This window comes from Thamnophis sirtalis, unplaced genomic scaffold (assembly GCF_051295495.1).
Source record: "Thamnophis sirtalis isolate CommonGarterSnake01/CBP01778 unplaced genomic scaffold, rThaSir2_p1.2 scaffold_1, whole genome shotgun sequence".
NCBI classification, from domain to species: Eukaryota; Metazoa; Chordata; class Lepidosauria; order Squamata; family Natricidae; genus Thamnophis; species Thamnophis sirtalis.
The window spans coordinates 75,485,684-75,629,862 of record NW_028261381.1 but is presented as its reverse complement, the minus strand read 5'-3'; the positions used below and the strand labels follow the sequence as shown (position 1 = coordinate 75,629,862).

Here is a 144,179-nt window from a genome sequence, read left to right as displayed (position 1 = left end):
TTTCTCTCACTGAGAACAATTGAACATGATGGCTTCTATCAATAGTGTGCACTTCATTGAGAATAAATCACTGTAATTGTAGATCTTTAAGAAGGACTGTATGAGGACATAGGAGGGACAATGAAAAGTCTTTTAGCAAGACTGAAATCTATCCCAGGAGTTTTGTAAATAATTTGAAAGCCCTCGGTTACAAAACGATTAGGATAATTCTATAAAACTGTTTTTTTAAATAAACCCTTTTATTGACGTTTGGATATACAACCTTTTGAACACATAAAACACATGTTAGTCAGGACAGTCTGGCCAAATCCTCACTCTGTCCCACTGGATAATAAATTAAGACCATCTAAAATGCCGAAAAAGAGAGTAGGAAAGAAAAAGAATTATCCAGAACGTTTCATCAGACAATAGGCTATAGAAGGGAAAGAATAAGGAAGACGTGCAAAGGAGCGCTCCCAAGTGGTATAGAAAAATTAAACTATATAGTACTGAAAGTATTTGGAAGTTATAGTGTTTGTTTCAGCTGATACAGGAAGCCACTGAACTTTCATTAAAGAGCATAATATCAAATCAAGTTTATTAGGAGAAAATACATCCTTGAGATTATTCATGACTTAAAATCTAAATCTTCATTTAAGACTAGAAACAGAAATTGTCTGAGGAAATCTACCTCAAATTATAACAGAATAACAGGGTTGGGAGGGACTTTGGAGATCTTCTAGTCCAACCCTCCTCACACGGGAGACCTAGCAGGTGTGCAGAGTCTTCTTAGATTCTTGGCTTCTGCAAGAGAAGCAGGTGACCGCAGTAGCCAGTAGGCTCTGGGTAAAGCAATGTTTTTCAGCTTTGACAACTTTTAAGCTATGAGGACCTCAACTCCCAGCACATTTTAAAGTTGGCAAGGTTAAGAAAGACAGATCTAGGCTGTTATAAAGATGTTGACTATTATATTGATGCAGGATGTCAGGCAATACCTTCCTTCAGGTTGATCCAGAATCATATAGTTAGACTGTAAAAACTTTATGCTAGTGTCTTTAAAGGTGATTTGATTACATGACATTACATTTAGTGGTTGGATTCAAAATTCTTTACTACCTGTTCTGTGGGTGTGACTTGGTAGATGTGACATGGCATGGCTTGGTGAGCGTGGTTTGGTGGGCGTGGCAGGGGAAGGATACTGTTAAATCTCCATTCCCTCCCCACTCCAGGGGAAGGTTCCTGCAAAATCCCCATTTCTTCCTAATCAGCTGGGACTCGGGAGGCAGAAAATAGATGGGGGCGGGGCCAGTCAGAGGTGATATTTACCGGTTCTCTGAACTACTCAAAATTTCTGCTATCGGTTCTCCAGAACTGGTCAGAACCTGCTGAATACCACCTCTGATTACAACAAAAAAATGTTCCCATAGCTATACTTACAAAAATAATTTCCTCATTAATTTCTCTGGAAATAGATCCACAAGGTCCACTCTTTGTTAACAACTGGGTACAGAGTTCACTTTCACTTTCGTTTTTAAAAGAAAGGTAGTTACTTTTCAAAAAATATCTAAAAGTTGGGAAGATTAGATTTGGAAACCTTACAAACCAGAAATATATGTAACAGAAAATGACATAAGAAATATTATAATAAGCTTTTTCCATTGCAAATAGTAGCCCTACCTAAAATAGGTGCCCCATTCTCTCATCATTCAAAACACTACCAAAGGCGTACAGCTATGTATACATTTACAGTATATATGTAAATTACAAGCTAGTAGTAAATAAATACATTTTGGTATTGTGTTTCAGCTTCTTTCCATGACTGGTCAGATACAGTCTTTGGGGTAATGAGTAAAGGAGGATCTGGTTTAATCACCTCTAATTGTATCAATAAGATGGTGTGACATGGTTATGGGTGCTGTTGGAAATACATTGATCATGCAGTTGAGAACTCTGTAAATAAAGTTCCTGTACTTAAGTCCCATCATTAATTTTATCTTTCTCTAACTATGGTGGGATTAGAGTTCCCAGATTTCTTCTCCAGGAACATCTGTGAGGTTATCGGGGTTTCTTTTCTTTTTTTCTTTTAAAGGCTAATTTAATGTTTCATCACTTTTTTCCTCTCTGACCTTTCCTGCCACAATTGCTTGTTTTCTTTTAAAGAAGTGTTTAATCACACTCTGCCACCACCCCATTATCTCCAAAGGACAATTTGAAAGAGGAAAAAATAGAACTTCCATTTGAATTTGCTGAATATGTAAATTGCCTTAATGACCCCCTCAATGAACTGGACTTGCAAGAGCAGTCAGGTTTCATCACTAGATTTCAATTAAATTCCTTTGTCCCTCATTTCTCCTCCAGCCTGAGACGGTAAATTGAGATCCTTTTACTCAGATCATAATGTTTTCTGTTGCATGAACCCTTAAGCTATTACATTGCATCTTGTCTCCATTTTACACACCATTAAATACCATTATTTCTTTCTTTCCCCCTCTCTCTTTTTCCCACAACAGCACTGGTAACCCTGTAATTGATGGCCCCCAATGAAAAGCTTCATACCAAATTTCCTTATTGCTTTACAATCAGCCACACCAAAATACCCTTTTCCATTTGCCTAAGGTGCATCTATTTGGCTAAGGTGCATCGCTTTGAACGAAATCTCAGCTGATCATTTAATCCACTGTAAATCTTTCAAGTTCAGTTGAGAAGCATGGCATATTGTTTGACTCTTCTATGTATATAGACATTTTATTTCTTTTACACAGGCAGGCATTAATCCTCTTGGCCATTAATTTTCAGGCAGAACAGGCAGAACAAAACAAAATTAGACTACAGCCTGAAAACTCATCATTGTTAATTAAATAATTGTATTGATAAGCCATGTTCCTTAAAATGTACCCCATACACAAACTTTATAGATAGATAGATTTACCTGGTGAAGGCCAAGTGGGGACTAGAAATGTGACATGATTTGGGATCAATGTGTCTTCTCTAACCTAAGTTAACCTTGTCCCTGCCTTCTATTGACATTGTTGAGCTGTGTTCATTTTGGAAGCTTGCTGGACTTAGGATGGTTAAAGACTTAATCAGTGGGTCAACACGTTTCGATTCTTATTGTACAGTGTTATATGACCCTTGCCAAGCAATACAGGATGTTTACCGTAGCCACCTTTGAATGATTGGTTAACTATTTACACATCCTAAGATAATATCTTCATGGTTCACAAAACATGAAAAATAGAATAAGGAAAAGTCAAAGATCTGGATTTCGTGACTATAGATTTGTTTTTTAAAAAATGTAACAATACCATAATCAAACATTATATTTATATACAGATATCAGTGTACATGAAAAGGCACCCAGTGCATCAGTTCTCCAACTCCTGAAAACTTTGAATGAAAAATTATACACGCACACATGCCCACATATGTGTGTATACACAGTATACACAGTGCATGTACAGTATGTATATGTGTGTGTGTGTATCATACACAGACACCCAGACATAGACACAGACACAGACACACCACAGAATTTTGTGTATGTCTCTCTGTGTGTGTCTGTGTCTATGTCTATGTGTGTGTGTGTGCCTGTATGATTTGTGTGTGTGTGTGTGTGTGTGTGTGTGTGTGTTTAAATGTTCTGTGTTCTTCAATGATGGATACCCAGCTATCACTATCCGAGTCATGGTATGGCAGTGTAAAATGTCTGATACAATGAAATTGGTGAACCTTAAGTGACACTTTCCTCTAAAAGGATAATAATCTTAGATTACAGTATCTTCATTTTAAGACAGTGGACTCACTGTGTAATAAACAGATAACTTTTTTCCACATTTTTTTCTTAATTATATTCTCATCTGTAGTAGATTCCAATTAGTGTTTTGGTTTACCAGGGTGCAGAGAAATAATAAAACAAATATGGTTGACTAGAATTAATCATAAAAATATATAATATACATATCATAGGTGATATACATAGGTACCTATTTTCAGATGATGAGAAGGAATACATTAGTCTGTCTACTTTGTGGTAGTGGCAAGGAAGGCAAATGACTTCTTATTCTCCAAGGTTTTCTCCAGTAGTTTTCAGCAGATCTTTTGAGTAAGAGAAAAAATGATTACTTCTGGAACATGAGAGCAATACTGTAGTCTGGTCAGATTTGTGAGGCACTTTGAAACAAATGCTGCTGACAGGTTGACAGGACTTTGCAGTCAATCTCAGGCCGCCCAATTTTATTCAGTTAAGCTCATTTTATAGGATAGCACATGGCAGAACTCTCACGGATACAATTTGGCTAGTTAAAGAATAGTAATCAAACAAAACTTTTGATTGCCTACTGTCAGGATGAGGATCAAAGTGCTTCTTTCAGCTATGATTTCCCCCCATCCTGTACTGTTTGGGTTTACTTTTCAAACACCCTGCATTCTATCGGTTGTATATCCCTTACATTTAATTTAATTGACTTGATTTAGGTACTATCCAGTTGCAGAATGACTCTAGGACAAGGGTGTCAAACTGGCAGCCCCTGGACCAAATGCGTAATATGCAGGCCACGCCAACCCCAGCTCTGCAAATGGGCAAAAAAATCATGAAACGTCTTGTGATGGCAACGTGACACAGTAAGTTTGATACCCGTTCTCTAGGCAATACCTATATTGATTAAATTAAATTAAATTAAATTTCTGAGTGTATCAGGTATTTTCCCTTCTCTCTTCTCATGGTTTTGAGCTTGCATAACTACCAACTGGCCCCAAAGCTTCTCATAAAGAATTCAATTCATGCTGATTCTTACAATCATAGATGTAGTTTCAGACACATGTCCAGAGTAAAATCTCAAATGATTTTGGGGGGGAGCAATGTCTTTCAGGGATCTGGAGCTCCTTGTCATTACTACACTAATGAGCACTAATAATATGTTTTTGTAGTCTGAATCATCTGTGAAAATAATGATTTGTTATTTTCATGAAGACCAATAAATTGAAGAGAAAGAGACTGAAAGCAGGGGCCTTCCATGCATTTATTTTCATAAATTAGTTATGCTTCCTGAGCTTATTGCAAATGTTGTTATATTCACATGGACTACACTAACAGTCAAGGCAATGAACATAATGAAAGTAATGAAATTTGTAGAATAAAGAAAGGAATATAATTAGGAGAGGAAAGTTTATTCAGTTATATATCCCACCATAGATTTCTGAACCAGGAACATGCAAGTTGCACAGCTATCTAATTTAGATCACACACTGATATGATCAGTTCACACAATCCAGACAAGCGTATGTGTCAGCACCTGAAAAATAATTCCTTAATAATTGCAGGAAATTGCATCACATGGTAAGGCAGCATGAATTGAACAGGCCCCTTAATCAATCTGACCAGAGAAAATGGATATGCAAAATAAGTATCTTTTTAATAACGGCAGTGGTTTCCTACATGCAAAAGTAAATGATAACCCTTCTATTTTTTTCTCCATTGTGTATCTGTGATTCAAGGAATGGAACACTACATGAACATTAAGGAGTCATCTCACCCTGATGGAACTAACCTGTGCCACTTACTCTAGTGGAAAGGGTCTACTTAGGATCTCATCCCCCAAAGAATTTCAGCTGGCAGGATCCATGAGAAGAGCCTTTTCTGTTCTGGCCCAATCTCTGGAATATTCTCCTATTGAAGGTAAGATCTGTCACCATCCTCCTGGACTTCTGAAAACTTGGCTCTGCTGCTTGGCCACCTCAGGCAGAGGCTGACTGACAGAGGCCTGCTACATTGCAGGTGACTGACCAGGTAGAGAAAATCCCCACCCCAGACTGCCCATCATCTTGATTTTTAGCATTTCTATTTATTTCCTCTAAATTTAATTGTCTTGCAGTACTTATTTTTTTACTGTTTATCATATTGTAAGACTCCCAGAGTCACTGTATTAATGAAATGGGTAGGATAAAAATTTAATGAATAAGGAAATAAAATAAATACAGAAATAACTGCATCCCTTTCACCTGTGTTTTTATGATTTGTAACATTTCTGTCCAGCTATTTTTCAGTAAGATGTTATTTGAAGTCTTTTCCAAAGATGTTCCTCTTGCTCGCATGTTTTTAAATTGGAAATTCCTATAGCAGCATAAAATTACGTTAATTTTAGTTTCATAGATTTCACTTGAAGCCAGACTCTTTCAGACTTACAGACATTTTATTTAATAAATGATGTTATAGCTGATTTGCAACAGATTACAACACTGGGGAAAAAGCTAAGAGATATGCATAATTCTTTAATGGAAAACGTTTTTTTTCTATAGAATGCGTCAAGAGTTTCTGACAGCATCCAAGAAAAGGAAATGTGAGCTGTCTCCTTAGTTTTGACCTACATAGCTATTGATAACTAGGGAATGAATATATCTAAAGCAAGATATCCCTTTTAAATTTTAATCAGGTCCCATCTGCTTACACCAATCATTTTCCTGTTCTCTTTCACACTAATACAAACATTTCCTCCTTTTTTTCCAATAGAAATATCAAAGAGATGGAAAGAAAAAGGGAAAAAAAAAGGGGGGGAGGAAGGTAAAATTAGAGGGGGGAGGAGCTGAATTGGACTTTTAAGCCAACTACAAAAGACAACATACTTTTCGGCAACTCTTATCATGCTTTCACAGAAATCAAGAAAACTAAATTCTCAGAAAGCCTCATTAGTTAGGTGCATTACAAGAAAAAAAGGTTGAATTACAGAATCTTGGAAATTGGAGATAAATATATACGTGTTAAAGTGAACAGATTTTCAGATTGGTAAAGAAGGACACCTTTGACCGGGGGGGGAGGGGGGGCTTGATTAAAAATTTTATATGGAGCAACAAAAATTTTCATATAACGCAAAAATAGTATTGTAAATTTTTTTTATTTCAACATAATTACAATTTACAAATATAAATTGTAACTCTTGCCGAAAATCAACATTTTGATCACGTGACCATGAGGATGCTGCAATGGTCGCTAAGTGTGAAAATGGTCACTAAGTGTGAAAAATGGTCATCAGTCACTTTTTTCAATGCCATTGTAACTTTGGTCACTATACCACCTTTCTTGCCACAGTTCTTAAGTGAATAACTGCAGCTGGTATTTTGTATTTTGGATAGAATCATTTTTTAAATAGTCTAAGACAATTTAAAAAAAGAATCCACATAGAATAAAGCTATTTTAAAAAATCCTATGCACAATAAATAAAATATTATTTTAAAATACATTAAAAAAATAAAAGAAAAAAACCCAGCTCACTTACCAGCAGGCACAAGTCAATCCAGAATGATGTAGATGTTAATACAAAGAACTGATCAAATTAAAATGGTGAAATTAGTCAGGGAAATATTTTTCAAAGAAACTTTGCCACAATTTTTTCTTCCACACGAGCCGACCTCCAACCTCCGTGCCCCTCCCCTCCGGAAAATCCAGGAAGTAACACTAGCAGCTCCTCTAGCCAAGCATTTCCTGGAGCTCTATGGTACTTGGTCATTTTTTCTTATAAAATGAGGTAAAAGGGGCGCGGAGGGTCTGTTTTCTTGCTTTAAAGTTTTAATATCTTCAATGAAAGTACTGAGACAGAGAGAGAGGTTAGACAGAGTGTCTTTTGTCTTGCTCCGGTTAGGATTTCTTAAGCAAATTCACTGGGCTTTCAACATGAAGCCAGAAAATCGGGACTTTTTTAAAACGGCCCAGGACACGGGACAAATTGTTATAAAGCATGACTGTCCCACTGAAATCAGGACGTCTGGTCACCTTAGTGTGTGTGCATGTGTGCATATATGGGAGACAGGTCCTCCTAGATGCCTCTCTATCTCTTCTTTGATTGAAGGAGAAGCTGGTTCTCCATTTATGAGATATAAAAGTAAGTTTCATCTGTTCTTGTTTTGCAGACTTCCATTTTCATTCCAAGGCTCTGAGAATTCCATTACAACTGTGTTGGAAGCTACCGTACATGCATCTCTCATCACTCTTTTGTTTTCCACAATTTCTTCTATTTTTATCTGCAAATGTAAGATAATGCATGTAATTTGGGGAAGAAATATTCTAATGCACTGCATGAGTGTGCATTTTAAAATAGATACTTAGGGAAAACACAATTTTCTCACAGTTCAAAATACTGCAAAATTAAGATATAGTTAATTTCTGAAAAATGACATATGTTCTCTTGGTTGATACTAAAAATTCAAGCTTTGTAAAAGTTATACCTGTGCTTACATAAATACATTTACAATACAGGAAAGGAAAATATTTGTAGCTTGGGATTGAAATGAGGACTTCTTGATACTCTCTAAAATAGCTTGTTTTCTTGAAGATGTTTTATTACCCAAACTAGGCAACATGATCAGATTAGATTACACTACAATTTTATAAAGCTATTTGGCATTTTGAAAATTGCTATCTAAAATTTCACAATTTATGGGGAGAGAAATTTAATAGTATTAGGTATATAACGTTTCAGTACCAGTGAATGGAAAGGAATTACCAAGTTAGATTTTTATGGCATTATGGCCAAAAAGAGAGTAATTGAAATCTGACAGTTAGTATTCAAAAGGTATGATCATCTTCTGTGCTTTGCTCCCATCATCTGATATGTAGAAGATTCCATTTTAATATCTGAAGAGTGAAATTTTATATTGCCAAACTGGATTATTCTAAAATTAACTGGATTCCCATTCAATAGTTCAGGGGTGTCAAACTGGTGGCCCATGGGGCAGATGTGTCATGCACAGGCCACACCCACCCCAGTTTCACGAAGGGAAAAAACATTGCGATACAACATGTGATCGCAAGTTTGACACCTGTGGTACAGTTCATTCATTCACTAATGAAGGCAAATGAAGGCAAACCTCTGTTCTGCATAATTGGCCAAGATTGAATTCTATAATTCATTCATGTTATGAACATTCATTTAAGAATGGGGCCACTGCTGGCATCTACCTCCCCCTGTCAGCATTCCAAGTATCATGTAGAATTAAATCAGAGTCCAAGGCAAAACGATCCTTTAATAAAGCAGACATCTTAGCACATCTGTGTTAATCCCAATTCTGGAAATGACATCAGAATTCCACCCAGTTAAAAGTTCATGATCTTGTCCCCACACCCATTCCGGTCAGGTGTAAAAGTGCAAAGACAAAAGACGACCTTGGCTTCTACAAAAGAATGATAACAATACATTCCACAATCCTACTCTTGTCTATTCCCCCCTCCCATCAACTACACTAAAGAAACAGCATAATGAAATAAGAGAAAGTGTGGCAGGCCAAAATTCTAAAAGGAATATAATTGCGGGCCTGACACCCCCCTAGTATGGCTAGAATAACTTTGTATCTGTAATAGCCTCGTAAGTCCTCAGACTTACGAATGACAGCTTGGCAGCAGCCCGGCACATCTTAGCCAATCAGACGCGCCTGCGAGTTGCCGGGCTGTCATACGAAAGGCTATTGGCTCGTCCATCTGACAGCTCTATATAAAAGGCTGTCAGACGGAGGAGAGGTGCCGGTCTACTTACAGTTATTGTTCTTGCCTGTAATAAACGGTTCTTGAAGGTTACCTCAGAAGCCTCTTCGTCTTTACTGCCGCCGATCTAACAGTATCCAAAGGCTGCATGTTGAGTATGAACAATTGAGGGAGTTCCTAATAATATGGAATCTCAATCCTAATCCTTTTCAGGATAGCTTCCCCTATTATGCTCCTTTTGACATCTGATCTCAAGATGTGAAAAATTGGGAGAAGAGAAATGTCTGGGATGAAGTCATTAATGTAATCCCCTCCTCTACATGTAATGCATTAAATACAGGTAACGTGAATTGCATTTTAGAAATCTCCATTTATGCTATTTGTAACGTTCAGCCCATGATTGTGTATTTACTATCCTTATATATTAAGTATTATATAACTAACAAATTTAATTTTGACTGAATTACTTTTATCACAGGAACAAGAAATGGGACAAGTTCTAGTTTCAGTAAATTGATCTAGGCTTCATTTCAAAGCTGATCAAACTTCACTACAATGTCAACAGGATCTCACACGAACAAGTTGTGCTTTTGGGTGGAACTCAGGTTACCCTTTATTTTATCTAATGTTTGCTTATCCTAACCTTTCTTTATATGACAGCATAGAACTGCTATACTATTAGCATAACTGGAAATGATTGTATTACAGATTTGCAGGAACAAACAGTCCTGGTACACAGGGATAGTTGTATTACCAATTTTCAAAACTCTTGCATTGTGTTTCCCCATTAAACCTTTCCTCTGGATCATGACTTAAAATTGTTATAGTCTAGTTGTTTCCTTGATTCAGAATTACAGCAACATTTATGGCTGTTCATTTGTTGCTTGAAGACTATATTCAGAGGCAACTCACATTTTTGAGCCAGTTTCAGTAGTGGCATGGGGCCAATTTTATGGGTTACACTAGTAAAGAGATTTACACAGTTAAACCAGCTTTCTCACTGTCTCTATCACCTCTGTCTCCATCTCAGTTTCTGTCTCCATCTCCATGTCTTTATTTATCTTATCATCTCTATTATCTATCTATCTATCTATCTATCTATCTATCTATCTATCCATCCATCCATCCATCCATCCATCCATCCATCCATCCATCCATCATCTATCTATCTATCTATCTATCTATCTATCTATCCATCCATCCATCCATCCATCATCTATCTATCTATCTATCTATCTATCTATCTATCTATCTATCTATCTATCTATCTATCTATCATCTATCCATCCATCCATCCATCCATCCATCCATCATCTATGTCTGTCTGTCTGTCTGTCTATCCATCCATCCATCCATCCATCCATTATCTGTCACTCTGTCCATCCATCCATCCATCCATCCATCCATCCATCCATCCATCCATCCATCCATCCATGTCGTCGTCTGTCTGTCGGCCTGCCTGCCTGCCTGCCTGCCTGCCTGCCTGCCTGCCTGCCTGCCTACCTACCTACCTACCTACCTACTTACCTACCTACCTACCTACCCACCTACCTATCCACCTACCTACCTATCCATCCATCATCTGTGTGTGTGTGTGTGTGTGTGTGTGTGTGTGTGTGTCTGTCTGTCTGTCTGTCTGTCTGTCTGTCTGTCTATCTATCTATCTATCTATCTATCTATCTATCTATCTATCTATCTATCTATCTATCACAATTTTGAATCTCCCATCTTCCCTCAGGGAGGAGCTCTGGGCAGTGCACAATAAAAGGTTAAAATATAAAAACAGCATACAAAAGTTAAACATTTAGAAAAAGGCAAAGATAATTAAATATTGTTTAAATTGTTTAAAAGACAAAGAGGGGACTTTCAGGGCACGAGCCAGCCCTACAGCTGAGTGCTCTTCTTGGCTCCACATGTGAAGCCACAGAGCCATGATTTGACTCCTTTTTGGAAGGTTGGGGTGTGTGTATCCAATTCAGAAACAGGCATTCTGTGGAATCTCCTCTTATAGGACAGCATACTAATATTTAGGAAAATATTTAAAAGGGGATCTTCCAAAGAATTTGGGACTATGGAGTGAGGAGTGGTTGCTTCTGAAGTGAGTGACATGCAGTCATGGGCGAATAATAAAGAAATGGAATTTATACTGTTGAGATTTATTTTACATGTTAATTTATATTTGTATTTAACTTAAATTTATATTTTGTACTGTTATTAAAAGTCTGTAGAGATTCTCAGTCATCCAGGTCATGGTTGTTCCAAAGGTACTTTTTTCAGAAGGCAACTGAAGCCGACTTTCTTGTTTTTTCTTTTGAAGACGTTTTGCTTCTCAGCCAAGAAGCTTCTTCAACTCTGACTCCATTCCCCACTATCCTGTCAGAGCTGAAGAAGCTTCTTGGATGAGAAGCGAATGTCTTCAAAAGAAAAAACAAGCAAGTCCAGTTGCCTCCTGAAAAAAGCACCTTTGTGCTATTGTTGTTCTTCATGTTTTGCTGTAAAGCATTCATAGTAGAAGTGGGATAAAAGCACTTTAACCAATTAATTAAAATATGCTATAATATTTTTACATAGTCTTGAAGCATCACTCTAGTTTGGAATTGGAGTTTGTTAGAAGAAAAATCCACATTTTATATAAATAGTATAAATAAATAATAACCTTAGGAGAAAATATCTGTAGTAGCATTATAGAAGGATCTGAATAGTCATCAAGGGAATATTTCTTTGGGTTAAACATTAAATTAGTGATATGTTAGCTAATATTTGCACAGAAAAACATGAAGATATTATATCCTATTATCTTCTTGTTTGGTTATAAGAACATTCAAGTAAAACAAATAAATATTCTGGAGTACCATTAACACTGACACCACTATTCCCTTGATATATGAATACTCCTCAGATAAAGAATAACATATTAAGTATTAGAGCAGGGGTGGGGAACTGTGGCCCTTTTAAGACCTGTGGACTTCAACTCCCAGAATTCCTGAGCCAATGTGTCTCTAAACTTCAACATGGGATTTGAAGTCCATGGGTCATAAAGGAGCCATAGTTCCCCACCTCTGCAATAGAGATTATAATATTACCTAATTATTTAATGCCAAGGAAGCAGGAGAGCATTGTCTGGAATGAAGAGAATGGAAGCATGTAGCTGCCTTCAACGGAGAAGACTTAGACTAAGAACTATCATTCATTCATTCATTCATTCATTCATTCATTCATTCATTCATTCAATGCTAGAAAGCAGTGGAAAAAAAGAAGCATGCAGAATTTGAAGTACCGTATTTTCACGACTATAAGCCGCACTGAAAATCCTAAAATTTGATCAAAAACCGGCAGTGCGGCTTATAACCCAGTGCGCTTTATATATGGAGCAGTTTCCCTCCCCAGCGCCCAGGCTTTCTTCTCCGTTCGCGCCTCCCGTCCCTTCCACCGTCTGAGCAGTTTCCCTCCCCAGCGCCCAGGCTTTCTTCTCCGTTCGCGCCTCCCGTCCCTTCCACCATCTGAGCAGTTTCCCTCCCCAGCGCCCAGGCTTTCTTCTCTGTTCGCGCCTCCCATCCCTTCCACCGTCTGAGCAGTTTCCCTCCCCAGCGCCCAGGCTTTCTCCTCCGATTGGTTTTAATGGGGAGGTCCGATGGAATAGCGCTTAATGGGAGAAGGATTAATAGTTTCTCGGGTTCAAGCTGCGGATTCTAACTTTCACAAAGGGAACTAAAGCTGAGCAGGTAATTGCTTTATTAAAGCCGATTCAGTTCGCGGGAGATATTTGGTGCGCTTCTTTGAAAATCTCCCTCCCAATTCTGCCCAACGCCTCCCCGACCTTACTGGACGAATGGTGGGGGGTGTGTGTATCATGTAGTGCGGAGTGTGAGGAGTGGCAGGTTGCAATTTCGTTAGTAATTGCAAAAAAAACATGCGGCTTATAACCCAGTGCGCTTTATATATGGAAAAAGTTTGAAAAATTAACGTTAACTGATACTGCGGCTTATAATCCGGTGCGGCTTATGGTCGTGAAAATACGGTATAAACATTGTTTATAAATGTTGTACCATTTCCCCCAACTTCTCAGAGACCATCAATGTCTATTGTAGTTGACATTATAGCATTATAATCCCAAGGTAGTTCTTAAATCATGTTTGTCCAAATTTCTGGAAAATTGCAGCCTAGTTTATGTCTGCATCACAGAAGCTTAATACCAAATCCTAGACCCAACCCACCCATTATTTCTCCATAAAGGTTCTGTTCCCCATTCTCATATTTTTGGGGGATTCTTCTATCCAAAGTTTCAGTCTTTATAACAACTTGCAAACACTGTTACAGTTAGTAGGAAAAGCAAAATGTTGACATGCTATCATTTCACTTTAAGACAGTCAAGCTGGCTCAAGAATTCTGGAAGTTGAAGTCCACAAGTCATAAAGAGGCCGTAGTTCCCCACTTCTGCTTTAAGAACAGGCTGTCCCAAAGGTGCTTTTTCAAGAAGCAACTGGATTTTCTTGTTTTTCTTTGCTTCTTATCCAAGACACTTCTTGGATGAGAAGTGAAACATCTTCAAAGAAAAACAAGAAAGTCCATTTGCCTCTTGAAAAAGCACCATTGGGACAACTATGACCTGGATGATTGAGACTCTCCATAGACATAAGAGCAGGGTGGTTTTTAAAATAATAATTTGTATTGAAGTTTAGATAAAGACTTAAAAGAAAACTATTACAAACTAAGGGAAATATGAAAAGGGAAAAAGTGTGAAGAAAAAAATGAAAACCAGAAAAACAGTAAATCAGAGAGATATAAAGAAGCGACTTCCTATTAAAATTCTTATCCACTGATTTTCCAGGTACACATTTCATCTCATTTCCATCCTGAAGTAAAAACAATTTCAGTAATTCACCACCTTCTCTGATTTTACAACAAAGGATATCTTTACCCCCCCATCTCTCTTTTCAAACAAATTATAAAACCTTATCACTCAGTCTGCAAAAGTCTATTAAGAGTTACCAGAAATAATAACATACTGTATATTTTAATCTTTAACCAGTATACAGTAATAACATACTGTATACTGCATATTTTAACCTTAATCAGATAAGGTTTTAAATATTTGTTTGTTTATTTATTTAATTATTAAGTTTATGTGCCACTCTGTGCAGCTTACAAACATTAAAAGTTTATAAAAATGTAAGATGTGGAAGAAGAAATACTGATATTTTCAGAGAAAGTAATATGTTACGATGTTATAAGTAAGGAAATGAACATTCAGTATCATTTGTAAATGTAATGTAATATCTTTTTCCATATCATTCTTGTAACTTGCCATTTTTAAATTCACATTCAAAACATTTCACCTCAATCTTATCCTCTTCCATTATCTCTTTTAAATCCATTTTTGTGATAGCAGATAATCTTAAGAGAAACCTCTGTGTGCATTTCCCCCCCAATTATCTTGAATTCTTCCCGATTTAAAATATGTTGTTCTAGCCTGTATTGTGGGCATTTTCTCTTTGAATTGTAATCTTTAATTCTTTTGGGTTCCCTCTAGTGTCCAACCTCCATTCTTATCATATTTGCCTCTAATACACAACCTTTTCCCGGGGGAAGTTTTCTTATACCAGTACTTCATTTCAAAATCTTCATATTTTTATTAGAATTTTAAAGAATCCACAGGAAAGTTTAAATTTCAAAAACTTATTTCAAATCAATCTGACTCTTTAGTACATTTGTAGCTTCCCAAAATTGATTTCCTACTCACTCTTTTGCTGTTAATTTCAAAATAAGACTTTTTAAAGTCCTTAAAGTTGCATAAAACATTTTTTGCTGAGGATCGAAGGAGATTCACCTGGTTCTAATGAAATTGTCCTTTCCGAAGGCTCTTAATATCAAAAAAGCTCTTTACAAGCCATTTCTCGAGGTGGCTAGGAAAGTAAGTATGTGAACTCTGTGACCACAAAGATTTTGAACCCAGATCTGGTAGCTTTAGACTCCATTAGCAAAGCATCTTTTCCTGGCCAAAGCAAACCTTCCAATGTTGGAGCATTCACAACTTCTGGAGGCAAGTGGTTCCACTGTTAAATTGTTCTAACTGTCAGGAAATTCCTCCTCAGTTTTAATTGCTTCTCTCCTTGATTAGTTTACACCCATTGCTTCTTGTCCTGCCCTCAGGTGCTTTGGAGAATAGCTTGGCTCCCTCTTTTTTGTGGCATCCCCTGAGATATTGGAACACTGCTATCACGTCATCCCTAGTCCTTCCTTTCAATTTTTTTCCTAGCCTTATGCTTTCTCATAATCCCCTTCCAATGTGCATTAGGCAGCTTAGTATTTTAAGGTTTCAGTATGAGATGAGCAAGGTAATGGAAGAAGACTCAAAGCAAGCTTCAAAGTTTTATGCAACAACGTACTATACATCTAAGATGTTTAAGGAAAAGAAGAAGCAGTGCATTTTATCATTGTTTTAGTTATGTTCCCAGCAACTTATTTCTATGTGTTCCTTGTGGTCTCAAACCCCGTCATTCCATTTCTCTAGGGGACTGAAAGAAAATCTAGAAATGTATTTACTTTACAAAACAGTAAGTAAAGCTCAAATATTGAATAGGGAACAACATTGCTGTTCAACAGCTGCCAATGAATAAAGGAAAGTAAGATGGTTGCATCTGTTAAACATGTGTTAGGATTCCAAATTGCTGGTTAGGATGACAGCTGGCACTCTATGTGTACCTTCACTGATTTTTCTAATTTTGCATTCTATTCTACAACTTGGAAAACTCATCCAAGCAGAATAAGACTTAATTGCACATAGAATGAAGCTGTAAAAAATTTTTTTTGCCCACAATCTCATTGCTAAGCAAATAGAGAACCAGATAAATTTGGAAAAGAAAATCAACAATGTAATAAAATCCTAAGAATATTTACTCTGTAGTAACACTCATTTTACCCCTGGAGCTTACTTTTGTATAAATAGGATTTCAGTCTTGATGTCACCATGCTAAATGCATGGGACAATGTGAGCATTGATTTTATAAATGGTGCCTCTTATTTCTTGGAAATTGCTGTTAGGGTGCTGATGTAACCCGGGAACACATTGTTTATCTACTCTGAGCCATTACTCAATACTCCCATTTAGACCGAAATGTGCAGGTATAATGAACCATAGATTCTCTTAATCCAGCATTATCTTATTGGCACCCTCATAATAGATGAACCTTTCAACACTGACCAGTGTGGGTGGGGATTTTGAGAGTTGAAATCCATACATATTCATGAAATTATGAAGTAATTTCCCAAACTATATCACCATATCAAAGTCCGAGATTGGTGTATAATTTCTTTCCTGTTTTCTTAGCAGCATCTGCCTGAGTGTAATTTAAAAGAACACCTATAGAAGAATTCATATATTCATAGCATCTATACTCATTTACAAATCTATAGTACGAGTGTAATAAAGTCATACTTTATATAAAAGTAGTCCTCAAACAACATTTCATTAGTGACCATTCAAAGTTACAATAGGCACCAGGGGTGGGTTCTGGCAGGCACTACTTCCATTTTGCTCATGTATGCGCTTCATGTGTATCCGCTTACTGCATGCTGTGCATGCATGCAAACTGCAATTAAAATTGTTCTGCACATGCGCAGAACTGAAAAACAAGATGGTGGCACTGCCCAGTTCACCCACTGAAATGGTTTGGGGGCATGGAAGTCCTGGGTCGCTGCCGGTTCCATCAACCCAGGCCGCCAAACCACAACCAGTTCAGCTGAACCGGTCCGAATCAGTAGGAACCCACCACTGATAGGCACAAAAAATGACTTATGACCATTTTTCACACTTATAACCATTGCATAATCACAATGGTCACATGATTTATATGCAGATGCTTGACAACTGATTCATATTTATGACCATTGCAGTGTCCTAGGATCCATTTTCACAGCCTGCAGCAATTTTTCCCTACTTTGATTCACATAGTCATTCAAACTTCATTTTTTCCTTCTAAAATTAGATGGATTTGGAATAGCCCTCTGCCCCCTATTCTTCTTGGTAGGTATAACCTGTCGATGTCACTTTATGGATGTAAAGACTGGTACATATTCAAAAGTTTATTTAGTTTTCCTGTCCAGGTTTTCCAGTTCAGCCAAAGTCCAGTTGACTTCTCATTTTTCCTCACTACATGGAAGATATAACACATTTTTCAAGTCCAAAGTTTATCCTGATGTTGCTGCTGAACAGTTGAACTGTGTTGAGACTTGATTCAAGTTCTATGCGGCTTTTCACATACAATTTTAAGTCATCCATGTATAGTAGATGGTTTATCTTGCCATGCTGGCTTGAGATGATGATGATGATGATGATTTTGCAAATAACTGTATAGGGTTGTACAGTGAACAGGTTCTCGAGCCGAGGTGGCGCAGTGGTCAGGGTGTAGTACTGCAGCCACTTCAGCTGACTACTAGTTCTGCAGCTCAGCAGTTCAAATCTCACCGGCTCAGGGTTCACTCAGTCTTCCATCCTTCCGAGGTGGGTAAAATGAGGACCCAGATTGTGGGGGCAATATGCTGACTATTTAAACCGCTTAGAGAGAGCTGAAAGCCCTATGAAACGGTATATAAGTCTAACTGCTATTGCTATTGCTATTGCTTTTTATCCCATCTTTTGCATTCTGATCCATACTGCTTTTCTTCTTTTCCCGGTTGATTGTGTGTGAAAGAAACTCTTGCATTCAAAGGTAAACTGTGCCTTGAAGGTAACATGTTATTGGACCCTGACCTGAATTGCAACTAATATGCTGATATTATCAAAGAACAAATAATTCAGACCTGGGCAATGTGCCCTCTGACATCTAGCAAGCTTTTATGAAACATCTCTCCTAGTTTTCTGTGAAATGTACCATGAAGGAAATAAAAAAACAATGGCCATAGAACATTTAGCCTAATAATTCTCTTAGCGCGTAGTTCTCTTTGAGTTGTAACCATTTCTCTGAGGCATTTATGTTGTATCACTATTCTAGGAAGACGGTAGAAAATATAATATGTGTGTGGATTTTATTTATCTTGGAGGTGTGTGCTGACATTGCTTTGAACTGACACCTCTTTATTGTTGCTGGTGGCTAAAAAAGGATTCTATTTATTATAGTAATTCTTTCATGAACTTGGCAATTCAGAACCAAGTTATATTTTCTAGAAAGGGATCAAAGTTTGAGAATGTTTGAGAATCAATCCGTCAGCAATGAATAAACAAGCACAAACAGGGAGGTGAAAATAAACATGTACGAATAGGACTCTTCCACACAACTAATCTTTTTTATCTTTGAATCTTTCTGAATCTGATTAAACTAATACCAAAGATTTAGCTAGGTTCTTTTTAAAACTATTTTTTTACTATTTGACATCAGGATGCCCAGGAACAGTGGTGGGATTCAAATAATTTAACAACCAGTTCTCTGCCCTAATAACCAGCTGGGTAGGCGGGGCTTGGTGGTCATGTGACTGGTTGGGCATGGCCAACTCAACGTCACTCACATCGATGGGCGCTTCATCTTAGCTGTTAGAATGTAATAAGGGTTAACCAGAGAGGCAGTTTCTGTAAGCAAAGCAATGAAAATCAGTCTAGAAACAACACCAGAATGTTTCCTTCCTGCCTTCCTTACAGGATTAGCCTTGTAAAGTGGGGAAAAAAAAAAAAAAAATTTCTTCCAACAACCGGTTCTCTGAACTGCTTAGAAAGTTAACAACCAGTTCTTCCGAATAGGTGCGAACCAGCTGAATCCCACCACTGCCCAGGAACATCCATATGTTTGTAGTTCTAAAACTTGCAAGACACCACCAATGACTCTGCCTTTTCTACCCAATAGCTGAGCACAGAAGACTATTGATTAGGCAGTGCTTATATGCCTCAATTCATCCTGCCTTCTCAACTCCATGCTTAAACGAATATCCCTCCACTTTCCTCACAAAAGAGAGAGGGGAAAAAAAGAGAAATAAATTGTTAATTTCCCTCCTTATTTTTGTGCTTACCATTGTGGAACATCTCAATTGCATTCCAAATTCATATGCCAACAGCTTTGCATGGGAATTCTTGACCTAATCATGCCAGGGAACTCTATGACAATTCAGGAGCTGTGATTAGGATGAGAAACAAATAGTCCCTTCCAGAAGAAGGGAATGATAGGTTGCAACTTTATAATGATAGATACAATGGTGGTCATACTGGGTTATACTCAGGAGAGGGCTGCTGTGGGTTCGGCCGGGTTTGGCTAATGTTATGGCTGGTTCGGAGAACTTCCAAATTCCACCCCTGGCTGGCCCTTCCCACCCCACCCCTCTCCTCCCAGGAGTCTCCATGTGGCCGATTTTGGATGCAGGATAAATGCAGGGCACACGCAGAGGCTCAGGGAGGGGAAAAATGGGCCTCTCAGAAAGCCTCTGTAGCCGGGGGAAAGGCAGTTTTTGCCCCCCCCCCAAGATTCGAGGAAAGCCTCTGGAGCCTGGGGAAGGTGAAAACACCCCCTTCCCAATGTGGTTCAGGAGGCCAACTAGGCCACGCCCACTTCGCAACCAGGCAGATAACCGGTTGTTGAATTTTTTGAAGCCCACCCTGGTTATACTGAAATTGGTTATAATTGCAAGCTGCCAAGCATGTGCAGGAACTCATGTCATCTCACTACAGAGACCATGCCTTCATCTGCAAGGCTTCAGACAGATGTTTGGCACCTGCCATTATTGAACATGACTTGCATGGTCTGTGTCTGCATCTAGAAATTGCCTATTTTCATTTTTTAAATGTGTTGTTCACCCTTCAAACTCTGCTATATTGGATCAGGGCAGACAAGTAGATTAAAAAGATTAACAAGGTAAAAAGCAAAAAGCATTTAAAGTAGAAGAGAAACTTATTTTTTAAAAAACAAAGGCATGCCTACATTTTGGAATTTCCCAAGAGGTCCAAACATTGTGGTTTTGTAACAGTTCTGTGCTTTGAATTTTGAATCTTTCTTCTTTCTTTTCAGAAAGCATAATTAAGGAAGGAAAGATGAACAACTTTTAGCTTCCTATACTGCGTGCAATCTTTGGAGGGTTGCCAGAAATTTGGAAGTACCCTAAGGCTGTACTGGATTCAACCTTGAACACTTTTAATGCTATTTTACAGAAAAAATTTAATAAGGCACTCCTGAACATCAAGATTTGGTCGTGGTGACAAGTGTTTAGTAATACTTGTGTTAGTACAATGGCTATCTGTGAGAGGCTGCTTTCGAAGGCTACATGGAAATGAATGTTTGTCTGAAGTACCGCGCTAAGAGTATTGGATCAGGCTGGTTGTGAGGAATAAGTAGGTCTCAGTTTACAACCGTTTCTTCAACTATGCTATTATTTTATTCCCGTTTTTCCTCAACAGATTCCTATGTTGAGCCAAGGTGGCACAGTGGTTAGAGTTCAGTACTGCAGGCTACTTCTGCTGATCACTGGCTGCCAGCAGTTTGGCAAATCAAATCTCACCAGGCTCAAGGTTGACTCAGCCTTCCATCCTTCTAGGTGGGTAAAATGAGGACCCAGATTGTTGGGGGCAATATGCTGACTCTATAAGCCACTTAAAGAGGGCTGTAAAAGCACTATGAAGCGGTACATAACTCTAAGTGCTATGGCTATTGCTATGTTTACAATCTTTCACTTTCTTAATCATGTTTGTAGGGCAGGTGGAGTCCAAATCCAAACACATCTTTTTGTATGCAAATACAACAAAGACTGGAGTGTGCATGCTTTGTTAGCCTTGAGGGCTACTCCCATCTTTTGTCCAGCAGGCTAAAAAACACACTTCTAAAATGGGCATGGCAAGGACTTCTTTGGGTTGGATGGGTCCAGGTTTCAAGGGGGGAAATAAGTGTCTTAAGCCCCTGCAAAATTTAAGACACCTCTAATGTCCCACCAGCTGACTTTAAATTTCTCAAAATGCAAATAGGAGGATGTAAGTCTCAAGAAGTTGCAAAAGGAGCTCTAGCTAATACTATCCTAATAATGTTTCATCTTCAGCGACAACTAACTAAAATGTACAGTTCCTGAGAAAAGCAGTAAAGTAAAATGAATTGACTTTTCCTTCTTGGGTTTACATAAATGTGTGAGTACATCAGAGATGGTATTTTGCCAGTTCTCCCTGGTTCAGGCGAACCAGTAGTGGCGGTGGTGGGAGGCTCCGCCCACCTGCCCAGATGTCATCATGGACGCTCTGTGTATGCGCAGAAGCACCCCGCATGAGTGAAGCGAGCGCATGTGCCTGTGCTCCCGATTTTGAACCGGTAGTAAAAGTAAGAGCATTTCATGCCTGCAGTATGTATATGGGTCCTGTACCCTGTGATTTCTCTGTCTTATTCTAATATATGTTTGCTGATGTATTTTGCATTGTCTTTCATTTGTTTAATGACCATAAATCTAGAGACTGCTTTTATCTCTAGTACTTCTAGAGAGTACTAGAGAGAGAAATTGGCAGTACATTTTACTTCCAATTTTTATATGCAGATGGCCTGTTATGTCCTTCAATGTTCCATTTTCTCCCGAAATAGCTCTCGAGAACTGATGCAAAAAAGTTCCATATGAGCTGAGATCGTGCACCTGTTGTCAAGAACCAGAACTGATGTTCTGTTATATTGTATCTTCTCTAAGGATTTCAGAGTCGTTTTATAACTCCTTATCTGTTGACATATTTGGGAAATTCTGACCTCTTTTATGTACAGCTGTTACAATCAGATCAGTCTGGCACAGTTGTTTTTTTTTTTCAATTCCAATATACCGTCTGTAAAATTAGGCAGACTTTGGCCACCCATCGATAATCTCACCATTAACTGTAATGTACTATTATGTCTTGTTCTGTTTCATTTTATTTAAATGTTTTAATTTTTAACTCTGGTTGTGACCGTAGTAAAAGATTGAAATGTCCTTTTGGGTATATATACTGTACTTGTGCATTTCTAAAACCGAGGCCAATAAGGAAAACAGTTTCTACTACTACACTGGAAAATAGGCACTATCAGCCACAGCATGTAGTCATTCTTCAAAAATGTGAGGAAATTCAAAAGTATTTGCCAGGAAATTCAAAAGTATAGAGATTGGGTGACTCTGCTGGGGAGCAGCCTAGATTGAACTTTTAAATCATTGCTCAGTGAAATAGGTAAGCCATTTCAAATGAAGGATGAAAAAGAATCACTTGCATAATTGCTTCACTGTACCCTGTCTCCAATAGATGGTGATCAGCGTACTGGAAGACATGCTCAAATAAATAAAAGTGTGTAAAATCTAGAGCAGTAAGAATCAAAACATGTTCTGCCATGAATGAGGCAACTTAGATCTTATGCAAAATGTCCTATGCAAAATTCTATTCCTGATTCATTATTTCCACTCCTGGTCAGGAAATCTAGAGTTAGTAGTTTATTGATTGATTAGCCTTAAAACATAAAATAAAAGTACAATACAGGATATAATTCCAGGGTAAAATAGATAAAATGTAATAATTAAACATACATATGGTAAATACAAAAAGTCAGCATTCAGATAAATACATTTACAGGGAACCCTGATTATTTTGATATTATGGGTACTTAGCTCAACTGTGTACCTATAAACTAAATAGTTCTGCTAATAATGTATGCATTAAGACCCAGGAGGAAATAAGATATCAAATAGGACCTATTATGGGATCTTCCAAGTAGGGATGTTAAATATCTAATCCTAAAAGTGGCATACAGTTGACAAAGAAAACATGATCAATATTTTTGATTGCTGGGACACCCTATGTATATATCTTCTCATGATATGGCAGGTGATGGAAGTGCTCATGTTTGACCATGTAATCCAACAACTCAAATGTTGCTGTACTCTTCAGGAGTCAGAATTCTAGGACAGTCTCATAACTCATGTCATAATCTTTTCATCTGACATTTGTATTTTAAGAAGGATGTACTGTGGCTTTTTGCTGACACCTTGTACCTTGTCAATGTCAAGTTGCAGAAAGGTATGATCACTACGCAAATATATGAGAAGACAGGAGGAAACAGATCCTGTTCAGACCAGAATTTACAAGGCTTGCCTGTGTGTATATGTGTGTGTGTGTTTGTGTGTGCGTGTGTGCGCATGGGCATGTATACATGGAAAATCTGATAAGTCACAAATGAAAAGAAGCTTGGAGTTTCTGTTGTCTTCTACAACATGCAAGGGATGATGAAGTTTCCTTCCTAGTTGCAAAGAACATATAAGGATTTTCATGTAAGAAATTGAATGAGGTTGAATTTTAATCCAGCCTAACTGCTTTTGATTACAGCTTCTCACAATTTAAGTTGCTTCAGTACTGAGGAAAATATGAATAGAGTAGAGTAGAGTAGAGTAGAGTAGAGTAGAGTAGAGTAGAGTAGAGTAGAGTAGAGTAGAGTAGAGTAGAGTAGAGTAGAGTAGAATAACAGAGTTGGAAAGGACCTTGGAGGTCTTCTAGTCCAACCCCCTGCTTAGGCAGGAAACTGTATACCACCTCAGACAAATGGTTGTCCAATCACTTCTTAAAAACTTCCAGTGTTGGAGTATTCGCAACTTCTGGAGGCAAGTTGTTCTACTGATTAATTGTTCTAATTGTCAGGAAATTTCTCCTCAGTTCTAAGTTGCTTCTCTCCTTGGTTAGTTTCCACCCATTGCTTCTTGTTCTACCCTCAGGTGCCTTGGAAAATAGTTTGACTCCCTCTTCTTTGTGGCAACCCCCTGAGGTATTAAAACACTGCTATCATGTCTCCCCTAATTTTAAAAATAATGTTAATGTTCTCCTCTCTTAGACTGTGATTTCTTTTCTTATTTCAAGCATTATAAGAAACTGGTCAGGGAGGGCCTGAATTAGTTACATTAAATTAGTTATGTAATTTTAATCTATATGCCTTTCTACCCAAATAGCAAGCCACCAGGATCTGGATTACTTTCTTCAGATTTGTAACAAAAGAAAATTATGTCACTGACTATAGGACTTAACTGGAATAAAAACTTTCTTAAATAGGTTTGTGCTGTTGATAGACAAAAACATCTGGTATTTGTTTATAGCTAAGGGTGGTAATTTTGACAGCATTATAAGAGAAAATTAAAGCAAAAAACAGAAGCAGCAGAAATGGAATTATGCATCTAGAATTATATATGTTTTTGTTTGTTTGTTTTGACTTGTTTTTGTTTAGGAAATATTTACCAGGTAGCAGAGAATGAAAGAATGAAATCTAATGTCCAGAGAATGGATATGTTAAATCTTAATTGGGAAAAGCTTGGGAAAGATCTCTCAGATTTAAACTTATATTAATCAGTTTAGGCTCAAATAACAATCAATTGTTAGTGATTGATTGACAAAAAGTACCTGTAATTTGTGGAGCAGAATAGTAATAGTTTAACACTTTTTATTATTATGGCATTGTGATTCACTAAATGATTCATGGAATATTCAATACATTTAAACAATGTTTACATTTGCCTAATTAAACTTCATTTATGCACTGTATTTATTAAAACATAGAGAAGTAATCAATAATTATTTAATTAGATTTCAGACTAGATTGCATACAAAGGTGGAATATCAGATAAACTAATGCACTTTTAGAAAGCAAGTAGTTTTCATCCTATCCACTAAAATAATTTTCTTGCTTGTTGCTCTTCTAAGAAAGAATTTCCCTAACTTCCACTCATTCTTTTGTTGTTGTTGTTGTTGTTGTTATTGTTGTTGTTGTAAGACATCCTAGGAGCATTGAGGTCAGGGGTGGGTTGTTGCTGGCTTTACTGCCAGTTCACAACCCACGCACACTGTTCAATGTAAATTGTTCTGCGCATATGCGCAGAAGAATTTACAGTGAACTGCACATGTGCAGTGACTAAAATCCAAAATGGCGGCTGCCAAGTGGCAGTGAGGGAACCAGTTTGGGGGCTTGGCAGGCCTGGGTTGCTGCCGGTTCTGCAATCCAGGCTTGAATTCCACTACTGGTTCGGTCAAACTGGGCTGAACTAGGCCGAACTGGCGGCAACCCACCTCTGATTGAGATGATCTCTAACTGTTTTGTTCCTTGGCATTTGTCTGAAGAAAATTCTTCCTCATACCCACTGTTAGCCTTGAGGTTTTGGAGGGAGAAATACCTCCCATTGATGTCCCCAGATTTAAAAAAAACCCACCATAATTATTTCTAATGTTTTGTTATGTCTTCATTTGCCTTTACCAAATATATTGGCTGTAACACAAAGGACTGATTCAGTCAAGAAACATCAGGAAGCACAGGTTGCAGCTGGAAAGAAGGAAGGAAAGAAAGAAAGAAAGAAAGAAAGAAAGAAAGAAAGACAGGCAGACTCAGTTTTGTCTTAAGAAACTTGAATATCTAGCCATCTCTCAACAGAGATTTGTTTGAGGATTGCTTCAGGACAATTGGCTGTGCTCACTTCCTGTGTATTATTCCCAAGGTAAAACGAACTGGATTATTTTGCAAACTGTCAGGTTCATCTGTTCCATTGAAGGTTCATAGACAATAGCTTTTTTTTTTCTACTATGGTTTATTCCTGAAAAATCTAATATTCTCAAACTAACCTTTATCCTAATTAAAGATTGGCCAAGGAACAGTGAAGCAGATTGTGTGACACAGAATGCTTCTATTTATGTGAAGTTGATCGGGCTATAACTTTGTTATAAGAGGTTTCATACTAGTTATGTGCATATTTATTCAGCAAAAGATCCCACTAAATTCAGAGTAACTTAAATTATTATTAGGAAATTCAGAAAGTTTTGAATTGTCAAATGTATTTGTTAAATAAATAAATAAATAAATAGATGCTGCACATTTAGAGACAACTCTGGGTGGCTTACAAGCATTAAAAATTTGTAAACATTAAAATAATAAACAGTAAACAACAATACCTATGTAATGGGTGTATTCTAGGAAGAAAACATGGGTGCATGGGTGGTGGTACAGTATAGCTGGCCTCAGCTGGCCTCACAGAGGTCACAGTTATCATAGATGCTATTTTAAGAGATACGGTACCTCTGAGACATGATGGAATATAGAGGAAAAAAGGAAATTTAAAGCACAGCTGATCTAACCAGAGTGGAAAAGCAAAATAGAACCTAAGACTGATGATAATAAGCTTCCTGTATTCCTATGGGGTCCTTGGCACTCTTTGAGTTTAATTGTTTTCTTGCAGAAAATTCATTACCCAACTCTGTAAAATCATCAATACTAGAAGGGAGTCAGGTTCCTGTATTTTAACTATGAGATCTTATGTAATTTGTTAGGTTTACTTCATGAGTCATTTTACTCCTAAACAAACATCTTAGTTTTTCTTGTGCATCCTCATAACTCGGTATTATTACTATGGTATCCCAAGAGACAGAGGGGAAATGAGGTTCCTGAATATCCTATTTGTGCTGCCCTGAATTCATTTATCTATAACTGAACATTGTTGGCATAGTTTCTTTCTTTTTGAAACAGGAAACATATAAAACTGCAGTGTAAGACTTAACACAGGCTTAGCATTCTGAAATTCCTCCCCATCCACTCTGTAAAGCAAAGAAAAGACAGAAAACCAGATTCTTCTCATATATTTAATATGAGTGTAGATATCATGTATTTCCTTGTTCAATCCAGGTGATTCTTTCCTTCCCAAAAGAATATTAATTCCCATCCCAAGGTGATATGTCATGCTGAGTCTTTCTTAGAATCTCAATAATTTTATATGGAGAAAATGTGGTCTATGTAGTTGATATCTTGAATTGGAAAATCCATTATCATGCAAAACAGAATTATTGCTTTTATTAATATGTTGGAATACAAATGCTGATTTTTATTTTGCTGATCTTCCTGTTATCAAATGGCTGGAGCAACATCTTTTATCAAATCTGGATGGACTGCATTTAAAATATAAAAGGTAAATTAAAGGTTCCCCCTCGCACATATGTGCTAGTCATTCCCGACTCTAGGGGGCGATACTCATCTCCGTTTCAAAGCTGAAGAGCCAACACTATCCAAAGATGTCTCTGTGATCATGTGGCCAGCATGACTAAACACCAAAGGCACACGGAACGCTATTGCCTTCTCACCAAAGTTGGTTCCTATTTTTCGACTAGCATTTTTACATCTTTTTGAACTGCTAGGTTGACAGAAGCTGGGAAAAATAACGGGAGCTCACTCTGTTACATGGCACTAGGGGTTTGAACCGCCAAACTGCCGACCTTTCTGATCCACAAGCTCAGTGTCTTAGCCATTGAGCCACCAAATCCCTGTTATATTTAAAATATACTTGCATCATAAAAATGTCCAACTTTCAAGCAATATTGTCTTATAATATGCCTCTGTTGGAGGTCAGGTTATTAACCATGGCTGCATTGCCCTCTAGTGTCAGTTTAGCATGTAATGAAAATGTTTAGAAAAGGGCTGTTTAATATTTTGTCTGCATGCCTTATGATGCAGGAGTGGCATTGCCCAAGCACTTCATCAAGTTCTATTATTTTAAGAATGAATTGTCCATGTTCAGGTTTGTCTTAAATTATGTCTTAAAACTGCATTTTAATTTATATTTGCTTTAAAAAGTCAGGATCAGAGATTCTGCATTTCTTTCAAGAAAGGAAATATATTTTACTCTTTTAAAATTAGACACATAGCTTGAGTAGCAAAGTAGTAGGAATGAGTAGCACATTTGTGCGAGGGGAACCTTTACTTTTACAACTTCTATATTGTAATCTTTTTAATAGTAAAAGAAATGTGCAAGTTCAATATAGAAATACAGGTAGTCCTCAATCTATGACCACAATTGAGCCCCAAATTTATTTTGGTAAGTGAGAAATTTATTAAGTGAGTTTTGCCTCATTTTACAACTTTTCTCAGCACATTTGTTAAGTGAATCTCTTGAAAGAAAAGGTTAGGGCTAAATCATCATGAATTCCATCCATCGTCCCCTAACATACAGTATATTCAGCATATAGGTTGAATAAGGAGAGAGTATGCAGTCTTATTGCACTTTTTTTGCTGAACTGCAGCCGTTTCTGTTTTGCAAAGGTCTCTCCATACAGTGGCAATGAAGGATATTGTACAATAGTTTACACACTTTGTTAAGTCCCCCTTTTTTATATTGGAATGGAGGTTAACATCTTCCAACAATTCGACACTGCGACATTATTCAGAAATGCTAGCATAGCTTGGTTAGAATCTTGACCGGTTCTTCTTCTGTTGCTTGCCATATTTCAGTGAGTACTCCATCAGTTCCTATAAGCTTCTAACTTGACAATGACCAGAGGGTAGATTTAATTCCATCTTCAATGTCTTTATAGATGTTGCTGTAATACAGTTTCTTGTTTCTTTTAACAGCTCTCTGAAAACCCTTAAGCTCCTTTCTGGGGCTTTTGTCTTTTTTGGCTTGACTTCTCTTCCCTTCTTGGTAATTTCCATGGTTTGTTCTGACAGGTTTTCTTTTTTCTTTTCTTTTTCAACAGTCTTAAGTCCTAAAAACTTTGAGTTCATTTCAGAATTCCTCTGGTTGTCGATCAATGAAGTGCAAGACTTCAGAGCTATTCTTAATGTACTCTTTGAAAATGGTGGATATAAGTTCCTTAGCTTAACCTGAAATTTGCACGTGAGCAATTTGTGATCAGTTCCTGGCCATGCCTTGATGCTATAATTGAGCTCTTCCTCCTCCTCTTAGCAACAATATAATCAATAAGATTTCTATATATTCAATTTAGTGATGTCCATATACTGTATAGAGGCATCTTTCTGATTGTTCAAAGACCTTGTTAGCTATGAAGAAATCTTTGCAGTGGCAGAAATGACAAGTCAGCCTCCTGCTTTGTTTTGATTTCCTAAGCCACACAATCCAACTATATTTTCCTCTTTCATATTTCCAACTTTGGCACTCCAGTTTCCAATCACAAACAGCACATCTTGCTTGCATGTTCTATTGATTTCACTGATGTAGAAGAAAAAGAGGTTGATTACTTTGATATTGATTGATCATCATATTAAAGGATTGTCCGCAAAGCTGAATCGATATTATTTCATTACTGATTGTGTTGTAGCCAAATACTGTTCTTGCTATATCCTTTCTCAACATAAAGGCAAGACTGTTTCTTCTTTGTTTTTCATGTGCTCAGTAATAAAGAGTGTAATCTTTTGACTGAAAGTGTCCCATCTCAGTCCCTTTCAATTTGCTTGTGCCTAATATGTCAATTTGTAATTGTTTCATTTCATCTTTCACTGTGCTGAGTGTTCCTGTGATTCTTACATTTCATGTTCCTAGTGTAATTCTGTCTTTGCTGCTTCAGAATTTCTTTTCCTGTGTGGCAATTTCAGTCCCTAGATGTCCCAAAAGTTTTAATCTAGCCATGTCATAACCACTGAGCCCTGGTGGTGCAGTGGTTAGAATGCAGCACTGCAAGCTAATTCACTGCTTACTCCGGGAATTCGATTCTGAGCGGTTCAAGGTTGACTCAGCCTTCCATCCCTCCAAGGTCAGTAAAATGAGGACCCAGATTGTTGTAGTGCTGGAAAGCACTATGTAGTATATAAATCTAAGTGCTATTGCTATTAGTGAAAGATCCACTGCTCTTTCTCAGTAGCATATGAGTGCTATCCAATCGGAGGAGCCCATAGTTTGGCACTATATCATCAATCACCTTCAATGAGACAGATGGTCATTTAAATTTGATTAATGAAATAAAATTTCTATCCATGTGGTTTTCTTGGTAAAAGTACAGGAGGGGTTTATTTCTGACTTCCCATGCAATATGAATCAAAGCCTTTGCCATTATCACTAAAGTGATCATCTGCCTCTGGCATCTTCCTATATCAACACTGTCAATGTTGGCACCTGCTTGCTTTAGCTGGGCACCTGGGATGATCTTCATTGAGAATATGTACAGGTAGTCCTTGCTTAATGACTGGTCGCTTAGTGATTGTTTGAGATTATAATAAATCCCCCAACAGATACTTACGACACAATTTTGCAGTTCCATCAGCCACATCCCTCCATTCTGTGATCAGATTTTGGGTGCTTGGCAATTGGCTCACATTTGACTCATGTTTACAGCCATTTACTGTAGCTTCCAGTCACACGACCACAATTTCTGATATTTTTTGTTGGGTTTTTGGGCATTTATTTCTAGTTTTCAGCAAAAAATGCCAATTGAGTAAAATAGATTTGCTTAATGAACATAGGGTGTTCACAGAATGAATCCTGCAAACTGTCACATAGTTACCCATTTAATAACTGTAATGACTTACAGCTGTAATTCTGGCTCGATTATGGCTATAAATTGAGAATTACTTCAGAGGTGGGTTGTTCCCGGTTCAGCCCAGATTGGTTGAACCAGTAGTAGCAGTGTTGGGAGTCTCCGCCCACCTGGACACTTCTGCCCATGCGCAGAAGCATCACACACCCGAACTGGTAGTAAAAAAATTGACAACCTACCACTGGATTACTTGTACTCTTGGAATACACTCCTTGTGTTCTTTGCTTGTCTCTTTCAGGAACAACCCCACCCCCTTCCCACCACTCCAATGAGGCAGCACAGAAGTTGGAAGGATGATGGTAATTTCTGTATTAAGCAATGCAAAATAGAAATATTCATGGGACAATAGGAATAATATTGTTCTGTGAACAAATGTGCTCTTTGGCTATTTGAAGTATATTACTAATGAAGTGAAATGAGATACTTATTTGGTATGGTGTAGTTGACACACATACAAGAAGCATATCCCCTGCAAAATGTTGTAATTTTATTAATCATTTTTGAGCAACAAATATCAAGTATAAAAGATGAAAATTTCCCTCAACCAGACATTAGTTGATAGACAGTAGAGCACTTATTCAGAAGAAAATATCCCTGAAAATCTATTTTCTGAAAACAAATAAATAGTAATTTGATGTTTGAAAACAATTCGCTAACTTAGAACAGAAATTCTAAGTTCTATTATTGTTATTTATTACTTTGGTTTACAAAAATTCTCCAATGACCTTTTGGTGTGCATATGCTTATGTTAGTCCATTCTGTAAACAATTACAAAAATAATCCAGATCCTCATACAACTACTATGCTGATGGTATCATGTAAACAGTCTTCTTCAGCAGCAGCCACACTTCACGTTTTTTTCCCCTTCTTGCAATAGTAATAAATCTACAAAGAATCCCACATCATTATATAGCCTGTCTCATATTTGGAAAGAGTAGGAAAAAAATGAAGTTTGTAGAAAAAGGAATTTGGAAGCACAGTTAGAAAAATTATGTCAGAGAACTGAGAGCTACGCTTGCCATTTTAGCAAATACCAACCAATGTTTTTGTCAGGTGCAACAGAGATGAATTGGATCAAAATCCTACTCAGTTTCCAGATCATGCCTGGCTTCTGTCAGCTAGTGTTAAAAACTCCACCAGTCTTAATTAAAATAGTACTACCTGTCACTTAATGCAGGAATTGTCACTTCTCAAGCGAAGATCCCAAACCAAACTAATACATCCTTTTTATTTCTTCACCCCCAACTCCAATTATTGACACCAAGCCCTTTTCCCCTCCATCTCCAAGTTTTTTTTTAAACTCATATAGTCTCAGTTGAGCCTACAGCCAAGAAAAGGTCAGGATATTTCAGAATGCATGGCTTGCAGAAGAGAAAATCTTTCCTTGAAGAGTAGATAGAGGAAATATTTGGTTGGATGTTGCTTGAGCATAACTTTTACATTTTATTACATTTTATTCAATTTTGGGTCACTTTTTGGAAATGTTTAGACTGGTCCTGAGGGTCCTTTTCATTCCTGCTGCAGCTTTTATTCTTACTGCTTCTTCTGCTGCTGCTGTTCCAGCTGCTGCTGCTGCTGCTGATCCAGCTGCTGTTGCTGATCCAGCTGCTGCTGTTGCTGCTGTTCTTGCTGCTGCTGCTGTGGTGGGAAGGTGAACATTTCTTGCTGATCTGGTGCGGGAGTGAACATATTGCACTCACTCTTGACACACTCACACTCGTCAACATGCAGGTAAGAATAATCCATGGTGATATCACCGTCGCAAATCAAGGTCACTTGCTTCTTTGTAGTCTTTCGCTCTTGACAACACGTGCATGTATGATCCATCATGTTTGCTTTATATGAGTACCTGAATGGTGAAAGCAAATTGAGGTTGAGATGAGCGGCTGCAGGATGAAGTCCGCTACCCTTCACCAATCATTATTTGGTTTCATCAGGTTTTGTCTTCTCAATGCCATTTTGCATAGCGTTGGGCAGTCAAAACATTATAACCTACAGTAGGTAACTCTGTGGCTTGTGGATTCAACTCTCAGAATTCCTCACACAGCATGGATGACTGAGGAATTCTGGGAGTTGAAGTCCACAAGTCTTAACGTTGCCAACATTGGAGACCCCTGACTTACAGTATCTCTATCAATGGAATCAGTTTTGGGGTCCTTCATATTATTACTGTTGATGGGCAATCATAGCGTTTTTCATTCCTCCTCCCTATTCATTGTTGGAACTCTCTCCTCTCACTTACCTACTTGCTTCTACCTTTCCTTTGACATTTGCCAGACATCACATCTCCCATTTGTTGATCATCTGCCATTTTTCTCTCTCTCAAGGAATGGGAGCTAGGTCTGCACCCTGATCTATCTAAAACTACCTTAAATAGAATTCCATCTACACTGGGAATAATTTAAGATGCTGGGCAATGCACCAGCAATGAAATCGAATCTTAGCTGAACTTCCATTTCCCATGTTGAAAGTTGAAATTAAAATGACATCTGGACTACTTTGCAGATATCCTAAGAACCAAATCTTAGATAGTTTCTTTGCATTCATATCTCAGGGCATACAAAGATTTTTTTTAACAGTTGTTTCACAATGAGCAACCAAAGATGCAATAAAATTCAATGTTACTTACTTTGAAAAACTGTCACATTGGCCTTCACAGTATGTTACTACAATAGGTGAAGAAGATTCACAGCCATTGTGTTTTATTATTTTGGTGATATTTGTTACTGTACAGTTTTCAGCTTGAGAGTGGAAGAAAAGACAAACAGTAAAAAAAATATTGAGTCTGATCATAAACATAAAACAAACAAACCAAAAATAAAAGAAAGCATACATGTACAGGTAGTCCTTGACTTACAACCACAATTCAGCCCAAAGCAAGACAGTTGTTAAGTGAATTTTGCCCCCTTTTACAACCATTCTTGCCACAGTTATTAAGTGAATCACTGCAGTTTTTAAGTTATTAACACAGTTGTTAAGTGAATCTGGCTTTGGAATAACAGAATGAAAAAGTTGGAAGAGACCTTGCCTATCAACTATAATAAGTGGGCTTGAATAGAATTGAAGTCCTGTGACATCTGAAAGGCCATGGAATAGCAGCACAAACGGCTTTATCACAGATAAAAATCTGAAATTTTTTATTTATGATAATATAACTTACTTCTGCAGATCTTGCAACACCCATCATCAGTGAATGTCACATACTCCTATAAAAATAAAATATTTCAAAATTTAATTTAGGATATTAAAACCATCATTTTCCCCATAAGGGTATCATGTAGGATTAAAATTAGAATTCTTTATTGGCCAAGTGTAATTGGCTAATAAAGACATTTGCGTTAAGCTCTCAGTGTACATACAACAATAGGGATACATCATTATCATGGTCATTGTAAAAATACATTCATCATAAAACATTAGATACAACACTTAGTGATAGTTATGGATACTAAATAGGCAATCAACATAAATCACACTAGGATACCAAATAAAAAACAGTCACAAGCACAAAAATAAAACACAAGCAACAAAGTTATAGTCATAAGAAGATAGAGATAGGTAATAGGAAAGATGAAAATAATTATGGTAATGCTGCATTTCTGGATAGTTTGACAATGTTGTGGTAATCAGTTGTTTAGCAGAGTGGGGGGGGGAAACATGGGGGGGGGGAACTGTCCTTATGTCTAGTTGTTCTGACATGCAGTGCTCTATAGTGTAATTTTGAGGGTAGAAGTTGGAATCATTTATGTTCAGGATGTGAGGGATCTGTAGACATTTTCACAGGCCCTTTTCTAATTTGTGCAGTATACAGATCCTCAATGGAAGGCAGGTTGGTAGTAATTATTTTTTTCTGCAGTTCTAATTATCCGTTGAAGTCTGTGTTTGTCTTGTTTGATTGCAGAGCCAAACCAGACAGTTATAGAGGTGCAGATGACAGACTCAACAATTCCTCTGTAGACAGTTCCTTGGGCAGCCTGAGCTTTCTGGGTTGATGCAGAAAGAACCTTCTTTGTTGTGCTTTTTTGATGATGTATTTGATGTTAGGTGTCCATTTTAGGTCTTGAGATATTATAAAATCTAGAAACTTGATGGTCTCTATTGTTGATACTACGTTGTCTAGCATTGTGACTGGTGATAGTGTAGGAGGGCTTCTCCTAAAATCTACTATGATTTCTACAGTTTTAAGTGGGTTCAGTTCAAGACTGTTCCGGCTGGACCACAAGGCTAGTTGTTCAACCTCCTGTCTGTATGCAGATTTATCGAATGAGACCAATCACTGTTGTATCATTTGCAAATTTTAGTACTTTAACAGAGGGATCCTTTGAGATGTAGTCGTTAGTATAGAGAGAGAAGAGAAGTGCACACAGCCCTGGGGCACCCCTTTGCTAATTGTACAGGTATCTAATGTGATTCTGTCTAGCTTCACCAGCTGCTTCCTATCTGTTAGAAAGCTTATGATCCACTTACAAGTGTGGTCAGGCACAGCTAACTGATTTAGTTTAGGTAGAAGAATAGAACATCAATACAAACAAAAGCAAAACAACAATAGAGCAACAGTCCTAAAAGGATATTATATATCTTGATGCATCTACTTCTTCTATAAATATTATATATGAAACAACGGAAACATTCTCACTAATTCTCTATCTCAGTATTCATTTTGCTTTGAATCCATTGTCTCCTGTAGCGTACTAAAGCTGCGTACTACTGACAATGCCAGCCAATTATTTTACAGTTTTATATAGCTGTTTAGATCACAATGTATTTTAGCAACAGAATGTCAGATTATGGCTAAAGCTTTTGCTTAAATTCATCTAATACAGTTCAGTTGTAAATCTTCCATAATAAACCCAATTAATTCCAACTTAATCTTTTGAAAAAATTCACATTCACCACATAGAATCAAATATGATAAAAGAAAGACTGTTGAATCAGTGAAACTTACAGGCGGGCAATTTGGATCAAATGGAGGGCAGGCTTTCTTGGTAGTGACAAGAACATATTGGTTCTCAATAAGATCACATTCATGTGAAGTACAATTGTTTCCTGGTGGGTACCACGTTTCTCCTGGCTGAAAATAGCCACAATTGTAGTTATTTATTTATTTTAGAAGATAACATAAAAATAACTCATGATCATACATTCATTAATTTCTCAGAGTACAGAACTGGGAATGTGGTGGAGGGTGGCATGCAATTCAGTTAGAGGTGTCCTCAAAATGTGAAACAATAGAAGGGAAAATTTTGCACAGCTGAGGGATACTGGACCGATCCTAGCATTCCTCGACTTACGCTGGATGTGATTTGTTAAATTGGCGCATATGTAGTTTGATGATAACAGTTGACTTGGCATGCACAATGGAAGCTTGGCTGGGGAATCCTATCACAAACTCAGTATAGGTAGTTCTCAACTTACAATCGGGCATTTAGTGACCATTCAATGTTACAGTGCACTCTCAAAAGCTACTAACGATCGCCATTCAAAGTTACAATGGCTGGGCCTTCCCCACAATTATATGACTGCACTTCAGGTTTTTAGCAACTGGCCTATATACATGGCCATTTGCAGCATCCTCTACTCATATGTCTGAGTTTTATGATGGTTTGCCAAAAGCGGGCATTTATTTCTAGTTTTTGGCAAAAAATGGTGCACAGCAAACAATTGGTTTGCTTAATGACCCCGGTGTTTCCTTAGCAACTGCCACAAAAAAGATTGGATCAGTATTAGATGCATGAGTGGATTAAATGTGAATTTGATGAGCAGTGGAGTTCGGAAAATTGTAAGTTACCTTGATCACTTGGGCAGAAGAGGAATCCAATGTCAGAACACAAGCAACCTGCGCACATTGGCCACAGCATTGTCCAGATACTTCCCGATATTCGTAACCCTGTAGTTCAGAAAAATGGGAAACGTTCATAAATCGTAGATTTTTTTTAAATAAGTGGTGAGTAGATGGATAGATTCAGAGAGTTTGAAAGCCATGAAATTTTGTTGTTTAAAAAACAACGACAATGTGGCTTACCAGAGGGCATCTTAGGTCGCATGTCTGAGACACACATTCCACATTGTTTTCCAGACCTTCTTTTTCAGAGCATCTGCATGAGTCACATAATCCTCCTGGTACAACTGCCCCAGGCTGAAGAAGTAGAAAAGTGAAACAGTAATAAATAATTCTAACCTAAATTCATACCTGGAACTACTACAATCAATCTACTTGTGATCTGCTCTTCAGAAAGAGCCATGCTCGATACTTGTATTTTGATCTTTAAGATGTCAGGTGAAGATCTTTTTATTATTATATAATTGTATCACAGCGACCAGTTGTTTCACCGGATTTGGCATTGGTTACTAGTCGGGCCCCACCCAGGGGCCTAGGACGTCGTAACGTATTATTATTATTATTATTATTATTATTATTATTATTATTATTATTATTATTATTATTATTAATTTTACAATAATTCTCACACAATTTGGCGTTTATTTTTATTGTGGTCTTCCTGTGATTTTGAGTGCTGCGTTATAATTGCTTTTGTTCTCACTCTTAATGATTTCATCCTGGTGTATGTTGTAGTTTTGGTTAATCATGGATTGCATAATGTTTTTAATTTCGTGGTATTCCTACAAAGGAACTACATTTGTTGAACAGGATAGAAATATGAAATAAATAATGATAAGGTTGAGGACAAATGCAAATGAGAGCAGGCTTTTATATTTTCAAAAAGGAAGAATTTTACTATTGTCATCCCTGAAAACCTTTAGCAAACTAGAGAAGCAAAAATGATCTCCTACAGGAAAAACACTGTTAACATTGGACTTGAATTAGTTGTTTAAGTGGTGCAATTCTTCATTTTAATGAAAATTACTTACACTGTAGAACTTTCCATCGACAACACAGCCTGGTACTTTCACTGTAGGGCACAAATATAATATTATAATTAATCTTAGCATTTGTTCTCAACAGATCAAATTAACCAAGAAGGAAAAATGACATAAAATGATACAATTTGCTCTTTAAAGTTTTCCTTTTAAGAATGTGTGCAGTCACAAAAAAATGTTTATTTAGCACACAGTACGGAGTAGGAAACTTGAGTAATTTAATCTTTGGGAATTCTAAAGCATTAGGTCTTACCCAATGCATCTCTCAAATAGAGTTTTTTCCTGGTGAGCTCCATATATGCTGAATATTTTGAACAAATATGGCTTAAACAATTTTGCAAGACCTGTTTCAGACCCACTGTTGGAATATACCTATTTGCATTTTTCTTACTGTTACACAACAATATGCAGTGGCATCTAATGACAATGAAAACGATTGCTTCATTTAGAACAGGGGTATCAAACTCAAGGCTCGGGGGCCAAATCCTGCCTGTGGGGTGATAAGATCTGGCCCATGGGGTTGCCCTGGAAACAGCAAAGGACCAGATAGTGGTGTCTCTACCAGCAAAAACAAAAGGTTGCAGGAAGCTGTTGCAGCTGAAAACAGAGCTTAAGAGCTCTTTTTTGCTTGCAGAGGACTTGGGCCACAACAGGCGCCCCCGACACGAGTGGTGCTGAGCTGCTCATGCCCACCCTGGCCACCTGAGGTGAAACACAACCCTGATGTGGCCCTCAATGTAATTGAGTTTGACACCCCTGATTTAGAAGAACAGCTCTTTCTATGACAAATGATAATGCATTGAATTGCTAATGTTAATGTTGATAACGTGTTTTTAAAAAATAGAGATTAATCAGAGTCAGGGTAGAACATATTTTTACAGATTGGGAATAGGCTTCTTTCATCCAGACGTATTTTGTACAAATAGCATCTTTGACAGAAATATTCAGTAACTTTGCTAGAATCACTTTCAGCAAGGTCAGTCAATCTATTTGAGACAGTCCTCACATGATTTAAAGATGGAAGAAACAACCAGTCCCTTTAAAACTGTATGTTGCTAATAGGCTGGCAGCAGAAATGTCGTATATAGGGAATTAAGGATGCCCAACCTCAGAGCCAGTGTAGATCAAATATCAGTTTATACCAGGCAACCAAAACACACACACACACAGAGAGAGAGAGAGAGAGAGAGAGAGAGAGAGAGAGAGAGAGAGAGAGAGAGAGAGAGAGAGAGAGAGAGAGAGACACACAGACACACAGACACACACACACAAAAGAGATCTCCCCTGAAATGGCTTTCCATGAAAGTGGATGAATATACTTTCTGTGTTTTTGCAGGCAGTGGAATATGGGGTAGGAGAGAATATTAAAGCAATACAGCAATTGTTTTTTTTAAAAATAGCTCAATTCCTACCACAAGTGGTGTTAATGCAGCAGCCTCCTGGCAAGTTTTCCGTCTTTAATTCATATCCCAGTGGACAGGTTTCAACAGACCAGGGACAGTGAGTAGTGTTGCATACTGCAGAATGAAAAATAAAAAGGAGAAAGACCAATGGGTGGATTAATACATTTTAATATTTATTAGCATCACTTTATCTACACTTTGTCTTGAGCAAATCATAGAGTGCATTAAGTTATAATGAATCCAGTACATTGTGTATTTAAATAGAAATTTGACCCGTCGTCTTTATAAATTCTGGTGCAATGGTTTACCTTCATTTTTATCAAAACAGAATTGGCGGTAAGTTGCCCAACAGCATAGCTGTATCCTATAAGCATTAGCTTTTGATCTTGTAGAAACTAGAAAGTGCATCTATAGGGTCCTTGGTACTCTCTGAACTTAGTGGATTTCCTTGCAGATGTTTCAGTACCAAATAGTTAACATCAACAGTATACTGAGGATGTTACTTAGTTTGGTAACAAAACAACTGATGTTGTTTTGCAAAAACTGCAAAAACTGCAAAAAACCACCAAGTTCAAAGAGCACCAAGGAGCCTACAGTGCAATCTAGAGCTGAATATATTCTCTTCTAAAGTACTCCTATTTTTTTTTATTCATTACTAAATTTATTTTCTTGCCCATCTCATTTCAAAGCAAATATTTGTAAAGCATACAGATTAACTTCTCTAATATATGATTTATAATACGGAGCCTTGGTTAAACTGAAGCAGCCACTGTAATCTAACCAGAGGTGGGCTCCTACCTATTCAGTCGGGTTCAGCCAAATAGGTAGTAACTCCGGTGGTCATGTGACCATACCGGTTCTATGATCGGCAGCGCCATCTTGATTTTCTGTTCTGCACATGCACCGAACAATCTTCATTAAAATGTAATTTTAATTCATTTTTTAATGTTGTGTGCATGTGCAGATCATTTTAAATGAAGATGCACATGCGTGCAGAGCGCGTGTCTGGTGTGTGTGTGAGCGAAGCAAGAGCATCCGCACAATTTTTTTTACTACCAAACTGGTAGTAATAGCGGCCAGAACCCACCTCTGAATCTGACAAATGAGAGTTTCCAAAATGAAAACTGGCAGGCTAGCTTGGGTTATTTAAGATACAATATTGGTGAAAATTATACTTACCACACTGTTTTTGAGGGCAGCACTTTTCTTCAGGGGTTAATATTGTGATGGGTACAAACCCTTTATAGGAACATTCCACAGGAGTAGCTTTGGTAGGACATGGTTCTTCAATACATTGTACCATAAGAGAATATTCTTCACAAGTACATTTCTGGCAGTTGCTAATCCAGGTTTCTCCAGGCTGTGAAAAGAGATATTTTTAAATATACTATCTATCTATCTATCTATCTATCTATCTATCTATCTATCTATCTATCTATCTATCTATCTATCTATCTATCTATCTATCTATCTATCTATCCATCCATCCATCCATCCATCCATCCATCCATCCATCCATCCATCATCCATCATCCATCATCCATCATCCATCCATCCATCCATCCATCCATCCATCCATCCATCCATCTATCTATCTATCTATCAATCAATATATATGTACACACACATGCTGTACGTATACAAACATATATAGACATGCATAAATACACTATAAATTTCTGTGTTGTGCTTAAGCATCTCTATTGCAGCTGCCATACATTATTGATTTGGAGAAGTGGATTTGGTAACATATGGGGGTAAGAGAGATTTACAAGCAAAAGTGTGCACACTTGGAATAGTGGGTTTTCCTGTTGCTACTTGCAATACAATAGCAGAGTTGGAAGGGACCTTGGAGGTCTTCTAGTCCAACCCCCTGCCTAGGCAGGAAACCTTATACCGTTCCGGACAAAGGCCTATCCAACATCTTCTTAAAGACTTCCAGTGTTGGGGCATTCACAACTTCTGGAGGCAAGCTGTTCCACTGATTAATTGTTCTAACTGTCAGGAAATTTCTCCTCAGTTCTAAGTTGCTTCTCTCCTTGATTAGTTTCCACCCATTGCTTCTTGTTCTACTCTCAGGTGCCTTGAAAAATAGTTTGACTCTCTCTTCTTTGTGGCAACTCCTGAGATATTGGAACACTGCTATCATGACACTGAGGCAATGGATGCATTTTTTTCCTACCTATTTCCTCATTAAAACCCACCAAACATTGAAATTTTTTTTTGAAAAAAATATTTTCCATGAAGCTCCTATTACCCATAGAGTTTCACCCATCTACATTTTATGAAATAATAAAAGCTTTAATACTTACCACTTTGGGTAGCCCATCTGGTCCAGTACAACCTGGAAAAAATGTATATGTATGATATTTTGCACTGAAGAACATCTAAATTTCATTATAATATAACGAACATAATAATGTGTTATTCTGTTTTACACTAGTCAGTGTAGGCAGCTTACAACATTTAAAAACAACACAGAACATTATATAAAACACAGCAATACAGGCAGCAGCTGAGAAACCAAATCAGTCTAGAGAAAGCAATGAGCATATTAAGGTTTCCCCCTCACACAGTAACCCCCATATCTGAAAACATATCCATGGGTTTTCAGAAAGGCTAGCAAGGTCAGATCTACTCTAGTCTCAAGGGGAATTGTGTTCCAAATGGAAAAAGCAGTACACATCTGGCCCACTTCTTGGGTCCCACAAGCTGACTTTTTTTTTTAATTGATAGGATCTACAGCTTACCTCTCCTGCTATATTAATGGGGGGGGGGATACACATGTAACTTGCTTAGAAAGCAAAGGGCCAGTGACTGTTGAGGCTTATGGAATCTAGTGCAATTTCTTTTGTCTCCTGGATAATAATCAAAGGGAAGATGCTAGGAATGCTCAGGTAACCTGAGCTTCAGATAGCACAAAGAAAGTTGTGGGTCCATTTTGTAGATTTCATGGGCAAATAATAACAGACAATGCTGATCCATTGCTAAGTGATACTTATAGAGGGATTATCATACAATTTTTAGAATGTATTTGTGGAGGGGAAAAATCCTCTGTTGAACAAAACCGTCTCTGTGTGAAAGAAGACTGTATTTTTTTATAAATCTTGCATATTCATGCAAATGTTCTTCAGGATCTTTTACTCAGTTTTGTGCACTGCAGTTGATGGATATAAATCAGGCCTCCTTAACTATGGTAAATGTTTCACATGTCCATATTACTGGGTCTATGGGTTTTGATCCATCCATCATTTATTATTTAAGTGATTATCTCCTTTCAATGAATAATTTCTGATCTTCTTTCCTGGAAACGACTGAAATCACATCTAGCTGGCTGGTCTGTCCAGCAGTCTCTTTGCATTATGTTATCCTCCACTTTTAGAACATAATAGAATAACAGAGTTGGAAGGGACCTTGGAGGTCTTCTAGTCCAACCCCCTGCTTAGGCTGGAAACCCTACATCACTTCAGACAAATGGTTATCCAACATTTTTTTAAAAACCTTCCATTGTTGGGGCATTCACAACTTCTGGAGGCAAGCTGTTCCACTGATTAATTGTTCTGTCAGGAAATTTCTCCTTAATTCTAAGTTGCTTCTCTCCTTGATTAGTTTCCACCCATTGCTTCTTGTTCTACCCTCAGGTGCTTGACTCCCTCTTCTCTGTGGCAGCCCCTGAGATTTTCTTAAAGAACACTTACCACAATCAGAGACACAGATATCTCTGTAGGTACTGAAGAGTTTGGTTCCATTTTTACAGAAGCAACCTTCTGTTATTCCAATCTGTGGAGGACCACTTCAATGAAAAAGAAGCACAGATTAGAATGGTAGCTGCACCCAACATTGTGAACAACCACACAGTGTATGCAACTAATAAGAATGAAGGAAGGAATTAGGTTATATATGGTCAACACAACTTCCTTTGAAATTGCTCACATTGATGTAACCGCCATTAATCATCAACATTTCATCTTCCCTGTGAGAGAACTAGTCATGATAAAAGAGGAATCTCAAGTCCATGAGGTTCAAACCCATGGCAGTAGACTAATTTTTAACACAGGTTAAAATTTATGAATTATGAAACCATGACTGAAATAAATCCATAGAATTGTTCTTGCATCTATAGAAGAATACATTTTCCCTGATAAAGTGGAAAGGAGAATTCTTATTTTGTTTGGTAATTAGTTCCACTATCAAAGTGCTCATACTATCAAGACACTTTTCCTAGCATGGAGTCTTTCTGTATCTTAAAACCATTGTTTTGTATCTTGCTCTTTAAAAATGATAGATAATAAACCTCACTGGCTTCTTTATAAAGGCCTGAATCAGGTGTTTGAACAGAGATATTATGTCTCCTAGTCAATCCTTTTCCTCAAGGTTAAATACATTGTGTTCCTTCATTCCTCATTAAGTTTGTTTCTAATCCTCTGTTCAATTCCATTGCTCATGTCTATCCACATCTCTGCCCAGTTCCAATTTAACTGATCTAATGTGATGCCAGAGCTGAACACCATAGTCAAAGGGAATGTCTACATAATGAAGAAAATTATTTCACATGATCTGGAAATTTTGTTTGCAACAATCCAGCGTAAAATTATATTGCTTTTCAAAAGTCACATCATTTTGCTAAGTCATAGTCAATTTATGATCAATTCAACTACTTTTTCATCCATGGTTTTCTAAAAGGCAATCCTTTTATACTTCTAGGCATATTCTTTTTTCTTTCTAAGTGATTTATTTTGCATTTTTTCCTATAAAATTCCATTCTGTTGGTTTCCTCCCATTTCTCCAAACCCCTTGGTACCATTTTGCTAGTTTTATATCATCTGCAAATCTGATAACTAAATCATTCAGCTAAATCATTAATGGAAACTTTGAACGGTACTGGCTTCCTGCTTGATACCTTCTATTTTGATGAAGAACTACTGATGTGCTCAAAGTGCAGTGATCTAAAGCAAATTGTGGTTCCAGCTAATGACGTGACATCTTGCCCATATTTAACTAATCAGTTGGCTAATCAGAATATCAGGTATTGCTTTGTCAAATGATATGCTGAAATAAAGAGTCCAGCACTGAACAACAGAAGTTACCCAATGAGCATACTCAAAATGGTTTAATCTGGCAAGATTTACTTTGGACCAAATCCATGCTAACTTCTTCTAGTAGTGATGGCTTTGCTTTCAAGGTGTTTGGCCATTTTGGGATCTGCCTCTAGAACGTTCCAGACTGAGTAATCTGTAGTTTTCTTGCTCCCTTTCTAAAGATAACCTTTGTTCTCCTCTCCCCCCCCCCACCCATGGTACTTCATTTGGTCTTCAGGATTTCTGAAAAATAATTGCACATTCAAAATAACAGTAACTTCTACCATTTAATCACCCTATTCTGAAATTTGTAAGTGTACAATATCAGGAGGTAGTTCCTTGCTATTATGCTTGACCTGGAATATAGTTAATTCATGCAGCTCTTTGCAATTGCCTAAATCTGAGCACAATTAGCTCCTTATTTATTTTTCTTTCTCTTGCCTTTTTCTTAGCCTCTTGTTATTCTTTTCATTTTCACTGAAGAGCTGCTTCCTTACTCTTCCTTCTGAATGTAATAAAAATCATTGCACTTATGTAGTTTAAATGCACACTCAATATGTTGTTCATTTCATCATGACAATTATAAACGTTCACAGCTCTTTTGAGTTTTACTAACCTGTTATCACAGGTGGGAGGATGGATGGGGCCACATGGATAGTATACTTTATCTGTAGGGCAGCTAAAGGCTGTAAATGATAAGAGAAAAATGTTCATCATAATATAGAAATGGATTTTCCATATATTTTGCATTTGGAAAAAAGTTTCAGTACAACTTTTTTTCTCATTATCTTTCCATCCATTATTCAATTTACACATGGGGAACAAAAGAAGAAAAATAAAACACTCCAGGAACTACAACAATAACATTTATTAACAGCATGAACATTCATACTGCTGTAAATTGCCTAGACTAGAGTCATTTAGATGAGATGGGCAGTGTAAAGCATAAGTTATAATTAATTAAAATTGAATAATATGACTATAAAATTATTAATTGATTATTATTAAAAAAGCCAATGATTCCAACCACATGCATCTATTATTTTTCACATAATTTTGGCTTTGTTCACATACACAAACATACATACCAACTTTTTGTATAAATGTGCCTGAAGCTGGACATATTTCTTTCATATCACAGTTTTAAATGAAATACATTGTCTATCTGGAAGAATGGTGGTTGAATATTCTTGTGTTTATTAAGAAAATGTTTAATTGGTAAAAAAATCAGAGCTTCTTTCTAGTACCCCTTTTTCTTTCAGCATCACTTTTTTGAGTGTCATGCCAAATTCTCACTGAAGATATATTTAAAAAGCTCAAAATAAGGAAGGAAGGAAGAAAGAAATTATCATATAATAAGCAAACATAGTAAGATGCCTTGATATTCCAGAACTTACGGCATTCATCATTGGTCTTCCCTCGCCAGTCGATACAAACACCTTTAGAGGCACAGAGAGAAGCATATATCTCTAATCCTGAACATTGCATGGAGACATTTTTCATACGGCAAGCATCATAGAGGCAGCCTTGGAAGTAGGAATCCGGGGGTATGATCTTATGGCACTCAGAGAAGATGCTGCAAACATACAAGAGGTACTTGTAAAATAAATATCTCTGAATAAGTACGCATTGATTTACTCATTTAATTGAAGCTTCTTTTAAATCATGGAACTATTCTAAATGAAAAATGAAAGGGAAAGATTGAAAAAAAATCAAGACCATGGAATTTCTGGTACCAAAGAACCTTCCCCAAGGGTTAGACTATGAAGTTTTCCAGGTATAAAATCTTTCCAAAATCTATCTATTATAAAAGGACGGTTTCTGGAGTTCTGTGAACTTTCAGTGATTCTACATCAGGGGTAGTCAACCTTTTTATATCTACCGCCCACTTTTGTATTTCTGTTAGTAGTAAAATTTTCTAACCGCCCACCGGTTCCATAGTAATGGTGATTTATAAAATAGGGAAGTAACTTTACTTTATAAAATTTATAAAGCAGAGTTACAGCAAACCCCTACCGCCCACTATGAAAGTTGGAACGCCCACTGGTGGGCAGTAGGGACCAGGTTGACTACCATTGTTCTACATGATGTACAAATGTACATTAAACCAACATAATGGAAAGGATTTAAAGAACATTTTACTACATATTAGTTACAATTCATACCACATTTTTGAGCACTTTTTAATTAGCAACCATGCAGGTGTTATAATTGTGGGAGATATACCATTTGAGAAGGATTGTCTTTTTGTACATTATTTAACATTGGAGGCATTTAATGTAAAGGGAGCAAGGAACCTGCCCTTGTTCTCTTTCTTGTTGGTTTGATTTTCTCGAAGTATACTCCAGAAGTATACTCTTAGAAGTGCCATTCATCCCACTTCCTACTTAGCCCTATTATAACTTCTTCCTTCTCCTTCTTTGCTCCCATCTTTATCCCAAACTGACAGAAAATAAAATCACATTTTCTTTTCTTATTAACATATTGTCATAAACAGTTTTAATGTTCTTTTGGATTTTGAACATCTTTTTCTAGATCCTTGTAATGGACTTGATTCCACTAACATTTGCATCCAAATTGGATCCTGGTGAATGACTTGAGGGATTGTAACTAAAGTTATTTAAAAAAAAACCTCTGCAATATCTTTAGAAAATAGATTTTTCTGGTTGAGGCTGAGTTACCCTCTCTTCTAGTTTTCTGCTTGTGGGTTTATATATGGATGTAAAATGGCATAGCTGGATAGGTTATGCCTGCATTTCCAGGCCAAGCTTGCTAAGTGAAATGTGAGAATGTTTAGAATGTGACCCAAACTGTCCAATATAGAACTCTGCTCTTGTGAAATCTAATCTTATCCATGCTTGTTCACCAATCAGTTTGTATAGACTAGCAGCTTTATACTCTATTGTAGCCTTTTCTCAAATCTTCTACCCTGGATGAACTTTTGAAATAATTTTCAGGTGTCAGGGATGCTCTGCATAAAATTATATCTTAAGCTAGCTTTGTGTACACACACACACACACACACACACACACACACACACACACACACACACACACACAATGTCTTGTAGAAATTATCCCATGTAACTCTAATTGAGAAAGGCTGCTCCACTATATGGCCCATCAAACAAAACTAATTACTGCAAAGATCTAAATTTTGGTAGAATTTTCTATTGTATCATACTCAAATTTATAGACTAAGATAATGCATTTAGTTGAAAGAGAAACAGAAAGAATTTTCTTTTCATCAGAGGATATTGGTCAGAATCCATAAACAGGATTCTTTGAGTGAAAACAGTTTCTGCTTAGCATCAGGATTTGTCTCTGCTATTGGAGCTTCCATCAATCCTTCAAAATCTACTGGAAGATTCCTAAATCTTTGTAGCAGATTTGAAAATGTGCAAAGGACTGGATAGGTAAGAAGGATAATGGAATTTATGATACTTCGAAAAAACCAACAACCTTGTTTAATCCACCAATATGATTATACTAGATGACCTATATCCTGTTTGGTCATAGTCTCAGAAATATTTCCTCTTCTAAACAGAGAAACAAAATGATGAACATGTGTATGGAGATTCTCAGTCCTCTAGGTCATGGCTGTCCAAGATGCACCTGGACTTTCTGATTTTTCTTTGAAGATGTTTCACTTCTCATACAAGAAGCAAATTGGTGTGAGTCTTCTTGGAACTGTTGAATTGTTTCTAAAACACAGTCTTTTCAACTGTTCCAATTTGCACCACTCAGGTAACTTTCAGGTGACCCAGATAAACCTCCAGGGGACCTTAATGACCCACTAAAAGAATACAAACTCCAGCTGCCTGCAAGGAGTATAAATCCTTCTATTCCCCACCATTCAGTCAGAGCTGAAGAAGCTTCTTGGATGAGAGGTGAAACATCTTCAAAGAACAGCCAGAAAGTCCAGTTGCCTCTTGGGGAAAAAAACACCTTTGGGACAAAATGACCAACAGTTGGCAAAACAAGGGTGTGAACCAGGGCAACTTTTGACTTCCCGCCAGTTTTATCATTGAGTTTCCTTGTGGGAATGTGGGAGGAACATCGAAAATGTCCCTTCCCCTCCCCTCTCAATAGGGAGATAAATGGCTAAATGGCTGGGTGGGAGAGGGAAGGAGAGAGGGATTGCAAAACTGGCTGGGACACTGTCATAGAATGTTGAAAATGAAGTTCATGTGACTGCAGTAGCAATCCAGCAGCACTGAAACAGCCACAATTTTTGCAATTTCATTCTCCAGGAATTTGCATGCCTTCTGTAAGTTACCACATTTGAGGTACCTTGGTTTAAAAACTGTTGTTCTGCTAGGTTAAAGATAGTGAAACAAGGCTTTTAGTAGTATCTATATTCACTGGATGGCAAAAAATGAATATAAAATAATTCCTATCTTACTCATTCAAAATAAGGGAACAGAGAGGAGCTGCACTACATATTTCCGGTGAAGGTGTTGAAATTTGAGATGGTACAGGTGGTGTTGGTCCAAAGCAGTAATCCTTGTTGGGATCAGCCACTTTCCAATGTGCAGCCATTTGGGTGCAATCTGTTACTTCACCATTTGGTAAGCGACATTCATCTCTTTTATTGTTAGTGCAAGTACCTGGGAAAATAACATGAAAACATATGTAGAGGACAAAACATTTGTGATCTCAGGCCAAATAAGCAGTCAACACATCTTGCAAGTATGGAAGAAGTAAAAATATCAGAATGGCTACATAGTTTAGTGACTCAGGCAGTAGAAGTTGTGGGAGAAAGATCAAGCAGAGGAAGTCCCATGGCAAGCAATACCCTGCATGGGCTGTACCAAAAACAGGTAGGTGAAGTGGCAAATATTGGGAAATCCAGCCAGTGGTGGAAAGAGCTGGACTAAAAGACAGCATTGAAGTAATTATCATAGCAGCACAAGAACAGGCACTAAGCACCAGATATCTATGCAGATTCTCAGTCATCCAGGCCATGGTTGTCCCAAAAGTGCTTTTTCAAGAGGCAACTGGACTTTCTGGTTTTTTTTCTTTAGGACATTTCGCTTCTCATCCAAGAAGCTTCTTGACATAAACACCAATTGCCTCTTAAAAAGTATCTTTGGGACAAGCACCAGATATATAGAAGCAGTGGTCTACCCAGGGGTGAAATTCAGTAAGTTCTGACAGGTTCTGGAGAACTTGTAGCTGGCATTTTGAGTAGTTCGGAGAACCAGCAAAAACCACCTCTGACTGACCACAGAGTGGGGTGGGAATGGAGATTTTGCAATATCTTCCCCTGTTATGCCCACCAAGCCATGCCCACAGAACTGATAGTAAAAATAAATTGAATTTCACCACTGGGTCTACCTCACTAGGCAGGACCTGAAATATAGTCTGTGCAGACAGACCTCATTCCAAATCAGAGCGGCAGGGTGTAAGATGAAAGCAGGAACAACATATACTGAATGGCACAAACAAATAGTTGGCACTATATACAGGAACATCTGCATAGTGTATAGTCTAGACACACTCAGGTTCAGATGGGAGATCCCAGAAGGCTGAGGAGAATAACAGTCTTCTGTTATTAGATCTTATACTAGAGGTGGCTTCCTACCAGTTCAGACTGGTTCAGCCAAGTAGGTAGTAACTCGGCTTGCCACACCCCCAAACTGGTTCTATTGCTGATGCTGCCATCTTGATTTTTGGTTTTGCGCATGCACAGAACAATCTCACCAAAAATTTGTGCACCAAATCAGCAGTAATGCTGGCAGCAATCCACCCCTGTCTTATACACATAATATCCTGCGGGATTTCCATATCCAGGCAAGAGAACTGGCCAATTAATCAGACATCAGGGTAGGAGACCAAAAGACAACTTTGGTAATATATGTAGTGGTGCCAAGTGACAACAATATCAGGAAGGAGTATGAGTACCTGGAGAAGTATCAGCACCTGATGGAGGAACTAAAGAGGATGAGGAAAGGAAAGGCCAAAGTGGTCTTAGTGGTGGTAGGAGGAACACTTGGGGATCTGACTCCTAAGCTTGGGGAGTGTCTCCAACAGATCCCAGGAATGACATCAGAACTCTTTGTTCAGAAGAGGGTAGTGCTAAGAACAGCTAAGATCCTGTGCAGTACCTTCAAACTCCCAGGCCTCTAGTAGAGGATCTAATATTGAGGAAGAAACATGCCACCCATAGGGATGAGTGGGATTAGCTTTTTTAACCCCATCGATCCCTTGGATAAAGCAGATAACATGAATCCAATTTTTTTTAGTTCTTTATTCAGTTTCACAATGCTGTTGAAACACTCTCCGGCTTAAGTTTATTTTTCCCCAATAAACAGCATGCACTTTCTTCTGCCAACAGATCACAGCTTAAAAAATAATGGTACCAAAACTTTGAAGCACACTATACCAATGGTGGATTTCTATTTTTTACTACTAGTTTGCGTCTCTTCTGCACATGCACATAGGCATCTGGGTGGGTGGGTGGAGCCTCCCGCCATCATTACTACCAATCTGGGCCGAACCAGGAGCAACCCACCTCTGCACTATACTTACTAGCAAGAGGAAGGTGTTCTACAGTTGTTTGCAAGAGGTTTTTGAGAGAAAATAGGAAGAGAACTTGCCCTCTTTATCATGTGTTAGAGAAGAAGGCAGCTTTTGTCTAGTTAACTATGACAGGCTGTAGAACTGCTTCCAAAGCTTCTAGACTATTTTATTGAATACTCCTAGAAAAAAATATCATTTCTTTTGAGACAAATGATATATTTTTCCATTTTTATTTACAACAGTAATTAGAAGTTCTAATATCCAGGCTGAATGAAAAATAAGTGACATTTTGGCAAGTGAGTCAAGAGTTTACTAGAGAAACAAGCATTTTTCTAAGAGCAAATATATAAAGTGTTGTTTCAACTACTTTATATGCATTATAGTTTGCAATTATTTCATGGAATAGGATTGACAGGATTAAACCATTTTACTTACCACATTGTCCTTCAGTATTGTTGTAAAATTTGCTGAATGGAAGGTTTATAGCGAAGATTACACCACTATAGGTGACAATAGTATCGATTTCAGAAATTTCAACCACCATATTAATACCAATTGTATAGATATAAATGTCATCTTTCTGGAAACTTGACTTGATGAGTTTCCCATTGAAATAGATCTGCATAGAAGAATAATTTTGCATCAGAGAGTAATTTTATATCAGAATTTTTTTTGATTACCCATACTTTTAAACAAATAATGCACATGCATGTTAAAAATTATTATCTACACATTTTGGATAGTTTGCTTATTCCAATTATTAATTAAGAAATATGTATTTTATTTTCTACCAAATAAAATTACTTGATCTTAGTGTGCATGTAACCATGGAAAATCTTAGGGAGGCTGGTTCCCTCATCTGAAATGGCTTTCCAAGGATATAAGCAGGGGTGGGCTTCAAAAAGTTTAGCAAGGGGTTTTCTTCCTGGTTGCTGGGTGGGCATGGCCTAGTCGGCCTCCTGCACTATGGCAGTGGGGAGCATTTTTGCCCTCCCTAGGCACTGGAGGCTTTTCTTGAGCCTCTGGGAGGGGAAAAACAGTCTCCCCAGGATCCGGAGGCCCTTCCCAATCTTCCAGTAGGTTTGTTTTTCACCCTCCCTGAGCCTCCGTGTGTGCCCTGCATTTACCTGCATCCAAAATGGGTTGTATGGGGACTCCTGGGAGAGGAGCGGTGGGGTAGGCAAGGCCAAACAGGAGTGGGATTTGGGGGGTCTCTGAACTGCACAGACTCTTAGCTGGAGGTTCTCCTGAACCTCTGCGAACCCCCTAGCAGCCCACCCCTGGATATAAGACATACATCTGCTAGGAAGGGCCACATAGATCTAGTCACGCTTATGACATACTAAGAGATGCTTTTTCCTCTTTTTCCCCCAGGGATCACTGTGAACCTGAACCTGCTTTAAGACTCTGATTGGCCTTAATTTTTTTGTATCTTTGTATCTCTAAGCAAATCAGACCAAACCAAATAAGTAGTACGTAATTCTCATATTTTTATAATATATCATGATTATTATGTATAAGAATGCTTTGTGCTCTTTTATGCAAAATTAACTTTACATGGCTATATTTCTTAATAAAACCAATAATTAGACATTCCATTTAAGAAATATCAATTCTTTCTTTTACCTCTCTGCTATGTTTCTGAGATTGTTATTTAGACTTAAGATGAATCCACTGTGCATGTTTACAATTTGGTATGTTTCAACCATTACATAAAGTCTGAAATGCTGGGGTGCCTACTCTGCCCCCCCTCCTCCTAGTACTTCTACTACTACTACTATCACCACTACTACCACAGCTGCTGCTGCTGCTGCTGCTACTACTACTACTACTACTACTACTACTACTACTACTACTACAACTATTATATCTTCTTTCATGATTCAAAAAAGTAACCATATTAGATTCTTCACTGTTCTATAAATTGGTTTCAATTTATAGTTGTTATATAGCATTGTAAGTCCTCACACTTACGAATGACAGCTCGGCAGCAGCCAGGCGCGTCTTAGCCAATCAGACGCGCCTGCCAGTTGCCGAGCTGTCAGTCGCGAGACAGCCGAGTATAAAAGGCAGCACAACTCCAACAGCTACCCGATCTACCACATAACTACGGAAGCTATCCGGTCTACTGTTACAAACTATCCAATCTACTGCACAACTATATAGACTGTCCGGTCTACTGTTTGTTTCTGTTACTATCGTTCTTGTTACATTAAAATGGTTACAGTTACCTCAGACGCCTCTGATTCTTCTTCTAGCGATCTAACAATAGTGATCTCCATTACGGATGAAAAGTAGCTTTTCTATCCTTCCTCTTTCTGCTCAGATCGTTAGATTAACATACTGTACTTTTAACTTCATTAATGGCTAAAAGTTTAAACAAATCTCTAGGCATTAATACATGAGAATATAGGTAGTCCTCCACTATGACCACAATTGTGTTCCAAATTTCTGTTTTTAAGTGGGACATTTGTTAAGTGAGTTTTGCTCCATTTTACAATCTTTCTTGCTTTGGTTGTTAAGTGAATCATTGCAGTTGATAGTTTGTAACCTGGCTGTTAAATAAATTTGGCTCACCCATTGACTTCACAAAAGGTGATCACATGACCTTGGGGCACAGCAAAGGTCATAAATATGAATCAGTTGCCAAGCTCTGAAATTTGATCATGTGATCATGGGCATATTGCAAAGGTCATAACTGAAAAACAGTTGTAAGTCACTTTTATCAGTGCTATTGTAACTTTGCACAGTCACTAAATGAACTATTGTAAGTTGAGGACTACCTGTACTGCACTTCCTTATTAAGAAAAAAATATTTCTGAATAAGCAAGACGAGGGTTGCATCCTAAACATTGTACATTTGAATTGAAACATTTTACATGGGGCTAATTGTGGCTAAAATGTGGGAAGATTTTCATTTTCACAGGAGAAGTTCTCACCCTACTGCAATACCTGACACAGATTTGGGGGGGGGGGATTGTTCTAGAGAATCAAAGAAGTTTGAGGAATGAGTGGAGGTTATTGTTCTGCATGTGAATGGCACTGGATCTCACTTTCAAATTTTACCTTGTTAATGTCTATCCCATTAAAGTGTTGGCGAGTTAACACAATGACTGAAGATTTGTAGTATATAATAATAGACTGGTGACAGGAAAGTTGATCTTCTGTGTCACAGTAGTAATTATCAAGAAGGATTTTAAAGTTGTTATATTTTGGTATAATTTCCTGCACCAATACATAAGTACAATTGTCCAAGAAAGTGTAGTAGACTCCATCAAATGTGATAAAGTGAGGATCACCCCAGCCACTACAAATACCTGATAAATAAAAGAAAAAAAAGGTGACAATTAGGATCTTAAAAAATATTGTACCTCGAGATTAATATCAACGAAATAACTCATATATTATCAAAAGTGGATTAAAATTCATCATTACCATAAAGCCATTCAGAAATAACATTTGCACTTACATTCACATTCATAGTGATAACAACATCCATCCTGTGAGAGAATCTTTACTGGTAGGTAGCCATTTTCACAAACAATATTCTGTACTGGTGGACACTCCACTTTGCTTATCATAATATTGTTGTTTCCTAAACAAGTTGCTTTGGTGCAATTTTCTATCCATGTCTCACCCTCCTGGGAATAGTAAAAAAAAAAGTTTATAGTTTGACCCAATACAGCTCTGTGTGCATATTCATATATTTCATACATTAAATTATGTTTCATGAGTAATAAGAAGGGAAGACAACATTTTTCCTCTGTCTAACTGAGATTTGACTTTTGGTCCCTGTTGTGGCCCAGCAGGAGCCATTGGAGATGCAAACAGACTCCAACAGCGAGGGGCCTTATGAGTCGGCTCTGGAAGAGGTGGAGGACCCTGGACAGGGTTCCGACTCCGAGCAGGGCGCAGAGAGGCTGGTGGGCCACCAGAAGGCACCTGAGGCATGGAGCAGCAGTGACGTCAAGCCTTGGAGTAGTGATGAGGAGACAAGGGAGGTGGTCCTGGATGCCAGGCAACGCCGGGCAGCTGGACCGAGAAAACAGTATGCAGTTACAAAAGATAATTGGACTCAGCTGGTTGTAATTAGGCTCCTCTCAAGATTGTATTTAAGGAGGGACTTGGGCAGGAGTCTGATTTGCAGGATTCAACTTCATTCATAACACTGGAGAAGCTATTATCTGTCTATGTCGAAGTCTGAGTTGCTGCCAAGGTTCTTATCTGTTTGTTTATGCTTGGGCTTTCAGCTACCGAAGTTTATGTTTCCTGTTAATTAAAGTGCTATGAAATTCCAGTTAAGCTTGTCTCGGCATTTGTTACAGGATGGAGGAGGGGGTCAGAACAGATCCCTATATTTTATAATTTAATTCAGAAAAATCTTGATGTCACGATCCTTCCTTTCCTTCTTTAAACAAGCTTTTTAGCAAGGAGACACATCTTGGAGAAACATTTGCCCATCTGATGACATTCTGTTTAAGTAACTACCAGATAGAGATAACTTGACATGATATAGGAGGTTAATTTATAATATCCTACTTCCCATTAAACTTCAATTCTGCATCAGTTCAAAGCATCATTTGTATTTCTCTGAGTTGCATAACCTTTCTGACTTAAGTGGAATGCCTGGAATTTGACATTTGTGAAGTTTTACCTCAGCATCCAAAGTCCACATTTTTTAACATTCCTATCTCCTGATCAGGTTGATAAACATGAAGTAGGAACCAAGCTCACTGGGTAAAGTAAACCCCAAAAGAGGACAAACCTGGTTTTAAGATGATCCCATATCAAAAGGATGGATAGACAGGAGGAAAAAATAGATTAAACATCCCAGATGATGTCCATCTACACTACTTTTTCAATGTTCTAGCTAAGCTCCGTCCTGATCTCTTTCCCCCCAAGTAAGCATACATTCTTTGCACCCCACCACCATCACCCTAGAAAAGGGGGAGCTAGTGCCAGGATTTTTTTTAAAAAAAATGAAGTAATAAATACTAATTAAAAGTTATTGCCTCTAAAATACAATTCTGTGTTTGTGCCAAGTCAATCTTGAATCAAAATGGTTTTTAAAATAAGATATATAATATGCAAGCCTAATTGAACCCCATCACTGTACCAGTTGCCAAGTATCCACATTGCAATCACATGACTGTAATAATTGCAACTCTGAGGATCAGACATATGTCTCCTTTTCACTGCTGTTGTAACTCTGAATGGCCTTTAAGTGGTCAGTAAAAAAAGCACTTAATTGCGAAACTATCCAGATATCAAGCATAAATTTCCTTTGTTCCTTGATTTACACTAGTTTTTATAGCACCAAATAAAATGTTTGGTTAGCAATATTGCCCAGATGATGTCACTCCTTAATGCCCTCATTCTCTCACATTGGCTCTTTCCTTAGGACAAGGCATTGCATATCAAATCAGGGTGACCTTCAAGGCTGGTTAGTACTTTGTTTTGAGAATAAAGGCTTCAGAGCAAGTCTTTGCCCCTGGATAGCTATTGTTTCAGAGAGCCATGCCCCTTGCTTTTCTGTTGTAATATAGCAGAAAACAACTAGCAGTCCTAGATCAAGGAAAGTTATTGTGCTGTCCACTGTGCCCTGGTCAGACATCACTTGGTACTCTGTCCAGTTTTGGCACTTCAGTTTAAACGTGATATGACAAATTTGAGTGACTTCAGATAGTGAAGGCTCTGGAAACCAAACCCAATAAGATGTCTAAAAGATAGGGCAAGTTTAATAGAGATTAAAAGCGACATGCGGCAGGAGACTATGTATCTGAAGAGATGGCATAAAGAAAAGGGAGTGAATTCATTTCCTATTGCTCCAGAGCAGGGGTCTCCAACCTTGGCAACTTTAAGTAACTTGTGGACTTCAACTTCCAGACTTCCTCAGCCAGCAAAGCTGGTAGTTGAAGTCTTCTGGTAGTTGAAGTCTTCTGGAAGTTGAAGTCCACAAGTCTTAAAGTTGCCAAGGTTGGAGACCCCTGCTCTAGAGGGCAGGACCATTTTAAATTAATGGGTAAACTACAAGAACGTTCAGGAGACATCAAGAGAAACTTCTTGCTTTCCTGCCTGTGTCACCAAGCAGAAGAGGCTCTCTTGACCTTCTCGGGAAGTTTTCAATTACAGATTGGATGATCAGCTGTCAGATTCACTCTAATGGATCTCACACTAAGCAGGCAATTGAAATAGATGACCTCAACATGTTCTGTTCCAATTCTATGAGTCTATCCCTTTAAGTCTCTTTAAAATGTTTTATATGGTGCATCATGAATGGTATTTGGTAAAAGCTATCCAGGGAGTTTTGGGTATGCTTTAATTCTCCTTCGTTTGGTTTAAAAAACATATTTCCTAGGGGTAATATACTCGATGTCTTCATGATAAAAAGCTAAATTCCATGGCTGTCCCTGTTGTCATTTTGAAAAGATTTACTTCATTGTGTAGAGGTGTCTTTAACCATTCTTCCAATTATATTGCTACATTATAGCATAACTGAACAGATAATTCTATGGTGGTGGTGGGGGGGGGAAGAATTGGAGAGAAAAAAGGGGAAAAAGACAAATGCTAAGCACATTTTGAGTCAGTATCCTATTTCTTCACCTTCATCCCAATTCACTTTACTTCCACTTATATGTATGTATATTCTGCCTGTTATTTTCGTGAAACATATATTTGCAAACAACTATATTTGAATAAAATATATTTTGCTGTACAAGATTCCTTAGTATCAGCAAAGTGCTATACTGTGAGGGAGATAGGTAGTTCTCAAATGTAATAAACACACAAAAGCTGTTCCAGGCAACTTTTAAAAACATGAGCTATCACTTGCTTTCTGTTCGGAAATTGTAATTTGAATCAGTTCATGCTTGTTTCACCTAATTGCTCATAAAGCCTTGCCTTTATAGCACTGTGAGTCTGAAGGCTGGAGATGTATGAAGGAAAAGAGGGATTCTGGGATTCCAAATCGAGTTAGTGCCATGTGCAACCTAAAACTCCAATAGTCACATTTGGAATAGAGAAAGGTTAACTTCTCCTTCCCTAGCCAAAAATATCCAACCTATCTATGGAAAACACATCACACTGAAAACATGATTATCACAGATTACAAAAAAAAACAAAAACCATTACCTCTCGGGGTGGAACAGCATCAGGACAGCCTGGTGGTGGAGTAGTACCAGCAGTACTGGTAGTAGGAGTGGTGGAGACAATTGTGGGAGTTGAGGTGGGTTTGGGTGTAGTTGATAGACATGGCCCTTTATATCTTTCAACGGAACATGTGCTACCACAAATGGCGAAATAAAGGCAGCCATCGCTGTCGGTTTGCTTATAAATAATTTCACCTGGGGCGGGGGGGAGAAACAACAACATTTCAGTAGGATTTGAGAAAGCTATCAAATAAGTGCATACATAACAAACACAATGATAGAGAAAAGTCTGCCACATGAATCATAAGGAGAAACGGAGAATAGGTATACTGCAGATCCTGTCAGCCAAAGGGTATTGGCTGGTGAAGGCCCCAAAAAGGAGCTTTTCCCACAGTGATCGCTGTTCTACTGCATGGAACATCCTCCCTCCATATATTGAAATGGGCCCAACTCTGTTAGCCTTTTGCAAGACCCTAAAAACCTGTCTTTCTTCCAGTACCTTGGTGCTAAATGTGTCAAAGTCCCAGTTTTGTCACTGTATTAATAACAGGTCATTTCATTACTATTATGCAAATGGTGCACTGGCCTAGACGTAGAGCTCGTGCCTCACAATCAGAAGGCGGTGAGTTCAATCCTAGGTAGAGGCAGATATTTCTCTCGGTGGGCAAAATGAGAATATTTGCTGAACAAAGCTTTGGATTGGTGACAGGAAGGGCATCTGAAAATTAAACCACTCTGCAACCGTCATTCAGTTGCGCAGACTCTACCCAACATGGGATTATGGGGTTGTTAAAAGATGATGATTTAATTGCTACTATGTGTATTTAATTTGGATGCCATTAGTATTTTATTAAATTGTTCTTAGTATTTTCAGTGTAATAACATTTCTGAATTGTAAGCTATGCAGAGCAATTGCCCAAGATGGGTGGCTATAAAATTGAATAAGCAAAAATACATAAAATTCAAAAATTGGCTGGCAAAAAAATAACAGTTATTGAAATAAACACTTACCAGGCATGTAAATATTTTCCCCAATTTGGCAAAAGCAATGACTTGTGCTGCTGCCTACGGTGGTGGTTGAAGATGTAATACTTGAAGTGGGTTGAGGTATGGTTGTGGTTATCAATTCCTGTGTCATTGTTCCAAAGGCCGTTGTGGTTGAAACTGGGAGGGTTGAGCTGGAAGTGGAGGTGGGTGGTATGGTTGTTGTTATGCATTCGGGGTTTTCTTCACAACAAAGCACGCTTACCCTATAATTAAGGCATAGTTGATATTTTCCAGTTTGGTCCCTATTGTAACATGTAAATCCATCTGTGACATCACACTTTACGACTTGACCAACTTGTTCAATGGTTAGGTCTGGGTGGTTTTCAGCTTGGCATTTTATATTTATAGGCTTTTCACAGAATTTCCCTCCCGCAGCTCGGATATTGCTGTAAGTTTCAAGGTCTCCTCCTTCGGGTCCAGGAACGGGAAAGTCAGCATCAAACCATTCTGACCATTGGCAGGTGACAGGCGCACATGTGGTCTTTGGTGGAGTGGTTGTAGTGAGAGTTGTTGTTGGTGTGGGTAACTGGGTAGTGGTGGGCAAAGAAGTCGTAGTTACTATGGGAGTAGTGGGAGGAATAACTGTGGTTATGATGGGAGTTGTTTCTTTGGTGGTACTGCTGGTGGTGGTTATCACTGTTGAGGTGGGTGGTACAGGTGTTGTTTTGCATTCGGGGTTTTCTTCACAACAAAGCACGCTTACCCTATAATTAAGGCATAGTTGATATTTTCCAGTTTGGTCCCTATTGTAACATGTAAATCCATCTGTGACATCACACTTTACGACTTGACCAACTTGTTCAATGGTTAGGTCTGGGTGGTTTTCAGCTTGGCATTTTATATTTATAGGCTTTTCACAGAATTTCCCTCCTGCAGCTCGGATATTGCTGTAAGTTTCAAGGTCTCCTCCTTCGGGTCCAGGAACGGGAAAGTCAGCATCAAACCATTCTGACCATTGGCAGGTGACAGGCGCACATGTGGTCTTTGGTGGAGTGGTTGTAGTGAGAGTTGTTGTTGGTGTGGGTAACTGGGTAGTGGTGGGCAAAGAAGTCGTAGTTACTATGGGAGTAGTGGGAGGAATAACTGTGGTTATGATGGGAGTTGTTTCTTTGGTGGTACTGCTGGTGGTGGTTATCACTGTTGAGGTGGGTGGTACAGGTGTTGTTTTGCATTCGGGGTTTTCTTCACAACAAAGCACGCTTACCCTATAATTAAGGCATAGTTGATATTTTCCAGTTTGGTCCCTATTGTAACATGTAAATCCATCTGTGACATCACACTTTACGACTTGACCAACTTGTTCAATGGTTAGGTCTGGGTGGTTTTCAGCTTGGCATTTTATATTTATAGGCTTTTCACAGAATTTCCCTCCCACAGCTCGGATATTGCTGTAAGTTTCAAGGTCTCCTCCTTCGGGTCCAGGAACGGGAAAGTCAGCATCAAACCATTCTGACCATTGGCAGGTGACAGGCGCACATGTGGTCTTTGGTGGAGTGGTTGTAGTGAGAGTTGTTGTTGGTGTGGATAACTGGGTAGTGGTGGGCAAAGCAGTCGTAGTTACTATGGGAGTAGTGGGAGAAATAACAGTTGTTATGGTGGGAGTTGTTTCTTTGGTGGTACTGCTGGTGGTGGTTATCACTGTTGAGGTGGGTGGTACGGGTGTTGTTTTGCATTCGGGGTTTTCTTCACAACAAAGCACGCTTACCCTATAATTAAGGCATAGTTGATATTTTCCAGTTTGGTCCCTATTGTAGCATGTAAATCCATCTGTGACATCACACTTTACGACTTGACCAACTTGTTCAATGGTTAGGTCTTGGTGGTTTTCAGCTTGGCATTTTATATTTATAGGCTTTTCACAGAATTTCCCTCCCGCAGCTCGGATATTGCTGTAAGTTTCAAGGTCTCCTCCTTCGGGTCCAGGAACGGGAAAGTCAGAATCAAACCATTCTGACCATTGGCAGTTGACAGGCGCACATGTGGTCTTTGGTGGAGTGGTTGTAGTGAGAGTTGTTGTTGGTGTGGGTAACTGGGTAGTGGTGGGCAAAGCAGTCGTAGTTACTATGGGAGTAGTGGGAGAAATAACAGTTGTTATGGTGGGAGTTGTTTCTTTGGTGGTACTGCTGGTGGTGGTTATCACTGTTGAGGTGGGTGGTACGGGTGTTGTTTTGCATTCGGGGTTTTCTTCACAACAAAGCACGCTTACCCTATAATTAAGGCATAGTTGATATTTTCCAGTTTGGTCCCTATTGTAGCATGTAAATCCAACTGTGACATCACACTTTACGACTTGACCAACTTGTTCAATGGTTAGGTCTTGGTGGTTTTCAGCTTGGCATTTTATATTTATAGGCTTTTCACAGAATTTCCCTCCCACAGCTCGGATATTGCTGTAAGTTTCAAGGTCTCCTCCTTCGGGTCCAGGAACGGGAAAGTCAGAATCAAACCATTCTGACCATTGGCAGGTGACAGGCGCACATGTGGTCTTTGGTGGAGTGGTTGTAGTGAGAGTTGTTGTTGGTGTGGGTAACTGGGTAGTGGTGGGCAAAGAAGTCGTAGTTACTATGGGAGTAGTGGGAGGAATAACTGTTGTTATGGTGGGAGTTGTTTCTTTGGTGGTACTGCTGGTGGTGGTTATCACTGTTGAGGTGGGTGGTATGGTTGTTGAAATGCATTCGGGGTTTTCTTCACAACAAAGCACGCTTACCCTATAATTAAGGCATAGTTGATATTTTCCAGTTTGGTCCCTATTGTAGCATGTAAATCCATCTGTGACATCACACTTTACGTCTTGACCAACTTGTTCAATGGTTAGGTCTGGGTGGTTTTCCGCTTGGCATTTTATATTTATAGGCTTTTCACAGAATTTCCCTCCCGCAGCTCGGATATTGCTGTAAGTTTCAAGGTCTCCTCCTTCGGGTCCAGGAACGGGAAAGTCAGAATCAAACCATTCTGACCATTGGCAGTTGACAGGCGCACATGTGGTCTTTGGTGGAGTGGTTGTAGTGAGAGTTGTTGTTGGTGTGGGTAACTGGGTAGTGGTGGGCAAAGCAGTCGTAGTTACTATGGGAGTAGTGGGAGAAATAACAGTTGTTATGGTGGGAGTTGTTTCTTTGGTGGTACTGCTGGTGGTGGTTATCACTGTTGAGGTGGGTGGTACGGGTGTTGTTTTGCATTCGGGGTTTTCTTCACAACAAAGCACGCTTACCCTATAATTAAGGCATAGTTGATATTTTCCAGTTTGGTCCCTATTGTAGCATGTAAATCCATCTGTGACATCACACTTTACGACTTGACCAACTTGTTCAATGGTTAGGTCTTGGTGGTTTTCAGCTTGGCATTTTATATTTATAGGCTTTTCACAGAATTTCCCTCCCGCAGCTCGGATATTGCTGTAAGTTTCAAGGTCTCCTCCTTCGGGTCCAGGAACGGGAAAGTCAGAATCAAACCATTCTGACCATTGGCAGTTGACAGGCGCACATGTGGTCTTTGGTGGAGTGGTTGTAGTGAGAGTTGTTGTTGGTGTGGGTAACTGGGTAGTGGTGGGCAAAGCAGTCGTAGTTACTATGGGAGTAGTGGGAGAAATAACAGTTGTTATGGTGGGAGTTGTTTCTTTGGTGGTACTGCTGGTGGTGGTTATCACTGTTGAGGTGGGTGGTACGGGTGTTGTTTTGCATTCGGGGTTTTCTTCACAACAAAGCACGCTTACCCTATAATTAAGGCATAGTTGATATTTTCCAGTTTGGTCCCTATTGTAGCATGTAAATCCAACTGTGACATCACACTTTACGACTTGACCAACTTGTTCAATGGTTAGGTCTTGGTGGTTTTCAGCTTGGCATTTTATATTTATAGGCTTTTCACAGAATTTCCCTCCCGCAGCTCGGATATTGCTGTAAGTTTCAAGGTCTCCTCCTTCGGGTCCAGGAACGGGAAAGTCAGAATCAAACCATTCTGACCATTGGCAGTTGACAGGCGCACATGTGGTCTTTGGTGGAGTGGTTGTAGTGAGAGTTGTTGTTGGTGTGGGTAACTGGGTAGTGGTGGGCAAAGCAGTCGTAGTTACTATGGGAGTAGTGGGAGAAATAACAGTTGTTATGGTGGGAGTTGTTTCTTTGGTGGTACTGCTGGTGGTGGTTATCACTGTTGAGGTGGGTGGTACGGGTGTTGTTTTGCATTCGGGGTTTTCTTCACAACAAAGCACGCTTACCCTATAATTAAGGCATAGTTGATATTTTCCAGTTTGGTCCCTATTGTAGCATGTAAATCCAACTGTGACATCACACTTTACGACTTGACCAACTTGTTCAATGGTTAGGTCTTGGTGGTTTTCAGCTTGGCATTTTATATTTATAGGCTTTTCACAGAATTTCCCTCCCACAGCTCGGATATTGCTGTAAGTTTCAAGGTCTCCTCCTTCGGGTCCAGGAACGGGAAAGTCAGAATCAAACCATTCTGACCATTGGCAGGTGACAGGCGCACATGTGGTCTTTGGTGGAGTGGTTGTAGTGAGAGTTGTTGTTGGTGTGGGTAACTGGGTAGTGGTGGGCAAAGAAGTCGTAGTTACTATGGGAGTAGTGGGAGGAATAACTGTTGTTATGGTGGGAGTTGTTTCTTTGGTGGTACTGCTGGTGGTGGTTATCACTGTTGAGGTGGGTGGTATGGTTGTTGAAATGCATTCGGGGTTTTCTTCACAACAAAGCACGCTTACCCTATAATTAAGGCATAGTTGATATTTTCCAGTTTGGTCCCTATTGTAGCATGTAAATCCATCTGTGACATCACACTTTACGTCTTGACCAACTTGTTCAATGGTTAGGTCTGGGTGGTTTTCCGCTTGGCATTTTATATTTATAGGCTTTTCACAGAATTTCCCTCCCGCAGCTCGGATATTGCTGTAAGTTTCAAGGTCTCCTCCTTCGGGTCCAGGAACGGGAAAGTCAGAATCAAACCATTCTGACCATTGGCAGTTGACAGGCGCACATGTGGTCTTTGGTGGAGTGGTTGTAGTGAGAGTTGTTGTTGGTGTGGGTAACTGGGTAGTGGTGGGCAAAGCTCTCGTAGTTACTATGGGAGTAGTGGGAGAAATAACTGTTGTTATGGTGGGAGTTGTTTCTTTGGTGGTACTGCTGGTGGTGGTTATCCCTGTTGAGGTGGGTGGTACGGGTGTTGTTTTGCATTCAGGGTTTTCTTCACAACAAAGCACGCTTACCCTATAATTAAGGCATAGTTGATATTTTCCAGTTTGGTCCCTATTGTAACATGTAAATCCATCTGTGACATCACACTTTACGACTTGACCAACTTGTTCAATGATTAGGTCTGGGTGGTTTTCAGCTTGGCATTTTATATTTATAGGCTTTTCACAGAATTTCCCTCCTGCAGCTCGGATATTGCTGTATGTTTCAAGGTCTCCTCCTTCGGGTCCAGGAACGGGAAAGTCAACATCAAACCATTCTGACCATTGGCAGGTGACAGGCGCACATGTGGTCTTTGGTGGAGTGGTTGTAGTGAGAGTTGTTGTTGGTGTGGGTAAGTGGGTAGTGGTGGGCAAAGAAGTTGTAGTTACTATGGGAGTAGTGGGAGAAATAACTGTTGTTATGGTGGGAGTTGTTTCTTTGGTGGTACTGCTGGTGGTGGTTATCACTGTTGAGGTGGGTGGTACGGGTGTTGTTTTGCATTCGGGGTTTTCTTCACAACAAAGCACGCTTACCCTATAATTAAGGCATAGTTGATATTTTCCAGTTTGGTCCCTATTGTAGCATGTAAATCCAACTGTGACATCACACTTTACGACTTGACCAACTTGTTCAATGGTTAGGTCTTGGTGGTTTTCAGCTTGGCATTTTATATTTATAGGCTTTTCACAGAATTTCCCTCCCGCAGCTCGGATATTGCTGTAAGTTTCAAGGTCTCCTCCTTCGGGTCCAGGAACGGGAAAGTCAGAATCAAACCATTCTGACCATTGGCAGGTGACAGGCGCACATGTGGTCTTTGGTGGAGTGGTTGTAGTGAGAGTTGTTGTTGGTGTGGGTAACTGGGTAGTGGTGGGCAAAGAAGTCGTAGTTACTATGGGAGTAGTGGGAGAAATAACTGTTGTTATGGTGGGAGTTGTTTCTTTGGTGGTACTGCTGGTGGTGGTTATCACTGTTGAGGTGGGTGGTACGGGTGTTGTTTTGCATTCGGGGTTTTCTTCACAACAAAGCACGCTTACCCTATAATTAAGGCATAGTTGATATTTTCCAGTTTGGTCCCTATTGTAGCATGTAAATCCATCTGTGACATCACACTTTACGACTTGACCAACTTGTTCAATGGTTAGGTCTTGGTGGTTTTCAGCTTGGCATTTTATATTTATAGGCTTTTCACAGAATTTCCCTCCCGCAGCTCGGATATTGCTGTAAGTTTCAAGGTCTCCTCCTTCGGGTCCAGGAACGGGAAGGTCAGAATCAAACCATTCTGACCATTGGCAGTTGACAGGCGCACATGTGGTCTTTGGTGGAGTGGTTGTAGTGAGAGTTGTTGTTGGTGTGGGTAACTGGGTAGTGGTGGGCAAAGCAGTCGTAGTTACTATGGGAGTAGTGGGAGAAATAACAGTTGTTATGGTGGGAGTTGTTTCTTTGGTGGTACTGCTGGTGGTGGTTATCACTGTTGAGGTGGCAGTTGTTGGGATTGATGTTGTTTTAACAATCTGAGGTGCTGTAGATGGCAGCCTTGTTGTATGATGTTGTGTAATAATGGGTCTTTCTGTTGTCTTTGGAACTGGTTGTTTTGTAGTTGTTAGTATTGATGTAGGTATTTTTGTTGTTTTCAGTGATGTAGTGATAGGTGCTGTGGTGGTTACTCTCGTTGTTTCAAATGTTGTTGACTGTGTACCTTTTGTTGGAAGCAGTGTTGTAGTTAGAGGAGCTGCAGTGGAACTTGGTTGCATAGCAGTAGTTGCCGTTGAAAGTTTTGTAGTAGAAAATATAGAAAGACTGGTTATATATTTAGTAGTGGCAGGAGGTAATGTCATTGTAGGTGTCTCCGGAACTGATGTAGATGTCAGTTGTGGTGTTGTTATATTTGGACTTGTTTTTCCTGAAGTTGTAGTAAAGATTGTAGAGGTTGTCTGAGGTGTTGTGACTCTGGTTGAAGGTTCTGTAGGAGTGGTCAAGCAGTAGTTGTTGCAGCAATAAACTTTAATTTGATAGTTGAGACATATCTGTAGCATTCCCAACTGATCTTCATTTCTGCAAACAAATCCAAAGGATACGTTGCACAGGACCTTTTGGCCAATTTCATCAATAGTTTTATTAGGGAATTTCTCAGCTCTGCATTCTATATGTTCTGGTTTTTCACAGAGATCTTTTCCTGTGGCTCTAATAATGTCATATGTTTCAAAATCTCCTTCATTATCCAGTGTAGGAATATGCACATCATACCATTCTGTCCATTTGCAGATAGGCGTGCAAGTTGTTTTTGTCATCATTTCTGTTGTTGGAGATCCAGTTTCCATTGTAGATGGGACTGTAGTGCTTGTAGATAAAAAAGTGCTTTTTGGGGTTGTTGTTAAGATGCTAGTAGTTTCTTTAATTGTACTTGTGAAAGCAGTGGTACTTGCTGTAGTTGGTACTGTAGTTGTTTGAACTGAAGTGGTAGTTGCAGGTATGGAGGTTGTAGTATAATTGCCACATGGTACAAAGGTACAGCATAGAATTTTGATTTGATAATTGTGGCACATTTCTGGATGCTGGTCCATATTATTACAAATTAATCCAAGTGTTCTGTTGCATTCTACCTTCTGGCCCAGTGTAGTTAATGGAGTATTGGGGAATTTCTCTGCTCTACATTCAACAGCTTTTGGACTTTTGCAGACTTGGTAGCCTTTGGCCCTTAGATTGTCAAAAGTTTCAAAATCTCCATCGTTGTTTCCCGAGCCAGGCTGCATCCCATCATACCACGGTGACCAATTACACACTTCCTGAACACAGACGGATGTAGTCATGGGCACTGCAAAGATATTAGAAGGATAAATGAATATGTTTCATCTACCTAGAACAACCTAGAACAACCTAGAACTATGCTGCCTACAATCTGACCTACGCTTAGTACACAAAATTGTCTGCTATAACATCCTAGCTGTCAACGACTACTTCAGCTTCAACCAATAGCTACAAACTCAAAGTAAACTGCTCCAAACTTGATTGCAGAAAATATGACTTCAGCAACAGAATGGTCAATGCCTGGAATGCATTACCCAACTCTATTGTTACATCCTCAAACTCTCACAGCTTCAACCTCAAACTGTCTACCGTGGACCTCACCCCATTCCTAAGAGGTTTGTAAAGGGGGTGTGTATAAGTGCACCAGGGTCCCTATGTTATACTCATACTTATACTTGTTTTCTCATACATTCTTGACAAACCAAAATAAATAAAATAAAAAACAATATTTTCTAATAATTGTGAGCATGCAAATGATACCCTGAAACAACTATGCCTCAGAACAGTTTTTTGAAGTAAATGTGGTAATAGGGTCAGTGGTCACACATATAGTTTCCCCCTTCTTCCTCTTCCTAAAAGAATTCCTCTTTTAGACTCTCACCTAAGGAAACAATGATCTTCATCAAACTTTTTTTGATGGCAAACAATTACAGGAAGTTTAATTGGCTTCCTTCCCAGGACATTCTACTCAAGATCATTGATTTCCTGCTGCTAATGGCATGAGGAGCAATAATTATTAGCATGGTGTCTGAGAAGAAATAAGTGAGAGTGCGTTCCTTGGTTTTGTGATAACTTAATTGATATTTTTAATTGCACATTACCCTCAGCACCTGCTAAGCAGATGCACTTTTACATAGTTATTACATTGAAGAGAAGAATATGCACAGAGTGCAATTAAAACATTTATTTTAAAACATGAGTGGCATTGCATTGCTTCAGCAGCAGCAGCAGAATAAGTCATCTCAACTTAGTTTTAGACAAAGTGGACATTCTTTTTTTATTACATTTAGGGATTCAGAAGTCCTATTAATTAAAATGTTTCATATGGTACCATGGCAATAGGCCAAATGGTTTATTTTCCCATGATTTCCTTCTAGGTTGCTATAAATGTGGAAATGTGGGGTAGCAAATTGAATCCACAACTTAATCTTTTTTCTCCATACAACAACCTATTTTCAGTAGCAAAATTGGCAAGTTGTTTATAGCAGAGGTGGGTTTCAAATCCCAGCGCTACCGTTTTGCTTATGCTCGTGTGGGAGACATTTCTGCGCACACTAAAATGTATTAATTTTTTTAAAATAATCATACAACTAACAATCATTTTGTTTCATTTCATTTACTAAGGAAAAAGATAAGTCCTCAGAGTTGTTAGAATTTGTACCTGAAGTAGTACTTGCTGTGGAAGTGGTGTTAAATACAAAGACAGTAGAAGTAGGAATACTGGTAGGGGTTGTGGAACACGGAAAGATATTCCTCTCAATTGTGCCATTTTGACTGCAAATTGCAGTGATGCACCCTCCAATGCCATCAGTTGTATTGTAAATGATCTCTCCAGGTTTGCTTATCTTTCCTTCATAGATACAGTAGCACTCTGTCATTTTAAAAAAAGCAATTGATTATTGAAGTTGTTTCAATTCTCACAATGGCTGATCCAAATAATCACAGCCCACATCAAATCGACACAGTCTGCTTACCATTTTCATCATATCTGCAGTCCTCTTCACTGTCCATTGAACAATAACTGTAAGGAAACAAATGAGCGCATTTGTTAGAAGGCTGCTCACCATTTTAAAAAGCACAACAGGTTAAAATAAATGTAGTTTATGCATAATCGGAATAGAATCATGCAGAAACTAATACTTTATTACAAGAAGATCCAATTCATTGTATGGAAATGTCCAGATAAAATTTCTGGAAAAAGAAAAAAAGCTTCCTGTCAAATTCAGAATTTATAAACAGGTTGACCATTTTCTATGGAGAATTCTTATTTTTCCCCTTCAATAAAATTAAGGGAATAATAAAATTATTTATTTATAAATATTTCCCTTTAATAACACACACTGCACCTCTGTTCTGTGAGCTGCTGTGGTTGCCAGTTTGCTCTCAGGTCCAATGCAAGATGCTGGTTTTAACCTTTAAAGCCCTTCATGGCACAGGATGAGGCTATCAGAAAGACTGCCTCTCTCCATTTACATTAGCCCAACCCATCAGATCTTGCAGAGAAGGGATACTGCAGATACTATCAGCTAGGGATCTACACTTGGTGAGCCCCAGGAGATGTGCCTTCTCTACTGATTAATGAGTATTGTTCCCCTCCCCAGTTACATTGGCCCCACCCCTTTTGATGTTCTGAGAGGCCCTCAGGACTTGATCATGTGACTAGGCCTGGGGTTGCCACAAAACAGATTTGTCTAAGTGACTACTGTTAAGGAAGTCATTTTTTATTCTTCCTTTACTTACAGTTGTATTTTGGGGATTTAGAATATTTATTGCCCTGGTTTTTTTAATATTTGTACTTGCTATTTTTACACTTCTTGCTTTATCCATTGTTGTGTATCACCCAGAGTCACCTTTGATGAGATGGGTGGCTGTATAAATTTGAGGAATAAATAAATAAACTTCACAATCCTGGCATTTTAAGCAGAAGTCTTACCATGATTGACAGCTCTTTTCTGAAGGCAATTTTTCTCCTGGTTTATAATAGTTTCCCTTATCATCAAAGCAGCCACACTTATCAAGGGAGACACAGTCCATCTCATCTTCATTAAAATAGGGTTTATCATCTGGACATTTTGGATAGCATCCTACAGTAAGAAAGATAACTTAATGTAAGCTTTTCACCGGACAAAATGAGCAAAGTAGGCAATAAAATAGAGATGCGTGAGTGATTTTAACAAAATCTCATCTTCAAAGCTTCAGAAAGAAGAGCAAAGAGTTCCAAACATTTTTTTCAAAGTTAGGCTTAAAAAATAAAGGTTATGCAGGCAGATCAGATAAGAGTGGGCTTTTTTCTTATTTCTTTTCAGAGAAATAACAGCTTCTTTTTCAGTTCAAACAAACTGTTTGGTTCAAACCAATTATCTGGTATTATCTTTCATTTGCTAGCATGTGCAAAACTGCATGCATCCATAACATTAAAGTTGAATAATTGAGAATTGAAAAATAAAAGTTATTGGAAAAATATATCCTTACTTCTTAAGCAAGTCTTGAATAGTTCCTATTATAGTTATTAGAAGAATTGATGCAATTTTCAGTTTTTAATGATTGTTGCAAATCAAAGACAAGATGCATAAATACTGTACCTTCCAAGTCATATAATTCAAGTGAACAATTGTGTGGATTCCTACAGGTCTTCATGCAAGAAGAACCACAAGGTTGATAATGCCATTCACACTCTCCATGTTTATTGTAGTAATCACAGAATAAAGCTGAAAGGAAAAAAGCAGTTCAAGTGAAATGTGTTTGTTGTACAAGAGATATCCCTTTTAATATTCTTGATATGATGTCATTACATTTTCTTACTTGATAACATCATAAAATAAAGGCTTATTTTGGAATAATTCCCCTTGAACCTAATACTATGAGAAGACATCTATTGTTTCATATGGGATTGTTTGGAAATTCCTTAAATCTCATGAGATATCAGAGTTCTCACTGAACTCATTGTCCCATGGACAGCAAACAGGACCTTAGACTGAAAGTTCTTTGAATCTAATAGTGGGGACAGGGAAAATTCAACTCCATCAGTGGTGGGTTTCAAAAATTGTTCGAACCTACTCTGTGGGTGTGGCCTCCTTTTCGGGAGTGGCTTGCCACCCATGTGACCGGATATGAAATTATGAATTAGTACTTAGGTGGGTCCAAGTAGCTATTCAGAAACTCTGGCATTGAAGCATGCAAGTCTTAAAGCTGTCAAGTTACAAGATCCTTGCACCCCTAACCCTTTAGGGAAAAAAACCAGGGGTCTTCAAACCTGATAGCTATAAGACTTGTGGACTTCAACTCTCAGAATTCCTCCTCCAGTCACGTTGGCTCAGGAACTCTGGCATTGAAGCATGCAAGTCTTAAAGCTGTCAATTACAAGATCCTTGCACCCCTAACCCTTTAGCAGTGGTGGGTTTCAAAAAATTTTGGAACCTCTTCTGTAGGTGTGGCCTGCTTTCCGGGTCCACTGGTGGAACCTCTTCTAACCGGTCCGGTAGATTTGACGAACTGTTTCTACCAAATAGGTGCGAACTGGTAGGAACCCACCTCTGAACTCCATTATACACCGGAACAATTACAACTTGTTCAGGAATTATTATTCTGTTTCCAAATGTTCTTTTGCATTTTCTGTTCTCATGTCACCTTATTCATATGACGTAGGTATATCTTCCATAGCAATCTAGCAAGGCTTTGTTAATTTAAGGATACATCTGATCATAGCCATTCTAGCCACGTAGTGACACCATGGTTCAATAAATCTCAATCTGAAGTTAAAGTAATTTGAAATATTTAGGGACTCAGGGACTCCTTCCACAAAATCACATATGCAAATATGAATGCATTGCCAGTGATCGTCATAGAGATATCTCATTTCCATTTTCTGAGTTGGGCTGAGCTTGCAGTAATGATGTGAAATACTACATGTAACCATCAGCCCTGAGAGGTAATACATTAAGCTCTTACAGCATTTGCATGCATTCAGAAGACTCCACCTAAGTCCAATGATGATGATTTTTTTAGTATTAAAAATCCCATTTGCTGTGGTCCTGAGAAATTAACAAATTGAAAATATTGTCTGCACCTTATTCCCACCTTCAACATTCCTGGGAAGGATACTCACGACAGATAGATGGAGTTCTCCAAGAGATGCATACACCAGCCTCCTGACATGCCTGTGCATATGCAGCTACGGCTGTACAGAAGCATTCACAGTCTCCTCCAGTGTCACAAGCACAGGCATCAGATACACATGCTTCATAATATTTAGTTGGTTCAACCTAGTAGGAAAATAATGAACATAATTCAGTGTGTTCATTAGTTCAGGTAGGTGAGTTTGATAAAGCATGGGGCATAATAAAGCATTCTTATATTTGCCATTCTTATATTTCCAACCAATCCTTCTGGAGAACTGACAGTATTGATCACCATTCCATTTGTTGCAGTAACAACTGCATGAACAAAGCAATTTGTTGTAGTTATGAAAGCAATAGTTTTGGGATGCAACTGATAGATGTGATCTGTCATTAGCAATGGATCAGGATGCAATTTGCAATGAAACAAAAAGATATTCTCTAAATCTATTCAGGAACAATTCAGATCCAACAATCATTGGACATGTTGCTATCAAAGATACAAAGCCGAACCACAGTGGGATCTGCTTTTGATTTTCTCTTGTAGAAATAATTGACTTCATTATTGATTTAAATGGTTGCAGTGATCAAGGCAATGGACACATTGCAAAAATGGAGATAGTATTCTTAGTAGCCCACCAATAATATAAAGTATTGCTACTTAGTCATAAAAGGATTAAAGGTTAGGTTATGAATATGTATATATGTATGTATGTATGTATGTATGTATGTATGTATGTATGTATGTATATGTATATGTATATGTATATGTATATGTATATGTATATGTATATGTATATGTATATGTATATGTATATGTATATGTATATGTATATGTATATGTATATGTATATGTATATGTATATGTATATGTATATGTATATGTATATGTATATGTATATGTATATGTATATGTATATGTATATGTATATGTATATGTAATGTTGTATTTGTGCTGATAAATAAATAAAGGGAGACTAGTATAGATCTATTTCAAGCTATTTAGCTCTCATCAGCTAGCTATACCCTTACTGGGATTCGAACCTGGGCTGTATTACATATTAGGCAGATGTGTTAACCACTAAGTCACAAGGTTCTCCTCCTTTATCAGCTGAGTCAGGGAAATAGGTAATAAAGGAGCTGATAAAGAAGGAGAACCTTGTGGCTTAGTGGTTAACACATCTGCCTAATATGTAATACAGCCCAGGTTCGAATCCCAGTAAGGGTATGGCTAACTGATGAGAGCTAAATAGCTTGAAATAGATCTATACTAGTCTCCCTTTATTTATTTATCAGCACAAATACAACACAAATGTAACAAAGGCAACAGTAAAAATATTGGGTTTCTGTCTGGATGGTCTCTTGTGACGAGCCGATAGTCAGAGAAAGGAAACAGTAGGCTTCCTCTCATATTTGGGCATACCAGGGGTTATGACACTAAATACATACATACATATATGGGATTTAGCCTAGGTTTAGAGCAAGATTATGTATTGATTAGATCCATCATTAACTCTTCATATTATAGAGCATCCAGTAATGTGTTTCAGTTATTAATATTCCCAGATACTTTGGTCAGATGTCACTTAAAACTAATTAAAAAGGAATATAGACATACTTGTGGATAGCTTAAAGACTGCTAAAAGGTTCTGAAAGCAATATGTGTCAAATCCACTTCATATTATACCACCAAGATCTATTAGCAACCATATTTAATGCCCCATCTGATTACCATGTCAGGTTTGCCAAAGAATAAACAGTGTCTCAGAGGACAGAGTTGGTAATAAAAGGACTTCCCAGTTACAAAGGAATCCTCTGAGAATTACAAAATACTGAAACAAGTTTTATTTATTTTTTTAATCTTTGGAATGCTGGAATGATAGCATCTCTTTTCAGTTGCTTGGTTTGTGGCTCTTATATCTTCATCTCAGCAATCACATGCATATAATCTTGTTAATATACAGCTACATCTTCTTAGGAACACAATTGAGTCTAACATTTCTGTTGCTAAGCAAGGTAGTTGTTAAGTGAGTTTTATCTCATTTTATGATCTTTCTTGCCATAGTTGTTAACAGAATCACTGCAGTTGTTAAGTGAATCATGCAGCCTTTACAGTGAATCTGGCTTCCCCCATTGATTTTGCTTGTCAGAAGCAAGCTGGGAAGATCACAAATGATCACATGATCCTGGGACAGTGCAACTGTCAAAAATACATGCTAGTTGCCAAGCGCCCCAATATTGATGATGTGACCATGGGGATGCTGCAGTGGTTGTAAGTGTGAAAACTGGTCATAAGTCATTTTTTTGCAGTGATATTGTAACTTTGGTCACTGAACAAAAACCATTGTAAGTCAAGGATTACCTGTATTGCATAAAGTTTGTTCAAATGATCTATATAGTCTTCTGAAATGGATCTGTTCATACCTGAGAATGGCAGAGATCAAAGGTCTTGCTGTTAATGATGCTACACTGCCTCTGTGCCCAGGAACTCCTATAGGGATTTGCAGAACATGGATCCCTGGTGCTTGAGGCATCTGGACAAGAGGGAGAAACTTTCCAGCTGTTACCAAATTCCAGGACATCTCCTACTATTGACTGGCTCCTGGTGGTGAAATCATTGATGTCATTGCCATCATAGTTTCCACAAAGGCCACAGACCTCACCCTGCACAGAGAAAAATACAAAAACAAAAACAAATTGAAAGATGGGCATAGATGGTTCTAGCTTTAGAGTTCTAGCCATTTTAATGCTGAAGAATATGCATTACTCAGAGACCTTTAAATATATTTCTCACACATAGTTTGAACTCATGTACTCAAAGCTGTGTATGTTAAAGACAAACCCCAAGTCCAGGAATGTTTAATCTGCATTTACGAAATGATTAAGGATCTATGAAACCAATACATTTTTAATTACACTGAAACAGCATTGTGTTGCATAGCAACGAAATAGCCATGCCTATCTCTACCTAACCCCAATTTATTTCAAAATTAGTTTTAGGAATTGAATTTTTTTTCCTCAAAAGCATAACATGGTTGTCCTTCTAAGAATGTATTTCTTCCAAAGCTATTTGAGTTCTTCAAACTATTACCTAATCTATTCCTATGTATTTTACTCTATGACAATTGTCACATGAAATATACAGTCCCCCCCCCCCCCAGTGGAATATCGTATTGCTCAAAATGAAAGAAATCCAAAAATATGAAATTACATTTTCTACAACATTGTGTGTGCGTATACTTGTGTATTGAATAGCCCAGCTTAGAAAAGTTATCCTTGAATGGAGCACAAGTATCCCTAGCAGAACTAAAAAGGTTATGTTTACTCCCCATGCAAAAGGTTTGGTTATATTGAGCTCATCCTGAGATTGGACACAGAGATATGATTAACATTAATAATTAAGTTTAATTGATTCAAGCCAACTTCAGCAACTAGGATTTAGAATATTTGTTTTGAAACATTTCTTTAAACAGATGTTTCCAGCTATTGGCCATGATAACTGGGAGATTTTGAGAGTTCTCGTCCCAAGCTAGTTGGAACGGAGGTTGTGCAAAGCTGGTTTAAAATTGAACAGTTCATAATGTCAATCATAGTTTGTCTACTAATGTATTGTCGTTGTAAGTATTGGTCCAGAATTAGAGAAGCTGAAGTTTATTCCTATTTTCAGACATAGATGCTCAGTGAGTGGTAATTTTATTTTCTGCCCATCCAATCTCAGGATAGCAACTGGAGAAAAAAAGCTAGGAGAGATTGCTCTGTATTCTGCCTTGGTCTTCTGGAAACAGAAATGAAAGCTTTTGCATTTCTTTCAACCATAACGAACTTGGTTCTCCAACCGTATCAATTTTCAAGTGTATAGACTTCAGATCCCAGAATTCCATAGTAGTATGGCTATCAATGTGAATTCTAGGAGTTGAAATTCACTCACCTGGAAGCTGCCAAAGATGGGAAACATTGGCAAGAAAATTAGGGAAGGGAGTATGTGAGGTCTATGCTTGTCCATATTTCATTGAACCATAGTTCAGTGTGATTTCCAAGTATTGCTTTTGCTATATGTTGACAATCAATTTAAGGGATACACACACACACACACACACACACACCCCTCTTCAGTTATTCACAGAATTCATCAAGAATGATTAAAATTTCCCTATAAATACCAATGTTAAATGGGGTCAGTCCACCCAAATAAAATATTTGCAGTATTTCTTAAACACAAATATTTATTCTAAAGCCAATCATTTACGTTCTTACAATGCAAAAAAAGTCAGTTAAGAATGTTAGCTGTAACAAGGTCAACAGAGAATTGTCATTCATAACGATCATGTTTATTGCTCTGCATAATATATTGTCAGAACATTGTCTTGCCCTTTGTGTTTTACATGACAATTTTTTCACTGCTATCAATGGTTCTAGCAACTAAAATAATGCTAAATTGACTGTAAAGTGGAACCATAATAGGATCCATTTAATAAACCAACTACTGTAAATATTTAAATGTGCATGTTTAACTCTTAAACATTGTTCTTCATTGACTGTATCAATATATTATGAATGTATCATTCATTCTCTAACAATTTTCAGTGCAAGTCTTCAGAAATAAATAGAATGATTCAGTTTCTATTTTGCATTCACACCTCACCTTAAAGTCTGCTTTGAGTTTAATGAATACACTGGTTTTCTTATCCCATATTGCGGTCACGTCTCCATTAAAAATTTCAATCACCATGTAGATGCCCATGTATCGGATCGTGAAAGGCACTTCGCCTCCAACAGCAAGTCTCGGTATCACCTCAAATGTTCCATCTGTAAGTAGTAACTCATAGTTCTAAAAGATAAAATACAAGGAACATATGTATTTGTACCTATATCTATCAATGGAGAACAAGTTTGGTGTCGTGATTAAGGAATCAGACTAGAAACCAAGAGACCATGAGATCTAGTCCTATCCTAGGTATGAAGACAGTTGGGTGACCTTGGGCCAATCAATTTCTCTCATCCCTAGAATATACAAAAGGGAAAACTACTTCCTAAAAACTTTGCCAAGAAAACTGCAGGAATTTTTCCAGGCAGTCACCTGAAGTTAACTTTGATCAAAGACACACCACGCACAAAAACCACTCACACCACCTATCAATGCCATTGCTTCTAATAATTTCCGCCGGAGATTTCCATTATTGGCAAGTTCTGCACTGGCATTTGGATATTTTTGCAAATATAGTGCCCTATGCTTACCATATACTATTTCAAGATTTCCACTTATTATATAAAGATTTCATATTACAGATTTTGTTGCTTTGTCCATACTACTACAAGTCATAATGTTTTTACCTTCTGCTAAGTTACTTACCCCAGCGAACACCTTAATGGCTTTTGAGCAGGTAGTCCCTGTAGAACCGCAGGGGATATTCTCTGTGATCACCCGGAAAGTTTCTACATTTGTCTTATTTTTACTACACTGATTCTGCAGAAAAGAACGTGGTGTTAAGTTTTTATGAACACAAATATGGAGACTCAAGGCTAAAAAATTATAAATTTATGATAGTAGAAATTGAATGCGAAAAAGTTTAATACCTGGACCAGTGTGTATTCACACAATCCATTGAAGGCATATCGTTTGTCATCAAAGGTGGTATAATGACCATCTCCATAAACTGAGCAAGTTTCCAGACAAGGTTTATTAGAGCATAACCACTTTCGGTTCTTGCATGTGCTAGGTAGCCAAACACATATTAGATATTAATAGGGATGCAATATAAATGCAATCCGCTTTATATCAGCCATCAATTTATACATACCAAGTATTACATTTATCTTTGATAGTTTCTCCTGGTTTATATGTGGCTTCATTGTGAATGCATGGACATTCTTCTGCAGGTATACATTTGCCTGTACCATCAGACACTAGCTGATCAGGACATACACAACCAGAGACACACTGTGTACTGTACTGCAATAGAGGATTAACAAAAAGTGTTACCTGACAAAACTCTATGACAAGAAGTAACATTTCTAAGATATCGTACAAAGAAAAAGTGATTTCAAATTAACGCCAGTTCTTCCTATTTTTAATATGTACACTGTTGTTTCAATTTCCTTTTCCTTCAGGAATTTTGATAAAGCAATAGCAATAGCACTTACACTTATATACAGCTTCATAGAGCTTTACAGCCTTCTCTAAGTGGTTTACAATGTCAGCATATTTCCCCCAACAATCTGTGTCCTCATTTTACCAACCCCAGAAGGATGGAAGGCTGAGTCAACCTTGAGCCTGGTGAGATTCAAATTGCCTAATTGCAGGCAGCCAGCAGTCAGCAGAAGTCGCTTGCAGTGCTGCATTCTAACTACTGTGCCACAAAGGCTTTTTGCAGATATAAAGAGGGGTCCCTGAATGTTTATTTTTATGCATCTCTGGCCAGTGACTTGGCATAAGCTTAATAAATTAAATAGAATACAATATAAAAGTGCACAATCATGACTAAACCATGCTTGTTAAACAGGTTTACGGTATCATAAGAATTTGTTCTCCTTTCTCCCAGAAAGATCTGAGAAGACTTTTAGATACTTCATTAACCATCATCTCTTGCGATCTATCAGACTAATTTCTATTTGGCAGTATCTTCCTCAAGGGATAGGAAGATAGTGTGCCAAATTGTGCTGGCAATTTCGGAGGCAAAAAGACAATTTTCATTACAATCAATTATCTCCTGACAGACAGCTTCATATATTTAACTCGACTGATGATAATTTCAGTTACTAATATGCTGTTTTACTTATTAAATTTCTATTCTGCATTTTCACTATGAAAGCAAACCCACCCAAGCTGAAAAAGCTATTAGAATCAGACCCACTTTTAACTAGCCATACTTACACAGCCCATATCAAGTGTCTGGCAGCTCTTCTGACACTCAACTCCATGAGCATTAGCTGTGGCATTGTCACAATCAAAGTAGACCATAGGAGCAACACAATCTGGAAGAAAAAAAAATCTGTCTGAGATTTTATTTCGGTAATTACACAATGTATATTATGCCAAATTTACATTTTATGACTACAACTGACATGGGACCCCATGTTAGAAGAATCACAATCTTGTTTTGTTTAAGTTTCTTAGTTTTGAATCGTGTTTCCCAAAGTTGGAAAATGCCTCTTAATAATAATAAAATTAATGTACAGTAATTGATCAAGTTTTCAAATTGCTTATGAAGCACACAAATTAAATCCACATGAATATCCATACTTCAGTTTTAGAAACAGTGGTTGGATTGTGGGCCTTCAATGGCTGCCCTCCTTCCCTTGCAACCTCCTCAGTCCCCCAATTCTGATTTGGAGGGTTGAAGAGATCCTAGAACAGAAATCTGCATGTTGCAGAGGAATGAGAAATCAGCAGAAATCATTTGCACATGTCTCTGCTGCCAGCGTATCTTGAGCCAATAACTTTACTCAAGGATTTCTCCTCTTGTGGGAGCTGTATTGGATCTAATTCAGTGTTTCTTTCTAGATTAGCCAATTAGGTATTCAGTTTATACAAATCTTGCCATTTAATGGTGCCATTGTCAGATTTGTGGTTGTGGTGGTTGTGGTGGTGGTGGTGGTGCTATTATGACAAATTAAATAGAAAACTTGTTCATAAAGTACTGCACTTACTAAATAGTATGCTTGCTTTAGGCATAGATTTCTCTTGCTGGATCTGAACAAGGCTGGAACACCATCATAATAAAACAGGGAATAAAATGGTGGTTGTACCTGTTTGTGATTTCACTTCCCCAATGCATTGAAGCTTGCCTTGTACACAGGTACTGTAAGAGAGTAAGACAGCTATTATATTGCAATAAATGTAATAAACTTATGATCCTGATTTATTACACTTTAAACTATAAGTAGTTTCTTTGTTGTTGTTGAGGAGGAGGAGAAAGAAGAGGAGGAGGACGAGGACGAGGATGAGGAGGACGAGGAGAGAAGGAGGAGAAGGAGAGAAGGAAGAGAAGGAAAAGGAAAAGGAGGAAGAGAAGGAGGAGGAGAAGAGAAGGAGGAGGAGAAGGAAAAGAAGGAGGAGGAGGAAAAGGAAGAGGAGGAGGAGAAGGAGGAGGAGAGAAGGAGGAGAAGGAGAGAAGGAAGAGAAGGAAAAGGAAAAGGAGGAAGAGGAGGAGGAGGAGAAGAGAAGGAGGAGGAGAAGGAAAAGAAGAAGGAGGAGGAGGAAAAGGAGGAAGAAGAGGAGGAGGAGGAGGAAGAGGGGGAGGAAAAGGAAAGAATCATTCATTACACGTTGAAATACTGAAAGGGATTTCTTTTTGATAACAATTGTTAGAAATGAAGAGATTTTTACTTGGGGTTATATGGATACTTGAAGCATTTCTGTTAGAAATGTATGGGCCACAAAATCATATCGATCAACTGTATTATTGCCAGCTTAACCCACTTTTACCAATTTACTTTTCACCTAGCTGAAAGCAAACAATAAAAAAGTGAATCCCTTACTGATTAAGTTCAGTTCTATTTCAGTCTTGCTAGCTTACTTTCAAAAATAATAAGTTTTCATTCTTCTGTCTTCCAAAAGGCTTGGGTTTTCAAATCAGACAGATTTGGTCATTTAGAAGTATCTTTTAATGCCCAAAATATTTACAGATGGAAATGTGAAAAAAAGGAAATGCTACAAAATATTACAAAATTGATCAATAGGTACTTCCATTCCATCTTTAAAAACTCAGCTCACTGTAAGAAGTACAGTAAAATAACAGCACTACACCAGATTTGAAGTTTTATTTATTCTAGTAGATGAAGTGACTTTGTGAAAGCATTTCTGGTCCTGAATGGTCAGCTCACAAGCAAGGTTGAATACAATTGCTTTCCCCTATACTTTTGTTCCATGGCTTTCTGCTACTTCTCTCTTTCCACCACTATGTTTATTTGAAGTCTCTCACCACATGATGCCATTGTCATGAACCACCTCTCCAGATGGAATGGCAGATCCTTTGTGGTAACAAGGACACTTAGAGGCAGGCACACATTTGCCATTGTCATCCAGGTATGTCCCTTCTTCACAGGTGCATCCATCTACTGGAGAGAACTTGATTTTGCAGGTGACATCAACCTCACTGAGAGCTCTGCAGGTGGCTTGACAGGTCTCAATGTTGTAATGATAAGTCCAGGTTTCAGGACAAATTTGGAATTTGGCTTGAGAAGAGAAAAAGGAAAAAAAAGAATGGATTTATTAGCAAGATTCATGTAGCAATTATACTAGAAATTCCTATACATACAACAAGTTGCAATGACTCTATCAGTCTCTTCCCCCCACTCTCTCTGCCTGCCTGCCTGCCTGCCTCCCTCTCTCTTTCTCTTTCTCTCCCTCTCTCTCTCAGAGGCGGGGGGACTCTGTAAATATATGCATCTCCAAATATCTGAAAACATCAAAACATGTTCTGCAACTCCCAAAAATGAAGCTCATAAAAGAAAACTTCCTGACCAGTGAAGGTAGCCATTACCATAGACAGTAATCTGATTGTTGAAAGAAATGTACTGACTTCTGCCACTAGTGCAGTTAAAATACTGGGTATTATCGACATATAAAACCTAAAGAAACTGAGAACAGGATACTGAATGCAAAAGGCTGGATGGCATATGAACCACTAGATGTCTTGGAAAGGGAGAGAAAATTTCAACTGTTGAAAAGCAATAGGAGTCCAGTAAAAATTCAGTAATCAGTAGAGAGGTGGCTAGAGTTAAATCAACCCTACCCACAAGATATGAGGCATGAGAAGTTTGCACATGCAAACTTGAGGCATGAGAGGCTTACACATGCAAACATATTTTAAAATAAATGTAATAAAAGTTTTAGCAAACGATGTGCCTGGTTCCAAGCTAATTTTGGAGTTATTTTTTAGGTAATTTCCTAGCATGTATATTCTTCCTCTTCTCTGAAACATAAGACAGCTTCCAATGGTCTGGGATCCTTCAGGAGCATTTTAATTGAGTTAAAAACAAGTAGGGACAGTCAGAATAACAGTTGGAGGGGATGTTGGAGGTCTTCTAGAGATCATGTACCAAACCAGAAAAATGTCCAATCTCTCCTTAAAAACCTCCAGCAATGAAGCACCCATAATTTCTGAAGTGAAGCCATTCCACTGATTGTCTGTCAGGAAATTTCTCCTTAGTTCTAGGTTGGCTCTCTTTTTTGTTTGTTATTCTAAACTTACCACATACAGTAGTCCTCCACGCGCTTAGCAATACTCCTTTAGCAGCACATGCCCTGACATAGGCTGAGAGGGCAGCGCACATGCAGTCCTCACTCTTTTCACAGTTACAGGTGTCAAACATGCAGTTCTAGAAAAAACAAAGGACCTCAGGATTAACCAAACTTCACTTTCCTTCAGAGATATTTCACTTTATCTCCAGGTTGCAATCCTTAGATCCTTCAGATATCACTGAGTGTCAGCCAGCCTGTCTTCCTATTGGGCTACTAGAAGGTGTAGGCAGTAGTATCTGAAGAATCACCACTTCTATAATTTTGCTTTAGCCTGACCTTGCCAAAATCATGAACAACTTGGAGAAATTGCATTTGAAGTATTTTTTCTGCTTTCACCTAAACTATTTGTCATATGCTAGTCACTTGGGTTCTTTCAGTGTATAAATATGTAACAGTTTATTAGCTTTCAGGAAGCAAGATATTTCCATGAATTATGGCATCCTGCAAAGTGAATAGCCATATACTTCAGGTGCTATAAATCAGTAAAGTAAACTTAGAGTTTATACTGGAAATGAACGGCTCTATCTAAATCCAATCCATTAAAATTCATTTCCTTCTGAATTTTCTGCAATTTTTCTTAAACATTACAAAAAAATTACATTGACTGTTTTATACAACTTGCCTTAACATATGAATTTTGTTCACATCTTAACTTAGAATATGCATTTTTCTAATGTACAGTATATATTTTAATTGAGTTTCTGCACTTATGCAGATCTAAACCATAAACTATATTGCATGATTTGAAATTCAGGAAGTATAATAATGTTTTGATTCACATAATAGTCCAAGAAATGCAAACTACTTAGAACAGCTTAAAAAGTATTTGTCATCTCCAATTAAGACCTAACACAAGAATGGAACTATATATTCTATTTATATATACGAATTAATACTTCATACTAACATTTGACTATTAACTATTGTCTAGGTAGACATTCTGGTGTACTATATAAAGTGAGAAATATATGATTGGATTACAAAATGTAGGGAATGGGAAAAAAAACCAATACATAGAAAGCTAAAAAAAAGACCAATTAAAATCTTAAGTGGCTTCTCTGATTTTGACAATGCATTTTCCCCATGAATTATCTTTAAGTTCATCTTGGCATTTCAGTTGAAGAGAAATAACTACTCACAGTATGGTAAACATCTGGGTTTACTATTGAGTGGCATTTCTGAAAGGGTCCCTTAGTGTCAGTCAGCAAACCGCACCAGTGTAAAGCATATTTTTCTATAAAACAGAGATAAATGTGGTGTCATTTTGGTATCCTTTTTTGCTATACCTCCTCTGTATAAATCTGCAACAATGATCAATTATATCAAACTGACAAACACAATATAGCAGGGCTATTAAACTCCTGGTCTACAGGCCAGATACATCATGTGCTGGCCACGCCCACGCCTGGTTTAGCAAAGAGGGGGAAAGTCCTGATACTTCACATGATGTCGCCATGATGATGTGAAGATTTTTTTTCCATATTAAGTTTTTATTTTTCCATTTTCATAGCATATAATCACATGTATACTATTACATAACCAACCATACTGTATTATTAAATATTTACATCAATTCACCTTACCATCAACTCCCCAAAACAATTATTGACTCTTCTGCTCTCCATACACCATATACCTTATCCATCACTTTCTTCTCCCTCTCTCCTCCCCCCTACCTCCTTTCTTCCCTCTGTCCTTCTCTTCTCTACTTCCCCTTCCTCTCTCGTTCTCCTCTCCCCCTTTCCACTCCTCCTTTCTGTCCTCCTCTTCTCCTCTTTTGTCAGCCTCTGTTTTGCTGCTTGCTTTTGGCTGCCATTGAAATGGGGAGGGGGGCATTGTTTGTGGGTGGGGAAGTGTCAGTACAGGAGAAACTGATTAAAGGGAGGTGTTCTCACCATCTACTGCGCATGCTGCAGATAAGGGTTTTGAGGATCAACAGAAAGACGAGACGAGAGTCAGGAATACCAGAACAAGAGGTTTATTCACATAGAACTATATACAGGTGATTCAGCACCATCCCTGCTTGACAGCTATTTAAACGGGCTGTCAAGCAGGGATAACCAATGGGCGTGCTTTCAGCATCTAGCAACGAATGACGCTGCACCCTAGCCAATCAGGGCACCTCTAGCATCTAGCAACAGGCGATGCTGTGCCCTAGCCAATCAGGGCATTGCCTGGCCTGTTGCTAGTTGCCAGGTCATACGTCGAGCACTTTCCGAGTCCTCAACAACGGGATTTGCCGCCCAGACCAACTGTCCGGCATATCAGCTTGATGATGCTTTTTGAAGATGTCTCCCACATGACACCTGTGGGTTGTACTGATTGGACTATGGACTAACATTACCAGGGGGAGGGGGTTGGGTCACATATTGATATCTATGATTACACACGCTTTTGCCTCAGACCTCGCTTTGTTTAGCTACCATCTACTCATGACCAGTAAAAGTACTCTTAATTCTGCAAAATGGAGTTGAATGGTTTCTTTCTTGGTTACTGAGTGAAGCAGCCCTGACACCTCTTCTCTCCTATCACTCTCTTCTTCCCTTACCTCTCTCCTCTACTTCACACTCTTCACTAATGATCTGAGTTTGACACCCCTGCAATAGAGTAATCAAAGCCCCATTCCTCTTTACTAAGTTTTCCACTCACTGCATTAGCACCAACAGGAGTGCGGCTTTGATTGCCATTTTGTCATCACAATCTGACACTGTACTGTACATGCTCTGGAACATGGTTTTAGCCCTAAACCCTTAGTGCTATCTCAAGAGACAGGCTTGTGCTGCACAAAAGTCTAATTTAAACCAGGGAAGACAGCTGCATTCTCTCAGCTATGTAATAATGGGTCTGTCACTTTTGGTACATTATAGATTTTTCATTTTCTGCTGACTATATGTGACTATACATGTCACTGTTTTTATTTATTTTGGGGAAGGCATTGTAGAGGATAAGTCCACAGTAGCCCCCAATCAGTCTAATCTCCTTTATAAAGACTCTTTTCTGAAGATATTGAGAGGAAATAAATAAATGTTGTTCTAATCTCCTTGGAGGAAAAGCAAGACATAAATGTGAAATGATAATCCTTATTATTGTCCATTGTGAAGATGAACTTTATGTCCTGATAATTCTGGACACAAGAAACTTTAACCGCAGAACAATCAAATATTTCAGTCCATCTGGGTGTTTATATTTATTAAACACAATGTTAAATGTGTGTCTAGATCTTTTTCCCCTCATAGATCTCTTTTTAAAGATGTTTCTAGGACAGCCCTGCTTACTGTGAATTCTATAAAAGCACAGTATCAGCAGCACAGAGTGAAATAAGTCAGAGAAGATGTACAAACAAATGTACATACCATTTTCTACGCTGAGGGTACAGGGGTTTTCAAATATGTTTTTGACGTTGGGGCAGTCTGCCTGTGTTTTCCAGGTATTAGCAAAGGCAGCAGGTGTTCCTTCTGTCACCCCACTGACAGCTTTAAAGTCATCTGTTTGGATACCATTGAAATTTCCACAGAGGCCTGAAACAAAAATTAAAGACATTAATCCTTTATCACTGGCGCAGTGGTTAGAGTGCAATACTGCAGGCTTCTTCTGCGGCTTGCCGGCTGCCTGCAATTTGGCAGATCGAATCTCACCAGGCTCAAGGGTCACTCAGCCTTTTGAGGTCAATAAAATGAGGACCCAGATTGTTGGGGGCAATATGTTGACTCTGTAAACTGCTTAGAGAGGGCTGTAAAGCTCTCTGAAGCAGCATATAAGTCTAAATGCTATGGCTACTGCTATCATTGTAACATCCTTCTGTGTAGTGAAAATGACTCATTGATTCACTTACCACATGTCTGCCCTTTGCGGCTTGGATCCATGTATATAAACAGTTGCATTATAGGGATAAATTGTATCACTAGCTGGAATCCAAATTTTGTGTCTACCATAGTGTAGAATGAAGAAGGCTTGAAGATGGTGAGATTGGCTGTAGAAACAAAACCATACAATGAAGTAGTTTTCAGATGAAAGCATACATTTTATCTGCCACCAAGGGACGAGTTTTGCAACTGTGGTTGTGGCTGCAGCATAAGCAGAGAGGTGTATCCATTTGGGCTTCTCATTATACTGATACAGGCATAGACTTTGCATCTCAATCATTAACTGATACTATTATAAACTAATAACTCTTAGGATTAACATTTCTTATTAACCCAATTAGCAATTACTTAGGATCAATAAATTAGTACCTACTTTCAAAGGAAAGGTCTAATATAATATCTAAATGGCCAATCACATCCAATAAAGAATTCTACACTACTCCACTCCACTCCATTTTGGTAATGCATTGCTATCAATCTTTTCCTGTTCTAAACTGGACTTTTAACAGCATTCAGTTCTTTCTTCCATCATTGGCAAATGATGAGGTATTATTTTATTCATACACCTAGACATTTTATAGAATTTCAAAAATTCCATGAACAAAAGATCAATCCTTAAATTGTGTAAAATACTAGAATATAAATAGCAAAGAACTCACATGCTGAGATAGGCAGCTGAGTGAGAATCATATTCACATACACAGCTCCATTAGACTTGATCACAATCACCTGGGTAGTAAAAAATGAGAGATTAGAGTAAGCACACTGAGAAAGTACATCTTTACTGCAGTATGTATTTATTAAGCAAATACATATGTTCAACTCACCCACAATGACTCAAAGAGGCATACAACAATAAATTAAAACAATAAACCAAACACCTTTCCTTCAGTCATACTGATTTTCATTAACTCTTTTAGGCAATACACATGTTATTTTGCTTAACTGATTTTTTTTAAAAAAAATGCAAGATATCCGTATAAAGAATCTATATCGTATTTAATTGGTTGGAATGAAGGTTCAACAATAACTGGTTGAATTATATTGGTGTGCCAAAAATAAACTTGCTGAAATATTTGGAACAAGTTTTAAGTAGGATAGGATAAATATTTTTCTGAGATTTTTCAGAGACTCATGTCCAAAACATTCCTATGCCACGGAGAAATTTTGTAAGGCAAATTTGAAGATAGGTACAAAAAGAAATAGAGAAAGTGAGGGCCGAGCAGGAAGGTAGCTTAAACTAGAGAGTAAGAACTAAAATGTGAGAAAAAAAATAACAGGGAAGGAGAGAAGCATGAAAAAGAGGAATAGGAAAAGGAAGTGAGAGGAGTCATAGTCAAGGCAAGAAGTTTGAAGGAAATAAACTTTTTAGCCAGGATAGATAGTGAAAAGTAATACTGAAATATTAACAGAAGAAAAAAACATTCCAGAATCTGGATCCCCCTACAAAGAAACAATGGACAGAACATTGTGCAAAGAAAATGAATTGCATGTGTTGTTTGTAATTGGAAAGTCAACATTTTTACTGCATATTTTTGGTATAAGTTTAACATTAGTATCAGGAGCTCAACTGAGAACTAATTTTTGCATGCAAACTGAATCTGTTTCTGACTGGGTCTCGTGAAAAATATTATTCCTAAAATTATTGAGCAAGCGTGCTTCTCATCCATTCTTGTTCTTCACACTTACTGTCTGTCCTCCATCAATGTTTATAGCTAATCCTTTCAGGCATGTCTCAGTTTCTGTCATGCCACACTTTTGAATTTCTCCCAGAACAGCAAAGGCGTTGCTATCACAGAGCTGGAAAAATAAAGAGTATTAACAGTTTGCATTAGCTGAACCTATCACATTCCTTCTAAACTAGTTATGCGTTTAAAATAATGATATATATTTTTAAAAAGGTAAAAGAATCCCTGCAAGATTTACTCTGCTAGTCATTGCCAACTTTAGAAGACAGTGCTTATTTCCTTATGTCAAAGCCAGCGTTTGGTTCCTATCGGTTCAGACCAGTTCAGCCGAACCAGTTGTGGTTTGGTGGCCTGGGTCGCTGGAACTGGCAGCGACCCAGGCCTGCCATCCCCCTAAACCAGTTCCCCTGGTGGCACCACTGTTGTGGCCCAGCAGGAGCCATTGGCGCTGCCACCAGACTCCGACAGCGAGGGCCCTATGAGTCAACTCTGGAGGATGTGGAGGACCCTGGACAGGGTTCCCACTCCAAGCAGGGTGCAGAGAGGCTGGTTGGGCACCAGGAGGCACCTGAGCCTTGGACCAATGGGGAGGAGACAAGGGAGTGTGATCCAGACGTCATGCATTGGAGCAGTGGGGAGGAGCCAAGGGAGTTGTTCCTGGATGCCTAGCACCAAAGAGCTAATAGGCATAAGGAACAGTTGCACAGTTACAGGAGATAATTGCACTCAGCTGGTGGTAATTAGACTCCTCTCAAGATTATAAAAGAAATGATTGTACACAAACCCTTTTGCAGGAGTCAACGTATTCACTTGAGCTGGAGAACTCTGGGGGCTCGCTTGGCAGGCTGGATTGCTGCCAAGGTTAGTCTGTGCTGGATTGCTGCCAAGGCCTGGACTGTGCTGGATTGCTGCCAAGGGCCTGTCTGTGTATCAATAAATCCTGGAAGTATCTTTGTCTCGGTGTGCTTTGGTGTAGGACGAGGGGGGGGGGTCAGAACACACCACCATCTTGTTTTTCAGTTCTGCGCATGTGCACAACAATTTTAATTGCACTGCTAATGCGCGTGCAGCGTGCACATGAGCGAACCGGCAGTAGTGCCGGCCGGAACCCACCCCTGGTCAAGGCCATTGATCCAGTGCTGTCTGAAGATATTCCTGCAGTCATGTGACCAGCATGACATTATTGAGCAGTGTTACCCTCCCACCGAAGTGGTACCTATTTATCAGCTTTTGCATTTGCTTACTTTCAAACTGTTAGGTTGGCTGGAGCTGGAGTGAGGATAGGAGCTTGCCTTGTCACATGGTGCTCAGGGTCTTGAACATGGGCTGTTAACTTTCCAGCCAACAAGCCAATGTCTTAATTACTGAGCCACCATGCTGCCTGTCTTTTAAAATAATAAGAATAAAATCACCTGGCTCTTTTTTTTTTTGTAGGTCAGGATTTCCTTCCCACAATTACAAAAACAAAGTACTTTAAAAGTTGCAATTTTTGTTTTCTCACCCCTCTTATTTGAACAAAACATCATAATTTAACAAATCAGAAAGCAGTGCAGTCATTATACATGTATTCACCCATCCCTCAAATTCCAGAAAACAGAACCGTAGTTGATGATTTCATAATGTCTAATAATAACATTGGGATAACAACAACAACAACAACAACAACAATAATAACAATCGCAACAACAGAATTGTGGCCAGTTATTTCACCGGATTTGGCATTGGTTACTAGTTGGGCCCCACCCAGGGGCCTAGGACGTCGTAATGTATTTTCGTAATATGCGTGCAGATCCAAGCAGTGCGGCTTTTTGCATTTGACTGATGGTGATTTTGTCAATTTTTAATTGTTTTAAACGTAATTCCAGTGCTTTTGGAATAGCCTGGTGCTAATTCCAGTGCTTTTGGAATAGCACCCAGTGTGCCAATTACCACTGGAATTACCATTGCTGGTTTCTGCCATAATCGTTGAATTTCGATTTTTAAGTCCAGGTATTTCATGATTTTTTCATGTTCCTTCTCGACCCTGCTATCACCTGGTATTGCGATGTCTATGATTGTAACTTTATTTTTCTCAACCAGTGTGATGTCTGGTGTATTATGCACCAGTATTTTGTCTGTTTGTAAACGAAAATCCCATAAGAACTTAACCATCTGATTTTTGGTGACTTTTTCAGGCTTATGTTCCCACCAGTTTGTTGTTGTTTTAATATTATAATTTTTGCACAAATTCCAGTGGATCATTTGTGCTACTGAATTGTTGTTATTGTTGTTTGTTGTTTGTTGTTGTTGTTATTGTTATTATTATTATTATTATTGGTAAATTTTTGATGAGGAAAAGATTCAGTTATCCTGAGCACTGATTTCAAGTGTAATCAAGAAGTAGAGAGCTTTATTTAAAATTGATATGAATGAAAATATGTGATAATTCATAGATTAGTAGAAAGGATGAACTTCTCCCAGTAACAACAATGCATGGGAGGGTCCTTGTTTTCAGTGTGACAATCCCACAATGTTGTAGTTATTGTTGGATTGTGTTATCACAATCAGGTGGGCAGGACCTATGGTTTGGGTCTCTTCTTTAGAATTGGTATAAATGCCTTTAACCGGAACTTTAAACTGCAGTGTTGATGTTAAAGAATAGGAAGTCACTCCAAGGTCCATCAAGGTAGCCTTGGGAAGGCAGATTACCTTAGTAAGCATATAACTACAGTCCCCAAAAAAGGAATAGTGTTTCTCATCAAAAGTGGCGATATGGGAACCACCTTCAACAGAACAGACTCCAGGACATGAAAGGCTGATGCAAGTCCACTGCCCCCCTGTGCATGAACTGAAGTAAAAAGAAGAAGAAATTACCAACAAATTATTAAATAAAAAGTAGAGTCAAAAAGGCTGGTTGTTGTACTATGCATATTCTCTTGTTTTCAGTAAAGCCTTTGACCTTTATTAAGGAATACATTTTTACTGGTGTTCCAAATGGAATGTTCACTAAGGATTTTATTGCAGTGTTACTTAATGTTTTAAAAGATCCAGGGTATTAATGAACATAACAGTATAATTCCTATCATCCTGAAGGAAGCATTTGTGTGTAAGAGGGGATACTTTAAAAATCCTGTTTCATTCGGTAAAGAAATTAATGTGTTTGGAGTTGTCTAGTTAAAGCGCCTTTAAGAAGTCTATTGGTCCTGCAAATTAGGCTTCTATTCATAGAATACCCACTTTTCCTCAATCCTAATCCAAATTCTACATCATGGATTTGGATGAGAAATATATTCCAGCTTTAAATTCTAGAACATTCTCTGAATGTTTGCTATAATTTACGGAAGCTTTTTCTTCAGTATTTGATTGCTGATAATAATAGTCTTCCAGCATTTGATAAATAGGTGACAGTGGCAGGGATTTTTAAACTTTAAAATATGTGGGTAGATAGTCATCTTTGAAAACAGAGGCTATCTATGCCCACATATTTTGAACCTCTGCCATGGCGTGGCAGCATTATACAGAGTGTTATAGGCTACGTTGAAGGTTAAATGCTCAGAACTATAGCCAATGTCATATAAACAGAGTTTCATGCAGTGGAATTTCCCCTTATGTTCCTCCTCCTCATGGTTTTCCTCTTCCAATCCTCTCTAGAGGACCTCCAATTTGGCAAAGCAGATTTGTGGTAAACTAATGTAGGAATGAAGAAAAATGCATTCAACTGGGATTTGCTGTTCTTTGGGCAGATGAACATCTTCACAAATGTTCTTCAGGTTATGTAAGGTAATACTAGGTCTTACTGTCACTAACAATGAATGCAGTCAACTATATGCATCTCAAATGAAGAGCAGCCAAAGAGACCAACAGAGTTGATTTTCAGTTATTTGCCTATTTACACAAAGCATGACAAGGTTTATAAGACACCCAGGGTTCAATAAACCCAATATAAATAAATATTTGGTAGTATTTGCTTGCCACCATGTAAGTCAAATAGAATTATGACATTTCTAACAATGTGTTTGATTGTTTCCCCAGGCTTTTAGTTAAGATACAGAGAGTCCCTTGTTGAGTGCATTCTTATTAATTTTGTTTCTGCCTATATATAGTGATTGGATCACATCCAATTTGGTATATATTGAATTGATATGGCAATATATGAGCCAACTGGAGTGAGATCAAGATGGACAATACCTAAATTAATTAAATAACTAAATGTCATAATGAACCTTTTTACAATCAAAATATACCTATAGATTTATAAATATCTATAATTTGAAAAGCTTTTAAATTTTGAAGAAAAATGAATCATTTTTTAAAAAAAATATTTCTATATTTTTCAACTTTGTGAAAGACTCTTTTGTAAATAAGAGCTATTTTTGTGCATGCACACAGCAATAATTTGTAGGTGGGTTCAGAAGCAAAGCAACAAGGAATTCATGTTCAAAAAAGAAATCCCTTTATGTGTATAATTAAACATTATTTCACAGTCCTATGACATTCTTAGCATTACTAATTGTGCCCAGTATATTCTTAACAAGTCAACCTATGCAATAACATGCCTATTTTTTCATTCCATCGTCACTAATAAAATATTATTAAATCATAGAGAATCATCATTCTCACCATGACATGCATTGGGAGGCAAAAGAAGTACCAGGAGCGTAAGAATCGCCGTTGTAAGTACAGTAACAATCCGAAATGGGGATGCAGCCAGAATTGTTAATGTCATCAAACACAGTGCCTAAACAAGAAATAACTAATGTATGTTAAAGGTAAAGGTAAAGGTTCCCCTTGCACAGATGTGCTAGTCATTCCCAACTCTAAGGGTCAGTGCTCATCTCCATTTTAAAGCCGAAGAGCCAGTGCTGTCCGAAGATGTCACCATGGTCATGTGGCCGACATGACTAAATGCCAAACTGTGGCCAGCATGATTAAATGCTAAATTACTAAATATCTTCCCACCAAAGCCGAGGTGGCGCAGTGGTTAGAGTGCAGCACTGCAGGCTACTTCAGCTGACTGCAGTTCTGCAGTTCGGCTGTTCAAATCTCACCTGCTCAGGGTTGACTCAGCCTTCCATCCTTCCGAGGTGGGTAAAATGAGGACCCGGATTGTTGTTGGGGGCAATATGCTGACTCTGTAAACTGCTTAGAGAGGGCTGAAAGCCCTATGAAGCAGTATATAAGTCTAACTGCTATTGCTATTGCTAAAGTGATTCTTATTTTTCTACTTGCATTTTTACATGCTTTTGAACTGCTAGGTTGGTAGAATCTGGGATAAGTAATGGGAGCTCACTCCGTTACGCGGGGCTAGGGATTTGAACCGTCGAACTGCTGACCTTTCTGATTGACAAATTCAGTGTCTTAGCCACAGAGCCACCACGCGATAATAACATGTATGTTATTCATGCTCATTTCACTATTTTAAAGAAGTAGTACATGGAGTACATTATATCATTCCCAGTAATAAATCTCTGTGACTCTTGTCATCAATATATGCTATATTTTCCTTAAATACAGGAAAGAACATGAACTATTTCAACATCTGGAGCAGGGTTTCAGATCACACTGAAGCATGTTGTGATGTTATGGCAACCAGGAATCAACCAGTTTTCACTGGAAACCATGGTGTTTGGGAAAAGAAGCCATGGTTCCAATAAAAATCCACTCTTTGTAAAGCTTTTCTACAGCATCAGATTTGTAGATGCTGTGATTCTGATGAAAATACTCCCTCCTTCCCTCCCTATCACTAGTATCACATGGAATTTTGCCCTTAATTGCTATAAATGTGATTTATGGAAAGCTGTTAAAGAAACAGATCTCTACCATGTTCATAAAAGCCGGCATCAAGACAAAAATACAAGGTTAAAATATTTTTATGAGGGTGAACCAGATTTTTACGCTGCCATGTAGTAAAATTCCAGCAAGAAAATATATACATATATAGTTGTTCTTCTTGAACAGATTTAATTGTGTTCTAACATTCAGCCAATTTCCTTGATTTGTTAAATCAAACAAATCTATTCTATTTGTAAATTCAATACAATTGTAGATCAAGAAACAGAATTAAAATTAAACTACAAAACAACCAGGATTAAAGTTTGTTTTATCTTCAGATACATAAATAAATCAATAACTATTTAAAATTCAAACAATTTTCATTTTTCTTTGCCCCCCAATGGCTTTTATGTACATTATCTTCATAATGCCTCAAATCCAATCAAATTAAAGTCAACTAATCATATGGGAGACAAAATAGGTGTTTGTTTTTATCCTTTAAATGGTCCTTCCTGCAAGAACACTGAAATATTAAGTTTTTTACACCTGCCAGAGAAGAGCAAACACTTTATTGCAAACTTGTTTTCCTTTCCATGCTTTCTGGAATGCAATTCCATGTAGTGACTTCGATAACGAAGAAGATACTTGTTTTTCTTAATGCCAAGAGATGTTTCAGCCAAGCAACTGCAAGTCTATGAACAATTGAGCATGGATACTGACTTACCGGGGGGACAGAAACACCCATCTATACAGTGATCTTCACATAACTGGGACTGTTCAGAATTGGTACAAGTGTCGAAACACGGGGATCCACATTCTTGATGCTGCATGTTGAAAGGACAAGACGTGGCTGAAAATAGAAATGATCAATGAGACATTAGAAATCCCATCTATGCTTTTTTTCTCTCTCTCTCTCTGGAGGTAAAAAAACACCTTAAATTGAATGTTGGCAATAAATTTTAGTCCTCAGATGGAACAATTTCTGAGAGGCAAATATTAAGAAGCTGAGTTTATTATCAGTCTGGGGAAAAAGGAGACATGATGTAGAGAAAGGTAAGGGGAAACATAGTAATGCTCTTTAGATACATAAAATTGGACAAAGACATCTTTTTAAACAAACCTTAAAGGCTGAATCTAATCGGTTATTTAAAAAAAGGTAAATTAAACATTAGCACCAGCTTCTTACTGATAACAACAGTAAATTCTGGTTGGAGATATGCAGAGTTCCTGCATATAACCCTCACTAAACTCCGAGTATCCCATTGGCCAGCTTAATCAGCTGAAGTTGCTTCAACCATATTTGAATGTTGCAGGTTGCATCTCTTTGAATTGGATTTGGATTTTCCTGCTTAGGTAAAGGATTGATCTTGATGGCCTATTGTGTGGTTTGTAACTGCCTTATTTAGGATTCTATGCACTGATTGCAAAGAGTTCTCCATACGAATGGAGTTTTCTTTTGGAACTAATACTTACGACAGAAATCGTCTGTTCGCCATTCAAGTGGTTGTCCACCAGCATGAGAGCATTGCCTGGAGTACTCAGCAAAGGTGTTACAGATGCAGACTTCAGTCACAGACTGATCACATTGGCATAAGTCTTGTATGCAAGCATCAATGTAGTCACGCACATCAACCAATGCATTGCAAGCTTCAAATGAATTACCAGTCAGTATATTTTGGCACAGAGTGGTCTAGAAAAAAGAATTTAGCGCTGCTAAGATATAAACATGACACTATATATAAACACAGGAAGCTATTACACTATTATTGATTTGCATTGCTAATATTTACAAGCTTGTTTTTTATTTTCAAGATTTTACTGTTTTAATTGTCTTCTAATGGCTCTTAAGAAAGAGAGAAGAAGAAAGGGGGGGGGTACCCAAATTCCCATATAGAGAATGAAATGAAATACAAATCCTTACAGCCTCCTGGTTGCATTGGCCTCCAGGTAAAGGGACAGGATCTTCACATTGTTCTGTGGGTCCGTCCATCTTCTGCATGTTTCCAAACTGCAAAGGTGTCAGCTGGACATCTGTAATAAGCAGAAAGCCATATCTAGTGTTGCTCACAAAGCAGGATTAACCAAAAAAAACAACAACCCCTATCTGAACACAGGCTGCAATTTTACTATATTCCCATGGTGTGAAATAAATCTGGCAAAGGTGTCCAAGAATGATCATCAGTCTACATTGAGGCAGGACATAAAGTGAAATATGGACATAAGAGTGAGACAAGACATGAAATATAGAGAAGGAATAATTTTTAAGTCTTGTAGACAAACAGGAAGACTAAGTGTCAAGCCTCGAAACTCACACCTGCTGTATTTTTAGTTAAAATTCAGTCAACCCCAAATGCTTTACTGGAAACATAGATGCGTCTTTGCAAGTCAACTGTGACCTCAATGTACAAGAGAGGAAACAAGTTGTTTATCTGCTTCTTGCATAGCAGCAGTAGCCTATAGATTATTTGACCAATTAACGCAGTCATAGTACATTTCTGTGTTTGGCTACTTTTGAGGAACTTATAAGAGCATGCTTCTCCACAAGAAGGTTGTTCAGATGTATAGATGTTTGCTTTGGCTAACTTGCTCTGAACCTTGGTACCAAAAATAAAGCTACTTCTTTTGATCCGAGCCCCTTAATTTCTGCATCAGCATGATATGAAACCAAACTGATTCTTGGCAAAATGATAAGGTTAATTAGGCCAATCTCTCCTTCCCATTATGAAGAGTTAAAGTCCCCTCAGTTTTGGATATCACAGAGCAGTGGTGTTCAGGAACTAAAAGTCAAGATGGTAGCAGTAACCATATGTCTGAAGCATTACCTTTTTGATTGCCATCTTGACTTGTTTTTATAAGCCTTTCTCTTCCATCCTGCTAATGAGGCCTCTTGAATTCACTTCTATGAAGCATCCATCTTTACCATATGCCTATGCACTAATTCTCTTCCAAGCTGTCATTACAAGTTGTTCTTGTTTAGTAGCAACAGTTAGGATTCAATCATTAAGCGAAGTAAAACCTGTTCAGGTTGATCTTATTCCAGCTTTCTTTTGCTTTACAAACTTGCCAAATTCATACATTTAATGATCCTTCATAATTATGATTGTGATGAAAAAGAACCTTTGCAGCCAGTTCTTGCATTTAGCTCAATATTTCTCATCCTCAGTGACTTTAAAACTTGTGGATTCCAATTCCCGGAATTCTCCACCAACATGAGGTAGAGAAACACAGATTAATCTGAGCCATAGCTCCTTGCAAGAGAGACCCATTATTACCCCTTGCTAGTTCTTCTCTGACCACATTAAATTTGGCAGCCCTCTTTCCAGACTGAAGTGAAAAACAAAAATCCAGATTTAAAAGATGCATGGAATTTCTACATCAGTTCTGAAAAAGCAAAAGATAAAGAAACAAACCTAGGATCCTTTCATATTTGGAAGTGGTTATTTCAACAATCTTAATCCTTGTATAACATTATACAGTTGCACACTTTAAGGTTGTCGAACCAATTATATTTCAGTGGCATTTGTCAAAATAAATCCTGTCCTACAAATGAATTGAAATGTGACCCCAAAAGCAATAAAAACAGAAATCTGCTATTTTTGCCACTTACTGTTGGAAATGAATTCATTGTAGATAGCGATTTGATTGAAATCCCCACAAAGGCCACAAGTTTGATTAGCATATTTTTCATTTAGTTCCAGCTAAAACAAGACAAAAAATGTAACTATAGTGAAGATCTACAGTTTTAAGAATGGGAGTTAAGAACTAACAACAGGTTATATATAACATTGGTAAACAGGTGTAGGGATGAGCATGTTTAGAGATTAAAATGAAGTTCATTTGGATTAGTGTTTAAGGTCTGATAGTGGAATTCTGTTTTCTTTCTTATTTTTGAATTCCCATTACATCCAATGTTTGCCTTTGGCTCTCATGTTAAATCATAGTGTTGTACAAAATAAATAGGCCATTGCTCCCTTTCCCTATGATACAATTAAAACTGAAGATAGAAAAGTTTTGTTCTGATGTCTCTTTGAGCAATATTTTGTATTTAATATTAATTATGACTTATTTTAGCAAGCCTATTTCATAAGCCATTAATATTTTGGTTACCATTAAGCTTCTTCAATTTATTAATAAAATTGATTAAAATTAATTAAATATACTACCCATCTCACCTGAGTAACTCTGGGTAGTTTACAACTAAAATTCATATAGCCATAGAAAAAGAAACATGATTAAAAACAAAGGTAAAATAACAGTATTAAAATAAAGGTAAAATGGTACTAAAAGATGGAGGGAAATTCAACCATCCTGATGGTTGCATGCCAATCTTGAACCACATGCCAGGAATCACAACATATCTCCCCTACCTAACCAGGTGGGTTGGGTCAAAGTAATTGAGACAAGATGGTACTGTTCTGTGAAGGGACTTAAAAGTGATAACCAATATCTTGAACTGGACTCAGAAACAAACAGGCAGCTCACATAACAGAGATGTTACAGGCACAACTCCTAGAGACAGCCAGAACTGCACATGCCACCCAGAGGTGGGTTTCTGCTGGTTTGCCCCAGATCGGGTGAACCTGTAGTGGCAGCAGCAGGAGGCTGCACCACCCACCGGGACACTTCTGCACATGCACAGAAGCATCTCATGAGTGCACAAGTGTGCGCATGAGCAAACCAATAGTAAAATAAATTGAAACCCACCACTGATGCCACCACATTCTTCTGAACACTTCTGAACACTTTTCAAGGGTAGCCATATGTAGAGCACATTGCAGTGCAGGAGATTACCAGGGTATGAGTGACAGAAATAAGAGCTTCTCAGTTAGGGAAAGGATGCAACTGGTACATAACTCAAAGTTGAGCAAAGGCCTCTTTGCCATGATTGCCACCTACTCCTCAAGCAGGAATCTTAAGTCTTAAATCTTAAGTCCAGGAAGAACCTCAGATTATGTACTAGATCCGTTTATAATGAAATGAACCTTCCCAAACATTTCCTTGAAGTCATCCCAGAATAGAAGACAAAAGACAGTCCCCAATTTTGGTGTGCCTCATTAGTTGGGGCATAAATAAATGAAATGAGACTAAAGGTAGTCCTCTAGTTATAATGGCAGCTAAGTCCAACCTTTTGGTCATAATTCATTGCAGTCATTACTAAGCCATCCACATGACCATCTTGCTCAAATGGCCGCAATCCAAGATCTAACTGTTGCAATTGTTAAGCAACTGTGCATGCCATTAAATGACTGCATGGGGGTGCCTCAGGGAGTGAAAAACCACCCTCTGCCCCACCACACCTATTGTGGTGCTCCATCCTTCATGGATGTCTTTTTGTCACCTCATTCCATCCTTTGTGAAGGGCCCTTTCTTGTGATGATTTGGAAAGCTCTTCACTAAATTATCTGATTTGAAGAAGGAGACTTTCTGAATCATCATGAGAACAATGGCATTTGCTAGTATTTTCTCCTCCTGAGAGGAGAAAGGTTCTGATATTCAATATTAGGAATAAAAAATCATTTGATTCTTTGTTTAAACATTAATGAGGTTGCTGAGCTCTGCTGTATGTTCTTCAGATTCCATTCTAGTTATATAACCTCTGTGCCCATTTAAAAAAAATAAAGATAGAGGAGAAAAACACACTTGTTTCCAAATTAGGAAAAGGTTTGGTGGTGACAACAAAACCAGTAAATTGGTTACAGAGCCCCTTGAGTTAATGGATTATTCTTTAATTCTGAAAGAAATAAAAAGTAAAAACTACCACAACAAAGAATGTGCAACACTGCCACAATAATTAGTACTCTCCTTACACTTCATTAAAAGACAGACTTATTTAAACACTGAACCATTAAGATTCCTAGTTTTGGGCTGAAAAATGTGACTTATCACTAAATGACAGTAGTGAGATATAGAAAACTTTTCCATTTTTTCCTTCCAAGTGATCATCCAAATATTTGAAACTTAGATCTAATAGTCCTAGCCTCACAGTTATACTTTCATTATCTAATGATTGCACAATTATTCATTGTGCAAGCAAAGATATTTTCAAGAACAGGCATGCAATTAAGAACATTGAGTAAATAAGGAAGCAATCCATATGTATAGATCACTTATATTGTACTAGATTTAGATTCAATCAAATCAAAGAGTATCAAAGCCAATTGCAAAAATCGGTACTTTTTGAGAAACATTTGGGAAGATACAACTGTTTGTGGAGGCAACTCCTAAACAGCATATACATTTAATAACTTACTATTCTTATCCATCATGTCAATAATGTTTGATTGCAAAATAGCATCCATGGGTGCTTTTTTGGGTCTATAATTTTCTATATGTTGATGATAGACAGACAGACAGATAGACAAGGTGTGTGTGTGTGTGTATGGATGGATGGACGGACGGACGGAGAAACAGAAAGACAGACATAATGTATGTGTGTAAGCAAAGATCCACAAGTCATTTCCAAAACCATAGTAGGGATTCCTTGCCATTTCTAGAATAGGTTCTTACCAAAAGGCTATCCATTTGATTCCACATCATGGTGACTCCTAATTTCCCATGGACCTTAAGATAACCCGAGATTCTCTCCATCATAATTCCTAAGTGGCTGTAAGGCAGCTGAACCCTGGAAACAAAGCACATTACAATTGAAAGTGATAGAAATTCGCTTACAGGAAATATCTCATTTACAAATGTTAAACTGAAATATGAACAATATATGAAATGACATTCCTCCTCTTTGCCCTGGTGCGACTGGAATTTATGGCTTTGAAATAACAAAAATATATTTGTTTAAATAATGAAACTTACGGTTCTCCGTTGACAGTAATGGAATTAGGGGTCAGTTCAACAGCTACTCCATCAAGTTTTAAAACCACATGGCTTATAACAGTAACATTCTCAACCACCAAGTGTCTAATTTGCACATTGAAGTCTTCATAAGAGGATTTGCAGTGGGATGCAAAGACATAATTGCAGAGTCCAGGAAACTGATAGATATCTCCATCAAAGGTCTTGAAGTGGAAATTGCCCCAAGTGCTACACACTCTATGATTATGAGCTGAGTTTCCAGCTGTGGATTCAAAGTAATATGTAAAACTTTTTGTTCAAGACTATCCTCTTTAGCCACCTATCCACACCCTTATCTACCCATTTATTTTCTCATCCACTCCTCTAAGATGTTTTTTTCCACCCCTTCAATCATAACCAATTACTTGAGACTGCCTAGACAAATAATTGTTTTCTTGGAAAGCTTTTTTTTTAAGTGGTTTGCCATTGCCTTCTTCCTAGGGCTGACAAAAAATGACTGGCTCAAGGCTTTGTTCCTAAGGTGGGATTAGAACTCATAGTCATATTTCTAGCCTGCTGCCTTAACCATTACACCAAATGGCTGCCTTCTCTAGAATACAATCATTCACATGAAGTATGGCAACATTTCAGTGTGATTATTCATTGTTATTTGCCATTGAGATCCCTTCCCTTCCACCCCTCTTTTTGATTGCTCTGTTCCTAATCAATGTTAAAGTCTTCTATTTTCACTCTGATGTGAACTCAACAATTCATATGGCGCGACTAATCTAAAAACTATTTTTAACAATATAATAATATTATTTTTGACCAACTTACTCTTGATAACCATTGTTGTTCTCAATGCAGGGATCATGCTCACAGGGCTTGAGGGAGCTAATGTGGTAAAATCTGAAACAAAAGAATTCTATTATAGAACAAACATTTTTGCAATGCCACAATGTATTTCTAAACCTCACTAATGATTACATTTTCTAGTGACATTTATCTCTCTAAATTCAGCATACAATTAGTTTATTTCTTTCTCTTATGATCATATTTATTTGTCAAGGCAGTTCAAGGCAACTCTAATATTTATTTTGGCAGATCTTTCATTCTCAGATTAGCTGAGTAATTGGAATATTCTGAACTGGAATTCTAAATAATACAGTGCAATTCTTACAGTGCAGGTTAAAGGAATAATTTTTGTTTCTTCATCAAATTGAATTCCAGATCAGAGGTGGCATTCCACTGGTTCTCTCCCATTTGGGCGAATCAGTAGTGGCAGCTGCGGGAGGCTCCACCCACCCGCCCCAATGTAATGTGCGAGCGCTGTGCATGCACAGAAGGCGGTGCGCTTGTGCAGATGAGGCGTATTTGGTCATATTTGCAAACCAGTAGGGAAGGTAAGTGAATCCTACCACTGGTCCAGATGGCTCCTACCTTTTGGAACATCATATCTCCCAAGGTGAGATCTGCACCCACCCTCCAGACCTTCCAGAAGGCCCTGAGAACCTGGTTCTGCAACCTGGCCTGGGCCCCATTAGGAATGTACCACTCCGGAGGTGGCTATAGATTAAGAGAGGACTCTAACTCTCCCTGAGGTACTTCATGCTTCCCTCCTCCCTTTTTTATTATTATTACTATTGTTGTTTACTGTTTATTATTTTAATGTTTACAAATTTTTAATGCTTGTAAGCCACCCAGAGTTGTCTCTAAATGGGCAGCATTTATTTATTTGTTTGTTTGTTTATTCATTTATTTAATAAACAAATACATTTGACAATTCAAAACTTTCTGAATTTCCTAATAATAATTTAAGTTACTCTGAATTTAGTGGGATCTTTTGCTGAATAAATATGCACATAACTAGTATGAAACCTCTTATAACAAAGTTTTCTAATAAAAAAATAGAGTGCTAAAATTATGGGAATTTGTCTTCATATAAGTAAGCTTAATTCTGAAAGTGATGTCTTATATAAAGGTAGCCATGTTGGCAAACATTTTCTTTCCATTGTGCAATCCATATCAAAATGGGAAAGAATGAATCCCTTTCTGCACTTAAATTTCTTTATAAATGGGTAGTGGAACAGTATTTCAATTGTTGGCAAAATGTGATCATCTTTAAAGAATATTTCTTTGTGCAGATGGCAATTACACAACAGAAAGAAGGGTAGAAGTCCAAATTCTGTTTTCTTTTCTTTTTTCATTTTTCTTCCTTTTTTCCATTTCCTGTTTTTCTACTTCTATTGTATTCCAAAATTCTAATAAAATGTTTTTTTAAAAAATCTTTGTTGACAAGCTTGAAAAGGGAGGGTCACATGCTTCAAGATGTTGGGTGAAGAAGGAAAAGGGCCGAGATGCTGAGAGTCTTTGCTTTTTATACTCTCTCCTGGGCCCCACTTCCTGTTCCTGTCCCTGTATAAGAAATGCATTCTGATTGGTTATCAGACTCCCAGGGGTGGGGGTTTTAGCTAACTTTGTAGGTTGTCCTGAGACGCAAGCTTGTTTGCCTTGCTGGCTAATGTAATCTTCCCAGGTGCCGTGTGGTGAGATGGACAGAGGGTTAATCCTACCTTTGTTACGTAGAATAGACTGGCTCAGGCTTAATGATCCCTTGACAAAGGTGGGGGGCAGAGTTTCTGCCTCCCTGAGTTTCCACTTCTCTTTTTAGGGAAAATATTCTGCCTTTTTAATATTTCCTAAAACATTTCATTTTCTAGGACAGGGGTGGGTTTTAACTTCCTACAGTCCCTAGATCTTTATGGCACCAAAAGGTTTCCAGCCAATTTGAGAGAAGAACTTGACAAAAAAAGAAATATTAAGACTAACACCGTCAATATTTTTCACAAAAAATATATTTTTTCTCTCAGAAATACAGGAAGAAACCAACAACTGAAAATATTGATCAGGCCTATAAGCATAAACACTGCTCCAAGCATTTTCAATTATTTGTTCATTCACTGTGGCCTTAATCCACCCAGAAGCTGTTAAATGTGGCTGCTTGCCAACAAGCAGTTTGCCATCCCAAGTTTGTTTTTCATCACAGCCTAATCTGTTTAACATAAGAATCACGCAAGATTTCTCCACCCTTCCATTTGCAAAGCAACTCATGTTTGCCACTTATCGATATAACTGAAGAACCAGTCCTCACTATTTGGCAGCACATGACTGTGGCAGTATAGCTTTTATATGGTTGAAAGGTTTAATGATTTAATGGAAGCTTCAGGTTGAGTTGATTTCAATCTTGTATAGAAAGTGAATTAAATGAAGTGCATCAGAGGTGGGTTGCAAATCCCGGAGCTACCTGTTCGCTCATGCTCACACGTGCATGCAATGATCGGGGTGGGTGGGTGGGCGGAGTCTCCTACCGCTGCCGGTTCGCTCGATCTGGGATGAACCAGGAGCAAATCACCTCTGAAATGCATGCCTTAAACTACTTTAAGGTCCATCTTGATAGTGTTGTTTTTTTTTATAATACATGTGAGAAAAACTAACTGGATAATTAGATTTAGATTTGTGGATAATATTGATGAAAATTTAGGACTGAACCAAGAAAAAAAATCCATCTATTTCCCAGAAAAAGACATATCTTAAATGTTGTATTATAGCAGGTACAGTACATGCCTCATTTATATTTTAATTTCTTCAACTTTAATGATTCTGTAACAGTTCTATCCAAACCTTTCTTATTACAGCCAAAGAAATACAGACTTGAAAATTTCCTTTTCTAAATTGGAAGGGATATAATGACAAAGATCCAAAGGCTAATTCATTTTACATAACACTATCACTGGTGTAAATTACTTACTATCATGGGTGTATTGCTTACATATCCACACATACACAGTATATATTTGTTTAACAAGATTATTCAAATACAGATTTAGATTAAATACCTGTGTGGTTTGGAAGTATACTGCTTAACTGACGAAAATGAACAATACTTCATCGTAAACCTAATTTTATTAGCAATGCCCCATCTTAAAAAACATATCTTTTGCTGTTTTTCCTAGTTAACCAAACTCTCATTTAGAAGATTCCACTTTCATTTTAAATGGAAAGAACAGCTGCAGGATGTATAATTATTTGCAAGAAGTAAACTTTGAAGTAGGCCAACAGCTTTTGCTTTTGGTGTGCTGGACAGCTGCCAATCACACACACACACACACACACACACACAGAGACAAAACCGATTAAAAAGACCGGTTGAGGGAAGTAAGAATACAGGATTGTTTGACTGGCTTTGCAAGCATATCCTCAAATATTCCCTCCCAAGCAAAGAGAAAACTGGCTGTAAGCTTTTTCTCAATGATACTTTGAGCCTGGTAATGTGTGAGTTCAATCCTAGGTAGAGGCAGATATAAGGTCTCCTGCCTGGCCAGGGGGTTGGACTAGATGACCTGCAAGGTCCCTTCCAACTCTTTTAATCTGTTACTTCTTAGTTTTATAGCATATTCTATATGTATGTGGAAGGATGATGGAAGAATCTGTTGCCTGCTTCTTTCTACTGGCCTTCCTGCTAAACGTCTTGCCACTTAGTCCTTCTTTCTATCATCTCACTTAAAAGAGCCTTACTAAGAGAGAGCAGCTGGTTGTCAAATCCCTGGGTTTATGATTCCTCTGCCCAGCTGAGCTCAAACAATGCTCAGCTCTAGTAGAGTTTGTAAGTTCTTGCCTTCTTATACCTTGGGATGATGCCCACATTCCTGTTCCACTCCACTTCCCTTTGGCCTGAGGGAAAGATGATTAACAGGTGATATGATGCCATCTTCATATCTGAAGGGGTATTATGGGTAGGTGATGAAGCAAATGTAGTTGTTGTTGTTGGGCTCAAATCAATGAGTTCACATTACAGAATGAGAAAAGGAGAGATGGGGGATGGTGAATGTTATATATTAGGAAATTTTAATTTAAAAATAACTGGTGGATGATGGAGTTTGGATGACCATTTATGTATGAATGGCCTGTTTTGGCAAGAGGTTGGATCTTATCTCTGAAACACTTTGTGAAAATAGATCCACTGTGTAAAGATAAGAGTGATTTGAAATGAGATGCCTCCTTGTTGGTCTGACAGCTCTTTCCCTCTCTCTCCTCTGTGCTCAATCAGAATAGGGATGGAAGGGACCTTGGAGGTCTTCTAGTCCAACCCCCTGCTCAAGCAGGAGACCCTATACCATTTTAGACAGGCAGCTGTCAGTCTTTTCTTAAAAATGGTGATAAAGCAACCACAACTTCTGAAGGCAAGCTTGTTCCACTAGTTAATTATTCTCACTGTTAGGAAATTTCTCCTTAGTTCTAAAGTTGCTTTAGAATAAAAAGAGAGAGAGAGAGCCTTTATTAGTTTCCATCCATTCTTTTTTGTCTTGCCTTCTGGTGCTTTGGAAAATAAGATGACCTTCTCTTCTTAGTGCCAGCCCCTCAACTACTGGAATACTGCTATTATGTCACCCCTAGTCCTCCTTTTCTCCAGACTAGCCATATCCAGTTCCTGCAACGGTTCTTCATATGCTTTTGTCTCCAGGTCTTAATCATTTAATCATGCTTTAATCAGGCTGCTCCTTTCATCAGGGTGCTATTCTAAGAGGACGCCCAATGCTTTCTGTGTCTACATCGTGTTGCTCAATCAAAGATATCAATCTGCAAAATCTGCTTCCCTTCCTGAAAGACCAATGGAAACATGGGGCCATGCAGTCTTATTTTTCACCTTTTTGCTCTGCCCTGTACACCATGTTACCGATACCTACAGTCATGTGTCTGCTGCACTTGCTGCTCATCAGGAGGGAAAGGCTCTTGGTCCAAATATTGGGATTGCTGGTCCTCATACTGGGATTGCTGATAATCAAACTGGGCATGTACTGCAGCAATAATTAGAAAAGCAAAGCATTAGTGGTCATGGACTTCACAAGAAAAATTCACCTGCAACAATTCTGCAAAATATTATTGTCCATCTAGTATTTTACTTATTCTCTGGGATATTTTATTTTCTCTGTTCATCAATCATCACTTAAAGCAGTTAAACGTATTCAGTGAAATAGAGAAAACAGTATAGAAAACAAGTGCCTGAAGTCATAATTAGTTCACTTCTGAGGGGTCCTTCGTGCTCTCTGAGCTTGGTTGTTTTCTTGCAGACATTTCTCAATTCAAACTAGTTAGCACCGTTAGTACTAAGGTCCCCTCATTCCACCCCTGAACTACAAATATTTTCCTTTTTTGGCAGTTCATTTCTCCTTCAAAAACACAGCTGTAGAATGGCTCTTTGACTTGCTGTCTAAAAGCAAGAAAGGAAGGCATTCTAGAGAAATGTTCTGTGAAGTATTTCAATGTTTTGGCCTCATTATTTTGAAAACCCTATAATTTCACTGGGCATATAAAATACACTGAACATCCTAGAAGTAGCAGATCAATTTGATCTGATATTATACAAGTATGGCAATTTGTATTTCCTCCAATTTAAAGTCTGTCTGTCTGTCTGTCTGTCTGTCTCTCCTTCATGTATGACAAATCTGCCTGTGCAACTCTGCTGTGGGTGTGCATGCATTTCAACATATATGTGGCAGCTTCTTTAAAATCCATGAAATTTCCATCAGTCACTAAAATCCTATTGATTTCAGTTTTTCTACTCTATATATAAGTCTGGAAACAATCTACCAAGTAAGGCACATATTTAGTAAGTTATATATTTTTGCAATCCCTCTTGGCATTAATGGTCATAAATACAACATATTTCAAAGACAGTTGTTTCTTTCTCCTTTTTGCTTCATGAACCTGATCATAGTAATTATAGCCAACTGGAATAACCAATATGTAGAACATCTAAAAATGTTATAAAACTAAGTTTTGAGAGATGAAGTTTGCTTGTCTCCATCTAGAACTCAACAGTATCAAAACTTGAGCCACACTAGTAATACATTTTAGTCTAGCATTAACCTTTCTAGTTATGCTCAGCAAGATGCTTCTAGAAAGTCTCTAAGTAGCACAGGGTTAATGGACTCCCTTTCTCTGTTTTCATCCTACAAATGGAAATTTAATTTGTTCTGCCTCTGAACATCGAAGTCTACAACTATTTTAAGACAATGACAATTCTTTTGACTTGTAACATCATGTTCCATAATTGTGTGCCAGGTGGCAAAATACTTTCCTTAGCCTCTCTTCAATTGTCATGTGTGTATTTCATTGATTATTCTTATTCTAGTACTAGAGAAGGGAGAAACACCTTCTTGAACTTCTTTCTTAAGAGCATTTAGAAGTTTACTAGTTTGAGTCACCTTTTAGTCAACCATTCCCCTAAACTTAAACATTTTCAACTGATTTTACTCCTATAGAATACTACATTGCTAAATATTTTTGCTCTATTCCTTTCTTATAAAGAAATAGTCAGAATTGTAGAACATTCTAAATATAGTATATATGTATACATATATGTACACCCATGAACTGATTCATAATGCATATTACATTAGTAGTTTATTTTAAGTTAATTGTTACTACAAAATAGCTTACAATTTAAGTTATTTTATATATTTTATTAATTGACTATGGTGGATATGCATGTGTGTCTACAGTGTGTTATTAGTTTATATAGAATGGGATGATATTTCTGTCTTTCCAAAATGAATAATGTTAGATGTTGACAGATTCTAAATGATTTCATTCCATCTAAATGCAATGAATCAAAATTCTTTGATATTAATCAAATGCAATGTTATCACAATGAGTCCTGAATTTTATGCTGAACCAGAAGCATATTAAAATATGAACTACTGGCATTTTCTTCTTTGATATCACTTAGAAAACTTCCTACCATCTTATTACAAGTACCTTGAATAGAAACTGTGTAAAAGTGTTTTGCAATAATCACACTGATCTTAATGCTACTTGTCCAGTACGCAATGGAATCTAAATTCAGGCAGATCTGCTAAAGTATCAGTATAGCACATTCCATGTAGCCTACATAAACAGCTCTGTCTATTGTGAGGTATTATTAATCATAATTATTGATATAATCAAAGTCCCTGAAGTTTCAAAAGAGAGCTGTACGTATTTCAAGTATGAAAGGGATGGAAGAAAACTGGATAGTATTTTCACAAGAATATAATATATAGAGATACTGCTTAAGATAAATATTTCTGGTCATGGTTTCAATCAGTTTTTTACATGTTGTAAAGTTTTGAACAGTTTTGACCCTCATAATTCCCATCCCGACTTTCTCTAGGAAATGAACTTAGATGCTTTGGAAAACACTCAGAACATAATCTTTTCAGAGTACCTTGTCTCTGTAGATTATATGAAATAAAGTTCTATTCCTTATTTCAAAAATGACTGATAAATTACAGGACAGTACACAATCCCAGGAGGCCATAAAGTTCACATTCCTTGAATGGCTGACAATTTTAAATGCAATTAATTTAATGTTGGATTTCTAATTAATAAAAAATAGCATGAACTTTGCAATAGACTCCAAGAACTTAACAATCTTATTACAAGCCACCTAAACAATGCAGTGTTTTTATTTGCCTTATTAACCTTCTCACATTTGTAACTTTCTACATTCACATATGATAAACAGTATTTATTCTTGCAGAAAAAAAATGTACCTAAAAGAGCGAATTAATTTTCTATGCTTTGTAATGCACCCGCTCCATTAACGACTGGCTTGTCTTTTCTTTCTAGCATTTTTATCCATCAAAATACTGCTCAGTGTGTCAATGCAAGCTGGAATATTGGCGATTGATAGGAAAACTCAAGCAAGTGTTTTTCAAGTCCTGATAACATTTAATGAGGCAAAGCAAAGAAAACAGCGTAAAAGCATCAGACCTTCAAGAAGCCAAACATTTGCTGAATGTCTTCCAAATGATAGGAAATGAACTTCTCTTAAAGTTTCCTACCTTTCTGATGGCTTAAGATGATCATTAGTATCCATAGTGGTATTCGGGTCCCCCTGCCTGTCCCCATCCTGCCTGGGGAGTTGGCAGTATGTACCATGGGCTTCTGAGAACCCACTTGTCTTTTGATGCCTCTTATATAGCAGGCGTGTGGACTCTGGCTGAGTTCCCAGATAGTTTCACAAGCTCCCGGAGAGGTGGAGTTTCAGAATCTTTAGCAGGTGCACAGGTTGTGAGAGGATGCTGTTTTACTTTATTTGGAGTTGCTATGGCCATTGAAGAAACTCAGATGAAATGAAAAGCAAAGGTCACAATGTTTTTTTTGCCACTTAATAGAGTTAAAGAGAAGATGCAATTCAAGGATCTTCCCCTTCCTGAGAGTCATGGTGGAGTAATGGTAAAGAGGCTGGGCCCATGTTCAAGTTCTTCCTCAGCCGCAGGAGCTCACTAGATGACCTTGGGTCATGAACCTTTGCTTAACCCAACTTCCTTCTCAGGAATTTTGTTAATAAGGAAAAATGGGAGGAGGAAACACTACAGATATTACTCCTAGATAATGCGTAAAGATTGGGTGGGGTGTTTCTATCCTTAATACACAAGTTCTAAATAACCTTTTAAATAAATACTCATGCTGAAAGTAGCAGTCACTAGAACACTATTACAGAACAAAAATAGAAAGAGACTAAAGATTAAAGCTGTTCCTTAAAAACTTCCAGGCAACCTAGGTCAAATGCTAAATTAGCGGAGATGTAGATGTTTTAATTGCCGTATTTAGATAATGTCTTTAAAAAGGATTTTTGTGTAAGGGTGAAAACAATATATGAAAAGGTATAATTGAATTTTCACTGAGGGGAAGAATGAAGGAAACTATGTCAAAACCACAAAGCAATAGCAGTAGCAATAGCAGTTAGACTTATATACCGCTTCATAGGGCTTTCAGCCCTCTCTAAGCGGTTTACAGAGTCAGCATATTGCCCCCAACAACAATCCGGGTCCTCATTTTACCCACCTTGGAAGGATGGAAGGCTGAGTCAACCCTGAGCCGGTGAGATTTGAACAGCCGAACTGCAGAACTGCAGTCAGCTGAAGTAGCCTGCAGTGCTGCATTTAACCACTGCGCCACCTTGGCTCTTAGACCCTGAACAATATCAAAAAGCAAGTAAGTAAGTATACAAACAGCCAAATAAATAAATAAATAAACAAACAAACAAACAAACAAACAAACAAACAAACAAATAAATACCTTACTTCAGTATGCTAGGGAAGGTTTTCCCATAGGGAAACAACAGCTTCCCAAGCCTGCAACTTGGATTAATTTTCGTTTAATTAACCTTGGCAGAGTAACAGTTACAAGGGGCATTGGAGGTCTTCTAGTCCAACCCCTTGCTCAGGCAGGAAGCCCTATATCATTTCAACAAATGGTTGTCCAATCTCTTCTTAAAAACCTCCAGCGTTGGAGTATTCACAACTTCTGGAGGCAAGTCGTTTTACTGATCGTTCTAATTGTCAGGAAATTTCTGTTAGTTGTAGATTGCTTCTTTCCTTGATTAGTTTCCATCCATTGCTTCTTGTCCTGCTTTGGAGAATTAGTTGACCCACCCTCTCTTCTTTGTGTCTGCCTCTTAGATATTGGAACACTGCTATCATATAACCCCTAGTCCTTTACTTTATAAACATACCCAATTCTTCATATGTTTTAGCCTCTGGTCCCCTAATCATCTTTGTTGCTCTTCTCTGTATAGATCAATACAATAATTCAGTAAAAGTATCTTTCCAGGCATATTACAATATAGTACCTGAATTCAGAGCAGGGGCTGGTAGTCTGTTCAATTAACAGGGAACACTATAGGATCTCAGATGATGGCACAGATGTTGAAAAATGTCCACTTTCCAATATCTTGCAAAGTTAACCATGTGACTCTTGTAAGATTTGAGATTTTGCCCATTTAAAAAATAATGATAAAACAAATTTAATTTCAAGAATCTTTGGGTTCTACTTAAGTGTTGATGGTACTTTGGTGTTGATTGTCTCTATGGCTGCTTGTTAGGAAGAAAAGACAGAGGAAACTCTGCCTATAGATATAGATATAAAATTATATGCATTTATCCCATTCAGGTGCTTGTCTAGATGGCTAAACCCTCCAGTTTCATGGTGGCTAAGCAGGTTTTCCAGTATATGCAGAAATGTAAAGGTTTTTACTCTATGCGTAAAGAGCTATTACTCTTTTCCTCACATCACTTGGTTAAATTAGTTCTGCACTTTTGCAATAACTCATCTTAAAAAGATGAATTTTATTAACAATACTAGTAGTCCATACTGGGCATTTTGGTTTGTACATAAGATTATGAATTTCCACATGGTCCTTCTTGTCACACTCTATCTCTTCCTGAAGAAGAGGATTCAAATTTCCCAGCTCCAGCCCTGTTCATGATTCTAGGAGGTGTTTAAATTTGTTGGCCAAATGTGGCTGATACCAGAAAAGCTGAGATGGTTCAGGTCTAGTAAGTATTGGGATAGAAAATCTACAGGGAATCCCAGGGCTTTAATGTAGATTAGGAAGTTTAAAAAAAAATCTGAAGGAAATGGTAAACCAACTTTGTATTAGTAGAAAGAAAATCCACACATTTCCATGAAGTCCCCCCAAAAAGAGCTCAACTCAAAGAGAAATTTCATTCCATGTCATGGATTTGTTTAAACTAGAAAAAATGTAATGAGAATCATACCACACCCAACTTTCTCTTTCCAAAGTGACAGAGAAAATAATGTTTCTCACACACACAACAATTGATAATATAAAAAAGTATGTACTGTAGGTATAATTACTCACAAAGTTGAGGAAACCTATGAGTTGGCGTAGAACTAAGCAAAGACAAAGAATGCAGTTCAAACAAATGGGGACTTGGTAACAAATGACTTTGTAAATTACATTGTTAAGAATGCTTCCAGTTACAGGAAAGCGGGTGGGGGGGGGATTATGGCATAGTTGAGAGACTTGATATCCTAAACAAAACAAAATAATCGAGTTCAATATTTACATCTGATCCAGGTTACTTGTTTTCAATCAGCCACTCATCCTAAAATAAGCAAAACCAAGTAGTTATTTGCTAGTTGTAGGCACACCTACAGGGCTGGGTTACACTTATACCCCATATGTTCATTGAAGATTACTTAGTTTGCTCAGAATCAAGTAGTAAAACTTTTCTCGAATGAAACACCTTTTATTGGTAGTGGAGACTGGCTACTAATGAGCCTAAAATGATTTGAAAATTGCCTTCACTCTACATAGAACAGGGAGTGGAACCTCCAGCTTTAAATCCAACTGTATTTTGCAGTTTCACTTCATGTAGTCTTTAGCCTAATTTCAAAATGAAGATTGAGAGAGAGAGAGAGAAGATGGGCAGTTTCACCTAGTTGTGATCTCACCCAACTATTGCACATTGTGGCCATAGCAGTTTTCTCAAGGAATGTAGACCTTGCGGGAGAAAAGTTTGCTTATTTTTTTATTTAGACAAAGTAAAGTTAAGGTAAAAACCAATTTTTCCTCTGACATGTCAGCCATTTTACTATGATTATTGCTTTGAACCTGGGAGTTGAACAAGTTGGATGTAATGGGCAAACCTGCTGATCAGGCAGAACAAGGTACATCATTTGATAGATAAAATTCAGGTAATATATTGTTAAGTGAACTATGCAGTTAACCAAGTGCTCTCTCTGAGACCATATGTGTGGAATGTACTAAAAAGGGGGAAAACCAATTAAAGAAGAGGCATATCTTTCTACTTCCAATCCCAGCTGTGAAAGTTAGGACCAATAGACATTGGCTACCTTTCCTCTAGTTTGTTGATCCTGTCTATTTGTAAATAAAATGAAAATATTATAAATGCTAATCAAGTTCATTAACACCCTTCCATAGGAAGTTGCATCTACTTCAGGTCCCATGTTAAGGAAACTATCAATGCTTTGGAAAATGGTGTATCACTAACACAGTACAAAAAGAGATCTTGCCTTCTTTGCTTACATTAAGCAAGATAAAATAATTAATATTGTTTTAAGAATAATATGTCTGTTATTGTGAGAAAAAAAATAAATCTGTCTACATTTTTTTTCATCCGAAGAAATGTTAACAGTGTTTTTCAATAATCATTTCCCATGATGATCAGTAAGATAGATTTAGGACATTCAGACTTTGGAGATTAAACCAAATCTCTCTAATGGCCTTGTAGTCTAGGTTTCTTTTCTTGTTGCAGATCATAGCAGAAAGAAAAATAAAACTATACTGGGGTGAAATGTCAGTAATTAAGCTAGCAGATATTGGCATGAAAGATGACCCTGCCTCTCTTTCTCACGAGATCTCATCACTACAGAAGCTGGCCAGGAATGAAAGGTTGACCTGGACTATATTCATGTGAAGGCTATTTACCTAATTTTGAAAGAAGGAAGTCCCACACAGCTTTCCATGGCTCCCCCCCCCACATTTTTATTTGCTTAAAAGACAGCAGAAAGCATTTTCAGTCAAGTTTTATTTAGACAGTCAAGCAGCTTCATTTTTTGAGCCTCAAGCATCTAATAGGTTTGCATTCTTTTTCTAACAGTTTCCCCCCTCCCCCAAATAATACCTTTACACAGGTGGATATTGAAGTACAAAATGTACTTATTTATCAAATGTATACACCACCCCTCTCAATATCTGAGTAACTCTAGATGGTTTTAGATTTAACAGAGTTAAAACAGTATTAAATATAGAATTTAAAAGGTGGAGGGACACCCCCCCCCCCAAATTTCCTACCATTCTCTGATCCCCAGGCCAGTTGGCAGAGCCACTCTTCATGTAATTGGGACAAGACAGTTCCTCAAACAGCTTGGTTTCATGTGATAAAGGGCCTTAAAAGTGATAACCAACATCTGGAATTGGACCTGGAAGCAAACTGGCACCCAATGCCAGGTTACACAATGGAGGTGTTACATGCACAGCCTCAGAGTTCCCAAAACTGTTCATGCAACTGCATTCTACATCAGTTGCAACTTCTGAGTACTCTTCAAGCCCCATGTAGAGTGCATTGCAATAATCCATATGGGAGATGACCAGGGTATGAGTGATTGAAAGAAGTGTTCCAGAACCATGAAGGAGAACAATTGGCATGAAATTGAGCAAAGGTGAATCACCTGAGCAATTGTGAATCCAGGAGAATCTACAGATTATTCATCACATTCATCTGGGGCAGTGCAATCCTATCAAAGATCAAGGATGGCAAACCCCCAGAATCAGATGAAGAGGACCCTTCTCTTCCACAGTCACTCTGTATTACATGGGTTCAGTTGAAGCCTGCTATTCCTCATACAATCCTTCACAGCCTCCAAGCACCACAAAATACATCCATTGCATCACATAGTTCACTCAGGACAGAGATATACAACTGGTATCATGTACATACTGATGGTACTTCGTCCCATGGTGATGGATTACCTCATCCAGCAGCTTGATGTAGATGTTCAAAAGCAATTGGGAGAGTACTGAGCCCAAGATCACCCACAAAGCAGGAGCCACAGCCAAACCTCTTGCTTCCTATCAATGACAATTGGGACCTGCTTCTGAGAAAGGGGATGAACAGCACAAAACTGTTCCCCCCACCCCAACTCAAATCTGTTTTGGTAAGCTCAATTTTAATTCATCAACTGAACGATTTTGGCAAGTCAAAATTTTAATTTATAAACTGAACGTGATGTTCCATTGAAAATTACAAGAAGTAGTGGCATAAAAATTATTGAAGGCAAAGTTTTTCAGTAAGACCTATGATGATTTGTGAAATGCTGTATTAGATTGGATAGGGACATGGTGGCTCAGTGGCTAAGATACTGAGCATGTCAGAAAGGCCAGCAGTTCAGCAGTTCAAATCCCTAGTGCCACATAACGGAGTGAACTCCCATTACTTGTCCCAGCTTCTACCAACCTAGCAGTTTAAAAACAGGTAAAAATGCAAGTAGAAAAATAGGGACCACCTTTGGTGGGAAGGCATTCCATGCACCTTCAGCGTTTAGTCATGCTGACCACGGAGACATCTTCAGACAGTGCTGGCTCTTCGGCTTTGAAACAGAGATGAGCTAGACCTAGAGTTGGGAACAACTAGCATATAGTGCAAGGGGAACCGTTATCTTTACCTTATAGATAGGATCCATGGATAACCCAAATAACCCAGAGGCCCTAGAAGTGTTGAGATGAAAGAGAGAGCTCTTTGCTTGAGAGAAAGAAATCTGATCTCAAATTCCATTAACACCTCCTTGGGGAATGTGGCAGAAATGTGATCAACTCTTTGCTCCCTAATGTATTTAGTTAAGAAAATTTATATAGCTGTCCAATTCCAGGTGACTTGCAAGGATAAAAGTCCAATAAGAAAGCAATAAAAGACTGTAACCCCCACCCATCCCTCTGGTGACAACAACTAAATGAGCCATTTGATGGGCTCCATCACACTCTGGAGTCCTAAGGCTCATTGCAAAAACCAGGTCTCTTTGCAAAATAACGACAAAATGTAGGGCCAATCTTATCTCTTTAATGCTAGATTTCTCTTGCTGGGAGAGATAAAAGAAGAAAATAAGGTGTGTAGCAGAGGCAGACCAGGGAGGCTTTGGATCCATAGATATTCCAGAAAGAAGATCCATGTTAAAAAAACACTCAAAGCAGATAGGTTGGATTGGGCTTCCAGCTGTCTAGTAACACTTTATGAAATAATGGTTTAGGAATTGCAAATAAACCTTAGTGTATAACTTTAATAGAGTTGAAACTCAAACATCCCACCACATATGATAATAGGAACTAGTCATTGCAACAAACGCTACTCAAGATGATTTGCAATTAAAGTTTTAGACCTTATCCCACAGAGGAGGTTCAGGTTAAACATGGAAACTATGTTTTCATAATGTGTGATTTCATTTTCGCATGGAGTGCACTTAGGCTCACTTGAGTTAAAAAATAAGAGTTGAAACCTGCAGTAATCTTACATTATAAAAAGATTTTCCATTCCCTTCTCATTAAGAATGAATAACTTCAAATCCTGGAGCCTAGAAAAGCAAAAGCAAATGGAACCAAATTGTCTGAATTTTTAAAAAAGAAACCACCAGCCGAGGTGGCGCAGTGGTTAGGGTGCAGTACTGCAGGCCACTTCAGCTGACTGTTATCTGCAGTTCAGCGGTTCTAATCTCACCGGCTCAGGGTTGACTCAGCCTTCCATCCTTCCGAGGTAGGTAAAATGAGGACCCAGACTGTGGGGGCGATATGCTAACTTTGTAAACCGCTTAGAGAGGGCTGAAAGCCCTATGAAGCAGTATATAAGTCTAACTGCTATTGCTATTGCTATGTTAGTCTAATAGTGAGTAAATAGCACTTTTCTATTAGTTATTTCAGGGCTTTACAGTAAATAATATCTGGCCTGGAAAATTTTAACCTAATCTTGAGTAGGATATGCCTAGATTATGTCAAGATGTCCTTGTTTATTGAAAAAAACTTCTTTTATTCATTGTCATAGCTGTGTATGTACACATTTCAAGATTTATACCCTTTCCTACAACCTGACATTCTTATCAAAATGATGATTGGCTCCTGCAATTTATAACCAGATTGCCATTTGCGAATCTTTAGAAGAGAGTGGATGATTGGTCTGACTCGTTATCATATTTGTTTAAGAAATGTGTCAGCATTCCGAGTAGCACATCTGCCAAAAGCAGAACTCCAAGGCAGGTAGATCCATCAAAGAACATGTTTATCAGATACATCATATCAGCACAGCTAGTTAAAAATCAACTCTAAAAATTCCTGCAGTTTTCCCCTAATTAAAAGAGTAAATATTTCTTTCCCCAGATGTCACCAGTCACATTGTCCAATGAAAGTAGCTGGGAGGCTGCTTGATCACTCCTCTCCTTCACTTGCCAGCTGTTGGGATGACCTTGATTCCTACAAGAAAACATTTTGTTTGATTGATAGCCGGTTTATCTACTTCCCCCCTCCTTTCCCCCTTTCGAAGTTCGTGGCAACTATGAGGCAGGAAAAGATTCAGCCAGGTTCCCTTCAGAGTTGAAAGATTGACTAAACTCATTGATACATGTAAAAAGGCTTAATCAGATCAGTAGGTGGGTGAGATGAAGAACAAAAAGGTACGAAGAGGAAAATACAACAAAATTACCAGGTGGGTAAAAATACCCTCAAAAACCAGAGGAAAGGCAAATTATCCCAGCAGCTGTATGTTGTAAAGCAGACAAACATTAGTGCACAAGATAATCTACCTGTTAATGACTACTTTTACTTCAGCTGCAATAACACAAGGGCTATCAATAGATACAAACTTAATGCAATCTGTTCTAATCTTGATTGCAGGAAAAACGATTTCAGCAATAGAATAGTAAATTTGTGGAACACCCTACCTGATCCTGTTGTTAGTTCCTGTAACCTCCATATCTTTTACCTTAAGCTGTCTATCATGCGCCTTACGCATTTCTTAAGAGGTCCCTAAAGGAACCTGCATAAGCGCACCAGTGTGCCTCAAGGTTGACTCAGCCTTCCATCCTTCTGAGATGGGTAAAATGAGGAGCCAAATTGTGGGGGGCAATAGACTGACTCTGTAAACTGCTTACAGAGGGCTGGAAAGCACTGTGAAGGTGTATATAAGTCTAAGTGCTATAGTGCTATTGCTATGAGCTTTTCATAGATTTGCTGTGCTCGGCCTCTTATCAGTAATCTCTAGACGGAGTGGCTGCTTATATGAATAGATTGTCATCTTCATGCCAGAGAGAATCTTAGAAATGAAATAGAAGAGGAAAAATCCAGATTATCCAGTGACCTGAAAATTATTTTATGATGCAGGGAAACAATATATAGCTAATAGCAATGGAATAACTTGCGACAGAATGATTGGCATGTCTTAAGCCTGTTTCTCTCTCCACCTAAGAAAGTCAACTGGGACAAACAAGGTACAGAGATCAGCCACATTTTTGTTTTCCACTCCCTGCTTCAGTCTATGAAAATGCCTCTTTTACTTTTTTTATTGAAAATTTTGAGAAAAAAACCTTTTACAAATGTTTACCTCCCTCCCTCTACCCTCCCCACCCAAACCCCAACCCCCAGTCTCCCTCCCCCGCTTCCCAGAACCAATACAGGGTATAAATCTTTAACAAAGATATTCTAAGATAAACTTAAAAAAGAAAGTTAGTATCATCTTTCATTTGAGCTTTAACTCCTCTTTGCTAGGCTAGCTCTAAACAGATTATATCATTCCTTGTTTCTTCAGTCAGAAACTAGAATTTCTTAGTCCCATATTTATTTTGAGTATAGTCAATCCATCTTCTCCACTCCAGTTTATATCTCTCATTTGAATGGTCCTTGAGATATGCTGATATTTTAGCCATCTCTGCTAGGTTTGTTACTTTTAGTGTCCATTCTTGAATAGTAGGCAAATCTTCCTTCTTCCAGTATTGCGCCACCAGCAGTCTTGCTGCGGTTATTAAATGCAAAATCAGGTTAATCTCTACAACTGTACAATCAGTAATTATACCTAACAAAAATAACTGAGGGGTAAACTTTATCCTTTTTTAAAGAACATTTTGCATAATCCACCATATTTTTATCCAAAATGCTTTAACCTTTTTACGAGTCCACCATATATGATAGTATGTAGCATCAGCACAATCACATCTCCAGCATTTAGGTTGTAAATTCGGATACATAGAAGCCAGTTTTTTAGGATCTAAATGCCATCTTATAAAACATCTTATAAAAGTTTTCTCTCAAATTTTGGGCTTGTGTAAACTTTACATTTCTTACCCAAATCTTTTCCCATGTATCCAACATTATTGGTTCTTCAAACTTTTGGGCCCACTTTATCATACAGTCTTTAACTAATTCTGTTTCCGAATCCATTTCTATTAATGCATTATATAGTCTCTTTATATGCATTGAACTTTGATCTCTAATTTGTTTTAGAAAATTATCCTTGTCTTGCATAAAACCTATTTTTTGATCTTTTTTCCATCTGGCCTGTAACTGCCCATACTGAAACCATGTTTGAATTGCCTTTTCCTCTTTTAATACATTCAAGGGTTTTAATTGTAGTACACCTCTTTCTAAGGTAAGAAGCTGTCTGTATGTAATTACATCCTGTTTTTGTACTATATTTATGTTTTCTATTGCGTGTCTAGGAATTGCTCACATGGGTATCTTATCATTTAGTTTGTACTGATATTTTTTCCAAACCTGCAGTAGAGCATTCCTGCTAAATGCCTCTTTTACTTTTGTCATACATTTATTATAAATAAGGATGTCTCTCCATGAGAAACCACAGCATGGAAGTACAGATTATGTATGTAGTTCATTTTTCAAAGCCCATGTTGCACACTCCAAAATACAGTCAAAATGTAACTCTTTAATTTCATTGGAGATATGAATATTGCTCTTCATGATGTATTTAACTCTGGCAGGATCACTTTCATTATTTGGAAAAGATTTCTGATTGTTTCCTTCCCCACATGCAGTACTTTGGAAATATCTTTCATTTGCTTAAAGCTGTTTTCCTGTTTTATCCCCCAAGAGTTCTCAAGCTGCTCATTTAAGTCAGCAGGAAATGCAATCTAAAATAATTGATAAAACAGAAGTGATGCAATATTGTAAAAATAACTTTATTTCATAAGTGTTTGTATTTCTGTGCAGGTGATTTTGCAATATTAAAGGAGATCCCTACATATCTTCTTATCAATTTCTTCTGATAGTTAGACTATATAATTAAGATTAAATTACTGGAAAACTCTGACATATTTCTTGAGTAAGAATTAATACTCCAGATATATGCAATGAGTCATTCAGCTTCCATTGTCCAAGAGTCATTGAAAGAAGGGTTTTAGCACATAAGGTGGTCTGAATTTACTGAAAGGAACATATATGCATTCATTTTCCTTGCCAGCCATTAGCTGCCAAATGGTTCACAACACTTTGTAGAATTGTTCTTAACTGAATCTAGGACCATCCTAACCTCAAAACTCTAGATTTATCCACAGCAGATGGATCCAGACATGATAGTTGGAGGGAGGGGAGGGAAGCAGTTGAATGGATGGATACTGTCTCATCTTTTCAGTATTAGCTCCGACCCTTTGGAACGATCTCCCCGTGGAGATTCGTACCCTCACCACCCTCCAGACCTTCCGCACAGCCCTCAAGATCTGGCTATCCCGTCAGGCCTGGGGTTAAAGATTATAATCCGTCCCCTCCCGAATGATGAATGTTGCTTCTATTTTTAATTACGTACTGTTTTATATGTCATTGTGTGTACTCCCTCCCCTATACGTTGTAAGCTGCCCTGAGTCCCCTCAGGGAAAAGGGCGGCCTCTAAATAAATTTATTCTATTCTATTCTATTCTATCTCTACCACACTTTGCATTAACCTGTTCAGACAGGATGTGATGGAATTTGTATAAACAGAAGCAAAATCACATGAAGTAGTATCATTTTATCAATCCTTGGTAAGACCACACCTGGAATACTGCATCCAGTTTTCATCACCACATTACAAAAAAGATCTTGGGAAACTTGGGAAAGACTTTGGGAAAAAATGCAAAGAAAAGCAACTAAGATGATTGAAGTCTTGCAGACAAAAGCATATGAAGAATGATTACAGGAATTGGGTATGGCTAGTCTAAAGAAAAGGAGGACTAGGGTTGACATGACAGCAGTATTACGGTATCTGAGAAGTTGGCATAAAGAGATGGGGGGAACTTTTTTTACCAAATCTCCCATAGGCAGGACAAAAAACAATGGATGGAAACTAATTAAGGAGAGAAGCAACCTGGAATTAAGAAGAAACTTCCTAACAATTACTTCCTAACAATAAGAACAATTAACCAGTGGAACAGCTTGCTTTCAGAAGTTGTAGATGCTTCATCACTGGAGGTTTTTAAGAAAAAACTGGACATCTACCTGTCTGAAATGGTATAGGGTCTACTGCTTGAGCAGGGGGTTGGGTTAGAAAGCCTCCTAGGTCCCTTCCAGTTCTATTCTGATTGAGAATGTGAGAATGACCTCACAAGATGGGGAGAAGAGTTTCTGCCTAAAGAGTGATCAAACAGTCCTCAACTATGTAATGGGTAGAGAAAGAAATTTAGAAAGGATTGCCCTTCCTAATCAGAAGGAAAAACAGATAGAGGAAGGTCAGACTCACAAGATTCTGTTAACGTAATCCTATAACAAAGTAAAATTAGTTCATCTTGTAATCCTCAAAGTCCCCTACATTTGTCCATGCTAAATCTCCTTTCCTGCTCCTACCTGAAGTATAAAGGAAGTTTTGAACTATAATGATTTTCCCTTGCCCATTTGACTGGAATTTTGTTACTTTGAAATTCAGAATTGCTTAAATAAAATTTAAAGCTGCCTGAAAAATAAGAAAAAGGGCACATCTTTTGCAGAGAACAAAACTTTCAGAAATTTCAAATTTCCATAGGAAATGAGATTAATCATCATCAACCTGCTTTCCTCGACCTCTGACAACTGCAACAAGAAGCCCTAACAAGAAATGTGCTCTAAAATTGTATTAATCAAGGTCATTTCATTGATCTTCTAAAGCATCAATGTTAGGTGCCTTTCATCCCTAAGAAAAATAAGGAAGTAGCATCCCATCTAACATCATGGCTGGGCTAAGAAAGAAATGTGTAGAACATGGTGTGTCCACAGTCAATTCAGTCTTACAAGCTGGCTACTCCACACAGCTATAAACACATCTTTGGACATGTCTTCATCTATGATATCCCCTTTTGTTGCCAGCCTCTGCTATGCAAATGTGGCTATTGAGAAGCCCTCCAAGCATTCCTGAGCTAACAGCTATCAGGAGTGCATTTAAACTCATAAGCAAACCAGTGCAACTGGTATAACAACTCTGAAAATACATAAAATAGTGTATCCTCCCATATATAGGGGAGTCTAGGAGATTATTAACCCAAAATCTAAAATTATCTACGTGATCCGCTATGTGCTAGTCAGGCACTTTTAGAATGGGATGGAATGAGTCTATAAAGGGGAAGGTGATGTGATAGACTCTAATAATGCAGCAGGTTCCCAGGAAGGAGACAGCACATTCCAAGTCAGAGTGGGGGAGTGGGGGAGAGACAAGAGATAGCACAGTCTAGGGATGGATCATGGGAAGAGGATGGGATTTTGGGTATCTCCTAGGGCAGTGATGGCTAACCTTTTTGTCCTCACATGCCAACAGTGTGTGCATGCTTGCCCACACCCATAATACAAAGTGGGAGTGACGCCCCATGTGCCCCACCCCCTGCAATGCACACACAGCCTCCCCCCGTGCCCCGTTTTGGGCCTAGCAGGCCTCCCTGAAGTCTCCTGGGATCAAAAACACGGCACGGGGGGTGCCTCCCCATGCTCCCTGATGTACATGCCTATGCTGCCACAGATGTTATGGCTGCCTTGTATGCAGCTTTATTCCTCTCTAGCATTCATCTCCATTGTTCAGTGATGCATTTCCTGCCTTTCTAGGATTTATCTCTATCTGCTCCTGTGAGGCACTTTCTGTTCCTGTTAGATGTATATATAGTTATATTCTTGATGGCTATTATAGTGTTTTGCAGAGACTCGAAAATCAGCTGGCTGGTGGGAGGCACATGCATGCTTGATGGAGCTCAGCTGGTGTGATGGTTTGCATGCCAGCAGAGAGACCCGAGAGACCACCTCCTGCTGATTACCTCCCTCAGACCGATTAGATCTCACAGGTTAGGTCTCCTCCGGATTCCATCTGCCAGCCAATGCCGGCTGGTGACTCCCCGGGGGAGAGCCTTCTCTGTTGCAGCTCCGGCCTCTGGAATGATCTCCCTGTCGAGATCTGGACCCTTACTACACTCCTGGCCTTCCGGAAAGCCACCAAGTCCTGGCTGCTCCAGCAGGCTGGGGGGCCTGTGAAACATCCAGCTCCACGGAAATTGTGAATGTTGCGGTTTTGTTTTAAAGTGTTGTCTTTGTCTAGTTTTCCCCCTTCCCTTGTCTATTGTGAGCCACCCGGAGTCCTTCAGGAGTGGGCAGCATACAAGACAAATAAATACAATACAATGTCTCTGCATCCCACCTGTGGCACGCATGCCATAGGTTCGCCATCACGGTCCTAGGGTATATCCGTTAGGTTAGAGTAATATAGCTTTAGTCTGGCAAGATTCTATCTAGTCAGTGATTCTCAACCTGTGATCCGTGAACCCCTAGGGGGACATGATGTCATCACAGGGGGTTCATGAAGGCTTGAAGAAATGTTATGATTTAAATATTAAGTCCGGGTGGGGGAGGTCCATGGTCGTGGCCTGTGAAGACAAAAGGGAGTCTGTGATAAAAGCTTCAATAAAAGGTGACCATATCTTTTGTTGCAATTCATACACAATGTACCTCTGCAACAAAGTATTTATAAATTGCAAATAATATCAAATTTTCCATTCACTGAATAAATGGGGCCAAAAATTCATCTTTCCGTTGTTGAAAGACTAGTCTGTTGGCAACAAGAGTGAGGAGAATCTATGTATGTTGTCCAGGGATCAGTTTTTATGTCATCATTATGTCCAAAAGAATACGAACATTCAAAAATGTCAAACCTTGTCTCAAAGCCAAATTAATATGTGAGAGAAGGTAGGGATTTTTTTGACTACCAACACTGTATGCAATGTGCCAAAAGCCTTTCAGTTGTTCTCATATTAATATTGACCCAAAGGGTTGGTTTAAGATGTTAACTTTATCTACCTGACAACTTTATTGATAAAGCACCAAAATGACTGTAAGCATTTCACTTTTTGTTGCAGAAGTGGCATACGCACGATGCTTTATAGAGACTGTGGAATGAAAGAAAATAAATAAATAAATCAGGCATTTTGTTGGAATGTTGGAATTTAGATTAATGGTGGGGTTTAAGGTAAATGTGGGTGACCCACTTTAGCTCTTTTTTTCTCATCTGGAGCACCTGGGAGTGAATACTAAAAAGTAAATTTGCTTTTATGGTGTGGGTCTAGGTGGCTTGGAACACCTTTGTATGCTCATGCATTTGTTCTGAATCATTAAATTAAATGGGTGGGAAAGTCTTGCAGCACTGGCAAAGGTCTGGTTTCATTTCACTTAATCTGACAAATTGACTGTTGTAGAATGATATAAATCTAAAGCTTTCCATTGATTTCTACTGACATCAAGGGCACTCTATGCAACATTTGTTCCACCTTAACATTGCAGTTTCCCCCTGTTTCTGGGTCCCAAACCTTCCTTTCTTAATATATTTTGGAGTAGAGGTGAGATAATCTACTTTGAAGTACATACAGAGATTGTGACAAAGTATTCAATGTCATATACACTTTTGTGAATACTTCTCCTTTTCCATTTCTGGGTAAACGCCAATATGTGAACTAAAGCTTGTTTTTTGAATTGTGTCCATAGATTAACTTGCTGGAACTAGCCACTCCATTGCAAAAATCCTGTAATCAGAAATTCATATAAAGCAAACTATTCAGACTGTTTCCTTGTGTTGTATATATTTTCACAGGCGTAACACTGTAGTTCTTAAGCAAAACACCTTTTCTGTTATTGAAATACACAAACACAAACACAAACAGAGAGAGAGAGAGAGAGAGAGAGAGAGAGAGGGAGAGAGAGAGACTGTTATTGAGTTAGTGTGTGTGTGTCTGTGTGTGTCTGTGTGTTTGTGTGTGTGTGTAGTGAGTTCCAGCTGCTTCCACTGCCAGTTCACTCAGGGATGTGCTGCTTGCGTGAACTTGATGCACGCTACGTGCACATATGCAATATTGAAAAAAATTGCTTCTGTGCATACACAGAAGCAAAAAATAAGATCAATGGAACTGGTTCAGGGGTGTGCCAGGCTGAGTTACTACCTACTCAGTTGAACCAGTCCAAACCAGTAGGAATCCACCTCTGGTGTGTGTGTGTGCGTGTGTATACGCACACATTATATATGCAAACTATCCTAAAAATATAGGTGGGAGGCAGGTGGATGGGCCTATCATACATGCAATGGCCAAATTGATCAATGATGCATAAAGGCAAATATCTCTTCAATGGTAGTTTTTACACTCTGGCAATGTATACACACACACACACACACACACCAGTGGTGGGTTCCGGATCCTGGGCTGGCATCGTTTACATGTATGCGCACAGCACATGTCCACACTCCAGCAGCTGGAGATGCTCCAGCTGCTTGGTGGAGCATCGTGCAGGTGCTGTATGCACCATGCACATGTGCAGAAGCGCCAAAGGCTTTAAAGGACAGGTAAGGAACTCGGGTGGGCAGGTGGGCCCTCCACAGCATTGTACCAAAACGGTACCCAGTGCTCTAGGCAGGCTCCGGTACGCCCGTACCGGGGCGTTCTGCCTGCAACCCACCACTGACACACACACACACACATCAGTGGGATTAGAACTAGGGTAGTAGGATTAGAATAGGACTTCTTTTCTGAGTAAGAAAGAAGGAAATAAGAGAGTGGTTGTAATTAAATGGACCTCCTTTCCAATTAATTTTAAACATTTAATTCGTTAATTTGACCAATAGGTTGGTTAAAAAATGCAGACTTGCTATTTAAAATGAGAATGTTGGGTAATTATGTACTCTTTTTGAAAGTTTGATAGATGTGGGTCATTGGAGTATGGACTGTAAGGTTGCAGTAGGATGATGGGTGGGAGAATGTAACTTTTTGTTTCTATAGAGTCCTCATCCGAGTCCCCTTCTTTCTCCTTCTTCCCTCAACCTTTGCTACTTGCATTGGGAGAAAGGCTTTTATCAGTATCACTGGGAGGGAAACAATGTTGAATGAAAGCATTCCATGCCACCGCCTCAGTCTTGTTTGAAGCATACACAGAATGTTACTGACTGCATGCACAGCATGTCTTCATAGATAATATCAGACTAGACTAGGATCTGTTTTTGTCCTAGAGTTCATTTCAGTGCACTAAACAATAATCAGGTATCAGTACTTTACATGCTAGAGCCAGAATGATTCCTGTAGTCTGAAGGGCTTGTTGGCTGAAAAATAAGGGTTATAGTTCTATGCGTACTTAAAAAGACCTTTGTTGTAAGTCTAGCCAACTAAAAAACCCAACTCTGTGGTAAGTAGGGGTTTTTTTTAGTTAGCTAGTAATATAGAAATACTCTATATTCCCCTGGTTCTATTCCTTCCCTTTTCATGGAAACTAGTTGGGAGATTTTAGACTAATCATTCCTTCTCAGTCCAAATCATCATCAGGCTACATCATCTACAACAGGGTTGTCAAACTCCCAGCCTGTGGGCCGAATGCATCACACACTGGCCATGTCCGGTTTAGCAAAGGGGGGGAAGTCCCGATACATCACGTGGTGTTGCCATGACGATGTGAGTTTGACACACCTGATCTACAACAAGCTAGCTGAAAAACAAAATAAAACATCTTAGTGCATCATGGATAAACTTCATTGTAAGAAGTAGATGAGCACAATCTAAATAAGTAGAGCTTACAATTAATGATGACAGATTCTCACATCCACAACAACTTCCTAATAAGATTACAGGAATGGACTTATTATGCCCCTTGATAAAGCTCAGTCAGTGACAGGCCAAGAGTAGTGTTAATCTGAAATGGATCATATATTTTAATTCAACAATGTAAGAATTTATAGCTTGCATTGCCTCTTGTTACTATCACACACTATCACATGCATTAATACTTTATATTCTATTTTGGTATTTCTCTTTATGGCATGGTTCTATTTCCTCTGTCTCCTCTAGTAGCATGCCTTGGCAAAATGTATTGGGAGAAAAGTTGTGCTAGATAATGTAGCCAATAAAGGCTACAAAAATAATGGTCTACACATGGCTGGCTTTGAGCAGAGGCAGGGAGGCAATATTGACAAAACAGTGGCAGGAATTCACTACAATAATGGTAAATTATACCATTTTTCTTTTGCAAACCCCTTGCATTACTCTTTTGTAATACCATTTCATGTGATTATATGCTTCTATTTTAAAAAATACATCTGTATTTTTACAGATTTAGCAACACTTGCATTAAGAGAAAAATGAACTATTTTTACATCCTAATCTTTTTACTTTATGAATTGTTAAGTGCTCTTTTGAAATGGTAGAAATCCAAAGTATAAAGTCAGACATTTTTCACCATGAACAACAATAAATATGATTTTAAAACCTGGGAAATACTGAAATATCAAGAAACAAATGGGACTAAATCAGATCGAAGCAGAGGATTATGTGTTTATTACTTCTAAAATTGGTTGATGGGATTCCATTGCTTATAGGTTTTCTCTTTGAAAAATGATGTTTTATTTCCTTAGCTTGAATTACCCTGAAAGATAATATTACTGAAGTCCTATTAAACAAGTTAGTTAGTGGACATTCTCCCCACCTTTTTTCCCCAGTTTAATGCCAACCTGGCTTTTTCAGGCACTTCTTTGTCTTCAGTTTAGGTCCCTGCAATGGGCAGGACTATTTATTAATTCAGAGATATTATGTTTTATAGAGGCCACAATTCAAATTTAGATACACTGGCACTAATTCTCCAAAGAACTGGGGAAAGCCCGCCTACTGCAAAGGTTTCAGCAAATAAATGGATCTTGAATGATTCACAATTATCCATTCAGATTGTGAAGCATGAACTGAGCAAGAGCAAGTCTTAATAGAAGTGTTGAATGAACAATCAACTTGAGGGAGTGTTCGGAACAGCTCTCAAGATCCAAGCAGTCTGTGACATAATAATATAATGGCTGTAGGGTGAACTTCAATAGAGGTTGGGACCTTGCACCAAGATGATTACTTTCACAGCTGGCTATTTCAGCGACATTTTGTTCTTGCTCTATCCTCAGAACAGGGCATTGAAGTCATTCACTGTGTTCCACGGTATGAAAGCAGTTCTTAATGAAATATTGGGCATTTTAGACAATGTTCCTATTAGCTGGCATCAACCTGTACTTTGTGCTTGTGCAACCTGTGAAAGAAACTTCTGTGGGCCAAAATAGGTTCAAGATAAGGATCTCCTTAATGCAAAGTGTTCCCCAGCTGCTCTATATTTTTATACCTGTAACTATAAAGTACAAAAAACTACATTTCATGCAAGGTCTATTTGAAAATAAGTTTACACTGGAATGCAGGGAAATATTACTAAATGGGAAAGCAAGCTGGGAAGAGTTTGAGCCAGCCACTAGAAGATTCATTTAATGCATGAAATTGGAATGTTTTTGCAGTTATGTAATTTAACTAATTGATGGATCATACAGTTTAAAGTTTATTTGCCACCATTTCACTGCCTACAGGATGGCCTTGTGACTTACCTAGACAGGAAGAGAAGAAAGATTTGACCTAGTCTATGATTTGAGCCTCAGTCAGCCTTTGTCTGCTTTCATTGGGCTGAAATATTGTTTATTCTGTTCTAAAAGATACAACACACAGTATTCATAGCTATAACACACATCATAGTTTACTAATAATAGTAAAAGTTAAAAAAATACAACAGTAATTATACTGTGAGGAAAATTTCCTACATATATTGGTTGTAAATAAACATAACAAAAAAGGAAAAAAAGAATATAGCGACACTTTTTAAAGTAGATAATCATTTGTAACCCACTTCCCCAAACTTGTATGATGTAATTCAAAAAATGCTACTAATGTTCAGAAACAAACAGGCAATTCATACAACCGCTTTGAGAATGAGACTTAAGTCACGGAAAGGTTTGCCTTGCTTTCCCTCTTTCTCTGCCACAAATTATGAATGTGACTTATTGGTTGTGTGAATGACCCTCTGTAAAGCAAAACAACACGCCCAGAATGAATTGGTACAGAATTTTTTACTTACTGATAGGGTTCACTTCATTTCATTTGGGAACCTAATCAAGTTTTCTTAAGAAAATATATTGAGTTTTTGCAAGGGAAATGATTGAGTAGATTTAACAAACCTTAAGTATTGTTAACCTGAGTGACACATTTTGTTTCAGAATCCAGGAAAGTTTGTATATTACATCAGAATGATTAATATATACCTGTTTATAAATTGAGTCATTAATCAGGCTTCTGCAATGGATATTGGCCATGTAATCCACAAATGTAGATTAGTTTGTCATCAGTCAGTAATAAGGGGAGAGGGGAAACAATGGCAAACATTTTGAAAGTTGATTGTCATGTGGGATAAGACATCTAAGTTCTAATATTGTTTGGTATATGGCTAACCTAATTATGATATTCAATATTTAAAATCTTTTCTCTAACAATTATCCTAGCTTAGAATATTCCAAAAGGAACAATTGCCTGAATGCCTGAGTAAGTAATATACTGAGTAAGTTTCATCAATATCGACAGTTGACAATTAGTATTAATAATCAGGCCCTCAACCCCAATTTTGTTGTTGTTTCCATTTTAAGAATCATATTAGATATTAATAAAGATCAAGGTTCCCCCCACACACACTTAGCAATTTTAAGAGGTGTGGACTTCAACTCCTGAAGTTCTCCAACTAGCCATGCATTGAAATCCACACCCTTTAAAATTGCCAAGTTTGAAAAACAATGATCTACATGAGAGAAACAATTACAAAAAAATGTTTATGAGATTTATGAGTGAAGGGTCCCAACTGAAGGTTATAGAGTATTTCAGCCATCAGTTTTGCTACAAAAAGTTTGATTGCTGCTTGAATACATTCCCGTCCTTTGTTCAGGTAAATCTCATAATTATTATTATACTATGCATTTGTACTTGTCAGGCAACATGATCGGTGTGCATTATAAACAACTGTGGCTTGGCTCCCTATGGCCTAAATATTTGAAAGTTTTCATCTGCTATGCATCATTTTCTTCAGTGGCCCAAATAAACATTTTGCATTTTCTAGCAAACACCATCATTTTAGCTTTCTTTAGTCTTTAATTACTGGAAGATTTTCTTGGCAATAATAGGCAAAGATTTTAGAAGTTCACGTGAGTCTCATGAAATAGACTTTAATATCATCCATCTTTCTTTTAAAAAACTGAGATATTCACCCCCACAATGGTGGGAGGATGAAAACTCAAGATGGATAGACTGTCTACTAGAGAGTTTAAACAGCTATTAAATTATAGTCCCGTCTCTTATGACCAGCAATCAAATCTGATGAAGTACATTGAGGATAATATCTGATTCTAATAGTAGCCTTCTTGTAAAGTTCTTGAATTAGGAAAAGAAAAAGTTTCATTCCTATTGTTATTTCTTGGCTTGTCAAGAAATGGTCTTATAATGGGGACAAAGGATGATTTGAAGTCTATAAGAGTTACAAAAAGTGTGGACCTGTTCTTGCAGTTGATTTAATGCAGAGCAATTGAGGCAGATTATCAACCAGTTTCCTGTATCTACTCTTACAATTTCCAATACAAATGATGGACATAAAATTTACTAACAGCACTCAAAAAATTAGGGGGTAATAATTGTGTGGAGCTGCTCATTCTTTCCTCTCTCCCTCCCTCCCTCCCCCCTCTCTCAATTGACACAATGTTAGTAGAATCTCAACTGGGGAAAGATGACCCATGTGATGTAAATTGTGTCCAAAGACTTGATCTGAGCTCAAGGAGTCTCTTTGCTCTGTGATACCAGCCAGGAGTCATTTAGGGAAAAGTTTATCTCCATTTTTAAATTAATCCATTCCTCTTCATAAGAATTACAAAAGGCTTTGAAAAACATTGTTAACTGGAGAGGGCAGATCATTTCTCTTATAATGTGCTTTTATTTGCCCCAAAAATGGAGGGACTTTTAACTTGCTTGTAACTAATTGCCATCAGAGTGATTCTTTTTTAAGGTATCTCAAATGGGTAATTATTGTTTTTCTCCTGTCCACTAATTTAGCAAGCATCTCCCAAAAGGCATCTTTTTGATATAAAGAAACATGTGCCAACAATTCAGTCTTTGCTACAATACAGTCCTTATCAAAGTAACTGTCACAGTCAACATTAAAATGAGTGGTGTGATTATTCAGGATGGAACAAAGCTATTCTTGTGAAGTTTGGACAAGAAATGTATATTGAGTAATTCCTAATTTGTTCAATACAGCTGCTGCTTTCTCTGCTTGAATTTCCAACAGTCTAGAAGAATGTAACAGTTTAGATATCAGAGAAACTTGCCCTACATGGTTTAGGACCTGGCTACCTGAGAGACGGCCTCCTGCCATTTACCTCCCAAAGACCGATAAGATCACACAGATTGGGCCTCCTCCAGGTGCCATTGGCGGGTCAATGTCGGCTGGCGACCCCCCCGGAGGAGGGCCTTCTCTGTTGATGCCCCGGCCCTATGGAATGATCTCCCCATAGAGATCCGGATCCTCACTACTCTTCCGGCCTTCCGTAAAGCTACTAAGACCTGGCTGTTCCAGTATCCAGTATCCAGTATTGATCAGTATCCAGCCCCATTTAAGTGGTATGTATGTTGTGTAATTTTAAATAATTGTATTTCTATTTTTAATTTTTTTATATTCCCTTGTTGTCTGTAAGCCGCCCAGAGTCTCCTGGGAGTGGGCGGCATACAAATGCTAATAATAATAAACTTCCAAACTGGTTCCATCTGTTATAGAAGGACCCTGCCGCAGTTGCCATAAGGGGGAAATTCTCTGTATCAAAATGGTGGACTAATTAATAATATAATATAAAGAGTTAGTGAGAATTCCCCACTGTGTGTACACAAGTCATTTGAACAGAATCTACCAATAAATCATGAGAAACAAGCCAATCACCCATATTCATGATCTTGATAGATAAAATAAATACATTCTGCTGGTTTATTTTTAGAGATTATACAGTTTAGAATGTGAATATCAAATGGTTTGGTTAATTAAGATAGGTAAATAACCTGTAAAATTATAAGTTGTGTCTTATAATTATAAATTGTGTCAAGTATGTAGGGAGATGGAAACCCTCAACTGCCTCTAAATTGTAGTCTTGATCTTGTAAAAATTGTAGTTTTATTTTCTGGATTAATTTGTGCATTTGAAATGGTTAGGACTCAAGCTGTTGCGCTATCAACTAGCCCCAAAGGCTGTGAATCTCACCAAAGATTAACCACAAATAATAATAATTTGGTAAAAAAAAACCAAAAAAAGTCTGGATAGTGGATGTGGCAGTGTCTGGAGACAGCAGAATAGAAGAGAGCTGTAAGTTCCTCCACCTGTGTTCTGGATCCGTGTCCCTCATGGCTGGTTGTTAACTGCAGTGAGGTGACACGAGGCTGGATCCAGGCGGTTGTAACCGCCTCCCTTCGGGAGGGGAACTTCCCCGCCGCATTGAAAGAGGCGGTGGTGAGACCCCTCCTGAAGAAACCATCCTTGGATCCAGCTGTTCTTAACAGCTATCGCCCGGTCTCCAACCTCCCCTTTCTGGGGAAGGTTGTTGAGAAGGTGGTGGCCTTCCAGCTCCAACGGTCCTTGGAGGAAGCAAACTATCTAGACCCCTTCCAGTCAGGCTTCAGACCCGGTTACAGCACAGAAACCGCTTTGGTCGCATTGATGGATGATCTTTGGAGAGCCAGAGATGAAGGACATCCCTCCATCCTGGTCCTCCTTGACCTCTCAGCGGCTTTCGATACCATCGACCATGGTATCCTTCTGCGACGACTGCGGGAGGTGGGAGTGGGAGGCACCGTGCTACGGTGGTTCTCCTCCTACCTCTCGGACAGGTCGCAGTCGGTGTTAGTGGGAGGGCAGAGATCGTCCCCAAGGCCCCTAAATTATGGGGTGCCGCAGGGTTCGGTCTTATCCCCCCTACTATTTAACATCTACATGAAACCGCTGGGAGAGATCATCCGCAGGCACGGGATTAGATACCATCAATATGCGGACGATACCCAATTGTATCTGTCCGCCCCGTGCCAAATCAATGAAGCGGTTGACGTGATGGGCCGGGGTCTTGAGGCCGTCATGGACTGGATGAGGATTAACAAGCTTGTGCTCAACCCAGAAAAGACCGAGTGGCTGTTGTGTTTCCCTCCCAAAGATTTGGCCAACATTCCAACACTCAGGCTGGGGGGTCAAATTTTACACCCCTCAGATAGGGTTCGCAATCTGGGAGTCCTCCTGGATCCACAGCTGTCATTCGACCACCATTTAGCGGCTGTGACCAGGGGGGCATTCGCCCAGGTACGCCTGGTGCGCCAGTTGCGACCCTACCTGAACCGGGAGGCACTCACAACAGTCACTCGGGCCCTTGTGATCTCTAGGCTGGAATACTGCAATGTGCTCTACATGGGGCTGCCCTTGAGGAGCATCCGGCGACTTCAGTTAGTGCAGAACGCGGCCGCGCGAGTGATCGCGGGTGCACCCCGATTCACCCGCATAACACCCATCCTCCGCGAGCTGCGCTGGCTACCTGTCGATCTCCGGATGCGCTTCAAGGTGCTATTACTCACCCATAAAGCCCTACATGGCAGTGGATCTGGATACTTGAGAGACCGCCTTCTGCCGATTACCTCCCTACGACCTATAAGATCACATAGACTGGGCCTCCTCCACATTCCATCGGCCAGCCAGTGTCGGCTGGCAACTACAAGGAGGAGGGCCTTCTCAGCAGTAGCCCCGACCCTTTGGAACGAGCTCCCCGTGGAGATTCGTACCCTCTCCACCGTCCAAGCCTTCCGCATAGCCTTGAAGAACTGGCTCGCCCGTCAGGCCTGGGGATAAGGACCGTTACCCCGCCCGAATACTGAATGTATGGTGTTGATTTTATTATATGTTGTCGTCTTAACGTTGTATTCCCCCTCCCTTGGTTTCTGTGAGCCGCCCTGAGTCCCCTCAGGGAAAAGGGCGGCCTACAAATATTAATAAAACCTAAAAACCTAAAGAGAAAGAATTGGAGAAGATAACAAAATACAAAGATCTACAAATAGAAATAGAATGACTGTGGCAAAGGCAAACAAAAGTAATACCACTAGTAATAGGTGCTTTGGGTGCACCAAAACAACTGGAGCCCCACGTGAACACCATTGGCATTGAAAATTTGCCATCAGTCAATTGTAGAAGGCGACTTTACTTGTGAGGCAGCCTGGAGAAAATGGCCAAAATATGACCAAATATATGAGTCCCCAGGCTCTAACTAGCTTTTGAATATCAATATAGACATATAATATGGATTTTAATTAAGTTGCAACAAACCTTACTGGAACAGTGTGGCAAGTTGCTGTAAAGGAGGGGCACAGGAAGCCAGGCATGGGTGTAAGATAGAACAGAGGTGAAACGGCCGATAGCTTAAGACATTATAGGAACTTCTCTTTTTGTATTTTTCCTATGTACTTCTTTGTTTGTAACATTCCAAAATGAACTTCTCCTTTTCGAAATGTCATGTTTGTCTCATGTATGGAAACGCCTTGAGAATGCAGTGTCTAACACGCATAAAAATAGCATCCTGGGCAGAGCCAAGGCAGTTCAGATTTTGGTGTGTGAACACGCTGAACTCGATGCATCAATTAACCTGTTTCTCTTGCACCTTCGTGGTCTCACGTCCTGTTTTTCTTGAGCATTGTGGCGAAAGCCTCAATCTGCTGCAACACTTGGAACAGCTTTCATCCTGTGATGATATCTGCAACATCATAAAACATCCAAATCTGCCTATCGCAGGTCCTTGGTAAGGACTCAATAGGTAGACAAAAATGCTAAACCTAGTCTGAACATCTGGCTGACTGTGTGATGAATAATAATAATAACAACAGCAACATGGCAAAAGACCAAATTATATTACAAAGGTTAAAAAAAGGAATATTTGCACATCATATTCTTTCTTACAGGGGTGGAAGCATTTATCTTTATTACAGCTGGCTCTGCAGGATACTTTTCTGTTAAATGTGTGCAATTTTTCACATTTCTGCTTCAGGACATAATATTTCACAATTTTATGTTTCTCATCTGGGTAGATGTAAATTAATATGATATCAGGTAGCCTGTTATCTTCTGATAACTGAAGCTTAGGATTGGATATTGCACTGCAACTTATTACAGACTGTTCTATGATAATATGTTAACACTCTAATGCTGATGATAATATCTAGTTTGAGTAATGAAATGTTTGCAAGAAAACAATCAACTTCTAAGAGAGAGCCAAGGGCCTCTCATGTTAACACTTTCTCAAAGTCATAAAATATCTAAAATAGCTTTCAAACAGTAAGAGAATACATCCACCCATCTTTCTATTTATTTAATCTTAATGTTTTGTTTGGATGTTGTTTATCTGAGTAGATCAATCCTAATAAAATGGCAACATTTCTTCTTTTGTTATATATATAATATATATATATATATATATATATATATATATATATATATATATATATATATATATATATATATATATATATATATATATATATATATATATATAATATATACATATATATATGTATGTGTATATATATATATATATACACATACATACATACACATACACATACACATACACATACACACACACACACACACACACACACACACACACACACACATATATATATATATATTCTTCTTTACTGTATTTGACATTCTATATTTTCACAATTATTTGGTTAAAAACAATGAAATAATAAGGAAGGCATCATGAAAGCAAGTTTTTTGGAAAATATAAGAAGCACTATCATACTTCAGAATCAGTAATTTAATCACCTCTAACACTGGTAGTGTCAGATCTGTCTCTGTTCAAAACCCAAGAAAGAAAACCCCCAACTGCATTGAGATAGAGAAGAGGTACTTTTACTGAGTTTGAAATGATAGCAGCGAAAGCAAGGCAAGATCTGATTCAAAATGCATGAAAGTTTCTCCAAATCCCTCCCCCCAGGATCCAGCACTGAGGGGATCCAATCAACATACATTATGATGTTGTGTGAAGCTCATCTTCAGGCATTTCACCCATCTGGAGTCATAGGACTATTGGCCTTGACAGTCTAAACAACTCCACTCAGTAGTGCAATCATTCTTGAGAGCAAACCTCCCTTTCAGTTCACATGACACTTCACTTCACCAGCAAACTTCCTCCACCCAATGCCTTGTCCCTCCCCCTCCCCATTACTATGGCAGTCGATAGCAAGCATGCAGCAAAATCAAACCCCATGCTGGAGATCCAGCTGACAGGTAGTGAAAGGTAAATTTAGTAAATGTCTGGAGATGAACAAAATTGGATGATACAGAAAAATTCAGTATGGCTGTTGTTTTAAAGTCAAATGGCATGTGGATTACTGCAATGAGCTCTACATGGGGCTGCCCTTGAAGACTGCCCAGAGACTACAACTGGCCCAGTAATAGAGGCCTCCTAGGTTTACCCATGCAACATCTCTGATGCATGAGCTGCACTGGCTTTCAGTTTCTTTCTGAGTGCAATTCAAACTGTTTATTATCTTTTAAAGCCCTATATGGCACAGGCCAGGCTATCTGTGGGGCCTTCTTTCCCTAAGGACATGTATCTACCATACCAGGTCAGATATGGTAGGCATGCTCCTAGTCCTTCCCCCAAATATTGTCATCTGATGGAAGCTAGTAAGTGTGTCTTTTCTGTGGGAGGAAAAGTTAATATAAACATGTTTACATTATGGAAGGATATAGACAAAATGCATACATTTAGGGCAAGCTACATAATGACAACAGTAAAAAAAATTTTTTACAAATTTGATGGAATTGATTTACATTTGTTTGCGCAGTATCCTGAAATAGATTTTGACTGATTTATGCATTTCTACAGACAAGCTGATGCACAAAAGAATTCAGCTATATATTTTTGTCTCAACATTGTGGTGATAGATCAGAAGAATAAAGCAATCTGTGGCAATTCTTCACAATGAACATTTCCTAGCACACCCCACAATCCCAAACTGAAAAGAATAATCATATTTCTGATATTGTCCAAATACATATTTTTATATTTCAAATTTTATATTAATATAAAATTATATTATATTAGTAGAAGTGGTGATATCCTCAGGTTTATGAACATTTTCTGCATACCTAGTGAATTGTAAATATGCTATAGGCTGAATGAAGGAAGAAGAGGGGGAAGATAACTGGCTGGAACAGAATGTTTGGAATCCATATAAGCAATCAGTTTAGTTTTATAGTAAGATCAGGCTTGAAAAGAAATGCATGCAATAAAGCAAGCATATCAGCAGAAGAGAAGAGAACAAGTTATATATTTGGTTCCACCACAAATCCGTGAAGCCCTTCTGCGCGGAGACATAAGCGCGAAGACTAATTCGCGCCATTCTAAGCGCTAGGGAAAAATGTGACCCTACCGCGATGACATAATCGCGGAGGGCAAAATCGTGCATTCCCAAGCACTTAGTACTCTAAACCTAACCCTAAACCTAACCCTAAACCTAACCCTAATGCTAAACCTAACACTAAACCTAACGCTAAACCTAACCCTAAACCTAACCCTAAACCTAACCCTAAACCTAACCCTAAAACAAACCCCTAAACCTAATCCTAACGCTTACCTTAAATGAAGTCAGCTTTCTGCCGCGGCGCCGTTTTGAAGCACCCTTCTATTGCCGTGCTGTTGTCGCGGCGGTGATGACGCGCGGCGATGACGTCGCGGCTTTAGTGCTGCGATTTTATCGCCGCGATTTTGACCAGCGCGGTTTTGACGTGCCACGATATATTTCTAATACCTGCAGCACAGGGGTGGGTTTCGGCTTCTGTTACTTTGTGCAGGCACGTGCTTGATGTGCGCTATGAGTGCATGCACAATAGTAAAAATTGCTTTTGGGCATGTGCAGAAGCAAAAAACAAGATGACGGTGATTAAAACACCGCCAATAAAACTGGTTTGGGGGCATGGCCAGCCGAGTTACTATCTACTCGGCCAAACCAGTCCAAACCGTTTCACTTTGATTTTGATCCTTGCTTCCTCCCTCCCTCCCTCCCTCTCTCCCTCCCTCCCTCCTTCCCAATCTTCCTTCCTGTTGTGTATTGAAGAAAGTCCTCGCTGTTACGAATGACAGCTCGGAAGCAGCCAGGCGCGTCTTAGCCAATCAGACGCGCCTGTCAGTTGCCGAGCTGTCATCCGCGCGAGCTGTAACACGAGCCTGCTGCCTGCTGTATAAAAGGCAAGCCGTTTTAACAGTTAACTGTCTTGTTAGAGCAATCACCTTGCTGATTGCTACATTGTTTCAGCTGCTTCAGCTGCCGCCGCCTAGCCAGCTTTCACTTGTTACATTGTTGCGAGTTATTGTTACAAATCCTTCAGCTTCTGAATAAACGGTTACAGTGTTTCACAAGAACCTGCCTGGTTTCTTCAGTTATAATACTTCCTTCCCCTGTAATTATTACTTTCCCATATATTTTGCCATTTTGTTAATAAGCTCTTAGCTGGTACTAGTTTCTATCTTTGAAGTAAACAAAGAAAAATGGTGTGCTTGAAAGGAATGTTCATAGTTAATAATAGCTTATTTCTCACTACTATACTTACTAAGAATAGTACTAATACCATTCTGGTTACTATTTTTTAATCTTTGTTTACATAGTTATATCCCAATATATATATATATAAAAATCCATATGGGTCCACATTGCTAATATAAAAAAGATCATCAGCAAGTGTTGCTAATTCCCTCTCAGTCCTGTACTCCAGCATGACACCAGATTGAAAAGGGTTCAGAAAATCTGCTTCATCCGCTGAAGTTACATGCCAACCACCCACTCAACAACATTTTCTCTACAGGGAAAGATACATATAGGTTCACTTTACTAATATAAAAATGATATCTAGAATTTATAGAGACAGTCTATTTTAAAAGATATATATTTTCCAGGTAAATGAAGTATTATATTCAAAGGCCAGACCATTTTGCTTTCTGTATAAGTAATATATTTATGGAAAAGATAATCATGCAGAGGATTTGTGAGTACCTAGAAATGAACAAGGTAATTCGAAGAAGTTGCAAGTGTTTGTTAAAAACAACTCTTGACAGAAAAAATCTTCATTGTCTTCTTTGATAAGGAGAAGCGAAATGTTGAGAACATACTTTTCTTAGACTTCAGTTGGGAATTTGACAAAGTAGACCACAGGACTACTTTTTAGTAAGATAGAACAATGTGGGATAGACAGTACCACCACCACAAGAATTTGAATTGGCTGAACAACTGCATCCAACACGTAGTCCTCAATGGATCTACTTTTAAATGGAAGGATGAATGCAGTAGGATACCTTAAGATTGTGTCACAGACCCAGTACTCTTCAACATATTCATAAATGACCCAGATGAGGGAGATCTAGGTGTCCTAGTGAACCACCAGTTAACTATGTGCCATAAATGTGCTGCAGTTGCCAAAAAAGGCAATGCTGGGCTGCATCAACCGATGGAAGGTATGAAGAATACAAGAAGTGATAATATCATTTTATGCTGCACTAGTGAGGCCATACCTGGAATGCTACATACAGTTCTGCTTATCATGATACAAAAAAGATGCCGAGATCCTAGAACATATTCAGAGAAAAGCAACAAAGATCATAAATCCTATGATCAACAACTGGGGAAGCTAGAAATCTAGTCTATTAAAGAGACGGATAGGGAAGACATGATAACTGTCTTCTAGTACTTGAGGGCTGTCACAGAGAAAAAGAGACTGGTTTTCTAAAACACCAGAGGGCAGGACAAGAAATAATGGATGGAAGCTTGCTAAAAAGAGATCTAACCTAGCTCTCTTAGATCTCCTAGAAACCTTTTTACAATTAAGGACAATTAATCAAAGGAATAGCTTGCCTGCCAGGATTGTGGGTGCTCCATCATGTGAGGTTTTCAAAAATAGACTGGACAACCATTTGACTGGGATAGTATAAAATCTCCTGCCTTGACCAGGGGGTGAGAGTAGAAGACCTTGAATTTCCTTCTAACCTTATGATTCTATGTTCTGCGTTAAAAAAAAATGAGAGAAGGTTGGAACTCTCTTTAACAAATGTCCACCCATTATATCTTGTCCTGCACTCTGGTGTTTTGGAAAATAAGTCAATTTCTCAAATTTGAAGTTGTTCTGGATCCAAGGAAAGCAAATATTTGTTACCTATGTGTCACCCCACTAGAAAGGCAGATAAAGAAGGCTAAAAGTAATTTTGTTGAGATTGGCTATATAGAATTGTGTGTGTCTGATTGTGCTATATTTCCTCTTCCTTCTTATATTCTAGTGAATTAGGGAGGCGTCAATATGGGCCACTTCCAACCCTTTCAACAGAAGACTAACTTGTTCTAAAGATTAAAAATGTTTCTGCCCTACGCAAAGGCTCTTGAGTATCTCCATCAATATATTTGTCCTTGATACCACAGAGTAAGTTTTCTTCCTCTTTCTCTCCCTGTGTCCTGTTGATTTTATGTTTATGAATGCATGAATCCACAGTGGGATATACTCCTAAACCCTATTACTTGTTCAATTAGAAATGCATGCCTTGACCTTAAACTTCATCACAACTTGGAACTAGGGTACCAATTGATTATTGTGTAATATGCCTTCCTGCACTTTCTTTATTTAAAACAGTTGTATGGCCACCAATATAAAAGATAACATATCAGACCCTTGTGTGGGGGGAGACAAACCCCACTCAATCTTGCTAGTTTGAGCTGAAGTCAGTTCTTCTCAATTCAAATCCTTAGAGTCTCCAGGCACATGGCCAGCACAACCACATCATTTCTTTCCTGGCCAGGAGTACAGATATATACATGGTTATCATCTGAATACTGGTGACAACATGCCATATGGCATTAGATGACCTCACCACTGGTTTCATGTAGATGCTACAGAGAAGAGATGAGTGACCCAAACCAGAGCATTTCAGGGGCCTAAGGCATGACTTCTCCTTGCCCACTAAAAATGACTGGAATCAGCCACAAAGAAAGGAAGGAGAACCCAAAACAGTGCCTTCTACTTCCAACCCACCAAGCCAATTCATAAGGATATCAAGTATTGAAAGTTGCTGAGAGCATAGCCTGGACAGTTCCATGCAGTTGTGAAATTTTTTTTTTTTACTACTGGTTCTGTGGCATGGCTTGGTGGGCATGGCAGGGGAAGGATACTGCAAAATTCCCATTCCTTCCCCACTCCTGGGGAAAGGATATTGAAAAATCTCTGTTCCCACCTCACTCTGGGACCAGACAAAGGTGGTATTTACTGGTTCTCTGAACTACTCAAAATTCCCACTACCAGAATCTGTTAGAACCTGCTGAATTTCACCCCTGGTTTCACTATCCTGTCCTATATTCTGACATGAATTCAGACTGAAAAGGGTCCAGATAATCTGCCTTATCCAGGGCCCTCTGAAGCTACATACCAACCAGCCTCTCAACATCCTTTTCTTTAAAGGAAGAAATGGTTGGACAAAATTGTCTAACACAGTTGGGTCCAAAAAAGGCCTCATGAGCAGGGGATTCACCACCCCTTCCTTCAAAGAGGTATTAACCATCCCCTGGATCCAACCACGTTGTCTCTCAGGAGGACTTAACCAGCCAAACTCACAGACATGCGAACCTTCTCCACTTGCTCAGGCTAACCAGCTTAAAGTCCCTCCAGATAATAGGACAGCCATACTTTGAATCCAGCCCATCTCTGGATTCATTTAGCAGAAGATTGGTGCCCACCATTACTGCTATTTTGTGTTAGAATAAGGTATACATTTAGATAAAATTAAACCACAATAACATCAAGGAACCTCTGTAACAAATATATCTGATTCAGTCTGCAAATATTAAGATAATTCTTGTATGTTGAAATAAAGTGATACTTTTTTTAAACTCAAGGACTTAATTCCGGAAAGTCCTACTTTTGAAATGGCAAGCAAATATTTGATGTTATAATAAAGCAAGATTCTTTAATGGTTCTTTATTTTTTCTCTCATACAGGCATTATTTCTTATTCCAGGAGGTTTAAGATATTCCTGTTAACAACCATGAGGCTGGACATGGACCACCAATATTCCAAATATTGATGAGGACATATGCATTGCTGAGAAACTTCTAAACCCTGAGACTATGGAAGAGCAAATGGACAATAGCATAGTTGTGATAAAACAAAGCTTAATAAGTTTGTAACAAAAAGTTCATTTGTCCAAGGAAACCTCAGCTTCTTCCAGCCACAAGGTTTGGGATTCTTTGTTGATAAATAATGTAAATTATTTGAGAAATTAAGAGATCCTTTTTGCAAAAGATTATATAAGCTTTGTGAGAGCCACACAAGGCTTTTAATAAAATTTGCCATAAAGTAGTTGTTTGTTTTATAACTACTGAAATAATTTTTACCTGTTTAAAATGATCTTCTGATTCCCATTTTCAAATTAATCTTAAATGAGACTGGATCACAGAAAAACACAGATCTGATGATTTCACTAATTCACAACTGTCCCCATCTCCATCCCCATATTCATTTTATTAATAAGAAGAGAAAAAATAAAATAAACCCCCAGAGGAAAACCAATAAGATAAAAAATAAGGTACAAGCAGAAAATAAAGTGAGGAAAAGTAAGAGTTGGAAATGTACTACTATTCCTAAACTGACTTTTAAAATTAAGTATAATAACCTGTTTAAACTTTTGGGAGTAGCTGATGAAAGAAACAATAGATCAACCAAAACGCCACTCAGGAAGAAGATGGAAGCAATTGAAGAACCCAATGAAGCAAGTACAGTAAGGCAAATTATAAGGTTGAAATGACCCATGTTCTCAAAAAAATCCCCAATGCAAATTAAAACATATTATATACCCATGATGGCAAATTTATGGCAGGTAATCAGATGTAGTTTATCTGGATCCCTAGAGATCTTTCTCTCCAGACAGAGCAGCAGGAATAATCTATCTACTCTATTGAATTAACAGCTAATTTCATCCAAGCTTCTAAAGATTTAAATATGTCTGCTACAAGTTTCTAATGTTCTTAAAATTCAATTTCATTTATTCAATGGTCTATATTATATTGACTTTTACCTTGTTTTAATGTTTATCAGGTTTTTTTATCTGATACAAAAATGGATAATATATTTATCCTTGCTTTTCAAATATTTATAAGAGCTATTTTCTCTTAGAGCGTAAAGGAAATTTCTGAGCAAACATTGACAATCTCCAATCTTTGTAAAGGGAATCCTTACTAAATTGCTTCTACTGGAAACAATAGCTATGATTTAAAGAGGAATTTTAGACTGCAAAAGACAAAATAAAATTGCCTTAATATTACGACACTTGGTCATAGCAATGTACTCTCCACAACTAAATTCAGTAATAGAAATTAGCAACTTCACAAATCTGAAATTGAAGACATGCAGAATCCTTACCTTAGTTGAGAATATTTGAAAGAAGGCTTTAATTGTGATGTTATATTCTTAAAATCTTTTAATAGGCAAAAAATTGATGGCACTAGCCAGTAATATTCTTTTTCTTTTTAAAATGATGCTAAAGTTTTCAGTGTTTGTGGAAAAAAATGGAAATCAAGACAAAATGGAATCCTATGTTTAATTTTATATTTCATGTTAATCCCAAGGCATCATTTTGCTTCTAGATATGGATGTTTGTTGAAAAGAAGTTAAAGAGCATCTATTGTACTGGTGAAACTTTGTAAAATCTCTGTGATGTTCCATCTGATTGCTAAACCAACATTTATTTTCTATACCTGGTCACTTTGACAGGTATGTCATGAAGGAATCAGGGATTGGAGCAGAATGTACTTTCAACAAGAAAATCCCTGTCAAGAAAAGGTCAATATAAGGTTACCCCCCCCCCGTTCTGTCCCCCCCTTCTTGGCTCATTAACAAATGGCAGGCAGACCAGCTTAAAAGGAATTCTCTTTATCAGTTCTCGGCTCGGACTGGCTGCGAGCCCAAAAATAAACAGAAATAAAGTCTCTTTCAAGCAGATAACAGAATACAAAACAACTCTTACAAGCAGTGCACTTCTCCAGGTGCCTTCTTGCATTAGGGTTACAGGAAACAAAGCACTTCTCCAAGCGTATCTTACATAAACCACGACCAATGATCAATCAATGTTGAATGAACCAAGGAACATAGACTCCTGCAACTAGGGCGTGGCACCATCCGTCCTTTTATCCCCAGAATATGCCCCTAACGAGCCCCAACTGCATAATGAATCTTGCATCCCAAAAAGACTCACAGAAGACATCTGCTGAGTCACAACACTATCCCCCACCGCAGGGCCGTTTCCCTGGGTTCCGATGGTCTGGATGCGGTGGGAATGACGTGACCACAAGATGACCCACACCCATTTCCCTTGGTGCCTTTTTCATGAGTCCCAAACCTCTGGAGGCATAGCCCCCTTGAATCGGAACTCCTTAGGTATCTGGGGGCCACCATGTTTCCTTCCGCCCTTCCTGGCGTCAACACCCTGTCCAGGGTCATCCACCCTCCACAAGGCCGACCCA

The 144,179-nt window shown here is 38.3% G+C and overlaps 1 protein-coding gene and 1 long non-coding RNA gene across 2 annotated transcripts; one reads left to right on the top strand and one right to left on the bottom strand.

Annotated features, from left to right (window-relative positions):
- Positions 1-31,148: 31,148 nt before the first annotated feature.
- Positions 31,149-108,913, bottom strand: MUC5AC (mucin 5AC, oligomeric mucus/gel-forming). The gene is made up of 49 exons (XM_087716401.1): positions 108,800-108,913; positions 105,659-105,769; positions 100,752-100,823; positions 99,936-100,197; positions 99,636-99,750; positions 96,736-96,826; positions 95,050-95,159; positions 94,602-94,818; positions 93,853-93,978; positions 91,977-92,094; positions 90,066-90,204; positions 87,379-87,489; positions 86,349-86,418; positions 85,659-85,796; positions 85,180-85,344; positions 82,966-83,060; positions 81,777-81,903; positions 80,505-80,757; positions 79,330-79,382; positions 78,455-78,555; positions 77,382-77,533; positions 77,158-77,296; positions 76,934-77,047; positions 76,226-76,411; positions 74,008-74,247; positions 71,574-71,730; positions 70,051-70,176; positions 69,402-69,552; positions 68,443-68,489; positions 68,130-68,339; positions 58,728-66,755; positions 57,700-57,911; positions 54,038-54,209; positions 53,635-53,885; positions 51,004-51,187; positions 48,449-48,653; positions 45,441-45,619; positions 44,660-44,729; positions 42,664-42,758; positions 41,278-41,309; positions 40,145-40,325; positions 38,975-39,079; positions 37,554-37,594; positions 36,706-36,819; positions 36,472-36,570; positions 35,629-35,754; positions 33,844-33,889; positions 33,313-33,424; positions 31,149-32,532 (listed from the first exon to the last, which is right to left on the bottom strand). The coding sequence occupies exons 1-49, from the start codon at positions 108,894-108,896 to the stop codon at positions 32,217-32,219; spliced, it is 14,661 nt and encodes a 4,886-aa protein (XP_087572527.1). The 5' UTR covers positions 108,897-108,913; the 3' UTR covers positions 31,149-32,216.
- A 22,241-nt stretch (positions 108,914-131,154) lies between these two features.
- LOC148049569 (uncharacterized) lies at positions 131,155-141,878 on the top strand. The gene is made up of 3 exons (XR_015696775.1): positions 131,155-131,228; positions 139,955-140,094; positions 141,660-141,878. It is a non-coding gene; the product is annotated as an uncharacterized LOC148049569 (long non-coding RNA).
- The last annotated feature ends 2,301 nt before the right edge of the window (positions 141,879-144,179 follow it).

Coding starts and splice junctions, on each gene's coding strand:
- MUC5AC (XM_087716401.1), bottom strand. CDS start 108,896: ATGGTACATACTGCCAACTCCCCAGGCAGGATGGGGACAGGCAGGGGG. Junction 100,824..105,658: donor AGTGCAGCAGACACATGACT/GTAGGTATCGGT, acceptor CTTTTGTTTCAG/ATTTTACCACATTAGCTCCC. Junction 39,080..40,144: donor CTGCCCTCAAAAACAGTGTG/GTAAGTATAATT, acceptor TTCATTCTGCAG/TATGCAACACTACTCACTGT.